Here is a 144,179-nt window from a genome sequence, read left to right as displayed (position 1 = left end):
CCCCCCCCGACCATAAAAGTAATAGGTGTGTGCTGCGGGCGAGACAAAAAACGGGGGCCTTGGAGTGGGCTTATAGTAAAAAGGAGGGTCCTCGGAACGGGCTTCGGAACTACAAATGTTTGTGAAAACGGGGGTCCTTAATTGGAACGGGTCGCCTTCGTGTGAGTGCGTATGCATCCCTTTAGAACGTGCATGCAGCTAGCCCGGCGGCCCGGGTGCGCTAGCGCAGAAGCGATGGTCGGACAGCGCTTTGCGGCTCGTTGTAGCAGATCAATGCGGCCGGAACGGCGTAACGGAAAATATGCGAAGCTTTGGAGCGGATTTCTTTCTTATTTTTTCTCGATAGGAAGAAAATGCTATGCTTTGGAGCAGCTTTCTTTGTTCTTTTTCTCAATAAGACAAAAATGCTACGCCTTGGAACGGAAATTTGAGTGTAAAAATGGGGGTCCCCTCCGCGGCACATACCCACTATGCATTACTCTGAGTGTCCACAGGGCCCTGAACATCCTGTGCGAATTTCAGGTCACATGACCAAGGTCAAAGGTCATTCAGGGTCAATGAACTTTGGTAATGTTGCGGGTATTTGTGGAATTGTCATCATAACTTTAAAGTTTATGGATCTAGTTCATGAAACTTGGAGTCAAGAGCAACCGTGTATCCCTGAATATCCTGTGCGCGTTTCAGGAACATTATCCAGATGAAAGGTCATTTAGGTCAACGAACTCTGGCCGTGTTTGGGGTATTTGTTGAATTGGCATCATAACTTAGAATATCTATGTATCTATAGTTCATTAAACATAGACATAAGGGCAATCAAGTATGAGTGATTATTTTGCACACATCTTAAGTCACATGATCATGGTCAAAGGTCATTTGGGGTCAATGGACATAGTATTTTGTTATCATATAATGTTTTCTTTTGCGAATATTTATTTAGTAGCTGTTTTCAAAGTTGCTATATGTCGAATAGCATAATACAGGCGAGACTTCCAGAGGCGTTCCACTTGTTTTTGATATTTCTACATTTTGCCACACCTATTGCCTATGGAGAATAACACACGCAGCACCCCCTCTTCCAGGGCCATGTTCGACAGTTGACATTATTGACCTAGGTTTGATCCCCGGGGGGGCCACTTCCATTCACGAGTGGATACCATGCGCGACCATGGGGTCTCGAAAAGCACCCTAAACACGTAATTTCCATATTCTGAAAATGCACCCCTTAACAAGTATTGGCGTGTGAAACACTACCCTTAACAAGTATTGGAAACAAAACGATACTCTTGGCAAATATTCCCTGAAATGAACCCCTAAACAAGTACAGGAATGTTTTATTGTTACGGGTCCTTCGGTCGTCGGCTTTACCTTATTTGGTTTAGTACGACCTCACCTTCTACACCTCGCGCAAATAGGACTCTAAACACGTAGTATTAGGGCAAAAGGACTTATAAAACATTTTAATTTTGTTTTATCATCCCCGCAAATTCGACCCTGAACACGTAATTTCCCTAGCGAAATAGATACCCTTTTTTCATTATTTTTGTGTTTTTGACACCCTTATCACGTTAAGTACGTAACGTGCCCTATCGTGAAAAGGACATCCCTTTTACGTGTTTTTTTGGTCGCGCATGGTATCCACTCGTCAATGTAAGTGGCCCCCCCCCCCCCCCGGGTTTGATCCAAGTCTTAATGATTTTGATTGATTCTATATACGTTTTGGCCTATCTATCAGTTAAAGTATTCGTCGTTAAACATTTTGTTCTTATATCTGCAGCACTTAATATCAAGCCGACACCTCTGGAATCTGGATCCGATAATCTACCCGATGAACTCACAGTACCTGTTTTTGGAACCGATCGGATATTATGCAAGCACATCGCAGCCGGAGGTCTCTACAAATGCATTTCATACAGGTCGTCTAATAGGTAATTGCAAACCCATATCATATCATGTTAATTCTTAATAATATACAAAATAGCTAAGAAAATTTCAACTGTTTAGGAGAGCAATGTTCATCGGAGTTTCGTACGTGTGCTCTCGTCAACACCTACGTCTGTTACCAACGTGATTTATGATATATAATAAACTGAAAGAATAAACGGGCAAAACGGTTAATATTTTATAAATCGAAATGACAATTACACCCCATATAGGCAAATCATTTTAACAGCATCTTTTTGGACTTATACTTTTATGATGAAATTCATTTCTTGTCACTCTATTTTTGGGGTTATCATCATTATTTCCTGAATAATCGTTTCAAAATGTGAAATAAAACAAAATTTTCAAGTTATGATGATTAAAGTGAATTTATACACATAGGCCCTGTTACAACCGATAATGTCGCACCAACGCATAATGTCGCAGCAACGCATAATGTCGCAGATTGCGACATTATGCCAAGAGCGTCCGACGCATAATGTCGCAGTCAACGCATAATGTCGTAGTTTTCTAACGCATAATGTCACATGTCGCAACGCATAATGTCACAGCGGTATTTTCTTCAGGAATCGAGCTACAGATAAGATATGAAAAATGCTTTTACTTAGTATTTTGAGACTCAAGGAAGAGAATGAAATTATTTGGAAATCAGGATTATTCTTTGTATGGATATTTATCGGTTTATTGCCATTTCGTCTACTACCTTTTTCCCCACTATCGTATGGTCTGATATCATTTCGTCTACCATTAGTTAGTCAACTATCAACATAGTCCAATAACCATTTCGTCTAATTACCATGTCGTCTAATAGCCAGTTGGTCTAATAGCCGGTTTTTTATATTATCATTTAGTCTAATTGCATTTTTTTTCAATTGGTCCAATATCCACTTTGTCCAATATCATTACGTCTATTACATTTTGGTTTTATAGCCAATTGGTCTATAATCACTTTGTGTACTCTTATTTTCGTCCATGTTCCATTTGGTCTAACTTCAGTTGGTTCGCTATCACTTTGTCCAAACCCATTTCGGCTAACAATCATTTGGTATCGTTGCCATGGGTCCAATCACCAATATGTCTAATCACCAGTTCTAGGCCAATTACCCCCCAGACAATCACCTTCCGGACAACTACCCCTTGACAATTAGCCCCCGAGGACAATTAACCCCCCCCCCCCGGACAATTACCCCCTGGACAATTATTCCCCAGACAATTACCCCCGAACAATTACCCCCTGGACAATTACCCCCCTTCCCCACCTTCTCTCCGGCATCGATGTTAGAATCAAACGTGACCCCCGGGGGGGGGGCACTCGACCAAAAAAGTGGTAGGGGCGTTCCGCGGGCGAGACAAAAAACGGTGTCCTTGGAACAGATCGCCAGCATGTGAGCGCTTATGCATCCCTATGGAACGGGCATGCGTGCATGATGCAGCTAGCCCGGCGGCACGGCCCCCGGGTGCGCTCGCCCAGAGGCGATGGTCGGACAGCGCTCTGCGGCCGCATTTCACCAAAATTGCAGCTCATTGTAGCAGATCAATGCGACGGGAACGGCGTAACGAAAAATATGCCAAGCTTTGGAGCGGATTTCTTTCTTCTTTTTTCTCGATAAGAAGAAAATGCTTTGCTCTGGAGCGGCTTTCTTTGTTCTTTTTCTCAATAAGAAAAAGATGCTATGCCTTGGAACGGAAATTTGAGTGTAAAAATTGGGGTCCCCTCTGCCGCACATTATTATATACTGAGTGCCCCCCCCCCCGGGCGTGAACCATTGTAAGTCTTGGTCGGTGGCACAGGTTTTCAATATATTTCCTACTTTATCTTATGTTAATATCTTTCTCTCTTATATTTCTCTTTCTCCCTTTTTCTCTCTTCCTCTATCTCATTTTCTTCTTTTTCATTTTTTCTTCCTTTTCCGCCTTTTTTCTTCCTTTTTTGTTTAGCAGTGCCTTCTGCATCATGAAAAATGGGGGTGGGGGCTTGCGCTATATAGCTAAGCATATACATAAGAAAATGTGTAAACTGGCCCTCATACTAAGTCTTCATAGAACAATTGAACATTCATGAAAGGACACGATTAGACATAATAATCACTAATGCATAATTTATATGATTCTCTGATTTTTTCTTTATTTATTTGGGGTTTAATTTCAGGAAAAAATCAGCCAAATAGATAAAACGTTAAAAAGACACCTTCACAGGTAGAAATATTGAAAGTCGGTAATGCAACTATCAACAATACCACTGACAAGTAGGACCTATAAACCTGCTATTTTAAAACAATTCATCTAACAAGAAGCTAAGAGTTATGAAACAATGGTGCACATTCCAGATTAAGATGTGGCTTTAGTTTATAACTTAATACAGTAAGCAAAAAAAAAATATGCAAAGATAATACACACAAGAACGCCTTGTAATTTTACAATTTAGGCCCTAAATAGTAAAATTACAAGGTGTTGATGATCTTTTGCTACCGTGGCATAAAAATTATGATAGAATTCTGGGTTTCGTAAGGATTTGCAGATGGAGTTCACTTTTTACGGCTTTCTTACTGCGTTCGTTTGATTCTAAGATACCCGAGAATGCCTTGAGTACTTCTTACGTCAAACGTACGACCGTTGTATGACTCTGTGCACTCCCTTTGTCTAGGGGGTTATTGTCCCCGGGGCAGGGTAATTATTCCCGGTGGTAATTGTCCTCTGGGGCAATTATCCGGGGGTAATTGTCCTCAGGGGCTAATTGTCAAGGGGTAGTTGTCCGGAAGGTGATTGTCTGGGGGGTAATTGTCCTAGAATTGGTGATTAGACCTATTGGTGATTGGACCCATGGCAACGATACCAAATGATTGTTAGCCGAAATGGGTTTGGACAAAGTGATAGCGAACCAACTGAAGTTAGACCCAATGGAACATGGACGAAAATGAGAGTACACAAAGTGGTTATTAGACCAATTGGCAATAAGACCAAAATGTAATAGACGTAATGATATTGGACAAACTGGATTGGACCAATTGAAAAAAATGCAATTAGACTAAATGATAATATAAAAAACGGTTATTAGAACAACTGGCTATTAGACGGCATGGTAAATTAGACGAAATGGTTATTGGACTATGTTGATAGTTGACTAATGGTAGACGAAATGATATCAGACCATGCGATAGTGGGGAAAAAGGTAGTAGACGAAATGGCAATAAACCTATAAATATCCATACAAAGAGTAATCCTGATTTCCAAATAATTTCATTCTCTGTCTTGAGTCTCAAAATACCAAGTAAAAGCATATTTCATATCTTATCTGTAGCTCGAGTCCTGAAGAAAATACCGCTGTGACATTATGCGTTGCGACATGTGACATTATGCGTTGACAGTTTGCTGCGACATTATGCGTTGCGACATGTGACATTATGCGTTAGAAAACTATGCGTTGACTGCGACATTATGCGTCGGACGCTCTTGGCATAATGTCGTAATCTGCGACATTATGCGTTGCTGCGACATTATGCGTTGGTGCGACATTTGGGACCTTTCGCAATCCTCACAGACGCTAATATTGGGGTCCCCTAACACAAAAGTTAACGCTTAATCATACACTTGATTTCTAAGATTGATTGTACATTATAGTCAATAGAATCAAACGTAGAAAACTGCTGTACAATCAATGCTAAGCTTTGTGTTACAGGGGGGTTACAGGCCCTACAGATCTGCTTTTCGTGTGCAAAATCCTTTCCCGCGACACCCGCACCATACATACATGCATATTACGACTGATGGCTGGAGATATGCGAAATGCAGGACCTAAAATAGATTATGACATGGATAAGAAAGTGGTTTTTCAAACAAATCGAGTACATATTGAATGAGGAAAAACTTACTGAATGAAGGCTTAGATACAGATCATTAGTCCATCGAATCGATATTGCTTAAATGTGGGTTATTGGTGGATCACTGGCAATTGATTTCTAGATCAACCTCTCTAGCCGAAACCATTTCTGTACACAGCATATACATGTACAATACGTTTAAGCACGGACCCTATAGGGTCCATGGTTTGAGCTAACGGGTTTCTTTGTTCAATTGTTTACGCCTTCTACACAAACGATATGCCTCTAGCACACGATGTAATGGGCATTATGTTTTACTTTCCCCAGAAATGGGATTAGATTCAAATTCCGGGGGGACCACTTCCATTGATGAGTGGATACCAGGCGCGACCATGGGGTTTCGAAAAGTACCCTTAACAATGGAAGTAAGTCTTTTTCAGATTATGAAAATACATCTCTTAATAAGTATTTAGATTGTGACACCCTACAAGTATTGGATATGTATCCCTTTTTCAGCATTTTAAACATCGTTTTGACACCCTTATAACGTTACATAGGACTATACGTAACGTACTTGCCCACTCTGTCCCCTTTTACGCGTTGTCGCTCCTGGTATCCACTAATCAATGGAAGTGGGCCCCCGGGCGGCCTCCCGAGCTCTAGGAGGAGTCAAATGTTGATTTGGAAAGTCGTCCTCAATCGGATATATCGCTGTTACCATAGTGGCAACCAGAACTTTGCACACGAAACGCATATTGAATGTTTCCGCCGCAGATGCGAAACGAAAAAAAAAATCTCATGTCACACAATATGCATTGCAGGACAGAGTTTTACGGCCATGATGACGGGCCCAAAAAGTCCCTTCCAAAATCAACTACCGTTTTAAATTAGCGTCCGCGTCCTCAAACGAAAGGTCGGGATTATCGGTTGTAACAGGCCCTACCGTTTTTAATCTCGATGCATTATCATTTTATACTACAGTGTATATTGTTGTTTTCGTTGCAGCGACACAGTATATCAGATGGACCAATGAAAACCATCAGGCTAGCAGCAAAGAATGATCCGTTTAGCCCTATGAGGACCACAGACTATGATATCACTTGCTCAATGGCAACCATAGAGTTAAACAATATCTTCATCCATCTTCTCTTCCTAATATCTATTCATTATTCATGTTTATGATCATCGTCATCGTTTCCATCAGATCGGGATTTATAAAACCCGTCATCTCAAAATGCTAATAAGTCTGTCTAAAGAAGGATTAGCATTCAATGTTTTACGCTTGTCTCATAAATTAAGTAATGTGATGAATTTTAACCCTAAATAGACTGGGCTATTTCGACGCCTAAGAAGACGGGGGGGGGGGGGCTGATTCAGCCCCCCATATGATCTCGGCCGTCGATCATGCGATCGCGACGAAAATTGACACACGCGTTACCCATGGCATTAACTACAAAACTATAATATCAAATTCTGCGAAAAATCTCACTGCTCATTAATTATGTTAATTTATGCGTAAAATCATAAGTTTACCCCAATTAAGAAAATAATGTCCCTAAAATGCTAATTTTTATTTCACAAACTCTTTATAGGCATCTGACCATTATGTTCTATCATAATGTATGTACATTTTCTCATGTTAATTTTACTGTGTATAACAAGATATATTGTGATTGGTTTTTTATTATGCATGACCCCAAGGGAGAGCAACCTGTATGTTGATTGGGTATCCTGTTCAAATATTGTTAATAAATAAATAAATAAATAAAGCTGAATAAATCAATTAAAAAAAAACATCACGTTTATTTTTTGTATTTTATTGTTTTCTGAATTTCTTATGTTTTTTTTGTTTTTCGACTTTTGTTTCTTATTGTTTTTTCAATGAAAATTGTTGGAAGACTTTATTTTGACCATAAACACGATAAAATTAATTAATGTTAAACAGTTAAAGGAAAAATGTGATACATTTTATGAATTTTGATTAAAAACACTATTTGCATTAGATTTGTAAACAAATTCACGTTTTTGAGCAATTTTGGGTCTCCATGCACTTATGAAATGTTGCGTAATTTTGGAACCGCGTACCCGGGCTCATAATTTTAGTCTCACAAGTTGCGCGAGACGTGAAAATAAAAAAGACAGCGAGTGATGCGGTCAAAAAATTTCGCGCGGCGGATTTATCGCAAAAAATGTCGAGGGGGAGGGGCTGAATCAGCCGACCCCCAGTCTTCTTAGGGTTAAGAGTTTCTATTTTTTCTCTTCGAGGTGGTAAGGCCTATTTGTAGATAATATTAAACCGGTTTACTACAGACTTAGGCAAATGAAAGTAATTTCTTTATTTCTTTTATTGAATTTAAGGTGATGAATTTATTCGTCACATTATTAAATCGTCATAGAAGAATTTCATGTTATTTGAAGACGTTATATGATTTACATGTAATTTACTGAAAATGTTATAACTTTTCATTACTACACGATATAATATTTTATTGTAATGCATTAATATCCACTAAGCTGGTCTATTAAACATTGAAGGGGGGGACAGAGTTGACCTAAAAGACAACTTTCATTTTGTGAAATATGAAATATTCTTATTTTCTCCTCATTGTCAAGTGAAACAAAGATTAATACTTCCCTGAACATGTGGAATCAACATTGTTTAATACGATATGGTTCAGTCAGGTTGATCGTTATTATCAAATCTGTTTAAAAAAAAGTTTAATTCAAAGAATAAAAAAAATAGTGATTGACCTGGACTGTCTCATTTGCATACCATCGCGTTATGAAGATTTTTCTTTAACTTGAACTTTTATCCAACAAAACTGGTACCATGCAACGCGGGAAGTACTCTGCACATATCACAAAACTATGATCTACTCCACAATTTTTAATATCTACACAATTAAAAAAAGTGTAGATTTTTCCTGACTCGCACTGTTTATATAATTTTGCATGTCATAAACGATAATATAGGTCATCGAATAGTTCATTTTGTTCTGTTTTTTTTTAACTGTCAGAGACTAACGTTTAAAAGCAGTGGATAGTATTTTCATTAGTTAACTGTAGACATCAAATTTAGACCACATTTTCTTTATGAAGTGAGATTTTCCACTATTCATCCAAGACCAAAACAAGTTTAATCAGTTTAATAAAAATGTTAATCATGAACGTAATGAACATGATGATAAATGATATGGTGTATTATCTCTGTCATGAATACAGAAGTATAAGATGAAACATTCCATAGAATTTTGAACTGAAATTATTATCTAGTCTGGGGTTAAAAATGAGAAGTTACATCCATTATGTGTAATCACTGATGTAGAGGTAAGCGTGCAATTTGGGATTTATTATCCAACGTGCTCTTATAACGGGTTAATTTGAATCAATATTTTCCATCAAGGATGCGTACTTGTAAATTAGATTAATGCATCAATAAAATAGATTTATGCCATCAATAAGAATTTTTCAAAAATATGAGATGTTTGGTAGATCCTTTTTTCTAGAAGCAATTCATTGTGAACAAATCGTTGAAATATGGATTATATTCAAAACATAATCATGTTTGCATATTTATTAAAAGCATGTATTTTCTAATATTTTTTTTATCCGAAAATCAATTTGCTCCAATTATGAGTGTATTATCCGATGCTGAATCGGCAACGGCACTAAACTTTTAATAGTTTCGTATCATTAATACATGATAAATATTGATTTATTACAAAAAAATCTTGTGTTTTCAGCCATGCTATATATATCTCCCTGTTTTGTCGAAAAAAAAAACTTTTGAAAAACTTATTTATTTCCAAAAAATAAATTAAAGAAAATAATGGCTTTTTATTTCAATTCTTGTCTTTCTTCATTCAAGATTCTTTTTTTTTCTTTTCTCTTTTTTAACAAATCCTATGAGAATTAAATGTATGAGGGTGTGTTTGGAAATCAAAGTGAGAGTGGGCGCGCATACAAGACTTAGTGTATATAAAGACGAGACTGTTTAATGTCTGCCTTTCTTTTTCATTCCATTTTATTCCTTTCTCCAAACAAAGTCTATAGAAAGTCCAGTCACTTTCATACAAGCCCAAAATTAGGAGTATGAAAGATAAACCTCTGATACTTTCAATCAGTGATATGTCCGAGTCCCGCACATGTGCAAATGTATTACATGAAAGATTATATAAACAAACGCACAAAATATATACGAAAGTATGTAGTTGAATTTAGTTTTTAAATTGCATGTACTTTAATAAGAAAGTCCTTAAAAAATACCGAGAAAACATACAAGTTTTCACTTGTTTCTCAGCACCCTCCCATAAGCAAAAATGCCCCAACATTTCAATATGTTAAAGTAATGAGAAAATATTTTGCCAGATATGGTGAACTGAATTATAAAAGTGAAATTCAGATACTCATTATCATATGAAAAATATCAGAGATTGAGGTTTCAAAGATATTGTAATTTGAGTTACCATAATCAGTACCAGAGTACCACAATATCTTCAAAGAATCTAAATAATAAATTTAGAGATTACTAAATTTGATATTCATCAGAAATGTTCAGTAGTAAATCAAAAGCAGAATATCACCTCGGATCAACTGTTATCAAGAATTTGGCCTATAGATAATGAAAAATCATGTGAATAATTTGATAAACCATTGATTCATTTGTGTATAATGAATATTTAGTAGATCATAATTTTCAATAATTTGCAGAGAATATAATTCTGATAATTGGAATTCTTTCATAAAATAAAGAATGGTTAACAAAACATAAAAACCTGATGAAAACTTGTGCCTATAGACTCGTTCTGTAAGAGTGCGTGTCAGGGACATATCCCAGCCGTACATCCATATTAAGACAGATTTTGCAGTCAATGGAAAAACCCAATTAATGTACTATAAGATAAAGTGGACAGAAAGACAATTTCCCCTAAATGTTCACAGAGTAGACGACTTCAGTGATAAATTTAAAGTACTAGTAGCTATACAAAGATTACACTATGTTTGAAAAATGATGTTGTGTGAAATTTTGAAGCATGAAACTGCGTCGCCGAGTATTCAAGTCACGGGTCCCGAATTCGAGTACGGCATAAACGGACTCGAGTTACACATCACTGCTTTCAAACAGGTCTACATGTTAATATCAACTTAATATATTGCCTTTGATGAAAGTTGAAAATAATCATATCGAAATTTCATGTGATGAAATAGCCAAGTCCAATTGAATCAATAAGCTTCGTTATTCCGAAGGTTCGTTAGTCCGAAAACGAAATGAGGTTCGTAATTCCGAAGGTTCGTTAATCCGAAAAAGAAATGAGATTTGTAATTCCGAAGGTTCGTTAGTCCGAAAACTAAATGATTAACTAACCTCATTTCGTTTTCGGATTAACGAACCTTATTTCGTTTTCGGATTAACGAACATTCGGAATAACGCCACAAATGTTCGGATTAACGACGTTTTCGGATTAACGAACATCGAGGTATAGGCAATTTCCGTGTTTCGGAATTATGTACCTTCGGAATTACGAAGTGTAACCATCATTCATACATGGTAGGTTACAAACAATAAATATTGAGGCCTATCAGAAACGATTTGCGCAGAAATGCAAAAATCTGAATCGAGACTCTTATGCCAGCCTGACACTTTCACGATTTTGTGTCACGCATTCGTGAACTATTCGTGAACTCGTCGTGAACTATGCGTGAACAAGTCGTAAAACAGTGCGGGAGCCTCCCAGTTTGTGCCCCAAAATGGCACGACTTGCCACGACAAAATAGTGGCCAAAAGTCGTGCAAGTGTCAGCCTGGCTTTATTTAAGGGAACAGTGAGAGAAACTTGACAAAGAATACAAAAGAAATGCTAATGAGCAAATCGCCAAATAAGCACGAATGTCGTATCATGAACCAATCTTGACCATTTTTTCTGCGCAACCTGATTTTTACATTACAATTTTTAAACTCGTTTTGCTCATTAATGCGTGTAGTGTTCGTCACATATTAGGTATCAAAATGTAGAGGAATAATTGAATTATGATGATGTAAATGAAATATCATAATTAATTTCCCTTTGAATAAAAAATATGTGGAAATCTCGGTTTTCTTTTTCTATGACGCGCTGTATAATGATAATTACAATCAATATCATCATGTTATAACGGTTAATTGACTGGCTCTATTTATTTCATTTTGGGATATATAAACAAGAAATGAAATGAGAGACTTTGAGGCATTGTCGGTACAAGTTACGTCAAATATTGCATTGCGTTACGTTAATATAGGTTTTCCCGTCCAATTTCATCAGAGTTGCAATTAAATTAATAAAAGGACGTTCAAATTCGAAATATTTCGTCCACCCTCTGCACACATAGTTCATTTTCATTCATTTAGCATTTAATTCCGTTCTATATCATTCCTTTGAATTTTGTAGAAATTCAATTCAGAGAGAAACTCGTTCAAATTAATGACCCTAAGGTGTCATTTAATTTCGCGACGACGAGCTGATCGTTTAATTTCGTCTGAAACACCATTTTCAATTTCATTTATCAGAACACATATTTGAACTTTAAACTTCCAAATTCTGATAATGTTTCTGTATTTATTTTATTTTCAAACTTTACCCTATATTTCTATTTTTTGCGGATCTTTTCAGTTAGAATCATTTTATTCCATTATGTTTGATACAGACGTAATTCATGTAACACTTATAGGATATGGTTGTAAACGCTTATTCTTTAAGTGATTGATGAGTGGGTGCAGGGGCGGATCCAGGATTTCCCAAAGGGGTGGGGGCACATTTTCCGGAGGAAAAAAAAGTAAAAAAAAAGAAGGTTGTTAACCAAAGAATAAGGGTATTTTGTCCACAAAAAATAATTGTGCCTCTAAAGGGGGGGGGGCGAGTCGGCTGTGCCCTCCCCCTGGATCCGCCATTGAGTGTGTCGATGACCTAGTATGCCAATGGTAGGTATTTTTTCTTCATCATCTTGTTCTTTTTTATTTTACATAATTGTATATAATTTAAATCGTTTTTGGGAAGGGATGGGTATCATGGAATTGACCACAGTCTATACATACTTATGAAAGTGGAACAAAAACGAGTTGTTGTTCCGATGATGGTCTGTCAGATGTAAAATTCAGTAAATTTTTTAACATCCAATTTAGGGGTAAAACCCATTTCCATAATTATTCAAAAGAAGTAAATAAAAACAACAACGAAAACACTGTCCATATCTTGTAAGTGATTGCATATTAATGATTTTGAATTCCTAAACGTTCGCAAGGAAGGTACCGGTGAGAATTTGAAAACACTACTCAGCTATTTTAATTTGATCGTTCTTTATAAATGTTTAAATGAAATAACTATGAAATCGAGCGCCAGTAGAATTAAATTAAATTAAGTATTGGGCTATTTAAATGCTGATCTCATAGGTCATTCAAATTAGTTGCAAATTGAATTATTACATCATTAAATCGTTTGAAATTTTGACGAAATTGGACGGGAAAACCTATATTAGAATCTTGAATTTGTTCTACCCCCATTTCCTAAACAAGTGGAACGCCTCTGGCAGTCTCACCTTCGTTGCGCGATTCGATAAAGCAGCAGTGCTGACTTTGAATACAGTTATTAAATAATTATTCACAGAAGAAAATATTCATATGATAATAAAATATTATGTCCATTTACAAAAAATGGCCTTTAACCATGATCATTTGACCTAATACGTATGCAAAACAATCATTCATACTTGATAACCCTTATGTCTATGTTTCATGAACTAGATCAATAAACTTGTAAGTTATGATGCCAATTCAACAAATACCCACAACAAGGCCAAAGTTTTTTTTTTTACCTTAAATGACCTTTGATCTTGGTCATGTGACCTGAAACGCGCACCGGATATTCAGTGATTCATGGTTGTTCTTAAGTCCAAGTTTCATGAACTAGATCCATAAAGTTTTGAAGTTATGATAAAGTTCGCTGACCCCAAGTAGCCTTTGACCTTGGTCATGTGACCTGAAACTCAGGCAGGATCTTCAGTGAAACGCCATTACCATTATGTCTTAGTTTCTTGGACTAGGTCCAAATACTTTCTCAGATATGACATTTCAAAAACTTAACCTTGGTTAAAAGGATGCTCCGGGCTGAAAATAATATGAAATAAACAGATAAAGAAGAATCAGAAAAACAAAAACACTAAAAATCTGATCGAAATCGAACAAGGAATAACAAAGTTATGGTATTTTAAAGATTTGTATCATTCCGGTGAAACAGTTCTTGGCATATCTTCATGAATATTCAATGAGCAAATTGATGATGTCATATCGCCACATGTTCTTTTGTACTTCATTATATGACATAAGGTTTATTCAAAATTTTCTACCAGGAACTGAAAAAATGGATTGACAACTGATTTAATGCACTAGCTATATTCATTACTGAAACTTATTCCATCACAAATGAGACACATTGTTAACACATGGATGAAAAAATGAAACGATTATTATTTCATGTATAATAAAAAGGTAACTGGGGATGTGACATCATCAGCCCATCTAATGAATATTCACGATGACGTGCATATAAATGTTTTCACAAAATATTGCTTAACTTTATAATTCAATAACTTCGTTATGTGTTATCCGATTTTGATGAAATTTTTAGCATTTTGCTCAGTGAATTTTACTCTATTTATCGAGATATAAATCTTTAGGATTTCGATATTAAAGGACAAGTCCAACCCAACAAAAACTTGATTTGAATAACAAGGCAAGAGCAATTTTGTGTCTCGCCCACTTGTGAAAATAATGTTGACCTGAAAATGACCTTTGACCTTACCATGTGACTTCCGACTGCAGCATAGCATGCACATCCCCCAAGTCCATCTACCATCCAAGTTTGGTTGAAAAGCGACATACGGTTGCGGAGTTAGGTGTCATAAGAGAGTCTTGCATGTAAACTTTAACGTTGACCTGAAAATGACCTTTGACCTTATCATGTGACCTCCAACTGCAGCATAACATGCAGGTCCCCACGTCCATCGACCATCCAAGTTTGGTTGAAAAGCGACTTACGGTTGCGGAGTTAAGAGTCTTGCATGTAAACTTTAACGTTGACCTGAAAATGACCTTTGACTTACCATGTGACTTCCGACTGCAGCATAACATGCACGTCCCCCAAGTCCATCTACCATCCAAGTTTGGTTGAAAAGCGACATATGGTTGCGGAGTTAGGTGTCATAAGAGAGTCTTGCATGTAAACTTTAACGTTGACCTGAAAATGACCTTTGACCTTACCATGTGACCTCAGACTGCAGCATAACATGCAGGTCCCCCAAGTCCATCCACCATCCAAGTTTGGTTGAAAAGCGATTTATGGTTGTGGAGTTATGCGTCATTACAGGTTTGTAACGGACGGACGACATTTGGATCCCTAAGTCTCGCCTTCACCTCTGGTGGGCGAGACAAAAAGCGAAAAATCCAACAAGCATAACGCTGAAAATTTCATCAAAATCGGATGTAAAATAAGAAAGTTATGACGTTTTAAAGTTACACTTCATTTCACAAAATAGTTATATCCACATCTCGGTCGGTAGCAAATGAGGAATCTGATGACATCACTCACTATTTCTTTTGTATCTTATTATATGAAATATTTTGATTTTCTTGTCATTGTCATGTGAAATGAAGTTTCATTCGTCCCTGAACATGTGGAATTCCATTATTTTAACATCTTGTGGTTCAGGCAAGGAGGTCCTAATTGTCAAATTCGTAAAAATTGAAATATTGTATAGTTCAAACAATAAAAAACAAAAGAAATAGTGACATCATCGAATCTCTCATTTGGATGTAACTGACTCGTTCATATAAATCGGTGTCAATCACGGGGGGATGGGGGGATATATCCCCCCCAATATTTCAAGTGGGGGGGATGGCCTGTATTATCATCCCCCCAATAATTTAGGGTAGAAAAATTATAATAATGATGATGAAAAAATGAAAAGTTTGATCATGATGATTATAGTATGCCATCAATCAATTTGTTTCCCTCGCAATTTGTGTATATTGTTATTAAATAAAAACAATCTTTTTCAGGACTATTAAACAGATGGGTGGAGGTTCAAGATGAAAAAGAATGAAATGTTCATGTATCTGATATTTTTTAACACATGACATAAAAGGACCCCAACGAAAATCAACTTTTGTTGATTGGGTGTTCCATCCCACCAGTGGTGAATAAATTAATTTAAATATCATTAACTCAAAAGGGTGGAAAAATAAACGGGAGTAAAAGGGTGGCAAGATAAATAAAGGAATGACGGTAAGCCCGATGGCGCACGAGAAGCCACACAGGTTGTAATTTGTGCTAGTCTTAATTGGTCCGAATCTGCATTTTATCATCATGCATTAAGAAGAATAAAGATATTGCCAGTCAGGTTAGATTTAAGAGAGAAGTTGTATACACAGAGGCGTCGATCCTGGGGGGGGGACAGGGGGCGATCGCCCCACCAATGAAAATATTGGGGGGCAAACATATCGTTTTGCCCCCCCCCCCCCAATAATTCCGCATGTGCAACTAAAAAATAAAATAAGATTGTAATGCTACACTCAAATCAGCAAGCGAGATTGAGATACCAACTCGATCTTGATTTAAAATCATGCTCAAAATGTCTGCTTTTCGGATTGGAATATAAAAATTTTCAGCTCGCGCTTCGCGCTCGCATCATGTACCAAAACCCCATACTTTTCATGATTATATAGGTGAATATAATGTCCCGTTTTCAATTCTAAACCTCAAAAGAACTTTGATTTTGCAATAATCTTTTGTTGGATATATATCTTCCATTAAAATGTCCTTTTTTCCAGATCAAAATATCAAAATTTTCAGCTCGCGCTCGCATCTAGGCCTATTGTTCTTCTAGATACCCATCTTAATCATTGGTACCAAAAATGCTTAGAATATCAAGCTTTCAGGTCAGAATATAGAGAAATTTCAGCTCGCTCTCTAGTGAGATACATGTATCGACCCTCCTCATGAGTTACTACAAACAAACGTAAACAGGTACATTTTTCCTGTTTTCATGACATACTAAAAAAATTTAGCTCGCGCTTCGCGCTCGCATTGTTGGTGAAGGTGAGATATGTGTCTCTTTCTCATGAGTTATATATATATATATATATTGTGATCGAGCGCCTTTGGAACGTTGATTCATAATTTTGCCCCCCCCCCCCCCCATCTGAAAAATGGATCGACGCCCCTGTGTATACATCATGCTCAATAAACAGATCACTATGCACATGGTCCAGTCAATTTTTGTCATTTTTTTCTCGGTATGAGTTTAGAATAGGCTTACTTGTAACACAAATTGAATTTTCAAAAAAAATTATACAAGTATAGTACACTACAACAATGAAGGAATTTCCAAGAACACCATGCATATCAACCACTCCCAAATGTCCTAACTTGTGATTTTAGTGGGGGTAATGTTGAAATATCCCCATCCACAAGAACATTTGTGTCAATCATCCCCCCCAACCAAGAATACCGATCGACACCCATGTTCATATAACTATTTTGTGAAAAATAAGCGAAACTTTAAAATGCCATAACTTTCTTATTTTACATCCGATTTTGATGAAATTTTCAGCGTTGTGCTTGTCTGATTTTTCTCTATTGATTGAAATCAATATTTTTCTCAGGTGGACTTGACCTTTAATTCCCCTATCATGATCCAAGTTCATTAACCCTAACCCATGACCTTTTACCTCGGTGATGTGACCTGAAACTCAGGCAGGATGTTAAGTAATACTTGATTACCCTAAAATCCAAGGTTCATGAACTAGGTCCATATACTTTTTAAGTTATACTGTCATTTCAAAAACTTAACCTTGTTTAAAGGACAAGTCCACCCCAACAAAAACTTGAATAAAAAGAGAAAAATTCAACAAGCATAACACTGAAAATTTCATCAAAATCGGATGTAAAATAGAAAGTTATGGCATTTTAAAGTTTCGCTTATTTTCAACAAAATATTTATATGAACGAGCCAGTTACATCCAAATGAGAGAGTTGATGACATCACTCACTCACTATTTCTTTTGTAATTTATTATATGAAATATGAATTATTTTGATTTTCTCGTCATTGCCATGTGAAATGAAGTTTCATTCCTCCCTGAACACATGGAATTCCATTATTTTAACATTTTCTGCTTCAGGCAAGGAGGTCCTAATCGTCAAATTCGTAAAAATTGAAATATTGTATAATTCAAACAATAAAAAACAAAAGAAATAGTGAGTGAATGACATCATCGACTCTCTCATTTCGATGTAACTGGCTCGTTCATATAACTTTTTTTGTTGAAAATAAGCGAAACTTTGAAATGTCATAACTTTCTTATTTTACATCCGATTTTGATGAAATTTTCAGCATTGTGCTTGTCTGATTTTTCTCTATTGATTCAAATCAATATTTTTCTGGGGTGGACTTGACCTTTAAGATTTCAATGTTGACGACGACGACGCCGTCGTCGGAAGAGCAGCGCCTATTCTCACTCTGCTGCAGGCGAGATAAAAAAAAACACGTAACAGAATACTAATGGGATACACCCCGAACACACACACCCTCTCACACACCGTATATCCCGAATATCATAGTGAAACGTGTGTGAAAAGGAAGAGATAAGACGGCATCCATGCCAGCAGTGCACGCTGGTCTCCTCGGACTGGGTCCCTGAAGGTAGACCTCCCTATACCGCTGGAAAGGATGGGGACCATCGATCCTACTTGCGTGCCTCCTAGAATTTTCCAATGTCAATTCCCTATTCGAAAAGCCGAGCCCTTGAAAAAAACACATATTGTGGGTCCCAGTTGGTTGTCGTTCCATTCAAAGTCTTGGAATAAGGGTCCAAATGGGGCTTTATCCTCTATGGAGTGCATTTATTTGAAGAAGTGCATGAGATAACACGAAAACAAGAGGTCAGAGAGGGAAAGAAAAGAGAGGGAGGGGTTTGACATTATGGTATAGTAGAGGAGAGGGTAATACATCTGGCCTACATATTACGGTGAAGCATTTTCTAATAACACTATGAATAAAAACAGGAAAATGAGAGCATCGTATTTTCAAAAATGGGTGGAAAATCCAGATTAGAAAGAAAATTACCGAGGTTATACTACTACTACTACTACCCGGGGGGGTGGGGCGGAGGCACTTCCATTGACGAGTGGATACCATGCGTGACCATGGGGTTTCGAAAAGCACCCCTTAAACAAGTATTGACGTGTGAAACACCACCCTTAACAAGTATTGGAAACAAAACTGTACCCTTGACAAGTATTCCCTGAATTGACCCCCTAAACAAGTACATCGTAATTGTTATGTCACCGACGTGATCACTGACGTCGGCTTTACCTTTACTTTCATCATAGTCCCACCCCACACACCTCGCTCAAATCATAACCTAAACACAAAGTGTTGGGGCAAAAAGTACATCCTTTATACCCCCATCTCACTAGATGGCGATTCCGCTGCGATCGTCAAAAATCGACAAAGCGTGGTATATCGTAGCTTGAACGTGGCTTAATCTTTTCAATCTTCTCCGTCGTACCTTGATCTTTTCTGAAGCGGCAAGGATCGCCACCATCTTCCTGGTCGCCACAAAATTTTGAACATGTTCAAAACTTACGTAGCGAGATCGCGGAGGTGCTAAAGCGCATCATAATCGAGTCAAGAGCGTATTACAAACGACATATTCGTAGCTGTAACGAAGCTCCAACGCACAAAGCGTAGTAGAAGCGCATTAAAAGCGGCACCGATCGCCCGTGTTTTTCAGGCCCGTTCCCAAGACAATTCTGCTACTCTGCTTCCGTTTACGAGGCGACTGCCTTGCGCTCGACATGCTTCACACCGTTTCCACCACGACGCTTTCCCTTTGGGTGGCATGTGGCACACGTTCTCAGCCCGCTGCAGGCATTCGCGTTGCGCTTTTGCTGCGCCGCTGATGACTGGCCAGCGATTGAGCAGCGACCGTCTGCGCTGCTATGAAACAACGTGCCGATGGTAGCGGATTATCACATTTTCAACAGATTACGAGGCGACACCACGACGTTTTCAAATATACTTCCCAGAAAAAGGACCAAAAAGGGAAGCTGCCCAATCTGTTATGCCGGCGGTCCAAGAGGAAGCGAACAAGAGGTTATGGTGGTGGTAGAGGAGGAGGAGGAAGAGGAGGAGGAGGAGGAGGTATAGTAGGATGATGAAAATCTAACTGCTGAGCCAGCTTGAAAGAGAGAAAAAAAAGACGCTCGCATGTCTTGATGACGAAATGGGTTACCTCCGCAAAAATATATAAATTGAATATGTTTTAAAAATAGAATGAATTCTAATTACAGTGACAGTACACAATATTAAAATTTTAATGATTCGATCACTGATGTATTGATTGGGAAAGCACACTTTATGGGGATTCTGGCATTGTGCCCCCCCCCCCCTTATGAGTGTTCTCACATCAGTAGACTACTTCTTGAAAGCAAATTTGAAAGGAATTTACCTAACAATTTTGAGTGACAAACTTTTGTGGAAAAAAATAAACAAAATATAAAACATTTTTATGCTCTTTTATGAAATTCTGGATGCATCCCTCATATTAACTATTAGGCTCATCGACATCTTTTGAGTGAAATTTTAATATATATTGTATATTATGACTTAAGTGACAGCCAGGATCGGACCCAGTATCTTTTTGGCCTCCTTCTACTGTCCTCGTATCAGGTCCTCGTATTCAACTTCTAATTGAAGTTGTTGTATAATGCTAAGATGTATAAGTCCAACCAAATTCTGGACATCCATCTTGGTCGGAGGTTAGCAATCGACTGAAAAATGTCTCATGTGCCGCGATCAATATGCCGATTGCTTGACATCGTTTCAAGAGCCCATCATGAACGTAACACAATCGTTCCATTCGTAGCACCACCGTACCGAGGTCCTAATTAGCGTATGGGCCTCGTTGTACGGTCGCTTTGATCGCAGAAGCAGCGCAACACATCTGCCTCAAATCGTGGCAAGAGAGTGGCAGCGTCGTACTACCAGCGTATTACCATCGCCTTCAGCGCAGGTCCGTCGCAGTGAAGTTGTAGTGCAATCGCCTCGCAGGCTAAAAATAGAATTCGAGGACGATTCTGCTACGCTTTGCGGGATTTAGACAGATCGCCATGGTCGCCATGATCGCCATCCTAGTGAGATGGGGGCCTTATGGAGTATTTTTATACCCTCGCAAATTTGACCGTAAACATAGTTTTGCTCGCGAAATATATACACCTTTTCATTATTTTTGACAACCTTATTACGTTACGTACGTAACGTGCTCTTTCTTGAAAACGAGATCGTTTATACGTTTTTTTTCTTGGGGGTGGGGGGGGGGTCTCGCATGGTATCCACTCATCAATGGAAATGGCCCCCGGGCACTACTACTACTACGTCTGCTTTAATACTACTTCTGCTGGTACTACTACTACTATACTATTACTACTACTATTGCTGCTGCTTCTACTATAAGCGGATCCAGTGGCGAAGGGGCCGCGATCCCCATTGGCCGCAGAAAAAAAAAGGGGAAGGAGAGGAAAAGGGAATAAACTGGAGAAAGTAAAATGAATGAAACAATGGGAGGAGAGTAATATTGGAGAAAAATCAGGTTATTATATGGAACTAAAAATTAAGCTCACGCTTCGCCCTCGCATTGCCTTGAACAAGGGGCTTATATAGTATCCTATTTTCAAGTCAATATTTTATATTTTATGCACAAAGTATTCGGCTCGTGATTCAAGTTTTGATGAGTTTGTTCAACGAGATACGCATCATGTTCATGATTTAAAGTGCTGAATATCAAAAATTTTCAGATCGCGCTCGCATTCTTAATTAGCGAGATAAATATTCTGTTCTTGAATTCTCTCAAAAAGTCCTCGAAATTTAGGTCAATAGGTCTATATCAAATATTTTTAACGCTTTGCAACGCAAGAAGTGTTTGTTCATATTTTAAAAAGGTACTTTAAAAATGTTCCGTTTCGGGGCCTAAATCGCAAAAGAATTTCAGTTCGCGCTCGCATCATATCAAAACCTTCTTCAAAATATCCCCGCACATTAACATGTTCCCTTTGCAGGGGCGAATCCAGCTTTCGCCAATAGGGGAAGGACCCCCCCCCCCCCAAAAAAAAAAAAAAAAAAAAAAAATCCCTGATCAGCCGCTCAAAGATGATTTCTGTTTGTTTCTTCGAAGGGGTAGTCCTAACAGTAATTTGGATGTTGTTTGAAGGTTTGCATGGTGGCATTTAGAATTGCTGATGTGGTTTACGGTACACCATGTGGAGTGTTATAGAAACAGTGGATAGAAGAGAAGAGGTAGATAGGCGAGAAAGTGGAGATTTGAGAGTAGAGTATTTTTCTTGAAAATAGTCCTGAAAAGGATTGTAAACCAGAAGGAATGTTGAGTGAGAACAGCTTGAGTAGTAGAGCTGATGAGGAGATGCTGGCTTGAGTCGGCGAGTAGAGATGATTTAGTAGAGAGACTCGACGTTTGGCCGCACGCCGAGCGAACTCCTGAAGTCATCTCTACTCGCCGACTCAAGCCATCAGCTCTACTACTCAAGCTGTTCTCACTCAACATTCCTTCTGGTTTACAGTCCTTTTCAGGACTATTTTCAAGAAAGAATACTCTACTATCAAATACCACTTTCTCGCCTATCTACCTCTTCTCTTCCATCTTTTTCTATCCACTGTTTCTATAACACTCCACATGGTGTACCGTAAACCACATCAGCAATAATAACAGTAATTTCTTTTAAAACAAGATAAATGTGTAATAATCTAAAGAGCCTTATTTAAATAATGAGAGCGGGAAGCGCGAGCTTATTCAATTTTTTTAAATATATATTTTGTCCTGAAAATTGAACATTCTGTGCAATATTTGTGATCCTAAACAAGCTGCATAATAAGATAATTACCGCGAATGTGAAGCACGAGCAGAACTTTTTAATATACATTCTGGCCTGACCGAAAAGCGGGCCTGTTTTACATAATAGAATAATTTACATAGATATACATGTACATGTAAGTAATGATAATTATATAAAATAAAATGCAGTGGTCAGCTATCATAAGCAAGTGCTTGAGAGAATAGCAGCCAAAGGAAGCGGGCCTGTTATATTAAGGACTCCTTGCAGTTCGTCATACATATTTCAAATAATGCGAGCGCGAAGCACGAGCTGATTTTTTACATTCCGACCTTAAAAGATTGACATTCTTGGTACTTTTTGTAATTTTGAACAGGATAGGTATATAACTGAACAATAATTGATGCGATCGCGAAGCGCAAGCGGAAAAAATAAGATTCCGGAATAGAAAACAGGACACTCCATTATGTTTTTAAAACCATGAAATGGATGGGTAATTGGTCTTCCTACATTAATAATGCGAGCGCGAAGCGCGAGCAGATTTTTTTTTTTGATATTCTGATCTAAACTGGATAAGTTTAAATAATGAACCAGCTGCGTATCTCAATAAAAATACGTGCACATGTTTGGAATTTTAGCATTCTGAATACATTTTTTGTAATAATTAAAATAAATCGAGTGCAAAGCGCCAGCTGAAAATATCAGAGTCCGATATGAAAAGGGATAAAATTCAGCACTATTTCAATAGGATAGTTGTTAAGTGGAAGTCGATCACATTTTTTTACAGAAATTATGCGAGCGCGAAGCGCAAGTTAATATTTTTGATATTATTTTTACCAAGAACCGGGACATTCAAGGAAAAATACATTTTGTCAATGATGACTATACCTTCCTAAAACCTAAGTGCGAGATATTCCATTCTGAAAAGTAGACCTATTGGGGTCAGGCCGGCCGTTACGAGGCCGTAAATTAAAAATAGGTATCATACCTCCTCCTTACTTTTCTGTTTTCAGCGTTTCTCGCAAATTAAAAAGGACACGGGGGGGTTGCCTAAAAATAGGGGCCGGCTCGCCCCCCCCCCCTTGAATCCGCGCCTGTTTCGGGCCAGTATATGACAAAATTTAGCTCGTGCTTCACACTCGCATTAATTGTTTAATGAGAGATACTGTTCTGTATTTAAAAACCTGCTTGAAATGTTGTTTTCAAATCTGTATATCAAACATTTCAGCTCGCTCTTCGCGATATTATTCATTTAGAAATATAGATACCCATTCATTTCATGATTACAATAGGTGAGAAGATTGTCCCTATTGAGGGTCTAAATCTCCCAAGATTTCAGCCGACGCATCGCACTCGTCATAACTGTTTATCGAGATATACATCTAGTTCTTTATTACAAACGTGCTTAAGCTGTTCAGTTTTTTTCAGGTCGGAATATCAACATTTTTCAGCACGCGTTTCGCACTCTCATAAATTGTTAAATTAGATCTTATTCAAGATTACAAATAGAGCTGAAAATGTGTGTTTCATTCTAAATAAAAAAAAGCTATTCAGCTCGTGCTTTCCGCATGTTTTCTTTTTTTATTAGAATTTACAGTAGTGCTTAAAGTGTGTAATTCTCAGTTTGGAACATCATAAATTTTTAGCTCGCTCTTCGCGCTTGAATAATTTGATGTAAAAAATGTATCCTCTTTGTGAGTCACTGCAACAGTCCCAAAATTTCAGATCGAATTTCACGCTCGCATTGTTTAGTTAAATCCACATCTTGATCATGACTAGAATATATTTTCAGGCTTGAAGAAATGCCCACTGAATTAAATTCATTTTATTTCTAATATTTAGTGTACTATTCAACAAATCATTTAAAACTAATAAGCCATTAAATTGTAACACTTTTTCTCACTCAGTAGATCACAAATTTGAAATTAAATTTGATCAAATGTAAATAAATTTTAGATACCATATATAAATCGATTTTTGTTTAATCTGGAAACACTTTACGTTGAGATTAAGATTAGGCCCTTAAGTAAATTGAGTAAATTATGGAATTCTGTATGAAAATAATAGAACTGAAACAATTTGAGCCATTTTGGATGCCATGTCTTGGATATATGGTCTTTTGCAGATGCTCCTTTTTGATAAACCTATGGGATGAATTCCCATTTTTTCAATTCAATTGTTCATTTGAATAATTTGAACAAAGAAGTTTCCTTGATTATTACAAAAAAAATGACCTATTCTTTATGACCTACAATTGGTCACAGATAATGAACAAGCCGAGTGTCCCAATAAAATGAATGATGCACAGTCGCCAGCACAACCATTATTGTCATGTCTTGAAAGAGTTACAATGTTTGGAATTCATTAAATTTTAGCATAAATTTCATTTAACTTGCCAGAATCATGCGATTCATAATACATAGTGTTGACTTTGAAAACAAGGCATAAGCGATTTTGTGTCTCACCCACTTATGAAAATAACTAGAAGTATTGTCATTTGCGAGGGCACGTGACAAAATTGTATCAAAACTTCATTGTGAAATAAGTGGGATGGAATAACATTTGTCATAATTTTCAATGTTGACCTCAAATGAACGTTGACCTTACCATTTGACTTCTGACCAAAATAACATGCAAGTCTCCTAGTTCACCTACAACCCAAGTTTGATATGAAAGTGACTTACGGTTGCAGAGTTGTGCCATAACATTGACCTCAAAATGACCTCTGACCATACCATGTGACCTCTGATTGTGCCATGACATGCAGGTCTCCTCAGTACATCTACAACCCAAGTTTTGGTGAAAAGTGACTTATGGTTGCAGAGTTATGTGCCACAAGAAAGTCTTGCACTTAAACTTTCGTGTTTACCTGAAAATGACCTTTGACCTTCCCATGTGACCTGTGACTGCAGTATAACATGCAGGTACCCTAAGTACATCTATTATCTAAGTTTGGTTAAAAATTTACTTACAGTTGCGGAGTTGGGTGTCATAAGAGACTGAGAGTCATGCACGTATTCTTTGACGTTGATCTGAAAATGACCTCTGACCTTACCATGTAACCTCCGACTACAGCATAACATGCAAGTTTTGCAAGTACATCTACCATCCAAGTTTGGTTGAAAAGTGACTTACGGTTGGAGTTATGTGTCATATGACGGAGGGACGGACAGACAATGGACAACATTTGGATCCCAAAGTCTCGCCTTCATGTCTGGGGGCGAGACAAAAAGTGCTGATAGGGGCTGATAGTTTGATAACTAACACATAAACCCTTGATTTTTTAATGTTTGCAACTTTTAGGTATACCTCCTCTACAACTTTGCAAAGTTTGGTGAAAATGACATGGGTTTTGAATAAAGTGCAGCATTTATTGTATTTATCAAGTTTGTTATTAAAATTTCACATTTTTTTAGATTGTGTTTTTGTTATCTTTACACCATTTTCAAGAACTGACAGTGCCGTAAGACTTAAAAGAACAAACGAGTATCATTATAAATAAATTCTCCATCTAAAGGATGCAGTTATTAACTATATTGCAAAATTTGATGAAATTTTCATGGATCTTGACTGAGTAATAGAGGTTTAAACGCATTGTACTGAGCTTGTGAGGTCTAAAAATGCTCAATTCTTTTGAATGTGCAAATTCTTAACATTCATTTTGGTGAAATTTGAATGTCTATATAAAAAATTAAGCACATGGACCCATGTCAATTTTTGCACATTTGGAATACTCAGGTGCTATAGTATCTGTGTGCAAAGTTTCGTGAAAATGACATGGATTTCACTTCAACTGTAGAATGTCCTTAAATGTGTTACAAGGTAAGTGAATGAAACCGCTATTTTCTGGTTTTGCCTCAGTTTACAGGTGTTTCATTCCTATACATAGATACATTTCAAATCTAGTTTTTTTTATTCTCTTCCAATACAAATTTTATTATGATCAAGTTCAAATTAATTTATTTTGCGAAATTCTACAATTCTCTCAGTATATGAATCATAACAATGAAATTATTTGCTGTTTACATAAACAAATCTTCAAAGCATGAAATGACAAAACTGAATTAAAATGTAAATTAAATCAGAAATTTGACTGGACACAGATGCCCCGCTTAACACAATCAGAAATTCATTCAATATGATTGAACTAAATATAGTGCAGAAACCAATATGGATATATATAATGAACAAATTTAGACCTTTGAACCAACTCGGATATATAATGAGCTGTGAATTGCGGACTCCACATTTGAACTTAGCCTGTATTTTAGTGTCATCTACCTACACACCAAATTTTTTTAAATCTGTGAAATATTTTTTGAGTTATTGTGCGGTAACCAACTCGCATATTTAATGAGCTGTGACCTTTGAAAAGCACACTCCGAATTCAAACTTAGCCTGTATTTTGGTGTCATCTACCTACACACCAATTTTTTTTTTAATCTGTGAAATATTTTTCGAGTTATTGCGCGGAAACCAACTCGCATATTTAATGAGCTGTGACCTTTGACCTGCAGGCTCCGAATTAAAACTTAGCCTGTATTTTGGTGTCATCTACCTACACACCCAAATTTTTTTCAATCTGTTGAATATTTCATAAGTAATCATGTCGAAACCAACTCGCATATTTATTGAGCTGTGACCTTTGACCTGCAGACTCTGAATTTGAACTTAGCCTGCATTTAATATCATCTACATACACACCAAAAAAATTGAAATCCGTGAAATATTATTCGAGTTAATTGTGCGGAAACCAAATGGGGGGACGGACGGACAGGGGCAATGCTAAATGCCCCCTCCGGACTTCGTCTGCAGGGGCATAATAAACATAGTCTAGTCATAAAAATAGCAGTGTAAAACTCCTTCTTACTTCTGAATAGTCAATATGAAATAGGTGGAAAAATAAAGCAATTTTTTTCATGATAAGGAGCTCTCATGTTCCAGGAGATACATGTAATACTAGCAGTAATTATTAAGGCTGATGAAATTTATTTTGCTCCTCTTATCATGAAGCGTCCTGGTTTTTTTGTTTATCCTGCACCTTCTCTAAAAGTCCTCTCCTCAGTAAAGTAATTATATTTGGTTGTGTCAAGCATTCAACTACCATTGCCATGGTAACATCAACAAATGAATCAGAAGTCTCCAGAGGAGTGCCAGAAGAAATGCCCATTTCTTGCTCAATTTTCAAATTAGCACAGTCATTACCTTGTCTTGATGCAGTTAGCTGGGTAACAGACCCATTGCATGGAACAGAGAACACTGACTGCTTAGCAACCATCATTCCACTCACGGGTATGGTAACATTATCACAAAGCTTAATTCGTTTGACAGAGTCCGACTGATTTTGCCCTCGATCCATTCCCTTGATTCCACTCGGCCTACTACCTAACTCCACAAGATTGGAGTTTGAATTTGTTAGAAGGCCTTGGGTTGAACTGCCACCATGAATGGGATCTGTAGTAATAGGAGCTGTTGAAAGGGTAGATGGCCAATCACTTTGAAATGTTTGTTGGTACAGGGACATTCCCTTGGTATTCTCTAAATCTACCTCTTCATCATGTTGTACTGGTTTCTCATCCATAGTTACTCTTGTTTCCCTTTCATCTGAACCAATATTTCTTTGAAGGTGTTCCTTTAAGGTATCTCTCTTGGTTGTATAACAATGTCTCAAAGGATCAGTTTGTTTTAGACTGATCAATGCTTCTGGCACATTTGCTGACACATTTGTTTCCTCCATCTCACATGATGTTTTTGAGTTCAGTTGGCAGAATGTATTAACTGCATGACTAAGCAAAGTCAAATTCTGTCTTCTGTTTGTAGCCTCCTAGAAATCAAGAAAATTTAATAATCATACATTAAATGAGTGACTAAAAGCAAAGGTTAATATAACACATTCAGGTATTTCAAAGTGTACAGATGTAATAGCCCAATTCTACTTTTCCGCTTTTACACATCCGGGATTCAATTTATGTGACATATTAGCACTTAATCACATCCCAATAGACCAATTGTACAATACAACCATATTAAATGAAATGTTTACAGAAACAGAATATTCGCTAGATACTATTTACATTATGATGAATCATGTAAACCCTTCATCCAGCACTTATTTAAATTTTGTCCAAAAGGTACCACTGAATTCTTGTTATGAGGAACTAAATGATGATGAAATGGATTACACCTTGTGCTTTACATCTCTAATGATTTCTTTTCATGTGTTTGTCAAAGAGCTTAGTTATACAATATTAATTTTTCTTCTTGAACAGCATTATCTAATCTGAAGGTTACAGAAGAAACAAACTTTCATTAAAATCAGATTATGAAATTAGAATAAGGTACTTTTAATATCATTTTATCTGTTATAAAACAGGAAAGGCCTTGGGCAAAGTTCTTAACATTTAATTACTATTATATGTTGAATACATTTAGAACTTATTGCATTAGTCAAATGCCAAAAAAAATAAGTATAGTCTAAGAACTATATCAGAAGCGTAACTAATAAGTCATCAAAGTCACACGACCCATACTAGAAATCTGATTAAAATTGATATTAAGACACTTCAACTGAGAATGCATCTTGTAGCAAACATACAAATAGATGTGAATGGTGCACGAATAAAAACAATTTGCACTTAATTTCTTAGAAGATGCCAGCTAACAAAGAAATTAGATTATTGTGATTCAATTTGTGATATGAGATCATATCATGTCATCTTTATGTTCATTCAATCATAAGTGGAATCACTTGTAAAACTTCCTTAATTCAAGTAGAAGCAGATAACCTTAATGGTCTCTATATATCTCCTCAATGAGATTTTTTTTAAAGACAGGATTAGCAAAATTGATTCAGGTATGTTGACTCCTCAAACAAAATTAAAATACCTGCAATAATGTTTAATTGCTGGAGCATTTAATGACAAGCTTTTTTTTTTTCTTGCACCAAAAAGTTTCTTTCATAAGGCATGAACAGTTAGTGCACTAAATTGAGATAAATGTATGTTATGACAAAGACAAAAAGATTTAAAGTTAAACAGCTTTTATATAATTCTTTTTTTTTCAAGAGAAAAAGAATATTCTGAGAATACCACCCCCTGGCCTCTTGCTAATATAAGGAACAGCATTCACCAATCAATTTTTGAACTTGATTTGCTACTTAATTCTTTAAATAAGACGACACCTCTTCATAGGTTTATTCAATTCAAATAAACATTTATTTTCTTCCATTTCGTTACATTTTTTGTAAACATTAATTCATACATAAATCAATATGTCATAAAAACTATGAATATGTACATGTTGGGTTTACAGAAGAAGGCGTATGTACAAAGCTGAGTCTTGTGGGGGGATATGCCTATAGACAAAATACAATAGAATAAACAATACAAAGGAAGGGGCAGAGAACAGAAAAGAAGGGTCATTCCATCTGGATTCACCCAGTGGTTGCACCCGACCGTCTCAGAATTCGTTGTAATTTGGTATACATAAAATTCACCATGGCCCAAGCACAAAACAAAAAAAATTAGTCCAATCGGTCCGTCGGTTCTCACGCTACGGCCCGCCCTTTTCTCCTTGTTTTGACAAAAATGGGCGTGACCTTCAACTTTCAATGGCCACTGCGTCGTTACGTGTTGACCAATTTTCATGAAACTGGTACCATTTGATAGGAAATTCAGAGAGGAATCCAAAACATGCATTGAATAATGTATTGGAGCAATTTATAAGGTCATGACCTTTGACCTTAACTTTGACCTTGAGTTTGACCCCCGGACAAATAATTTTTTAACTTGATTTTCGTGTATGTTAATTATTGGTATGATATTGACAAAATATGTTAAAATCAATGATGATATTTTATTTCTTCACCTTTAAAAACTCTTCCAAAGATACCATGAAATTTCACTCTAGTCCCACACACTGATATTCATGTTAGTAAAGTGTTTACCAGTTACATGATTTCTTCCAATCTTAAGTTACAGTATGCAAGCACATGAAAAGAAATTAAGCTTAATCAGTTCACAAATAAAAGATTAAACCTTTACAACCTTTGCACATTCATTGGGTGAATTGGCATGGAATGACCCAGAAGGAAAGAGAACAAGAGAGGGAGAAGTGAGCAGGAAGGCAGGCATAAATTACAAAATAAAATAGAATGCTCAACAAATGTATCAGGGGGGAGGCAAATCATAAATGCCACAACAATTGTCCATGGTTCATGTAACTTAAAGTCAACAGGAAACGAAAGATGGAAAATATTCATAAATGTACATATTTATCTCCTTTTTTATGTCACTCCCATACTGGGACCATGTTTGTGTTACTCCGCCAAATGGTTGTTTGATAATTGTGAGACCAAAAACCGGACAGACAACCTGAAAACATAAAAGGGGGCTTTCAATTGTCAGACTGAATGTCAAGCTACTACAAGTGACATAGTTTGCCAATGCGCATGCCAAAGTCTTCAACTCACATTGCTTTACTAATTAAACAACAGAATTTGGGGGAAATTGGCAAAATCTGAAACATGAGTGAAATTTCTCCTTTCAAACATTAGACAAAATAATCAGTGGGTAGCTCAATTTTTTTTAAATGATAATAATAATGGTGTCATATTTTACCAAGGGTAGCCACTTCAGTTCCGAAAACTGTTCTCCCAACCAGGCCTGCTTAACAATGTTTTTATTACCTTGGCTTTAGCACGGCGACCCTGATCGGGCACTCCAGCATTCAAGGAATTCTTCCTACCGTGTACTCATTCACCTCACCTAGGTTGAGTGCAGCAGTGTTGATAAATTTCTTGAAGGAAAACATGTTATGGCTAGGATTCAAACCCACAACCCTTTGTTTGAAAGGCGAGAGTCAGAACCACTAGACCACGACGCCTCCTACATCTTGCATAACACAAGAGTGTTTTGGTGAGATGAAAGTATACCACATTAATCAATCATCATGTGATTACTATTCATATGAGAGTGTTCCTTTCTATCATGATCCTCTAAACCCCCTGTTCCACCATGCCCATTTGGCTATGATTCAACGAACCTTCAAGCAGGATGGAGGGAAAATGAACCACTTTAATGGGAGTCGGCACAAAATAATTTGCAGCCATATAAGTTTTCAAAAGGAACGGGGGATTCATTACATCAGCATGCCACTGTTAGTATGCCAGGGAATACCTGATTAACCTTCACCCACGACTGCGCCCCATGTTGCTAAGGCTTTTCCCGCTTCCCCAACCATTTAAAATGGGCGTTTTCTGATCGGGAAGATTGACATGAAATTTTGAACATGTTCAAATTTTTTAACCGATCACGCCACTCTGAATAAAATGCTGGTTGTTACCCCATCTTCACAATGTTTCTATTATTACTCTTGTTTCCCAGCAGAAATTAGCAAGGCTGTTGGCCAAAGCTTGTGAGCAACCTGCGGGTGAGTAGCCTGTAGCCGAGTGTGGCTTTACAACCTGTATGAATACTGGTATATCAGTGTAAAATAACTTACAAAACTCAATTTTCAATTTTTTCTGACTTGTAATTTTACTTACATATCAAGCATGCCATCTTAAACACATGGGAGTAATGCTGGTCATTTTCAAACGTGAGTGACACGACAATCGGAGAGGTTTAATGGCTCATATCTTCAAACTTAAAGGTTATGAATCAATCATGACTACTATATTACATACAATGTAGGACTGGCATGGGCCACTACAAGTTTGATTTGAATTCAACAATTTGTTTAGTAGATATGATTAAAAAACGGTGCGTGAGTGACACGACAAATTTTGGACATGGGTTTCTGACCACTAACACATATGTTTGGATTCGTGCCCAAGTAGTTGTCATGGAGTACTGTGAGTACCAGTAAATGGACATAAATAGTGTACTTATCTAACACATATAGTCAAAATCAATCAAACCTTCTCTATGGAAAATGGTACCCTCCTATATCCCGTGAGTGACACGACATCCAAAACGTGAGTGACACGACAAGTGCAAAAATACAAAATTTATCTCAACATTGAAAGTATTTTTGCATGATGTAGAAGAGTAAAATACCATTAACCAAAAAACAAGCTTAATTACATAATAACTGCTTTCTTTTAAGTTCATAATATGCCATTATGATGTTTTATTCTTGGTTTATGGTCATATTTGCCCATCAACTCACATTCCCTATACCATACTACATTGTCACACTAGGGCTTCTACCACTCTCCTCTTTAGAGGAGGAGGGGGCACTTGAAGGAGGTGTTATGCGGTCTTGGCATTGACATCAACTCAAACATTCTTTTTGTGGCCTGATATCATTAAAAATGTTTAACTCTTTCTCCCTATCTGTATATGTTTACAGGTTTATACAATTCAGCATCCACAACGGATGGAATAATTTTTCCTTGTAAGAAAGGTATTCTCAATAGTCACTCACATCATCTGGCATGGTCTGGTAGCCAATGATGTCATGTATGACTCCCTTTTCTTGAAATAATGGATTTCAATATTATCCTCCTTTAATATTTTCATAGGCAATGTCCAAATAGAACATGGCAGTTTAAATGTCTTTTTGGTACCAAACCACAATCACATTGCTGCACACTTCAGATGGACTATCAGCAAATCGCCTTGAGAAAATTGGAAATTCAACTCAACAAGCATAGGTTTTCTCCTGAACACTGCTTGTATGTGGACCCTCCCAAGGCAGTACATGTAGGCACTGTACCAAAATTCAGAGCTATGCTTTTTGCTGGAATTTGTAAGCGCCTTTTCATTGCTAATTATTTGATCATATACCATACCACGGGAATCCAGGGAAAGCCACAAGGTGAAAGACGCAGTCAGTACCTGATTCTTGCAGTCTGCTACTATTACATAACAACTACAAGTCATTAGCCTTTCCTTTTCTAAGCCCTTGGATGTCACACTAAAATCCAATTCAACATCCCAACCAGGCTCCCTTTACACCTCAATAGCTTTTTCCCCTCGAGGTCCAGCTCTGTTCTTATCATGGTGATCTCTTATATCGCATGTACACTACTTTACCACTAAAATTTCTGCAAATTTCAAAAAAGGATCCGTGACTTTTCTAGCTGAGTATAACAAAGAAATAACATTACTCAAAAGAAAGGTGAACTATCTGCTTATTTCTGTAAATGGAGACAGAGAATGTTCGAGTAATACCTAGGTATGACTTGAACCATCACCCTCACCAACCTTTTATGCATTGTAAATATGTCCATTGTTTAAGTATAGTGGTTTTTCTCTTGATACATTCATAATTTTGTGTTGATTGATTATGTTGTTATATTCTTAATCACAGTACATTCACCAAAATATGAATTAGGATCCGAGTCTTCACACCAATGGAAAATTGTCAGGATTTTTTAAACCAAGGCAACCACGGAGAGGAGAGAAAATAGATGAACTCAATGTCAAATTCAATATTTCCATAAAAGGAGTAAAATTAGGAAGATGGAGGAAATTATTAGCCTAAAATAGGCCTAAATGATGTCAGGAACAACATTTTGACTGTATCCCTGGTAAAACGCTTCAAAAATTACTGGATGTCCTTTTTTATACACAATATAATACCGTGAGTGACACGACATTGTGAGTGACACGACACAACTTTGACAGTTAATTTTAGCTTTACCTTAACACATTGGACCAAGTTACTTTATATACAATAAGGTACAGATAAACTGTATTTGCTCCAGTACTGGGATAAATTAATTTTCAGAATACACAGCTCTAGAAAACTTTTTGCATTTAAAACGTGAGTGACACGACAACCAGTTTTGAAAACTTTGAAACCCAATTTTTTTCAGAAAAACACTTCACAGAATTTTTTTTGCTTTTTAGGAGTTAGATACAATACACAGCTTGTATCTTGCCAACAAATGTGCTTCTAATACAAATTTTATATTGTGATAGGCAATATGTGAATTTTAATGCAAAAATCAACATTTTGTAACATTTAATTTCCCTTGCATAAAATTCACTGTATCTCAAGACATAATAATTTTATGTAAATGAAATGGAAAAATATAACTTAAGATGTCTAGTTTCAAAAAACATTGAAGCCTAATGATTACTAGCAAGTTTTAATTTTCACCCCCATGTCCAGTTTTGTTTGAAAATGACCTGCTGAAAATTTGTTTACTGATTATAATTTCTCCTATTAAAAAGCTTCTTTTTGTCCACGGCAGACTGCATTTGCATAATGAGTCAGAAAGAAAGGATTGAGGGTATTTGAATTTGAATTACCTGTTGGGGAATACAATTATAGAGTAATCAGGGGGCCGTTTCAGAAAGCTGTTCGTAAGATAAGAGCGACTTTAAGAACGACTGGTGAACCTTTCTTACGCGCTTAACCATCGCCAATGTATATACCATTTACCACAAGAAAGGATCACCAGTCGTTCTTAAAGTCGCTCTTAACTTACGAACAGCTTTATGAAACACCCATCTGGATATATTTTGTAAACCTAACCCTAAGAACCCCCTCCAAAAATGATAGGCATCTTCGCTTCACCTTCTAATATTGCTTTGGTATGCCAACTGTTATGACAAACTGGAAAAAAAGTAGAAGTTACGGGTTTTACCAAATTTTCCACAAAAATATGGCTACCATGGCAACCATTTCACCCACTCCAAAATCATTTGGCAGCTTTGTTTTACCATAATGGACCTTCATGACACATTTGAAGTTATCTGGAGAAGAAATGCAGCCAATATAGCACTCACAAGGAAATTTCTGCTATTGCCACAAAAACTCTTGTTACCATGGCAACAATGTCTCCGCCCACATTATAATCGAAAGGCGGCTTCGCTATACCATACTCGACCTTCATGCCAGTATGAAGATGATCGGAGGAGAAATGCAGCTGATAGAGCGCTCACAAGGAAATCTTGCGGCGCACGACAAGGGCCAAATCCATAGTATCCTCCGAACCCTGTTCGGGGGTACAATAATTATGTGTTTATGATATATTTTTTTCCTTAAATTGAGGAAATGTGACACGTCAATTTTTTGTACTCACACAGAATTATTTGTATTTTACTTGTTTTCTTTGACTTTCCATGCAGCGGCAATGCAAAATATACCTTTGTATTTTCACGATTTTTATTTTTACTGGTCTCACATCCGGGTAACGGAGCATGCATCATGTTGATTCGTGCAGCAATTATACACTGTACATCATAATGCTAATAAAAATACGCTGGTTACTGTGTTCATAGGCCAGGGACACAAAATTTCAATTACATCACATTGGTAAAGCTTAGTGGCTCAGCCTGCTAAACATGACAAAGTAGAGTAAAATATCTAAATTTTCCTGATTTTCCTCTAAATATCTGATTTGGATTATAATAAAAATGTTGACTGGCTTTTCTTTCAGGAAACATCAAACATATTGCCCTCATCTAAAGAATCAGGCCAAATGATTATATTGTGGGAAATATAATATAGGATTTGTATAGCGCACGTATCCACCTTGCTAGGTGCTCAAGGCGCTCCTATATTACCCAGGCTAAGCTAGTCTATCGATTCTGGTGCGCAAAGCTTTTTGAGGAATTCCTTCCTGCCGGTACCATTCACCTCACTTGGGTTGAGTGCAGCAGTGTGGAAAAATTTCTTGCTGAATAAAAACAAGCCATGGCTTGGATTCAAACTCACGACCCACTGTTCGAAAGCCAAGAGTCAGAACCACTATACCACGACACCCCCACATATACTTGATGTTCCCCTCAAGGTCAGTCAATATTATATAAATAACACAAAGATTGTGAACCAATGTTTATTTACGGTATTTCCTTACATTTTTCTCACAAGTTTGCAGCATCAAGCCACATGTGATTCTAAATTTTTTTATTTGTCCCCTTTATTTCACATTTTGATCCAGACAATGTACATATAACAATACCGATTCACTTTTCTTCAAAATACATACTCTTTTTAGCACTGATCCATCTAAGACAAAGGTCTGTAGAAGCTTGGAACATCAATAGCAAAAAGTTAGCAAAATATGTGATTTTTTTTCCTGATTGTATAATGTATAAAAGGAGCATTTCCTCAACTGTTAGTGTTGACTCTTCATAATTCAAACAATCATTGCTATGTTTTTATAACGAAATTTTATGTTCAATTATAACAGAGACATCGTAGATATTGACTTCAAAACATTTTTTAATTACTCATGCCAATGATGATTGTTCATTAAAAATCTGAAGGTTGTTAAGCCCCCTCGAGATTCTCTGATGCCAGATATTGGTTAATTCTTGTTTTGCTTATTTTCTTTCATAAACACATGCACTAACACTTCAATGAGGAACATATAATTACACAAATATTTGTGTAAGATATTTCTAATGGTGAGTCTTTCCTCATTACACATGGAATTCAAATTGAAATTTCATAGAAATCTTCAATTGATCTCTCCTTAAAAATGGATAAACATCAATTCATTCTACTGTACTAAAGTTTGAATTATGACCTTTTTTTCCATTTCCAAGCTGAATTTTTCACGTAACATGTCCCAAATCAACCAACTACTCATTTCTTCCCATTCATAATTTCCATTTTCTCGAAAACAAATCAAAAGCAAACCTATGAAATGTAGTGATTTAGTTGTCCTTTCCCACAATCAATGCAATAATGGACACATCCAAATTAAAAGCAAGGTGAACACTAGAATCCTTAGGCTATACAATAATACTCACCTCAGTGGGATTAAGCCATTGACCTTGACTCTCTTCATTTTCCTCATCATGTCCTTCCACTGACATTAAGCCACAAACAAGAGTCCTACAAATGGCCTCATCAAGGCGACTTTCATGGTCACTTTCCTGTAATGAATCAATGATAAAGACATGAAAAAAAATATGCATTATATTTTTAGTTTGATATTCTATTCTCTTCATTTGGGGGACACAACAGACTCCCCCGGGGGGGGAGAGTACTACTGAAATAATAACATGATACCTATTTGCCACGTTAAAGCCAAATATATGGGGTTCTGGAAATAAATCTTGTTCCAAAAATTGTAGTGGAACGGCTCTTGGATCAAGAATTGCGATAAATGCAATATATGCTCTGGAACTGACACATAAAAAAGGAGGTGTCCGGAACTCATTAGATCGTAGGTATAACATGGTAATCTTGTTAGATTCATATCGTGTAATTGCTAGATGTAATGTTGTTGTTGTATTAGAACTTGGTAAATCATTTTCCTCTTAAAGACAATAAAACCTCCATTACAAGTCAGTGCTTATATTCAAACACTAACTAGTGGAGATGTGCAAGCAACCAAATGGCTCCCAAGTGAACTTAAACTTCAATGCCTGCCCCTTTTAATGGTTCTAAAATTTTGTCACAACACTTGAAGCATTGTTCTGTACTGGCCTGGGTACATCATAACATGAAACAATGTAGCATGATTTGATGCATAAAATAGTCATTAACTAATAACAGGGCAAAAGCGTTTTTGTGTCTCGCCCACTTATGAAATTAACCAGAATTATCATGATTTGCAAGGGCACACAACAGAATTCTATCAAAACTGCACTGTGAAATGACTGGGATGGAATAACACTTGTCATAGGAGCCTTGAACTTAAACTTTAATGTTGACCTGAAAATTACCTTTGACCTTACCATGTGACCTCCGACTGCAGCATAACACGCAGGTCCCCCAAGTCCATCTAACATCCCCAAGTTTGGTTGAAAAGTGACGGTTGCGGACTTAGGTGTCATAAGAGAGTCTTGCATGTAAACTTTAATGTTGACCTGAAAATGACCTTTGACCTTGCCATGTGACCTCCGACTGCAGTATAACATGCAGGTCCCCTAAGTCCATCTACCATCCAAGTTTGGTTGAAAAGCGACTTACGGTTGTAGAGTTATGTGTCATAAGGTTTGTGACGGACGGACGACATTTGAATCCCTAAATCTTGCCTTCACCTCTGGTGGGCGAGACAAAAAATCATGCATGTTTCATAGTAACATTCAGCTGGTTTAATTATTTTTGATTGAAATTAACTTTTTGTTGGGGTGGACTTCCCCTTTATGGTTAATATGGTCCATATCAATAAAAACATATTTTTGAAAAATCTGTCAAAAGCTATGTTTATAGATTTAATAGAAAAATTCTGCTATTTAAAGATGCCCTGATAAACTATTGGCTGAAAATATTGAGATCTGAAAAAAGTTATTGCATTTTAAAATGAAGCAAAACTTTTGTGAAAACAGTTACACACACATCGTCATGAATATTCATTAGGTGGGCTGATGATGTCATGTCCCAGCTACCCTTTTCATATATTATTACAAGAAATCATAGGTTTCTTATAATACATGTATGTCTCCCTTGTAACAAAATAAGTTGCAGCAATAAATATCTTATGCATTAAATGAGGGGTAAATCAAGATTTTCTTTCATTATTGGTGGACAAAATTTTGAATAATTTAATTTGATACATATATACAAAAAAATTAGTGGGGATAAGGCATCGTAAGTTTTACTCAATGGCATATTGATGAGGACATGTAAAGAATTGTTGACCATAACAATGCAAAGCAAGATGTCATAACTTTGTTATTCCTTGTCTTATTTTACCAAATTGTAGTGTTTTGTTTGGCTGATTTTACTTCATCTCTTCAAATCGTATTACTTAAGCTTGGAGAACCCTTTAGGGGATATGAAGAGCATTTCATGAGAAATTGCTCACATATTAAAAGATGCAAGGACTTCTGAGTTCTAGTAGTTTATTTGTCAGAGAAAATCACTGACAAATTCATGCAATGCTTCCCAAATTTAGAGCTCACAAAATTTGACAACTGCACAAAGTAAAGGTTTTATAACCGGAATGCTTTTTAAAAACAATTTTAAACAGGATATATCATTTAGTCACTCTGTAACCATTACTCCGTAACCGGGTATAGGTTTACGTTTAAAGTCGTTATTAATGAAATAATACATCAATTGTTTAGTGTAACGCAGTACATTAAAGCTAGAACATAGAATCCAATCAACAAATCAAAATTGTGATAGCAGTTCAAAATTCACAGAGTTTAAGCATTATGTTTTATCCTCAAATATGCATGACCATTTTGCGTCATGCCATAACCATATTTATGAACATTAATTTCTCATTAATTCAGTGGATCAAAATAGCAAAAGTTATTATTTTGAAAGGTGGGTCTCAGCAACTACTGACAGGTAACATTTCTTTGCAAATATCTATTCAAATATGGGTGATATCTTTGTTTGAATGGAAAAGTTTGTTTCTGAATGTCACTCTGTTACCTTGGAACTGCCCAAATATAAAAGGAAAGATCAGGGAGAGCAAATAACAAATACTTTAAAATGACCAGAACAAAAAATAATGTCGCAGCAACGCATAATGTCGCAGTCAACGCATAATGTTGTAGTTTTTCTAACGCATAATGTCACGTCGCAACGCATAATGTCGCAGCAAAGTGTTAACGCATAATGTCACATGTCGCAACTCATAATGTCGCAGCGGTTATTGCTTCACGGCTCGATTTACAGATAAGATATAAACTATGATTTAACCCAGTATATTGTTCAAATACTTTCATCTGAATATTTTGAAAAGTGTGTGTGAGGGTGTGTGAGTCAGTGTGATGTCGGAATAAATGGGCTAACAATATTCGGGCTAAGACCACTAAGTCCAATTCTCATTTGGTCTAATGACCACTTGGTCCAATAGCCAGTTGGTCTTATGACTACTTCGTCTAAAAGCCGATTGGTCTAATGACAATTTGGTCTAATAGTAATTGGTCTAATGCCCAGTTGGACTTATCGTCACTTGGTCAAATCTTTATTTGGTCTAATTTCGTCTAATATATTTTATTGTCACTTGGTCTAATTCGATTTGGTCTAATACTAGTTTGTCTAATTGTCGGTTAGTCTAATAATAATAATGATAATAGGCATTTATAAAGCGCCATCTATCTAGAAATATTCTATATTCCGAGGCGCGTCGTTATTATTATTATTACCCCGGCTTTAGCTCGAGCTGCCTCTCAGCGCTCATGCATTCAAGGAATTAATCCTGTCGGGTACCCATTCACCTCACCTGGGTCGAGTGCAGCACAATGTGGATAAATTTCTTGCAGTAGGAAATTACGCCATGGCTGGGATACTACTAGTTGGTCTAATAACAGTTCGCCTAATCATCACTCATCAATTATTAATTTTGTCTAATAAGCAGTTGGTCTAATGTGCTGTTGGTATAATTTCTATTTCGGCTAATTTCCACTTGGTCTAATTTTCTTTAGGGATATTTGTTCGGCTATTCCCATTAGGTCATCATACACACAGATTTGTGTTTTTTTTTTCATTATTGAACCTGGACACTGTAAAAAATAATATTGCATGTTGTCCGATATAGGCGTTAAATTAGGCCTATCCAATGTCTTAAGTGTAAATGAGGGAGGATGGAAAAGGAAAACAAAAATAAGAACAAACAAAAAATAAATTAAGAGAAAATGATAATGATAAAGGTTGAATAAACATATACATAAAACAAAGTTGATGAAGAAGAAGAAGAAGAAGAAGAAGAAGGAGGAGGAGAAGAATAAGAAGATGAGGACGATTAAGAAAGAAGGAGACAAGAAGAAGTAGATAAATAAAGAATGACTGTTCATAAGATATTTGTGCAATTTTAAAATCATTTTTCTTTTTTTTTTAGTTACATGATCTGAAGTAATTAATATATTTTATCGTGTATCCCCCCAAAAAAAATAGATATATAAAAAAAGCCTGTTCACATTGCCAATCCCCCAATCCATTTTTAGGAGGAGAGGGCGAAGAAGTATTAAAAAAATAGAATGAGAAAATAAAACGATGAATACTAACAAAGTATTTTAATAATATACATGATTTGACGGCTTTGTCACTTTTGGAATCCCCAAAACTGCATAACTATTTGCTTTTTTTCCATCAGGTTTAAGCATCGTCCGTAAAGGTGCATAACAATGATTATAAAAGAGACAAACATATTTACAAGATACGTTTCTACACAATCAATATTACATTATATTTTTTCCTCTCTTCGTACTGCTATTGTGATGAAACCCCGCCAGTCGACCATTAAATGCTGCATGCGTTGATGTAATGATTATGGGTATGATATAATTTTCAGCATTTTTTGTATTAAGAAGTTTTTATTTGTCAACAACTTTAATTCATACATGTCATATACAAAGTAAAAAAAAAAAATGAAATACATCTTTAAAAATTGATATATAAATACATTGAAAAACTCATATAATTAAAAATCTACATTTTATCATTTTTTTCCTTTAGTATTACAATAAAACCCAATAAAACTCAACGTACTCATTTTTTTTCTAGTGTCAAATATTTTCTAAATACACAAAATCAATCATTACCACAGCCTAGTCGCATTGAAGCCATTAACAAGGTCTTTCCATACCCCCCCCACACACACACACCTTGGCCTCATTCCTCAAATATTTCATATCCTATAACAACATCATTATTGACCCTATACTTACCCCCCCCCCCCTTTGTTTTTTTTATATTAAGGATTTTAAAAATAGCAAAGAAGCAAGAAAAAAGGGAAACAAAACAAAACAATACAAACTCCCTCCCAACCCAATGGAATGTGCCCCTTACCCTCTACCCTCCCCATACCCCCCCCCCCCCGCCCATGCCCTTCGTCGTCACAACCTTTCCGTTCTACTTGTGTGGGGGAGGAAATAACTTGATCCTTCCTTCTATGAATGGAAAGAATGAAAAAGAAATATATATATATATATATATATATTGTGTGTGTGTGTTTAGCATTCATAAAAAAATATTTTCGTTATTATTATATACATATATGTTTTATTTCATTTTTTTTCCTTAATAGCTTAAGTTATTTATTTTGTATCATTTTTCTTGCACAGTAGATTTATCAGACATGCCTTTTCATTCACTTTTATACCCATTTTGTTCCAAAAGCACGCAATATAAATGTCTGCGCTCACTTTGCTCGCTCGCAAGTTCACTAAATATTCAGCGAGGAATACATTTCCCATTATTTCTGAGCATTTATGACAATGAAATACATAAATAATCTAGATATGCTTGAAAGGATTATTTTTTACTTCTCAAAACATCATGAATCTTTATATTTGGGGTGCCCCCCCCCCACCCCAATTAAAGCCCTATTGGTATCACACTACCACATCCACGTACGTGCGTACTCGTACTCATAGAACCGGATTTACGTCACTGAGAATTCTAAGATGGAGGCGGTCGAATCTTTTTTCTCATAGTGACGATACGTATCATATTTTCTACAGACTAATCATCCCCCAAAAGGTAAGAGTTTGTAAACTTTTCTCATTGTGAATCTTTCTTACATCCAATACTGAATTCTTGCACTGAAATTCTTCTGTCATGTTGAATTTGCTCTTCTATATCACCTACACACAGTTTCTTTTTAGTCCAGGCCTTTGCACTACAGAGTGAGTCAGAAAAAATGTCCCACTTTTGTAAAGTTGAATTGTTTAAAATATGAATATTTAATCATTAGTTTCATGATATGTCTTGATAGAGGTATCCTCCAAGTACATTCAGGTACCATTTTCATTTGATCCCCTGCACGCATGACTGAATAGCGGACAATCTTTAGAAGAGTGTCAAATCTCACTTGCGCCAAATTACAGGGTGAAGAATAAAACACTCTTTTGAACAAAGACAGTCCGACAGACTGAAACACACACACGCACACACACACACACGCACGCACTGGCAGACCCACTCAAACATGCACACACAAGCACACCCACACACAGACACACAATTACTGCAAACGTTGGTGAATAAAAACACAAACAACTGCTGGGACACCGGCCGAACATCGGCGAAACCCTTGCAAAACAACTGCTACACTCTGAGTCCTTGTATACTCGGTGACCATAAATGACCTATATGTTGTGGTGTGAATTGAGGACGAGCCATGATTCGTGTACTTTTGCTACTGTAAAAAGAGGCTCAAGTGACTGCTGCCAAATCAGGCAAGCCCTTTTATAGGCAAGTGCAACAAAAGCACAGGCATCCATTGTAAATTTTCATTGTTAACCAACAAAAGACATAAGCAGCATATTGGATTTATGTGCACTTGATGCTGATGATGATCAAGATGATGACAATGAGGATGATGATGATGATATGATGGTGGTAGTGAATGTGTTTTAAGGGGAAAGATTGTCGGGAATTGCCACTTAAAACATTCAGCGATCTTTCTAAAAATCAATGCTTAATCAGAAAAGAGAAAATTATGAACCAGTTATTACCATGTGTGTTGTGTGTGTTTGTGTGTGGGTGTGTGTGTGTGTGTGAGCATGCCAGTCTGCCTGTCTTTGTCTAAAGCACTGTTTTATTCATCACCCAGTAACTTGGCGCAAGTGAGATCTGACAGTCTTCTAAAGATTGCCCGATGTTCAGTCATGCGTGCACGGGATCAAATGAAAATGGTACCTGAATGTACTCGGAGGATACCTCTATCAAGACATATCATGAAGCTAATGATTAAATATTCACATTTTAAACAATTCAACTTTACAAAAGTGGGACATTTTTTCTGACTCACTCTGTAGACCTAGTCTAGGTCTTTTGACGAGACCTTGTAGTGGACTGTATCAATAAAGCTATCCCAGGGGTGCATTGCCATTACACCAATGACAGCATGCTTTGTACGACCTGTCCACATAGTAATAATGACACTAGAGGGCGTACTCCTGCGATTGATGTTGGGAAAGCCAATGGGAGCTACCATGGCTGGGTGGTATAACCCACACACGGCGAATCTCTTTTAAGTCCGGGTTAGATGTACTGCCATGACATAAAAAACGTAATCGATGTTTTTTTATCATAAATTGATATAAATGAAAATGCTATAGGAATTATCAATTACAACATGTGCACGTGTTTGTTTTTAAATCGTGTGTGAACGTGCGAGTGTCATGTGGAGAGTGTTTTATGAAAGGACACTGTCGGGCGTTATAACCAACAAGTCAGGAAAATATTTGACAGTAACCAAAGTAACAGCTTGCTCGCTGCCAATCTGAAAATGTTGATGAAACGCTCCCCCACATAGATGGAAGTCCGGGAAAGGAAAAATTCACACTGACAATTGTTTCCTTGTAAGATAGTAAACAAAGATAATGTTAATGATAAATACTGGGGAAGATTTGACAATCTATCAAATATAAAATCAGTTATCAAAATTGTAATGTTTTGGTTTTTGACGTCATATTATGCGAGCATCTCCATATATTTTGTGCACTAAAAAGATCAAGAAAATAGGCCTATACTTTTTAAAGATTTGTATTGCCTCCTGAGTAGTCATCAAATTGTCAAAAGAAAAATCAACTCATTATCTGTACAAAGAGTTGCATATACCTACAACAGTTCATCCTATATAAAACAAAATATGATTCTTTTGTGTCAAAAGATTTAAAATATTTTTCGTGCCTTCTGCTTTTCACATGTTCGTTAAAGAAAACATTAGTCATCATGAACCATCAAAAAGTAAATTCATGCATTTCATAATGTTTTAGCAGGTGTGGTAGCTTATATGATCATAATTAAGATTTTTTTTTTGCTGAAAAGGCAAAGAGAATAAGATTCAGAATGGAAATTTCTCGTAGCAAGCTGATTTTTTTTTCAGGATAGATCCAGGAAAACGTTTGGAATAACAAAGTTCTCATATGTCCTGGGGGGGTGTCAGTACTCCAAGATGGCATCCAAAATGACCGCTATTCACAGAAAAGAAACATAGCTCGTTATTTACACTAGACATCCAATTTCGGTGCATATTTGTTTTGAAGAGGTAAAAAGATGTATGTACACAGGTTAGAGTGAAAATAAGCAGACCAAGATACCTAAAATCCAAGATGGCGTCCGAAATCAAATATTCCACAATCCATCTATTATATACTTAAATGTCTTAATTTTGTTTCTATTCAATGGTTTTAATGGTCAAGTAGTACAGTAGGACAAGTTGTAAGGATCATCAATCATAGTATTTCTGGTCATATGAATGGTGCTTTTTGTGAATAATTATTCATCTGGTTGTCTTTAGCGTCAGCATTGCCGCTTTGTGTAATGATGCTACAGGCGGTCCACTTTTTTCCCCTTTTCTTTTTATTGATGGGAGGGCGATGTTCTTGCTCAGAGTGAAATGGTATCGAATTGGAAAATGAAAAGGATATAAACTTATTAGTATAGTACATGGATGAAAATGAATATATTTGTGGCACGATTAAGAATTGGAAAGCTTGACTAAATAATTGTTAAGGACATTCTGAGATGGACGGATGATTACTTTTTAGGACATTATGAAAGTCTACGTACGAGCATGGTGTCATACACTAATGGCATTGAACTGGGTAACTTATTTGGACACTTCTTCTCCTTGCAATAATGTACAGTATTCGAGTTCATTTATGAAGAATTTAATCTAGAATACCACTCTAAATTATGTGGGAGTTCACACCCTTTGATAACATATAATTTTTTACTCATGTAAATACCGAGAGTAATATAATGACCAAAACTTCTGTTTTCGTGCTCTTCCTTCGCTTGTTTCATTGCTTTTGCTCAGATTCGTTTGACCATCAAAGTAACATGTACAATTTTATTTTAGGAAGACGACAAAATCTATCAAATAAACAAAGAAAACAACATCTTGACTTGAAATTCTGTTAATGTTCGGTAAATACTGTTCATTATTTTCTATCCCACAGATAACGCATCACAATGTTGTCAACAAGAATTTTCATGCTGTTTGCCCTGTGGCAACTTGTAGCCATTGTAAATTCAGTTGGATATCATCCCATGGAGAAAACAACATATGACACAATCTGTAGTCTCGTACGAGGAGATTTCAAGGTACCACTTGCAGAACGTACAAGACCCGTGATCAATGCCTGTCGAAGGTATTACAGGAATAGAGAGCTTTACCAAGTAGATGAGGATGGGATCCTTTTTCTTGATGGGAAGAAGGTAGCCAAGGAAGCAGATATTGATGGTCAGATCGCCCATGCAATGACAATGAGTAAAGGCGCTGGTGCTCGCAAAATACAGATCCGTATCCGAAACCAATTTCGTGGAATCAGTGAACGCAGGATCTTAAACAAGCTGGATAATTCTGAAGCCTATCAAAAAGCAAAACCTAGGTTTAAGAATAAAGCAGTTGTAAGACCGATCCAAGCATTTACAGTTCATCAGCGTCATCAGGTAGATTTAATCAACATGAGAGACCAAAAAGTCAATCACAAGGGAAAGACATACCACTATGCTCTGTCAATCATGGACATATTCAGTAGGTACGTCTGGTTGAAGCCATTGGTTTCAAAAACCAGTAAAGTGGCCAACAGAATGGAGGAAGTCTACTTGGAACATGGACCCCCGCTTGTACTGCAACATGACCAAGGTGGAGAATTTAAAAAAGCCGTAAGGAAACTGATGAACAGGCTGCGTGTCCAAATCATCAGCAGCTCGCCATACCACCCACAAAGCCAAGGCAAAGTTGAACGATCACACAGATCCTTCAGGGACAAGCTGAGTTATGACCTGATAAACCTTAAGAGAAAGGGTGTGAACTTTGCAAGCCATTTGTTAACATATGCAACATCATTGAATAATGATGCTCGAGAAGAATTAGGATGGCGAACACCTTTCGAGGTTTATTTTGGCAGGAAGAACAATAACTTGGTCTCGGCAGAAATAAAAAGAGTCAGAATTTGTCATGAAAGTAGTAATGGTATTGTTCGACATACGCCAAGACAATCTGATTTGACAAAACTCCGGAGATGTCGAATGCGTAAAGCGGCAGCTAAAGCTTGTCGTCGCATTGCCGAACGCATGGTTAACAGATTTATTCGTAAAAATCCACCATCTATCTATGAAAAGGGGGAGAAGGTCCTCGTAAGAACGAGGCACGGCAAACATCACGAGCCGAAAAGGTATCGGGTTGTCTCTGGCGTGATCCTCGGGCATAATAGGAAGCACCACTGGTATCTGGTGAGATATACAGGCCATCTAGACAACAAAACCATTAAAAAATGGTTTCCTGTACAAGATATAACTAGTCTCACGAGATCGAGTGAGAACAGTCGACAAAGGCACCAGACATGTGCCAAGCCTCTGAAAGAAAAGCTAAGGGAAACTCTTTTAATTCCCAAAACTCACCAGAATAGGCTGTCGGAAATTGGTCGCCCGATTCGTTATAATCCACCTGGAAATGGCAATTGCCAATTTGAGGCAACTGTTGACCAACTAAGAGCGCATGGTATTTATCGTTCTGCCGAGGCTTTAAGGCATGAGATTGTCAGCGATTTGGCAATGAACCCGTATGACATGACTGGAACTTACTTAGGAAATTTTGTAGATAATACAGATTTCCAACGCTATGTGGAAAATATGGCGAAAGATGGTTCTTATGGTGATCATCTCGTCCTGCAGAGAGCGAGTGAGCTGTATAATGTTAACATAATTGTGGTGTCATCGATTGGCCCGCACGCAAATGCTATTATCTCGCCTACAGGGTTTTTTCAAGACTGCTCACCAACAATTCTGCTCGGACATTTCGCTGAAGGTCAAGGCGACCACTATGTCAGTCTAGTGCAGACACCTTCCGACGTAGAAGCTGTTATCAATGAAAGCAACATATATACCGACTTGACAACTTAACGACACATGATACATCTTCGCCAGATGTTTCTAATGGATTACCTGATGATCTTTCTAACAACACAGAACGTACATTATCAGTGGCGCCAGAAAGCCCCTTTTATATTGACTCAGAAAGTTCATTGCCGATAGGCCTACAGCAAGAAAGTCAAAGGTTTTCGGTATCTCCTCGAAGGTCTATTGTCTCGTCGACTCCGGAGAGTTGTCGTTCTGCGCAATGCGATAGTCCTCGTTCTCTTCCGCCCCAAAGTCCCCTGTCTGACCAGCTACAAAGTCCACTCTCTGCGCCTACTGAAAATCCCCTTCCCGTCCCTCTGGAAGTCAGAAAAGAAAGGTCCCAGCTCATCCAATCAGTTAGCCGATTGTCAGATATGGCGGAAAATTCGGCTTATGAATTAGACTGCCATCATGAAGTAGTGACGTCAAGACTACCTCCTGAAATTCTCCAACAGATTATCTAAGGGAAACCTTGTTTCTTGATATGGGAATGATTGGTATATTTAATCGTGTGTCTGCAACATTTAAGGAGCTAACAGCTTCTATGTATCAATCATTGCATATCCATGCATCCCTTAGTAAAGAACTCGGCATTGATCGCTGTACAGAGAGAGCTATTAGCATAAGAAAAATATATACTCATTCGGGAAAAGGGAGTGGACTGTCCTTGCGACTGAAAGAATTGTTTGGGTCGAGAACAAATTGGATTAATGGCTGGTTACTCTTAATGGCCATGAAGTATTCGAGATATATCATAACGGATATCTATTGGAAGAAAGAGCGTTAAGACAACAGTTGCGGCCAGAAATTTACGTAGTCCTAGGAAATTCAATCTTAACATTTACTATATCTCATAAAATAAAAAAATAATTGTGCTATCAATGTCAAACAAACATATATGTCATGCCCCGTTATCACACTGCTTTGTCATCAGGAGCGACACTAAACAATTCCACCAGAAATACGCTTTAATCCCAATGGCACCCAAATAATGCAAAAGAACTTAATACGCTGATTCATTTAATACCAAAGTATTCATTGTAGTATTTATATTGCTGAATATATAGTAAATGTTACGATGTTTGTCAAACCCATTTTACTGAATTCTATGGGTTCATGGTAACTTTCGGCCTCAACTGTATGTTGAAAAAAGAACACTTTTAATCATGTTGGGAAACATAATTTCCACGCAACAATTGGTTAAAACTTTATCTAATTCTGGGTAGTTTAAACAAATAATGTGTGCTTTGGATGAAAACTAACGAGAGTTGGATAATTTTTTTATCAACCAATTATTAGAGTGAAGGCTTTACATGAGTTAGTTTGCAAAAGGAGTTAGATCCACTTTTACATTCTCCCATGTTGCTATCTCCAGGAAAAAAATAAATTGTCATGATAAATCACCCTACCTGTCTTCATATGTTTTAAATCTTTCTTGCGAAAAATCAACATTGTAAATTTAGCCCCTTTTTGCAAACAAACTGAATTGGATCCAACCCATTTTTTTCATAAATAAAAAAGTGATTTCTCTTTGCCATTCATTGATATTATTAGAGCGACTAAAATGTATAAATTGAGACCAAAAATAATTACATTTTATGTTTAAAAAAACGGATGTAACCCCTTTTGCAAATATGCTTTTCAGAAGAATCTGTTTGTAAAAGGGGTTAGATACACTTAAGATTATTCCAATTAAATCATTTTTTATTCTCCTGCATTGCAATATTCTAATGCGAAACTGAATTGTAGTGAAATAGCCTACCATGTGATCTAACCCCTTTTGACAAAAAGTGATTTTCCTTTGTAATTTTGTCCACTTTTTGATAAGAATTTCAACATTTATTTTGTATCATTTTACGGAGCTCCTAAAAGTCTATACATAGACAAAAAATCAAATTCGACGAAAAATGGATTTTGCAAGTCAGTTCTTCAATAATATACTTTGTAGTTTCAGAGGGGGGGGGTCGCCTTTTGGCAAATTGCAACGATGCCGTTCTAGGTATTTCATCTGCACAAACGAATTTACAAAACTTGCTATTCCTAAAGGTCAAGTCCAATTCAGAAAAGTGTTAATTTCAATCAATAAAAAAAATCAAACAAGCATATTGCTCAAAATTTCATCAAAATTGGGTGAAAAATAAAAAGATACAATTTAAAGTTTTGCTATTCTTCACAAAACAGTTATATTTACAACCCAGTCACACGCAAATGAGAGGCTCGATGATGTCCCCCAATCACCTTTTCTTTTGTTTTGCATTGTTTGAATTATACAATTCAATTCTTACAGATTTGACAATAAGGACCAACTTTACTGAACCTTAATTTAAAACAATACATGTTTAGAAGGAATAAAACTTTATTTCACAGCCACAGGACAACAGGGAGAAAATTCGAATATTTCATAATAATTATGGGCAAAAGAAATAGTGAGTGAGTGATGTCATCAGTCCCCTCATTTGCATGCCGACCAGGATGTAATTATAACTGTTTTCTGAAATTAAGCGACACTGTCACAAGTTTACATCCGATTTTGATAAAATTTTCAGTGTTATATTTGCTGCATTTTTCTCTTTTATTCAAATCAACTCTTTATTGGAAGTTGACCTGTCCTTTAAGTACAAATGAAGAGCTCATCCAAAAATGTCTGAAATTTCCATATCTTGTAGTGAAATAGTTCACCATACACTTGCTCAAATAACAATGTATATGTATAAACATTCATAATTAAAAAGGCTTTTCCCCTCTCTGAACCTTTATGTGCAGGTAAGAAGTACCAGAGTATCGATTACTGGTCTATCGATTACTGGTGTAAGACACTTTGATTTTCAGTAAGGATATCTTTAATTCATTTCCATCTGTTTATTGACATGCATTTTAGTGATTATGTCATATTGTCAATTTACCATAGTCTATCATAGGTGTATTCACAGGAAAATGTTCATATCACGTTTTAATATATAAATGTGATTCACATTCTTTTTTTTCACTTTGTGTGTGGAATATTATTTTTATTAATCATCGATGCCACCTTGTATCTGGTTTGAAAATTCAGTTACAGCGCTGGTATGTGCTTATTATGTTGGACCCATTCATCATGTTCATTATGTATTCTAAAGCCTTAGCTTCAAAGATTTAATTTCTCCTATGTCTGTGTTATCTTTGATGCTTTTTTTAGATATTTTGTTTTCTCTATTAAAGACAGAGTTGTTATGGATATGCAGATACATCTACGTTGCATATTATGATGGGATCATTTTTGGAAAAAAGGCATATGATTGATATTGTATGAGTACCTGCGGACAATATTGTCATACTTGTCGTATTATTGTTGTTTTTTCTGCTCGAATGGAGTAGGATGTGTCTTAGTCGCGTTTAGGATTATGCAGGGTTTTTTTACTTTCCACTTCTCTGCCAATCCCTTACATAATTATGTATGGGTATCTATTTCGTGTCTTAAGTTTCATGATGTATTTGCCATTTTCTGCTGATAAAAGTTTGTACGTGCCCCATTTTGGGTTTGATATTTGATACTTAACATGTATGTTGTTATTGGTTTACCTTTATAATGTTGTACAATTCTGCTATCGATGGATGCAAGCAAGCCAGGCTTTATAAAGTGGTCTATAATCGATAAAACGTCAAACTCCTTCTATCGGTTTGTTTTAGACTGACGCATAAATGTACATTTTATTGTTTCTAGATTACGTTTTACATGTCATTTTGTAACCACACGATGCTAGAGTTTAATGATGAAAAATCATATGAAATGCCCGGTCTTGCCGAGATGTTGGATAGGCAAATAGCAGCAAATATACTGTGATGACACTTTTTCAAGTTTACTTTTTCTGTTTTCCAGTTCACTGATGATTGTCTATGATCTTTTCTTGTTTTTGGATGATATCAGTGTTTTAGATCCCTGATAGTATTTTGCGATTTTTCCATTTTTGAGTTGATGCATGTTTTCAGAAAGGTGTACGGGAAGTCCTTATTTTTTTACCTGATATTAAACTATTTAAGGTTTCTACAAATCTGTTTTGCAGTTTATTATTTCTCCAACCCAGATCGTATCAATGGATATGTTTTTAATCATGTTTAAGATTAAAAAAAAATTAATCAAATGATGGATAGGGGATGGTGAGATGAAAAGATGAAGAGAGAAAAGAAGAGAAGCAAGGAAAGCGAAAATAAAGAAAGAACATGTGTTGAAAGTGAAAGGGACTAAAGTTAAACGAAAGCAAAGGAAAATTCAGAACAGAGTAGGGAGTGGAATGAGGAAGGAAAATGTAGTAAACTGAAAGGGGAAACGGCAGTATCCTAATGAGCCAAATAATTTGAGGGGCAGATTTGGCGTATCGGGAAAATGTTATAAAAGTTGAGAGCTAGTGAAGCGAGCAAAGTTTTCTAAATGTCAAAAAATAATACCAATAACAATTATAGTAATAATAATGATAATAATAAATTAATCACAAGCTTCCATCTATAATGGGTGCTGAAAACTCTCCTATGACGGCTTAAGTTGGGCTGCCCATTCTGTAGCTCATAGCTCGATTTCTTGTCATTTTCTTTTTTTAATTCATCTTATTTGCTTAAATTGGCGTGCATATGAGGGGATTCGAGCCTTAAACATCCCAAACTAAAGAAGGGAAGGAAATGGAAATGGGTGTTATATTTTCAATATCATGACAAAATTTGTGTAAAAGTTACAAATTGTATGTTTGAGAAATGTCAAAAAAAATTTGCTCGGTCTCTCCACTCTCCCTATTTTTTTAAAGGTTGCCCATTATGGCATGTCTGCCCCTAAAAATATTGAGAATAGTTAAATCACAGACCCTCCTTATCTTAAATTTTTTAATGCACACAAAGAACAAAATATGTGTCGGTCATCCCCCAACCATGGACACCGATTGACACCCATGATCCATAAAAAGATCAAACTCCTGATCATTCCAAATCACTAAATTAAATTCCCTTTCTCTTGTCTCAATAGGCAGCGATTGAGAGAGAGTAGAAAAGTAAACAAAATGAAAAGAAAATAGATACATGAGAGACAGGGCGAAATATATAAGGAAATAAGGGTCAATAAATTTTGAAAATGGGGCCTCGCCCCCTCCTCCCAGAAAAAATTAATATACATGGAAGGAAAATGGTGGGATGAAAGAACAGAAATGACACTGAGAGAGTGAGAAAAAGAACGGTTGGGGAGATCTGTTCCGATAAAGGAGGAAAGGGGGTGAAGGACCGGTGCCCCTAAGAAGGATAGACGAAAAGAAAAGATGTTCAAGGAAATAGGAATATGCCGGATCCTTGGATACTTAGTTTAAATAAACATTTTCAGACATGTGACTTTATGCGATAGAAAAACTACGACATGATGCGTTGACTGCGACATTATGCGTCGGACGCTCTTGGCATAATGTCGCAAACTGCGACATTATGCGTTGGTGCGACATTATCGGTTGTAACAGGGCCTGTTGCATTTAAATTTTGCCATAAAAACTCTTGTGTAATTTTCAATGGCATAATTTTACTTGCCAGAGTTTTTTTATGACCACATATGATAGAATATTCCCTTGCATATATCTAAAGATATTCAAATATCCATAAATTCGGTATATAAGCAAAGCCTATATCCTTTATAATCTATTCATCAACTTTAAATCACAACAAGTGGAATGCCACTGGCAGTCTTGCCTGAATTATGCAATTCAATATAGGAGCAGTGTGGACTTTGTAAACAACTGTAGAAAACAAACATATGTCAATAATACTGTATTCACTGATCATAGATGACATTTGACCTTGATCATGAGATCGAAGACTTGTGCAAGATGATCAGTGATACTTGACTACCCTTATTTTACTCTCATTTTACTCTCATTTCATGAACTAGATCAATAAACTTTAAAAGTTATGATGGCAATTGCAACAAATACCCATAACACAGCCAAAGTTCATTGACCTCGGTCATGTGACCTGAATCTCATGCAGGATGTTCAGTAATACTCGATTAACCTTATGTCCAAGTTTCATGAATTACGTGTAGATTCATATACTTTCAGAGTTATGAGATAAAAAAAAAACTTAACCGTGAATAAATGGGTCAGTCCTTGGGACATCACATACCTCTGGAATATTGCTGTCACCGACTGTGCACAGAAAACAATGCAAGAGCTATGAAGACACAGCGTAATGTATTTTTTAAAAGGTTTAAAGTTACATAACCTGAAACCCTATGTACAATTGCTCATAACATGTATACAGTTTATATTATGAATAATATTCTGCTGACTTAGATTTGTGAAATATGTGTGTTTACAAAGGGTTATTTGATGTTTTTACCAAGACGCATTGTTTACAAAAAGTTTAACAAGTGGACGATTAGAGAATGTCCGGGGTTCAGTCTCCCATAATTTTCCTTTCCCTTGTCCTGATTGGGCCCTTGACATGATGATCCAAGTCTTGATTGTATATTGGTATAAAAATTACATGCAAGTCAGCCTGGGGTAAGTTAAAATCTCTTAAAATTCACTATAAGTAGAAATATTCACATGTATTCAGTGATGACTGATGACCTTTTCAATCATGCTTGTACAAAGGACAGAACACAATTTCCTCTCTGAGCTTCTATCAATAGATGGCGCTATATCAATAAAAAGGCTTTAGTCATTCAGTCAATCTGATCCCAGTTGTGGACAATAAAATGCATCCCAGAAAACACATTATTGACAATTATATAATATTGATTAGCCGTGAGGGGAACATCAAATATGTCGCCAACAACAGAATCATATTGGACCGAGTCTTTAGACAAGGGCAATATATTATTCTGACTGCAAAATATTTGATGTTTCCTGAAAGAAGAGCCAGTCAATATCATTATTACCTGTTAGGCTGTACAATGTGTAATTTAAGCTATTATTTGGAACAATTAACATACCTGTTTATTTATCACTACTTCATATTTCCCGTTAATCACGAACTTAGTGAAGTAACCCTTAATAAGTAATTGTGACTTGCAGTCGCGCACCATGCATGGTGTAGAAAACATAGAACTCTTGTGCTTGTGTATGCACTGGTCGCGCCACGCATTATCTACAATTTGTTGGTCCATAGACTGGTTCCGGCGAGATTTCTAAAATAATAACATTATCGATCAAAATTGGCTCCTACTGCGCAAGCACACTAGTAGAAATATAGCCAATGTTGCCCTCTATTTTGTACAGTATTCCTATGGGCAAAGCCCAGGGAGGGCAACACCAGGGGGGGGGGCACTCAGTGTATAATGCATAGTGGGTATGTGCCGCGGAGAGGGGGACCCCCATTTTTACACTCATTCCAAGGCATAGCATTTTTGTCTTATTGCGAAAAAGAACAAAGAAAGCCGCTCCAAGGCATAGCATTTTCTTCTTATTGTGAAAAGGGAAGAGAGAAATCCGCTCCAAAGCTTCGCATATTTTCCGTTACGCCGTTCCGGTCGCATTGATCTGCTACAATGAGCTGCAATTTTGGTGAAAAGCGGCCGCTTAGCGATGTCCGACCATTGCCTGTGTGCTAGTGCACCCGGCGCCATAGAGATGTATATTATTGACACTAGAGTAATCGCTCGCATTGACGCGCGTGTAATGCGGCTGTGATTCCATGTATTGCGCAGCCATCTTAAAGAGGGCAAGAGCGCGGATTTATAACACATGGCTCTATGGGAGAATATCACATATTTCACTTTTTTACATTATATTTTCAATTTAATGCTGTATGCAACGTTAAAATCACAAGGCAAAACATTTTTATGTTATTTATATGATAACCATGCATATTTTATAAAGGAGATGGACTGAACATCTAGAAAACAGGGGAAAAAACGACGAGGTCGACTGAGTAGTAGTTATTCAATATATAAGCCATCATATAGCATATACCGTGACAAGGGTGTCAGATAAGGTCAACTTAACACTTTAGAGTGTTCATATGTTCTCATTATTTGGTGCTCATTTGACACTCAATGTTCAAGCAATATACTGTGTTGAAACAACACTTAGAGTGTAAAATAAATACCAAATACTCAGAAGTGTTGAAACAACACCGTGACAGGTGTTGGATAGAAATATTTTAACAAAAATTATTGTTGAAGTTACACTTCACTGGAGTAACTCAACACTGTCTGTTGTTGGGGTATAGCCTATATTTAAAAAAATACCCTAGTGTTAAGTTACACCGTCAGGCTGCAGGTGTTGAAGAACTTGAAATCGGACACCAAATGGTGTGAATCCGAACCGTGAAACAACACCAAAGCTGGTGTTGGTATTTTTTTTTACACCAATGGGTGATTTAAACTTTCGTTTCTGCAGGTGTTCGAGGGTGTCAAATGAACACCAAATGGTGTCAACTTCATAACATTCTCCGACTCGTGTTCAAATCGAACACCAAGACTGGTGTTGATATATTTTAACATCCTAAATGTTGGTAATCTTAACACCAGTGGCAGTGTAACTCCAACACCAGATGGTGTGGTCCTTTATTGATTGGGCTGATGTTAGATTTAACACCCGTGGTGTTAAATATAGCTAACGTCGCATAGTCTCCAATATTATATTTAATGGGATTATCAGTGATTCACCGTATGATTTCTACTTGATGGACAATGAATTCTAGTTTGTTATTCCTATTTAATAAACCGGCCTTTTTTCCTTCTGGATGTACAGCCGAAAGCAGCACACGATCCCGGCATGATTTCCTCAAAATTGACTGAAAGGAGGGGAAACTTCAGACCAAGCCCTGATCTACATCACAGGTAATGCACTTACAGCAACCTATTTTTTGCTCTCTTTAAGATGGCGGCCGCCCCGAACATGGATTCACAGCAATTTGATGAAGTCCGCCCTCTAGTGTCAATAATATACATCTCTATGACCCGGCGCCCGTGCCGCCGGGCTATCTGCATGCACGTATGCCCGTTCCATAGGGATGCATATATGCACTCACATGCAGGCGACTCGTTCCAAGGACCCCCGTTTTCACAAACATTTGTAATATAGTTCCGAAGCCCGTTCCGAGGACCCTCCTCGGAATTAGCCCGCTCCAAGGCCCCCGTTTTTTGTTTCGCCCGCAGCACAACCCCACCACTTTTTTGGTTGAGTGCCCCCCCCCTCCGGGGGGCAACATGGCAAATGTTTACCTTGTTGGTCTCACATGGAAAGTAGCGAGTGAAATATGACTTTCATTTATCTGCTACAATGCCTTGTATCTGGTAATTATTATTTTCATCATATAACTTAATCAGTCAAAATAATATTCCACAAGTAGCATGGACGGTCAAGTATGTAGATGATAATACTGTAAGAAGTCAAGAGTTCAGAGTAATTGGATGAATTAGTCCTATCGAGTGACTCAAAGAAAACTAAAGAAATGATGATTGACTTTACTCAGATGAATTTGAAACATGCATTAACCACTGATGACATTAATACTACAATATGTACATGTATTACACAACCTTGTTTAGGAGTGGCACTCATACTGATGAGATTGCCACCCTTCCATTGATGCAAGATTTATATTTATCCTACTTCAACTATGAAGAGCAGGGGAGCGTTTCATCAATATTTTCATCCGACAAGTTGTCAGATCTCACATCTTTGGTGACTGTCAGATAAACTGCTACTTGTCGGATAAAATGTCCGACAAGTTCTTTCATGAAACGCCCCCCCCCCCCCCAGTCTTTCTAGTAATGAGTTACTCAGGTGTTATGTATACACTCTATTCTTGAGTACGCGAGTCAAGTATTTAAAGGGGGTTTAACTAATAAACTAGCACATCAATGATGTGGTGCTCATCTGGCAACTTGCAAAGAAATTTAACAAATTTTCAATTTCTGCCAAGTTGTAGTGAATATCAAGTAAATAAGCATTTTCTGTGATTTATGAATAAATTTTGCATACATGAGCATCAATTTTCTAGTCAGAATTTCTAAATTCTGAGTGTGTAGATGTTTGGTGAACCTCGTGTAGCACTACCAGGTACAAAAAAAAAGAAATTGGTCAAAAAAATAAAGCATTTTTTGTAAAGTCTTAAAAATGTGCATAAATTAGCATATATTTAATGAGTTTGAAAATTCTGTATAGAAGTTTTTTATCCCCTACCTATCATTCAAACAAAGCATAATTAAAATTGAACTTAAAATGACAAAAAAGCATTTTGAAATGTGGACGGATGACAGACAACGGATAGGCTGGATGAACTAAAAATCATTGAGTCTGCACAAAAATGAGCAGTGTGTATAATCATTACACAATCATCATATCCTGCTACAATCAAAGAATCAAAATTATATTGGGTTATCCAAAAACTGTGTAAACATAACTTGAGAAAAACATTTATATCATATAACTGACACGCAACTGGTGATGCTTAGGTGTTCTGGGTATTCATAGTAACAACATATATAATTCACCTGTTATGTATGAAAGCACAATACGGATTGAATCCCTTACTCAACTTTAGTCAATGTAATGAATGGCAATCGTATGCTTTAAAGTTGTGATTGACATCTAAAATATTCAAGGAAATATAACTTGCACATCAATGATGTGAACCTCATCTGGCATCTTGTAACGAAATTGAACAAATATTTTATTCCAGCCCAGTTGACACTGTAGTGAATTATTTTGGTGACATAAATTGAGGAAACAAAATTGAAATTGATAAAGAAATGACAGCAAAGAAGTAATTTTTGCGATTTATGAATAAATGAATCGCAGCTTCAGGGAGTCGTAGATTCTCTCCAGGCCTTTTCAGCTTCTAAGTACATGAAGCTGAATCCCTCGAAATGCTTAGAGATGGAAGTATACTTCATGAAACGACCACCTCAAGCTCCACTGGTACAAATAGCGGATGAATCGATCACTCAGCAAGAATGTGTTAAATTACTCGGCATTCACATCCAAGCTGATCTAAAGTGGGATAAACAGGTTGGTGAGATGCTGAGAAGAGCAAATGGTAAGCTCTACATGCTGAGGGTTTTGAAACACCATGGCGTACCAGCGAGAGATCTTCTGACAGTCTTCAATAGCTTTGTAAGACCGACACTGGAGTATGCGCCTATGCGGTACCAGTGTGGAACGCTGGTCTTACAAAGTATCAGGTTAGAAGGATTGAGAGCATCCAGAAAAGAGCCTTGAAGATCATAATGGGCTCTCATTATTCTACCTATGAGAGTGCTCTTCTTAACTATGGTATGGCTACCCTGGCTGATCGACGTTATAAACTGTGCAAAGACTTTGCAACTAAACTGGACTATAAATCCCGATTCAGTCACCTCTTTCCAACTGCCCCCGAAAGAGGATCAGCTATGAGGCTCCGAAGGAGGGTGGAGGTACCAGAGATAAGATTTAGGACAAATAGACTTCGGGATAGCCCGGTACCCTACTTGATCAAGCTGATTAATGAATCGTGATCACCAATAAGACATTGCCTATTTTGATGTATATATTGTATATTTGATGTATATATTGTATATTTAAGTACCTGTAAAATAATATACATATGACATTCATTTGATTTGCATTCTGTGATTTGGTCAAGTTATGGAATTAAAAATGAATTTAAATTATGATCAAATAACATCAATAAATAAATCGAATGTCTTAACAATTGAAATTAAAAAAAAAATGCAATCTCATTTATATTGTATTATATATCTACTCAATGTATTAATTATCTGTATATATATTGTACATAAACATTCAATTAATTTGCATTTTGTAATTTGGCTCTAATATAAGTTTTGAAATTAAAAATGAATTTCCATTATGATAAAGTAACTTCAATGAATCGAATGCCTTAACAATTAAGATTATATTAATTGCAATCTCATTCTTGTACTATATCTACTTAATAATTATCTCAATCTTAAACAGCTCAATTCACAAACTGATCGATGCATTATTTAGTAGCTAATCGCAGTTATTGACAAATTTGCAATAGTTTCTCAACTTCTCATTCAAATCATTCCTGGTTTCACATTTTGTTCTATACATCAATTAACTACTTTTCAAAATCAATGTTTATATTATATTTATCAATTAACCTCCTGTTTAAATCAGTTTCAATCAATTTGTTCTAGTTCACAATTATCCAATTCCAATTATTGATGCATCAACGATTACAGTTACATTTGCGATTAATGAATTTGTATTTTAATGAATTTGCATTTTAATCATACTATTAGGTATTTATATTCAACAATACTTGCGTTCATTATTATTCATTTCAATGATATGTATTCAATTTTTGATGTATTGATTTATTTTTTAATTTATATGTAAATGCATCACAATTCGGCTTGGCCGCCATGATGTATGAGTTTTATCAAATAAACCATTCTATCTATCTATCTATCTAAATTTTGTACAAATTAGCATAAATAATTTTCTAGTCAAAACTTCTGAATTCTGTGTAGAACCGTAGTGAACCTATGTCCATGTAGCTCTCAGATGGAACTAAAAAAATCAAAATCGGTCAACAAATAAGTATTTTTTAGTGAGTTTTGAAAAATATGCATAAATGAGCACATTTAATGAGTTTCGAAATTCTATGTAGAAGTTTTGTATCCCCACCGAGAGCTATCATATAAAGCATATGAATTAGCTTAAATTATTTTCTAGTCAGTATTCTGTGTAGAAGTTGAACCTCATGTAGCCTCATACCAGATGAAAGAAAACAATTCATAATCGGTCATCAAATAAAGAAGGGGAATTTTCTGTGATTTATGAATAAATTTCACATAAATTAGCGCAAATAACTTTCTACTCAAAATTCTACCAAAATTCAGAGAAATTTGGTGAACCTCATGAAGCTCTACAAGATGGAAGAAAAAACATCAGTCAACAAGAAGCATTTTCTGTGAATTTTTGAAATTATGCATAAATTTTGCATAAATAGGCATAACATTTTTTTCTAATCAACATTTCAAAATTCTGTTGAGAAGTTTGATGAACCTCATGAAGCTTTCTTTACCAGGTGGCAGCTACAACAAAAAATCAAAATCAATCAACAAATAAAGAAGTCTCAGCATTTTATGTGAATTTAGAAAAATATGCACAAATTAGTATAAATTAGCATAAATTTTTTAATCAAAATTTCAAAATTCTGTGTACAAAACTGGTGAATCTCATGAGGCTCAACAAAATGGAAGCAAAAACATTACAAGTGGAATGCCTCTGGCCGTCTCACCTGCATCACGCGATTCAACATAGCAGCATTGCTGACTTTGAAAACTACTATAACTCGCACAAGATGTGATACTTGGTTACTCTTATTTCCACGTTTTATGAACTAGACCAATACACTTAAAGAGATAGGATGGTAATTCAACAAATACCCCCATTATGGCAAAAGTTCATTGACCTTTGACCTTGGTCATGTGACCTAAAATGCGCACAGGATGTTCAGTGATACTTGATTACTCTTATATCCAAGTTTTATGAACTAGACCAACATACTTTCAAAGTTATGATGGTAATTCAACAAATACCCCCATTTGGCCAAGTTCATTGACCCTAAATGACTTTTGACCTTGATCATGTGACATGAAACTCATGCAGGATGTTTGATGATACATGATTGACCTTGTGTCCTTATATTTTCTAAGTTATTTTATGATGACATTTCAAAAACTTAACCTCAGGTTTAACATTACCAAAATTTCCTGTTTGATTGTCGACCTCACTTCTGACTGCAAACTGCGGTCGGATACCCCGTTTTTCGTTTGGAAACTCTCAAACAACATTTCCAACCCAGATAAACCCATCTTGGCCAGGTAATCCCCTTGTCTCAATTTCACCACCACGGGCCAGCCAAACGAGCCTTGAGCCAAGGACGAAATGATAAACAACAGCTGTGCTATTACGTAAGACTTGTCTGCCTGTAGAAGGATCTTCGGAATGAAATTATTGTATTCGATATTAATCACGTTTTCAAAGGCATATTACATTCAGACATCCAATACTAGTCCATTTTCAATTTCGAACGAAGAAAATCAACCCCGAAATAAGAAAAGTAAGCGAATAAAAATGACGGCATGTTTTGTAGAAACCGAGCTCAGCACTTCGCATGCATCCCGTCGTGTGTGGCCCCCTACTGTGACTGTATATGCCAGGCTCTTGCGTTATCTTCGGACCGACGTCAAGAAACAGGTGTTTTGAAACTTAAATTGCTTGCTTGGGGCATGTTAGGGTATGTCGTATTTGGAGAAGAGAATTGATGAGAAGGGAAACCAGGATATAGTGACCTCAAATGGAAGTTTTTCGTCATGAAGATTTTGAAGTTGATTCCCCAACATGGTCTAAGTTCATTGACCCTAAATGACCTTTGACCTTAGTCATGTGACATGAAACTCTAATAGGATATTCAGTAATACTTGATTAACCTTATGGCCAAGTTTCATGAACTAGGTCCATATACTTTCTAAGTTATGACGTCATTTCAAAAACTTAACCTCAGGTTAAGATTTGATGTTGACGCCGTCGCCTATAGACTCACTCTGCTTCGCAGGTGAGACAAAAACCAACCTCTGTGTCTTAGTCACACTATTGATATCGACTACAACACAATCACTGGTATGTCTTTAAAGAGTACAATAGATGAAATCGGTCTAGCCTCGCCTTTATTGGTGTGACTAACACTCAGAAGTACTTGTAAAGTGCGTAGCATTAGAAAGGTGTAGATTACTTATATGGTTATGTGGGCAAAGGGTGTTTTCTACATATAACAGCAAGTTTTATGTTAAGTTAGAGAAAGCATTGCTCTGCGTGCTGCATGCAATTATGTTAGGGCGACTTAAAGAAGTCCTGCAATAGCCTGTTGAAGGTACCCTTACCAATAAAATATATATTAAGATATCATGCTTTTTGGAGCCCCCATTAAGGCAAAAGGCATTTCCCCTTTGCAGTAATTTGTAAGCACTTGGGGATTAAAAAAATAGCTAAATATAAAGAAGAATATAGAAGCACAGCCTACCCCCTCAGAGTTTGCCAAAGTCACCCACCTCTTTTTTCTTACTTTGCAAATTTATGAAAAAAATCTATAAATTCGGAGCCCTCATTGAGGCAAAGATGTGTTTTTGCTATATAGTGGGATACTTTAATTGTTTTAAAAAACACTTGGAAACAAAAGAGTAGCCTTTCCTCTTCCTGCTTCATATAGAGATGTGTTGACATATTGAAGCCTACATCCCTCAGGGGCTGCCGAAATCACCCCACCTCTTTTGCGTATACCATTTCTTGGAAAATATGCCATTTGGGAGTCCCATTGAGGCAAAAGGCATTTCCCTCTTTGCAGTAGACCACTTTTATTGTTTTGTAACCACTTGGAGATAAAAAATTAGATTGTCGTTTATCAGCTACATCTAAAGAAGCACAGCTAAGTCTACCCCCCCCCCCTCCCTAGCTGCTGAAATCACCTACCTCTTTTTTGTATTTTGCCAATTTATGGGAAAATCTGCCAGCTTTGGGGCAAAACCTGTTTCTGCTCTATGGCAAACCACTTTTGTTTTGTAACCACTTGGTGATAAACATGTAGATTTCTCTACCAGCTACATATTATAGAGAAGTGCTGGCACAGCAAAGCCTACCCTCTCAAGCGTCTCCCACCAATTTGCCTATTTTCCTTCTTTATTAAAAATTGCAGTTTTTGACCCCCCATTCATGCATAAACACATTGCTGCTATTCAGTAAAGTCCCTTTAATTTTTTGTCTATCAGCTACATCAAAAACAGCTGGCACATCGACGCTACTAATTCAAGGGCTGCTGCAGTCACCCCACGTTTTTGCTGATTTTGCCAATTATTAAAAAATTATTCAATTTTGGGCCATCATTGAAGCAAAAAGCATTTCTGCTATAGAGTAAAGCCATTTTTATTTATTAAAATCATTTGGAGATGAAGGCTCTTTTCTATCAGCTACATTAGCACATCAACACCTTCCCTCTTCAGGGGCTCCAAATTGACAGATTTTCCCATAAATTGACAGAATACCAAAAAGGGGTGACTTTAAGAGTATAATAGTATGTTACAGGTCCAATGGCTACATAGCCCTCTTGAACTCTGAGATCAAGTAAGCAGAAAATGTCATATTTTGGTGTACAACGTCACGTGACTAGCCATGATACTTCTACCCCTTAACCCTATCTAGGCCAGGGGGGGGGCCTCAGAGGCTCCCCTCAATGATTCGCACAATATTTTCCTAACGCGAAATTTTTTGATCAAGCTGCTCGCTGACTTTTTTACTTTTAAGTCTTGCGCAACTTTTGAGACCAATTTTGCATTGCCCGGGTATGCGGTTCTAAAATTACGCAACATAACAAAGTAAATGCAAATTATGTTTTCAACTAAAAATTTTTAAAAATGTAAGATTATTTTTAGTTTTGCTGGTCTACATGTAAATGTATTTATGTTATACTTTTATGATCTCAGAAGACTCCCCAACAAATTTCATTGAAAAAAACAAAAAAAAAGGTCTAAAAAAACAAAGAAATACATAAGATTTTGTAAAAAAACAATAGAATACAAAAGAAAATGATTTCATATAGCAATTTGTTCATGTACACCACAGATAGTTTCTATACCAAAAATTTGAACATTTGGAGCTTTATTCAGGAAGTTAGAGTAAAAAGTATGATTTTGCATACTAATTACGCATAAATTAGCATAATCACTAAATAGCAATTCACATGAAATAAATTATTATACAATTTTGTAGATTATGTCCGAGACAACCCGCGTGCCAATTTTTGGCGCGATCACGTGGTAGGCGGCCGAGATCTCAAGGGGGGCCTGGGAGGCCCCCCCGCCATATGAACTCCCAAAGCACCCTGGAATAGATAGGGTTAAAGTAACCTTTAAGTTTCATATTTTTTGCTATCACTGGAGTGCATCATTATGATCCATGTGAGGATAGTATAATGGTAATAATTATTTGTTGAACTTGTAGTGTGTTTGTTCAGTATTGTGACTTTTTTTCGTTAGTTTGAGCACATAATGTTGAGTATAAATTGCACCAGGGACTATATAAAGGAGTACCTGGAAGATCATCATTCGCCTACAAACTGTTGCAAGTATAAACTTTTGTCTCCAAATATCATATGATCCTATTTTGTTTAGCATATCTGATGAAATAGAGGAACCTACTATCCTGTACCATTTGACTAAGGTATACCAAAACTGAAATATTGAAATTTGACGCCATTTCGTACCTTCATTCTACAGCGAGATGAAAAAGGTCAATGGTCATGACTCCCCTCATTATCTACCTTCTCCGAATCTGAACAAAGAAGTTCATCCAATGACAACATTGATGCAGAGGTTTCTTCAAAACATAATGTGCCTGAATGAAATACGACACAGGAATCTATTGAACTCATAACCGATCAGGTATCTTCTCAAAAGAGGAGCAACTACTTGACTATCGCAAATCCCAATCTTCTCGTTTCCATGACTACAAAAGGACACATACCGATAGCCTCTTGATTAGTGACTCCATACTTCCAGCTCTGAGGAGCTCGTGCTAATGGTGTCAACGACAAAGCGGTGAGTCTAGTAATATGAGAGAAGGTATATTCAACACTGACACCAAAGCTCAGAATGATGCATCAGAAATCGCAACTTGAATCAAAAGTGCAGCTATACATGTACTCGAATGTTGTCAAACGGTTACTCGAATAACGATTAGCAGTACTAGCCAGAGACGTCAAAATGTTTTTAAAACTACCGCCAATAAGGTCAATGACTTCTTAAAAATAACTTCAAAGAAGCATGACTGGAAGTTCATTGAAAACAGGAATGTTGATCTGAGCTTGCACATCGGTTCTGATGGAGTGCATATGAATGACCTCGTTGTCCGCATCCTTGCAAGGAACTTTATCTCTAATCTGAAAGGAATCACTTGACGATAAGATCTAAGTCCATACAAATAATAGCTTCCGTGCCTCTAGACCCTTTCATTTTAAACAATAAATACAGTCAAAACAGAATCAAAGTTATGCATTTAATGTTAATAGTAACAATGTTCTTTTAGTATAAATGGTTCCTTCCTGATATCTATAATAGCTATAGTTTGAGAAAGCCGATATTTATAGTAAGTATCCAGTCCAGAATTGATTTGATTTGCAATTGGGTCTGAGTACATAGTATACACTAGTGTCGTCTGCTACATAAGCAAATTGAACGAATATGACCAAAACTAACCATTGTGTTTATGCAAATTAGAACACTTTCCCCTATTCAGATTTTTGGGGACTGTCAGGCCTTCTTATGGTCTTCTATGGACCTCAAAGAAATGTTCTGCATTGGAATAAATTCTGTTGCAATTTGTTCCAAAGTGAAAAGTTAAAATGGCTGGACTACTGTTTGTACTCAGTCCATTTGTAATAAAATCCTTCCTTCCTAACTTCTTTCCTTTTCTCTTTCTTCTTCTTTCCTTCTTTTTACTTTCCTTCTTTTTTCTTTCCTTACTCCCCTCCTTCCTGCTCTCCACTTTTTCTTTTCCCAATATTCTTTTTCATATTTCTGTTTGTTTTGTTTTTTCATTTTTTGTGGTCTAGTGGTTACAATTCAAGTCTTTAAATCAAGCCATGGTGTATTTTCCTTCAGCAAGAAATTTACCCACTTTTTGCTGCACTCAACCCAGGTGAGGTGGATGTGTACCCTACAGGATTAATTCCTTTAAATGCATCAAGCATCCATCAAGCATCCGTCCAATTTTTTCCATTTCTGGAGCGGATGAAAACAGATGGAGCCTGCTGTATCCTTTATGCATACATTTTGTGTCTGTCGGCCAGGCCTTTACTTACCAAATCAATCCAGCAGTTAATGCTAATAGACGTATCCAAGCTCTCTACAAAGTGCCACCACAATTTAGGAACAAACAGAATGTCTCCTGGGTGTAGAACTACTTCATAAGGTGTGGCTTCACCAAATTTTGGATGTTGGTTCAGATCTGGAGACTTCACATTAACAAGACTAAATACACTTGATTCTTCATATGGGATTCTGGTAGGGTACATTAACTCAGTTTGGGATGGCGGAAATAAGTGCCACTTTTTCCTGAAAGAAAAGAAAGGAAAGCAAGTATTTACAATTTGAAACAGGATTTGCTTAGCTCCAGAAATGATGAAACAAACAATAACTTTTTATGTAATGATGCTTAAACAATTTTTTCATTTTAATAATATTAATGATGAACAATTCTATGATACTTGCCATATGTCTCTTAATGACCGTAGAAATAAGTTTTCAGATTCGTTCCTACAAGAAATTATTAATAATGGCACGCCAAATTTACCCTTGGATAATGATGAGCCTTTTGATCCAATTATTTTGTCAGATCAGTATTTTACTGTAAAACAAGGAGCGCCTCTAGCAGTATCACCTGCATCGCACAATTCAATATAACAGCAGTGCTGACTTTGAAAACTATTATAAATAATCATTAACAAAAAACATCATTCATATTATGATACTATACTACCTTCATTGACAATAAATGATATTTGACCTTGATCATGTGACCTAAGACTGGTCAATGATACTTGAATACCCCTACATCAACATCTTATAAACTATTTATAAACTTTGGTCATGTGACCTGAAACTGGCATGAGAGTTCAATGATACTTGATTACTCTAATGTCCAAGTTTTATGAGCTAGGTCCATGCACTTTCAGAGTAATGATGGTAATTCAACAAATACCAGCAACATGGCCAAAGTTCATTGATCTTACATGACCCTTAACCCTGATCATGTGACCTGAAACTCACACAGGATGTTCAGTGATACTTGCTTACTCTTATATCCAGGTTCTATGAACTAGACCAATACACTTACAGATTTATGATGGTAATTCAACAAATACCCCCAACATGGCCAAAGTTCATTGACCTTACATGACCTTTGACTTTGATCATGTGACCTGAAACTCACACAGAATTTTAAGTGATATTTGATTACTCTTATGTCCAAGTTTTATGAATCAAATCCATCAACATTCAAAGTTATGATGGCAATTCAACAGATACCCCCAACATGGCCAAAGTTCATTGACCTTTGACCTTGGTCATGTGACCTGATATCCACACAGGATATACAGCGATACTTGATTACTCTTATATCTAAGTTCTATGACCTACAACAATAAATTCTCAAATTTATGATGGTAATTCAACAAATACCCCCAACTTGGCTAAAGTTCATTGACCTTAAATGACCTTTGACCTTGATCATGTATGTTCAGTGATATTTGATTACTCTTATGTCCAGGTTTCATGAATGATATCCATAAACTGTCAAAGTTATGATGGTAATACCCCCAACTTAGCCAAAATTCATCGACCCTCAATGACCTTTGACCTTTGTCTTGTGACTTGAAATGCAGGATGTTCAGTAATACTTGATCAACCTTATGTCTACGCTTCATGACCTAGGTTCATATATTTTCTAAGGTATGATGACATTTCATAAACTTAAATTTAGGTTAAGATTTTGATGTTGATTCCCCCAACATGGTCTAAGTTAATTGACCCTAAATGACCTTTGACCTCAGTCAAGTGCCCTGAAACTCATATAGAATGTTCAGTAATTCTTGATTAATCTTATGTCCTAGTTTCATGAACTAGGTCCATAAACTTTCTAAATTATGATGTCATTTCAAAAACTTAAATTTCGACCGTGTTGATGCCGATGCCGCCGTAAAAAAAAACGATCCCTATACATGTAGTCTCTCTCTGCTACATGCAGGTGAGACAGAAAAATAATGAAAACAACAGATCATTAGGTAAAAGATATTCTATTGTACATCTCAAATGCCAAAGTCTTAGTAAATATTTTGAAAATATAGACATAATTTTTAATGAAATTAAACATCACTTTGATATTAGAGGAATATCAGAGTTGGCTAAATGATTTATCTCCTTTATCAATGTTTAATTAAGGTTATTTATTTGAACATAAACACAGGGTTGGTAAAAAGGTGGTGGGATTGGAATGTATATTAATAAGTCTGTGCAATACCAAACTGATCATTTAGCTAAGCAATATGGTGTTTTTTAATCGTTCATTGAAATCCCCCAAAAGGGTATAAACAAACTAGAGATGCTCGGCAGGTCGCGCGGCCGAGCACATGTATCTCCCGAACCCACCGCGTCATCTGTCGTTGCGATATATATAGAACTCACACAGAAATTTGACAAATAAATACAATTATCATGGCGACAATGACCCTAGCATGCAGGTCCCCAAGCCCATCTACCATCCAAGTTTGGTTGAAAATTGACTTAAGGTTGCAGAGAAAGAGAGTCTTGCATGTTAACTTCAACGTTGACCTGAAAATGACCTTTGACCTTACCATGTGACCTCCGACTGCAGCTTAACATGCAGGTCCCCAAGTCCATCTACCATCCAAGTTTGGTTGAAAAGTGATTTAAAGTTGCAAAGTTATGTGTCATAAGAGTCTTGCACATAAACTTTAACATTGATATGAAAAATGACCTGTGACCTTAACATGTGACCTCTGACTGCAGCATGGCATGCAGGTCCCCCAAGCCCAACTTCCATCCAAGTTTGGTTGAAAAGTGACTTACGGTTGCGGAGTTATGTGTCATAAGAGAGTCTTGCACGTAACCTGTAACGTTGACCTGAAAATGATCTTTGACCTTACCATGCGACCTCAGACTGCAGCAAAACATGCAGTTCCCATAAGTGCATCTACTCTCCAAGTTTGGTTGAAAAGTGACGGTTGCGGAGTTATGTGTCAAAATATTTGTGGCAGATGGACAGACGTAATTTAGATCCCTTAGTCTCGCTTTCACCTCTGGTGGGCAAGACAAAAAGGAAGCTCTCCATTAAAGATAAATGCCAGTTGTGGTAACGATTTCAAAATGAGTTAGTACAGAATCCAATGAAATGACCCCCAAAGTGTCTCTTTGTATAAATAAAAAATATGTGCCAAAGGATTCTGGAAGAAATAGTGTAATTGCTGCGAAATTAGCATATAAGCACGGGACTCAGGTCAAGCATCGGGCCGACATTCAAAGCAATAATAATACATTGTCCCATGTGCACTTATCTGTGTTGGTGATCTTCAGTGTGAACATTTTTCAGCGTAGATTTCAAGAGTTCAGTTTATGTAACTATACCAGATTTAGATCCTCGATGATATAGTGGCAATTAAGCCTAGTTTTACAGACTTTCTTGTGAAATATGAAAATACTTACCTGATTTTCTTATTTACGAGATAACTCATACATCTACTTGATTTGCTAGTTCAGCCCTCTGGACTGCCATACCCGAATAGAACTCCCAAGGATTTAAAAAGCGCGAGCGCGCCCTCTCCCGTTCAGGCTTACTACCCATGATCACCGCGCAACTAGCGTCCATCTTCCTCACCTTTCGCAAGCCCATACGTTGAAACATGTTGCTACGCAAGGCGGAGGGTCGGTGGGAGGGTATCAAGTAGATGTATGAGTTATCTCGTAAATAAGAAAATCAGGTAAGTATTTTCATAATTTACTTCAATAACTCCATACATCTACTTGATTTGCTAGACCAGCACGGACTCAAACCGTAGGGAGCCATGTTTTCAATTGTAAGCCTAAGAAAATTTAAAAGAAAAAACAAAAACAACGAAATTTAGGGAGAGGGGGAAAAAGCCGCAGCTGCTTTAAGCGCCGAAGCAGCAAATCTCGCCTCGCTGGACGGAATGTCCTTCAAGTAGAAAGAAGTGAAGGAGTTAGTTGAGCGCCAAAAGGCGGCCCTCAAAAATGTCCTCGAGAGGAATGCCCTGTATACTCAGGAATACTAAGTATCATGGGCCCTCGGCCTAGTGTCAGGAGAACAACATCACCTGCTGACTAGAGCGTAAGAATCGAAATTTGTTGAAAATTTCAACAAGAATCGTGATCGGAAAACTGAAGCTTTTAAGGCTCAGTAAGTGATCAATCGACCAACCTGAGAAGGCGAGATATCTCAGAACCCCTACCGAAATTTAAGCGTGCCGCTTGCTAGTAACTAGCATGCGACTAGCAGGGCACTCGCTTAATAAGCGAGTGCATGCTAGCGAACAGTCCCTGCTCGCTAAAAGATCGCTTAACTATTACTCTGCACGCATATCACACGCTTATTAAGCTAACCGCATGCTAGTTACTAGCATGCCGCAAGCTTGCGCAAGCTAGTCGCACGCTTCCCGCAAGCTTGGAAATTTCTGTAGGGGAAGCCTCCGCGTGGGAGAAAACGCCCAGAATTCGATATCTGTCTCAAATGCGTGAGGGCAGAAATCTGCAGAATTCTGATAGAGAGCTGTGGTAAAAAGTTACTAGCGGTCCGAAGGGGACCAGGAACGACGGAGAGTAGGGATTTAGGAAGAAAACCACTCGTAAGGCAGACAAGGGTCGAGAAAGCGACTGAGTGCCATCCTGTTAATAAGGAATGCTGCGGACATGTTGCCTATGTAGAATAGAGCAGTCTGGTCAAAACAGCTCAACCGGGCGTGTCAGGGATACAGCGCGGTAAACATCACGACAAAAGTGTGTTAGACCGAGTGATCGAGAGAGAACTCAGGATCCCCTTTCTCCCATACTGATTGAAGCACCCATCTGAGGGTGCAGTGCCCGCGGTGGAAGAGGTGGCTTGGCTCAAGCCACCATCGCCGAGAGAGCCCGTGAGGCTAGGCTGCGATGGCTGTCCGCTGGGCGGGGGAATCCCTAGCAGCAGCAAGTGTACGCCAGAGGGAGCTGGCGAAAAAAAATCTGTCACGATATTACGTGTAAACGACCATCAAGAGATGCTCTAAACGAACAGACATCGCCAGATATGATACCTCAACCGTTACATTCCCAACGGAATCGAATGAGGTAGCAACGGCCCTGTCCTATCAAGTTAGGGACGGAAACTGGCTAAGAGTGTCGAAGTCCTCGCTTGAAGAAACAAGCGAAGGAGACTTGAGGAAGTAATCACAAAATTTCCATCAGTCTGCGGTGAGAACCAGTTGTTTATGAAAACAGTCACAAGGCCTGTTTCTCAGGTGATCGTAAGAGCGAGCACCGCCGGCGCCGGTTGCGGCAGCGTGGAACAGTCCGATATCGGTAAGATAAGGAGCTCCAAAAAGCTGCGGGGGGGGCGGCAAAAATGACGCCCTAAGCAGCGGGGGATGAGAATCTAAATTTCTAAAAGAAGAACTCCAGTGAAGTAAATCACTTACATGGAGAGGCTCATCCACAGTCGGCCCGAGAGAAGGCGGGTCGTAGTGATCGTGGTTAGGAAGGCATAAGCATACATCCATCCACTGTTACATCATCCTCGGTCGTGCGGTGACCCTGGCCACATGCCTTGCATGGAAGGAGGATGAAAGCAGCATGCGGGGCGACCCGAGTGTGCCGTGAAAAAATTTCTAAGAAAGAAGCCGATTCGACTAACGGGCACGGTAAAGACATCCACCGTAGACCACTCCGCACAAGGAGGGAGCGGCGGAGACGCCCGCAAGATTGACCCACATAGAGGGCAGTCTATAAGATAGACAGTTAGAGCTCGACCGATGGTCTGGCGGTGTACAGTTTGGTGTGAACTCGCCGACCCGGTACGGTGGGTGTGCCCAGAAAGTAGGCATAGAATGCCGACAGAGAATCCTGGGGCTTTAAACAAGTTTGAACGCACGTACATAGCCAACAATCTCATGAGATGTACGGCGGTTACTTTCCTCCGAGATGATGTTTACCCAACCGGGAAAGACTCGGGGAACAGCTGTGAATGTCAACAGGAGGGATATCTAGCATATGAAAAGCTGATTCCTTCCACGTATTCGGTGCGGGTGCTGCCGGCGGTGTCCGGGGGGACGACCGGTGATGGCAGCTCGGGCAGGGTTCGTACGAGCCGCCCGAATACGAGACAAATAGGTTAACATAACCATAATGCATCGGGTGGTGAAGGCATAGCGATTATTAAGCACAGGAGAACTTTTAATCGCCGTGACATTCAGATCCGATATACATACTCATAAGCTCGGAGAGCTATGAGATAGTGAGACATACCGCTGAGCGGTGATGGTGCTCATATCAGAGTCGCCCTCTCTTCAGCGGCGATCGCTGGAGAACGGGTGTCTGTACTATAGCCCTGACTCTGACAGGGCACCCTTACTTTCGAATAGAAAGTGAGGTTCAGGCCAGAAAAGCGACGGTCCCGTCGCCTGGGCGGACGGTCCGCGGACGTGATAGGTTGTCCTCTCAAAGCAGCCAAACATTCTCACGAGAGAAGTGCGGCATGCGGTATGTAAGAGATTCATACCTCCAATCTACGGGCCCGCTTAGGGGGAAGAATGGAGAGGGTTACCGCTGAAGGAGTCGTCGCCGTATGTGAGCTTGACGTAGAGGGCGAATTCGGGAGTACCTGCATAATAATCGCCCCCCCCCTGCCTCTGCCTTCTCGCTAGCCTCGAGAGGCTTGAAAATTTCGAGACGGCGGCGCCGGAGCCTGGCGCTTCCGGGCAGCAGCAGAGCGGGGGTGGGTTTACACCCACGGAGCTGGCGGCTTCCTCGTCGTAGGAGCCGCCTCGTCTAGAGCGACCCCGTCACTCTCCGAGACCCCCAATTCGGCCGATTGAGCTCGGAGCGCCTGAAGAGGCGGGGCGAGAAAATATGGACTCCCTTGCTTCATCAATACCCCCGCTCGGAGGGTAGATGTGAGGTAGATACTTGTCAAGCAGCGCCTGAGCGCTTACTGAAAAGTCGCCCGCGGGATAGGGGTTGTCCTCGTAAAGGGAGTCTCGCTCTATGGACTGAACCGGGAGGTTGTCCAGTAAGCGCCGGGGTGGCCCCGCGTGTCGGCTGGGACACGTGCTCTGAGATCGACGAAAATGCTGGAAAGCACACGCGATCTTGGGGCACCCGGTTAGTCGGTGCACTGGCTGGCGATTTAACAGAATCGCTCGAGGATTTCCCGGGTGTCTGGTGGTTATTGCCCACTTGTCTCGCTTGATGCTCAGGGGCATCAGCGGGGTGAGTAGACGTCGAGGGTGGGGTGAACCCGCACTACTCGAAAGCAGAATGTAGCAGCATGAATAGCTGTGACATCTGACCACCGACACAAGGGTCTGAAGGAGGGACGCCCATGGCAACAGGGCTGGCCGACCTCACCTTCGACCTCTTCTTCTTCGCGGCCTCCGCCGGTGTGGCCGGGGCAGAAGAAGGCACAAGAGGCACGGGTGATTTCTTACGATTTGCCGCCCCTGGCAGGGCGGCCGTCAACAACGAAACTTCACCCGAATCTGACGGGGTCAGATTGTGGTCACAGTCTGATGTGTGACGCCTCTCGCGGTAGCAGAATGTAGCAGCATGAATAGCTGTAACATCTGACCACCGACACAAGGGTCTGAAGGAGGAACGCCCATGGCAGCAGGGCTGGCCAACCTCTCCTTCGACCTCTTCTTCTTCTTCTCTTTCTGCGGGCTCCGCCGGCGTGGCCGGGGCAGAAGAAGGCATGAGAGGCACGGGTGATTTCTTACGATTTGCCGCCCCTGGCAGGGCGGCCGCCGACAATGAAACTTCACCCGAATCTGACGGGGTCAGATTGTGGTCACAGCCCGATGTGTGACGCCTCTCGCGGTAGCAGAATATAGCAGCATAACATGTATGACTGTAACATCTGGCCACCGATAAGAGGGTCTGAAGGAGGAATGCCCATGGCAACAGGGCTGGCCGACCTCTCCTTCGACCTCTTCTTCTTCTTCTTATTTTGCGGGCTCCGCCGGCGTGGCCGGAGCAGAAGAAGGCACAAGAGGCACGGGTGATCTCTTACGATTTGCCGCCCCTGGCAGGGCGGCCGCCAACAACGAAACTTCACCCGAATCTGACGGGGTCAGATTGTGGTCACGATCAGATTGTGGTTACAGTCTGTGTGACGCCTCTCGCGGTCAGGGGCTGGGCGATCTCTCCCGATGCTGTCAACGGAGGACGACTTATACGGCAGAGATCCTGACCTGTGCCGGGGGGAGAGAACCGCACTCTCCCTCCGGACTTCTGGTGACCCGGTAGCCGGTGGGTCGCATAGCCCTATGGGTGCTGCGGCGGCAGGACCTAGTTTAGGCTTGGAAGCCTTGGCTACCACTTTTTCCTTTGTCCGAGACCGTGGCACCACAGTCTTGGCCTTCCTTCTCTTAGCATCCGACCGCAAATTCGGAATGCTGATCGACGCACCCTCATACTCACCGCCGCTGGGCGCTCACCGCGGCGTCCCTCCTGCTCGCCTGGAGGCGGCCGACTTCTGTAACTTGCAATCGGGACGGTCCCCGTGGAGGGCACCAGGTCCTCTGGGGCTGTGTTAGTCCCATTCAAAGATACCTCTCTCTACCCTGAAAAAGGAAAAACAAGAATTTTTCTTTTTCTTTTTTTTTTTTTTTTTACAAAGATCTCGCTTAGATTAAAAGTGGAGACCGGAGTGGTCTTTCCCTCCTCCTAAAAGGAGTTTGTTTGAGCAAACAGAACAAAACAAGAGGGGAGGGGTAGGGAGGAAGAAGAACCTAAGAATAGTTTAGGTATCTGCCTGTAAGAAAATAAAAAGGAGGTCGGAGACTTTGAAAAAAGAACTCCTACAAGGTTCCCCTACTATATTCTCTTTTTTTTTTGTGCCCGAAGGAAAAATTCGAAACAAAAATTCAAAAATGAATGCAAGTTCAGAAGAGAAAGAAGTTTCCACCTGCGAAGAAACACAAAAACAAGCATTTCAGAGCAGGAAGAAAAGGGATTGAGAGACAAATAATTCCTAGATAAGAGAAATTTTACGATAATTTCCAAGAGGAAAAAAAAAAAGTAACCTCCTGTGGAAAGGTAAAGAAATTCAGAACAGGAGGAAGGAGGAACGTCTCTAGTAACGATTCCAAGAGGAAGAACGACACAGTAAATCCTCAAAGGGAATCGTAGAGCCCGCCTGTCGAAATAAAAAAATATATAAGACTAGGAGGGAAGAGGGAATTGAACGAAGAAAACAATTCCGGGACAGGTCAAAAAAATTTCTAACAGGAAGGAGACCCCACCTGTAAAGAACAAAAAAATTTTTTTTTTTTTTTTTAGGGGGATTGAATAACCAAACAATCATCAGGTATAATTGCGTAAGCCGAATTAAACAATCCCCGAAGCGTCTGTGAATAAAATATTAATCAAGAATTTTATTCAGAACAGAAAGGAAAAGGAATTGAGCTTTAGGATCCGCCTGTGAATAAAATATCAATCAAGAAATTTATTCAGAACAGAAGGAAAAGGAATTGAGCTTTAAGATCCGCCTGTGAATAAAATATCAATCAAGAAATTTATTCAGAACAGAAGGAAAAAGGAATTGAGCTTTAAGATCCGCCTGTGAATAAAATATCAATTAAGAAATTTATTCAGAACAGAAAGGAAAGAGAATTGAAGAATTAATCAATCAATAATCAATCGAAAATCTTAATAAATCAATTCCAGAAAGCAAGGAAGGAACAGAGTTGAAGATCCCAACCTGCAAAAAGAAATAACAATAACACCCTCGACAACAAAGTGTAGAGGCTGTCTAGAATTTAATTAAAAAACGGCACCAAAAGCCACCACGCTTTGAACGTGAAGAACAATAACCATGACAGGTGGTGAAGGCTTGCTGCCACGTAGGCAGGCCAAGCCCGGTGCCTCGCGAACGCGCTAGCGATGCGGCGCGACGAGAACTCAAACGTTAGAAAACAATTTAAGTGTCACCAAAAACACGTCTAAAAAGTCACGCCAAGTGTAAATTCTGAACACAATCTTACACACAAATGGAAAGATTGAAATTAAAAGGGAGAATGCACCACAGATAAGCGAAAATAATATACCAAAGCTCAAAAAGATTTGAGCTCTTAGGAGACTTATCTGAGCACGTCTTGACAGGTGGCTTGCCGAAAGCAAAAGAGGAAGATGGACGCTAGTTGCGCGGTGATCATGGGTAGTAAGCCTGAACGGGAGAGGGCGCGCTCGCGCTTTTTAAATCCTTGGGAGTTCTATTCGGGTATGGCAGTCCAGAGGGCTGAACTAGCAAATCAAGTAGATGTATGGAGTTATTGAAGTGAAATCAGTGTTTACAGCAACTACTTTCATTTATCGTTACATCAATAGTAACAATGAGGTAAACTTATTTTTACATTATTGGAGTGAATAATTATCATACATGAGATTTCATTCAATAACATACAAAAGGAATTACAAATGCATGATATTGTTGGCTCAGATCCCTAATTATGTGGTGCATAGTAACTGTTGTAAAATTAAAATTCATGTTAAATATGCCTATAATTTTCTAATTCTATATCTGATTCTGAATTTAATACATGTTTTGTTTATTCCAACTGACTTGTGGAGGTGGGCTTGCCCTAAGGTAAGAATCAAGATCTGTATACCTGCCTCGTATCTGAGCCACAAGGTTGAATCCATATGTATCCTGATGACAAGGTGTATTAGCTCCTTCACTGCCTATCCAAATGGTACTTTGATTGCCATCACAATCAAAGCCTAAATCTTTCCACCTCACATCCTGATCAAATAAAAATAAAATTTATATTAAGTATTCAATACTTCAAATATCCAATATATGTAGAAGAGATTATTTGTTGATTATATAAAAGAGAAAGGAAACAAAATACTACATGTAGTTACAAAAGGTTGCTTGTTATTCACTTTCAGTTCAAGATATAATATCAATTAGGACTGAAAAATTTTCAATTTGACTTTATTCTATCCCATTCACTAATGTCAGGACACTATAGAAATAGCTTTACTTCAATTTAGTAGGTACATCATAATAATAAGACATGTACAGTGTAGGTACTGTTTAAACATGCCTATTTTATGAGCAAACATCAACCGCTTTTCTCAATATGAATAAAAAAATATTCATGATTATCATATTTTTACAGTTTAAATTCCCATATGTATTTATCATACTGGTTTGCAAGGGGTAAGATGCTATTTTTGATGTTGCAGTTGTTCGTCAGAATTTTTTTTGACAGTTGGTTTTAGAAATGGCAGTTATCTTTAAGCTCTTTTTTTGTGTTAGAAAATATTTGACAGGAAAACGCTTGGGGAAAGGGTGGTGACATTTGAATTTGATACCTTTTTTTTCTTCAGTTGTCAGAAAAGTGGTATACCATTGAGTAGAATACCTAAATTGATTTTGTTGGATGAATTTCCTCCACTAAAGTTGTAAAAACATTGGATAATTTTGTCTGTTACAATATGCAGCATTTTGTCTTCAAATCAATATATCAATCATATAATGAATATAATGCAACAGAATAAAAATAAAATTTGCATGTTTTTTTTAAGTTGTTGCAGTAAATTACATTTATTTTCAGTATAAAAACAACAATGTATAACTAATTAGCTACAGTAAATAAGTGGAACGCCTCTGGCAGTCTCGCCATTACGTACAGCAGCAGTGCTGCCTTTGAAAACAGCTAATGAATAATTATTCACTGAAGAAAACACTAATATGATAAAATATTATGTCCATTGACCCAAAATGACCTTTGACATGATCATGTGACCTAGGACATGTGCAAAACAATCATTCATACTTGATTACCCTTATGTTGATGTTTCATGAGCTAGATCCATATAGTTTTGATGCCAATTCAACACATACATGTACTCCCAACACGGCCAGAGTTCCTGAAATGTGCACAGGGTATTTAGGGATACATTGATGCTCTTATGTCCCAGTTTCATGAACTAGATCCATACACTTTTAAGGTTACCAAAGTTTGTTGACACTAAGTGACCTCTGACCTTGGTCATGTGACCTGAAACTTGCACAGGATGTTCAAGGATACTTGACTGCTCTCTCATATGTCCATGTTTCATGAACCAGATCCATAAAATTTCAAAGTTATGATGACATTTCCGCAAATACCCCCAACATGGCCAAAGTTTGTTGACCCTTAGTGACCTTTGACCTTGGAAATGTGACCTGAAATTTGCACATGATATTCAGAGATACATGGTTGCTCTTATGTCCAAGTTTCATGAACTAGATTCATAAACTTTTTAAAGTCATGATGACAATTCCTCATATAACCCCAACATGGCCAAAGTTTGTTGACTGTAAATGACCTTTGACTATTAATCATGTGAACTGAAACTTAAGCAGGGTCTTCAATGATACACTATTACCCTTATGACTAAGTTTCATGAACTAGGTCCACATACTTTTTAAGTTAAGACATTTTAAAAGCTTAACCTTTGTTAAGATTTCAATATTGAGTCCCCCCGACATGGTAAGTGTCCCCCCGACATGGTAACTTACATGTAAGTTCATTGACCCTAAATGACCTACATGTAAGTTTCATGAACTAGGTCCATATACTTTCTAAGTTATGATGGCATTTGAAAAACTGAACTTGGTCAAGATTTCAATGGTGACGACACTGCCCCGTCACCGTCGCTGCTGTCTCCGCCGTCGGAAAAGCGGCCCCTTTATAGTCTGGCTCTGCTATGCAGGCGAGACAAAAACCACCATAACCAGTAATTCAATGGATGGTGTTCTGATATGCAACAAAATATAAGAGTCTGAATGACTACCATGCTTTCAATTTTTGGGCTTATCAAAATTTCCTGATTTTATCCCTCATTTGAAGCATTGTTCCCTGATTTGAGGTATTTTTTTATCAAATTCCCTGATTTTTCCCAGACTGGAAAAAAGTATCAAAAAGAATTTTCTCTGATTTCCCTGATGAGCTGGGAACCCTGTTTTTGTTTTGTTTTTTTCCAGGGAATTCATCATCATTACAATTGCTGGTGTTTTAAAATGTAAATGAATACAGTGTGATAAATATTTCATATAAAAACTCTCAATTAAAGGGCTACTCCACACTGAAAAATATTATTTGAAAAGACAAAGAAGACACCATTCTCATTCTGCCTTCTTTACTGGAAACCGGTTCAGGAAACAAGTTTGCTAGCATTCCAATTTGATCACACAAAAGTGGTTTTCAAAATCACTTCACATAAAGCGATCTTCTTGCTACGAAAATTTGAAACTGCAGCGTAGGCATTCTACACCTGTCGCGGTTGTGTCCTCACTTGCGCTATAACCAGTTTAATGAGGCAAAGCGATCTTGAAAACTACATCGCAAGGTGGTTTTCTGAAAAAGTTTGGAATATCGCTTCCAAGATCGCTTCAACTGCTCTCATTACACGTTATTCCAGTAAACTAGTTTTAGGAAGGTAGTGAGAATGAAGTTGTAGATTCTAACAAACAAAACAATGAAATTTCATCAAAATTTGACAACGAACAACATAGTTATGACATTCAAATATTTGCATTATGTCTTTGTGAATATGCAATGAGCAATTTGATGATGTTATATCCCCATTTATTATTTTTATTTTATTATAACTTAATTAGAATTTGTCCGCAAAGAATGAGAAAAATCAGATAAACTGCTGTTTTAATGTGTACATTAATCATTGTTGCAACTTATTTTGTTACAAAGGGAAAACAGTATACATATGTATGAAAATATGAAATAATTATGATTTCATAAACATGTAACATGAGAAAATTGAAAGTGAGTCATGACATAATCAGTCCACCTTAAACATCATGACAGCATGCATGTATTTGTTTTCACAAAATATTGCTCAACATGGGAAATTCAAATAATTGTTATCAGATTTTGATGAAATGTTTAGAGTTTTGCTCATTGAAGTTAACTCCAAGATGTAACATTTCATTTTTGGCCTGGGGCACCCTTTTAAGAGACAAAGGCTATAAATGTTGTCAACCCACATTCACAGTGATATTGACCTCAATGTACTATTAATAATAATGGACATTACAGAAACAGAAATCTTATAAAGCTACAAAACATATGTTAAAACTAATCTTTAAAAAAAGAAAGGCATTGGAGGCCTAATGCCAACAAATGTGTAATAAAATGAATTAATTTACATCTACGTTAATTGTAACATACATGTATGCACATGGTTTTTATCTATGGTAATGCACCACATAAATTATCATACTTCCAAAACACTAGGTGAATCCTTGAAGAGATGTTTCATATGTTTATAATCTGCATAGCACCAGAAATTAGATTTCTTGTACAACATCAATGGATTTCCTGACCCCTTCCTTGTAGACAGAGCCCTGTCGTCAACATGTAATGATCCATCTACAGTGAGGTCTGTCAGAAAAATAAAATGGAGAAAAAGACTATAATCACTTCATTCAAATATAGATAGAGTTTAATTGATACTGCAGAATTTTACGAAAGAGTAGCAATTTTATTGAAAACTAGATAAAAAGGAAAAAACAAGTTACATTTGACATTTTGCATGTAAAATAATGAGAAGATCATTTCGCAAGATTTTGATTACGATGTATTCATATCAATATTGAGTACACAAATTCTGTTGGGTATAATCACAATGTATAATCAATTAGAATTGGATATCCATTCCAATTAAATTCACTTCAATTTCATTTTATTAGTATACAGATGAAAAAAAAATTCCTCCACTGGCTTTTCCATATAACTAAGGGAGCCCCTCTGGCAGACTCATCTGCAGTACTCCATTCATTATAGCCACAGTGCTGACTTGGAAAACAACTATTGACCCAGAGATGCTTGGCGGGTCCGCAGCCGAGCACATGTATCCCCCGAGCCCACTGCGTCATATATCATTGAGATATATAGAGCTCACACAGAAATTTGACAAATAACTACAATAATAAAATTCATAATGGTGACAATGACACTGCCCACATTTTGCCTGTGGGTACCAAATTTGATGACAATAATTTGACATAGCAGCGTGACTCTGCAGAACTGACCTGAAGTATTGTGCAGTATCACATGTTGGGGAATAAAATATAGAGTAATCTGGATATATTTTGTAAACCTAACCCTAAGACCCCCACCTAAAATGATAGGCATCTTCGCTTCACCTTCTAAAATTGCTTCTGATATTGTTTTGTTGTTTTGTTGCAAATGAGGAGGCTATGACGTCATCCACTCACTATTTCTTTTGTATTTCATTATATGAAATGTGAAATATTCTTATTTTCTCCTCAATGCCAAGTGATGCAACAAATAATTCCTCCATGAACATGTAGAATTGGTGTTGTTTAATACTATATGGTTCCGTCAAGTTGGTCCTTATTGTCAAATCTATAAAAATGAATATTTTATAATTGAAACAATAAAAACAAAGAAATAGTGAGTGATGGACATCATCGACTGACTCGCCTAGTTGTGCATATCACTGTTTGTGAAAAATAAGCGAAACTTTAAAATCTCATAACTTTCTTATTTTACATCTGAATTTGATGAATTTTCAACACTATGTGAGTTTGATTTTTCTCTATTTATTCAAGTCAGTATTTTCCTGGGGTGGACTTGACCTTCAAGAAGCAACATATTCACATGATGCAACATCACTTGATATTAATATATACACAGATGATAAAGAATTGAATGTCTCAAAAAGTGTAAATTCTCCTGGTGAACATATTAGACTAGCATTTAACCTTTGAACATCATATGAAAATTTGTTGTAAGGTTTCTAAAAGTATAGTGATCTTGTATAAATTACATCCTGTTTTGCCTGAAAAACAATTTTTTATGTTGTTTACTTTTATTACCCTATCGCAATTATTGCAAATTGGTTTGGGCAAGTAATTCTCATCATAAGCAAAAGACGATTCATTTTCTACAGAAAAAAACATTAAGAATCTGCTCATCAAGCCTCTTACAATTTTCAATCATTTTCAGACAGTGTATGATATTCACAAATTGCAAATTGCTATCCTAATGTTCCGCAAATTAAAAAAATTACTCCATATGAATATTCTTGGACTGTTTGAGTTAAACTCACATTTCCATGCTAATAATACCTGATCCTCTCAGAAATTCCACTATTTTGAAGCAAAAACCAACTTAGTTTGAATTTTATTCGTCACAGTGGCTCCCGTATTTGGAATGTCATCAATTTTGATATCGCATCTACCAGGTAGTACAAGTCCTCCTTGTTATCAGGATACGTACTGTAAAATGTACTTTTCTAAAACTTGTTTATTGAACTGTATGTGTTTTGTGCACATTTGTATATGTCTGTCTTGTTTATAATATTCTATGTAATTTTAAATGTCTATTTTAATTTCTCATGTTTATTATTACCTTTCTTACTAGCTCATGTGCAGGTGTGTTTTTGTGATTTCAGGTACTTGCTGTACACATTATTTCATTCTCCCCTTCCTCACTCTTTCTTCTATATAGGCTTCATCTTTTTGATATACCTGCTAGCTCTGCCATCTTCTTTAAATTCTATTCATAACACTTCTTCCCTCTATGCTTTCTTCTCGCCTATTCTGTTTGCTGATGTGTGTATAAATATATATATATATATATATATATACACACACAACAAAAAAAGTAAGTCCCCCCTTGAACAAACATCAATAATTTCCGAACCAATGCGAGTTTTTAATATATTCTTACATGAGCGTGTGGGTAATTTTATAAGCTACCATCTGAGGAAATGTTATGGACGTATTTCACGTCATGCTTCAGTGAGCACCGTCAGGAGGCAAAAATGTTACTTTTCAAAAGTCACAAGCCAAATATCATGACTTTGATTCCATTTTATTGGAACTAATTCCACATTCTCATAAAAAATAGTCAGAAGGCTTGTAAAAGGTACTTTCTAAAAGACGATACAACTTTTTTGGCTAAATTTCACGGTTGAATAAACACAAGTTCAAATTTGTTATAATTGTATTTTTGACACATTTCTATCAATAAAAATGATAGAATATGATGACAGTTATTTTGGGAAGAGTAATAGAGTATCTTCAACAATATTCATCGTTTCACTGTTCAATGAACATTTATTGAAAACAAAAAATACGATTTTCAAATATCATAGGCAAGTATTGTTTCATTTTGGTAACTGAAAATGACCAATTAACAAGCTTCAATGATTCAAAGACGTTTAAATAAACATCCACGCTTGAATGAACGTGTGGAATGTGATTAGCTCTTTTTTACGTTATTGGAAAAAATGAAATTTGTGACTATGGATATCTGTCACAAACCTCCTTGCATACTTCATTTGATTTGATTTTATGAAAATCCCGATGTTAAATGCATCTGTGAGCACACAATATTCGAAAATTATGCAAATGAGAAGTAAGTTCAAGGCCTTGGCCCCACTTTGTGCCGTATCAAATTGTTATTTTGGTGTGCCCACCTTTTAGATAGTGTTACTCTGAAGCCATATGCGAAGTTTCATGAAATAACTGTTGGTAGAAGTAACAAAAACCGCCCATGAAAAAAACCCTCATTTCATATTTGTTAAAATTTTTACTTCCTCTCTCATAGACTTGTGTACATTATGGGTGCATATGTTTAAGAATAAGTAACCCCTTATTGAATATGGTGGAACTTTTTTTCAAGGCTGTCTTTAGCAATGTCATTTGGCAGTTATGTTTATCAACCTATGGGCAGAATTCTGTGCGAAAATGAAATCGATTTGTTTATTTATGGATGAGTGAGTGAGCAGAATCAAAGTGGGAAAATTGGTATTTTCAATGTCACAGACTCAGTTTAAAGGGTAAAAAGGTGAATATTGGGGGGAAATTCGGTTTAAAATGTGACATTAATTGCTGTTGTTTTCATCATCCATCATTTCTATCACCAAACACTTTCCAAACTTTAAACATTTGCATGGTTGAGCGAGCACATTCGAAATCCCTGGAATGAATACTCTTTATACTGCATATATGTTTTCTTTTCCTAACAATTTCTCATGATCAGTTTAATTTATGGATAAATCAGTGGTGGATCCAGAATTTTAATATGGGGGAGGGGCCTATAATCGGGGGAGCCACCAACATTTTCAAATTTTAACATGATCTAACAAGTTGTAGAGGATACTATCATAAACCCCTATGATGATACGTCATAATACAGGGGCCGCGGAACGGTTTTCAAAATGGGGGGGGACTGAGCCAAAAGTGGGAAGGGGGGCTAACCATGCAAAACAAGTGGAATGCCTCTGGCCGTCTCACCTGCATTACGCGGTTCAATATAGCAGCAGTGCTCACTTTGAATACTACTCTAACTCGCACAAGATGTTCAGTGATACATGGTTACTCTTATGTCCACTTTTTATGAACTAGACCAATAAACTTACAGAGATATGATGGTTATGCAACAAAAAACCCCAACATGGCCAAAGTTCATTGACCTTACAAGACCTTTGACCTTGATCATGTGACCTGAAACTCGGACAGGATGTTCAGTGATACTTGATTACTCTTATGTACAAGTTTCATGAATCAGATCCATAAACTTTCAAAGTTATGATGGTAATTCAACAGATAACCCAATTCGGCCAAAGTTCATTGACCTTTGACCTTGGTCATGTGACCTGAAACGCGCACAGGATGTTCAGTGATACTTGATTACTCTAATGTCCAAGTTTCATGAATCAGATCCATAAACTTTCAAAGTTATGATGGGAATTCAACAGATATCCCCTATTCGGCCAAAGTTCATTGACCCTAAATGACCTTTGACCTTGGTCATGTGACGTGAAACTCATGCAGGATGTTCAGTGATACTTGATTAACCTTATTTTCAAGTTTCATGAACTAGGTCCATATATTTTCTAAGTTATGATGACATTTCAAAAACTTTACCTCAGGTTAAGATTTCGATGTTGATTCCCCCAACATGGTCTAAGTTCATTGACCCTAAATGACCTTTGACCTTGGTCATGTGACATGAAACTCTAACAGGATGTTCAATAATACTTGATTAACCTTATGGCCAAGTTTTATTAACTAGGTCCATATACTTTCTAAGTTATGACGTCATTTCAAAAACTTAACCTCAGGTTAAGATTTGATGTTGACGCCGCCGCCGCCGTCGGAAAAGCGGCGCCTATAGTCTCACTTTGCTTCGCAGGTGAGACAAAAAATCATAATCGTATGGTTATTTTAACATTTTTGTACATGCTTTTGGAAAAAAAGTGGGGGCTGAATCCCCCCCCCCCCCCCCCCCGCGGCCCCTGCAATACATTTTTAACTCAACCATGAACATACGATATCAAAATTGTGTGTGGAGTGGCTAGATGATGGATAGTAAAACAGCATAACACCATAAAATTCACCTAAAAACAACATTTGCCCAACTTTGAATGTGCACAATCTGAGAAACGACTCTTGTGACTTTACAAAATTGTCATTTTTAATTCAATCTTTAATTACTCATGCATGACTCAATCGATCAATCTAATTTTTACCCAGGACTTGCCTAATGAGTGTATAAAACCACCTACAAAATATCATATCTCAAAATAATTCCGTTCAAAAGTTACAGCAATTTGATTAAGGGGGACTTACTTTTTTTGTTGTGTATATATACACAACAAAAAAGTAAGTCCCCCCTAAATCAAATTGCTGTTACTTTTGAACGTGACATTGAAAATACCCATTTTCTCACTTTAATGCATGCTCACTCATCCGTAAATAAACAAATCGATTTCATTTTTGCACAGAATTCTGCCCATAGGTTGATAAACATTACTGCCAAATTACATTGCTAAAGACAGCCTTGAAAAAAAGCTCCACCATATTGAATAAGGGGTTACTTATTCTTAAACATATGCACCCATAATGTACACAATTCTATGAGAGATGAAGTCAAAATTTTAACAAATAGGAAATAAGGGGTTTGTTTCATTGACGGTTTTTGTTACTTCTGTCAACAGTTATGTCATGAAACTTCGCACATGGCTTCTGAGTAACAATATCCAAAAGGTGCGCACACCAAAATAACAATTCGATACGGCACAGAGTGAGGCCAAGGCCTTGAACTTTCTTCTCATTTGCATTATTTTCGAATATTGTGTGCTCACTGATGCATTAAACATCGGGATTTTCATAAAAATCAAATCAAGTGAACCATGCAAGGTTTGTGACAGATATCCATAGTTACAAATTGCTTTTTTCCCAATAACGTAAAAAAGAGCTAATCACATTCCACATGTAATTCAAGCGTGAATGTTTAAACGCCTTTGAATCATTGAAGCATGTTAATTGGTCATGAACATAACAAAAAAGTTGATAAAAGATCAGTTTCAGTTAGCAAAATGAAACAATACTTGCCTATGATATTTGAAAATCGTATTTTTTGTTTTCAATACATGTTTATTGAACCGTGAAACGATGAATATTGTTGAAGAAACTCTTCCCCAAAATAACTGTCATCATATTCTATCATTTTTATTGATGAAAATATGTAAAAATTCAATTATAGAAAATTTGGACTTGTGTTTATTCAACAGTGAAATTTAGCAAAAAATTGTATCGTCTTTTAGAAAGTACCTTTTACAAGCCTTCTGACTATTTTTCATGATGAGAATGTGGCATCAGTTCCAATAAAATGGAATCAAAGTCATGATTTTTGACTTGTGACTTTTGAAAAGTGACATTTTTGCCTGATGGTGCTCACTGAAGCATGACATAAAATATGTCCATAACATTTACACAGAGGGTAGCTTATAAAATTACGTACACGCTCTTGTAAAAATATATCAAAAACTTGCATTGGTTCGGAAATTATTGATGTTTGTTCAAGGGGGGACTTACTTTTTTTTTTAGGATTATTTCTCATTCACGCATGAGTGAGCAAAAACCATTCGAAGGATGCCAAAAACTCATTTGGGGGGGTATCTAAATTTTTTAAAAAAAGTCACATGACAAACAAATTTCAATATCTGCTCTTTTATTTGATACCTTAATCACAGAAAATGGTCAAGAAGTAAAAAAGTTATGCTCCCTCGAAACAATGCTTGTATTTCCACAATTTCATGAAATAAACATGTTTTCATCAGTTTCCCTCGGAAGCTATCGCACAGTAACAAAAGACTTAATGCATGGCTGATTATCAACAAAACGGAGTATCGAATGAGTTTGAACGCCAGCCTGTAAAATCTCTTCATTTTAGGAAATTATTGTAAATCAAGCCTTGTTTCAAATAATCAGAACTTTCTTATTTCTTGACCATTTTCTGTAATTAAGATATCAAGTTAAAGGGCAGATATTGAACTTTTAAAAATGTGGTTTTCTTTTTGAAACCCAGATACAGCCCGCCAGTGACTTTTCGATATCCCCTTCTCAAATTGTTTTTGCTCACTCATGCGTGAATGAGAAATAGTCTAAGTAATTTCAGATGAAAGAGGAGATTCCAAGCTTTACAAAGGTAGGTCATTTTTCCATTGAATTGGTGATTAAGTTATGAAAAATCTCAGTTTCTTTTTTTGTTGGATGCACTCTATGTATATCATATATATATATATATATATATATATATATATATATATATATATATATATATATATATATATATATATATATATATATATATATATATTCCTTCTGTATCTTTGCACTGTATATATGTTTTACAGGTGATCCATGTCTTTACAAGCTGTGCTTTTTATTAGGTCACCTCAGTTCTGCTATTTTATTATTATAAGTTCATTGATGACATTTATGCTTTGCAGAATTGAAATAAACCTGAACTTGATAGTGATTGCCCTCACCTCTTGCTTTATTATCCCGGTCCAACTCTACACGAGGGAATACTTCGGGTGAAAGATCAGAATCACTGGAGTTATGTCGACACCATTCACAAAATTCTTTCATTGTTGCTTCTTCATAGAAACAATCTCCTTCAAATTGGAAACCTACGTGAGAAGAAAAAAATGGTGGTATACTACAAAGCATGTATCTGGAAACTCTACATTGTTCAGATGTTATGAAAAAAGCAGAATCTGTCAGATTGTGCGCTCTGTTGAACGGTGCAATGATATTTAAAGTAGAAATAAGAGGACAATCACAAATACTGAGATTTTCACATCAATAGAAAGATTTTAACCCCTTCAATAGTATCTAGCTCTATCCACGTAACAGAAACAAAAAAAAGGAACAAACTTTATAACCAATGTAACGCCATCCAAATCTGAGAGCTCGAAATGCATTTCACTCAATATTAAAGTACATTACTGTGTACTTCTGAGTTGTTTACAAGCACAGTACAAACCTATGTACTCTCCAACCAGCAGAGTCTATATTTTGCCCTGGGAGCATAGTTATTTCTAAGAGATACCCCCAAATCGGCCAAAGTTCATTGACCCTAAAAGACCTTTGACCTTAGTCATGTGACGTGAAACTCATGCAGGATGTTTGGTGATACTTGATTAACCTTATGTCCAAGTTTAATGAACTAGGTCCATATATTTTCTAAGTTATGATGTCATTTCAAAAACTTAACCTTAGGTTAAGATTTGATGTTGACGCCGCTGTCAGAAAAGCCGCGCCTATATACTCACTCTACTATGCAGGTGAGACAAAAAATGGACAGCTTCATACCATTGTAACTAATCCAAAAGTATTATTTAACCCTTGAAATCGTAGTGTAGACACCAACATCATATCTCCCAGATGGATTCTAAATAGATTTAGACTCATTTTTTTAGTATCATCAGCCATTTAAGACTCCTTAATTGGAAGCCATCTTGGATTTTTAGACATACAGGACCATTGATTGCCCTAACCTTATCCTTATGTATTAATTAACCATTTAAACCAAGGGTTAGACAACATAATCATATACCCCAGGCGGATATTAAACAAACTATGTCAGTTTTAAGATAATAGCCATTTTAGACTCCAATTTTGCAAGTCTTTTTGGATTCTTGGACATGCTGGACCTCTGACTGTCCTTGTAACTTGTCCTAATTTTATTACTTGACACTTTAAACCATGGGTTAAACAACAAAATCATATACCTGGGCTGATATTAATCAAACTATGTCAGTTTTTCGGTGAGAACAGCCTACATGTATAAAGACTCCATTTTTGGAAGGCATTATGGATTTATTGATATAATGGAACCTCCAACTGTCCTTGTAACTTGTCCCAATCTAATACTTGACCCTTATATTAAAAAATCATATTCTCCAGGCAGTTATTAAACAAACTGTGTCGGTTTGTAATTAAAAACAGACGTTTTATACTCCATTTTTGCAAACCATCCTGGATTTTTAGACATGGAGGACCATAGACTGTCTTTTTTACTTGTCCCAACGTATTTCTTGACCCATTAATTTAAACCATGGGTTATACACCAACATCATATGCCCAAGGCAGGTATTAAACAAACTATGTCGGGTTTGGGGTTTTTTAAGATATTAGATAACAGCTATTTAGACTCCAATTTTGAAAGCCATCTTGGATTTTTGGACATAGTGGACTGTTGACTGTCCTAACTTGGGCCGGTTTACTTCTTGACCCTTGATATCACCAATGAATAAAACCAAAATAAAAGACACCAAAATACGTAATAGATGAATTATGAATTTTTAGGCCATGGCAGCCATTTTTACGCAATCTTGGATTTTCAGGTACTCTGGAGCGCTTATGTTCACTCTTTCCTTTTTCGCCCTCCACAATTGAATACATGTATCCACCGAAAAAGGTGTCTAGGGCATATAAAGTGCCGGTTATTTTAATTTTCAGTTAATGGCGGCCATCTTAGATGCCATCTTGAAAATAACCACTTTCCTGTTCAAATACAGATTTTGGTGGATTTTCAGTATGTTATTTTTTAGATCAAATAGTACCAAAACCCGTTGACAAACATTATTGTTACAAGTTTTGGGGGTCAGAATAGAGTAAAAATGGTTTAGAATGGCGGCCATATTGTTTTTGCCAATTTGAGGATTTCAACATAAAAATTAAGGTTGGCAAACAGCAAATTTGGACTCGGCGCCCTCCAATTATGTTAAAACACTTCTCAATTCAGCATTAACACGATTGCCTAGGCTAAGGCAGTCTACTTTTCTAAAATCTGGACCTGCATGTTGGTTCTAGCTGATGATGTTTTTGTGAATGAGTTCAGTAAGTGAAAATGCAGCTTACCAAGCTGGGCTGCTGATCATTGCAGAATGGATTTCTTTGCACAAACTCTACCGAATACATGTAAATTATTCTACATATAGTGAGCTACGAGAGTGATTTTAACCATGGATTGTAGGATCCATGTTTAACTTACCCCAGGCTGACCTACTTGTAATTGTTATACCAATAAACGATTAAGACATGGATCGTCATGTCAAGGGCCTAATAAGGACAACGGAAAGGAAAATTATGGGAGACCGAACTCCTGAATATCATCTTACCTCCACGTAAACAATGCCTGTACTGTGTAAGTTCAAACTGTGCATATCAATGCCGACACAGTCATGTGTGCTACCGCAAAAAAATAATGACTGGATCTACAGCAAACCCAGGAAATCTCACTAGTCAGCAAGAAAGAAATACTGGTAAAAACATCATATAACCCAACGTAAGCACACATTTTTCATAAATCTTAGTCAGCAAAATGTTATTAAGAATGTGAACTATAAGCATGATGTGAACAATCATATAATCAATCACACAGTCTTGGGTTATACAGTACGAAGCTTTTGATTGTCTGCGACTGCAACGTATTCCTAGTTCACCGGAAGTGGTGACACCGCTCATTCAATATCATGTTTGTACATTGATGAAAACAGTTTCGACTTAATCGACGTACCCGTACTGGGCCAGTACCAGACCACAGCATATACCAGCTTGATAGCAAGCGGGCCGTGGGCCGATGCTCAGCCGGAGAGTTAGGCACAGCATCATCCCATGAACCAGTGGGGCAACTGAGGGTGCAACACTTGCACTCTTGCGCAAAAGGCCGCAAATAACCCCGGGGGGGCCACTTCCATTCACGAGTGGATACCATGCGCGACCATGGGGTCTCGAAAAGCACCCTAAACACGTAATTTCCATATTCTGAAAATGCACCCCTTAACAAGTATTGGCGTGTCAAACCCTACCCTTAACAAGTATTGGAAACAAATCGATACTCTTGGCAAATATTCCCTGAAATGAACCCCTAAACAAGTACAGGGATGTTTTATTGTTACGGGTCCTTTGGTTGTCGGCTTTACCTTATTTGGTTTAGTACGACCCCACCTTCTACACCTAGCGCAAATAGGACTCTAAACACGTAGTGTTGGGGCAAAAAGGACATCCTTTATAAAACATTTTAATTTTGTTTTATCATCCCCACAAATTCGATCCTAAACACGTAATTTTCCTAGCGAAATAGATACCCTTTTTTCATTATTTTTGTGTTTTTGACACCCTTTTCACGTTACGTACGTAACGTGCCCTATCGTGAAAAGGACATCCTTTTTACATGTTTTTTTGGTCGCGCATGGTATCCACTCGTCGAAATAGAACATCAATTACCCATCGGATATGTAGTGTCTGAAAACAGGACACACTAAATGTAATGGAAAAGCTGGTAACAAGCAGTAATTTGCAGTTTACCGGCCCTGCTGAATCAACAAAACTCAAGTGTTGATGCGGCTTCGTTCATTTTTGCTCAGCTTGGATGACATCATCATGCACGAACAAGCGCTCGTTCGAGCGCTATGACACCGAACGTCAAAACCCTCAAATACGAGTCACAGATTTTGGGCAGTGAACGAGAAGGCTCGTCACAGAATACTTAGTGTATGCGCAGTGCTCCCAAAATACCTTAATCTCGTACGTCCACATGGCTCGTCTCAGAAAACGAAAGGTCTCAAGTATAACTGATGATGTGAACAAGTTTCGGTTTTAACTTCAAATTTTTTTAAAAACATGTTACAAAGTATCTTCAAAGCTCTTGCATTGTTTGCAATGCACAGCCGGGGACGTCAATATTCTATAATACCTGATGTGACATCACACAAATAAACTCATTTATGATGCAGAGTTTTCATGCTCCTGGAACAGGCTAGTTTTTCAATTTAGGATATTAAGAAGCCAGAAGATTTTGGAGAATTAATATGTCGATGAACAGGTTATAAAGGATGTAAGCTTTGCTTTATGGATATTTATTTCCTTCTTATCTCAACTTTAATTTTACTTAAAGGTCAAGTCCACCTCAGAAAAATATTGATTTGAATCAATAGAGAAAAATCAAACAAGCACAATGCTGCAAATTTCATCCTAATCGGATGTAAAATAAGAAAGTTATGACATTTCAAAGTTTCAATTATTTTCAACAAAATAGTTATATGAACGAGCCAGTTACATCCAAATGAGAGAGTCGATGATGTCACTCACTCACTATTTCTTTTGGGTTTTTTTGTTTGAATTATATAATATTTCAATTTTTACCAATTTGACGATTAGGACCTCCTTGCCTGTAGCACAAAATGTTAAAATAATTAAATTCCACCTGTTCAGGGAGGAATGAACTTCATTTCACATGACAATGACGAGAAAATAACAATATTTCATATTTCATATAATAAAATACAAAAGAAATAGTGAGTGATGTCATCAACTCTCTCATTTGGATGTAACTGGCTCGTTCATATAACTATTTTATTGAAAATAAGCGAAACTTTAAAATGCCATAACTTTCTTATTTTCCATCGGATTTTGATGAAATTTTCAGTGTTATGCTTGTTGAATTTTTCTCTTTTCATTCAAATCAAGTTTTTGTTGGGGTGGACTTGTCCTTTAAGAATAAAATAGGTAAATTCTTAGAGAAAGAAAATCTCAGGGTGGATTCAGCCACAAGAGGATTTGGATGAATATGGCCTATTTGCTCATTAGCATTAAGGACTGGAGTCTGACTGCCTTTGATTCTCTCGACCATAGCAAGTTGTTCAAGAAGTTATAAGGATGGTGTGCATGGTAAAATACAGGGTTTGAATCCTAATAAAGGACATTCCACAGTTAAAATGAAGTCCATGTCATTTTCACCAAATTTTGCAAAGTTACTTTGGTATCTTTACATCATGAAAATGCAAAAAATGATAAGGTTCATGTGCTTATTTTTTTGTTCTACAGGACTTCAAATTCGCCATATTTAAATGATATGAGGTCTCACGGGCCTAATCACTAGTGGCAGGCCCTAGATATTCATTCGAGCCAACCCATTGGTATTTTTTTTATTTTGATATGGCTGATTGACAAAGTGTATGCATATGATTGTCCATCTAACACTGATTCTATTTTTGGTAATTACTGAACTTCCTTTTCCCTAATTGGGAAGAAATATCACCAATTTGGACTATATTTTGACTGGCGGAAGGATTACGGCTATTTTGCTGTTTGAGTTGATGAATCTGCTCCCCCCGACGGTGTCTTCAAACACGCCAATTTATTTTTAAAATGAGCCGGTCGAGGGACCCTTTTCTGGTCAGATATGGATTGCCAGATATAAATCCTATCCACTGGTAGTAAACATTCGACCCCCGAATTTCATCCTTATTTTTTATGAATTTTTTAAAGTGCCAATTTAACACATGAGTCTATGGGGAATGAATTAGGCCTTTGAGACCTATGAAATGTTTCACAATCAAGGAATTATGCCTCTCTTAGTCTCACAAATTCACCAAATGAGTTGAAATCATCTTTACTCTCTCGATATTGCATCAAACTTCACTAAACTTTCAGGATATGTAACTAAGTGGAAATCAAAGTAGGAGAATATCTTTTAATTGGCAAAACCACATCTATTTGGAATGAGCAGCGCCCTCATTTGACAAGAATGGTGCATAAACTTCAAAATCCAAATCTTCAAAAGACATGAATCAACTTACATCAAATAGAAAAAAAAAGTATAGTTTAAGCTGCATTTTATTCAAAAATCAAAATCCATGTCATTTTCATCAAATTCGGCAAAATTATAGAGGATTGCATTGAAAAGGTGTAGGGAAGTTAAAAATATGGGGTCCATGTGCTCATTTTTAAACTATCAGTGTCCAAAGTGTTACGAGTTAACTTAAAAATTGAATAACATGCGCGCTTCAGTTTTAGCTCAACTTATGAATAATTCATGTACCATAGCGTTTCCATGTACGGAAAAAGTATTCGCGGCCCGGTTAGCATTCACAGGCCAACATCTCCTAGTCAGAATCTACTTAAACTATGCAAACTACCATATAAATAAAAAAAAAAGAAAGAAGATATGACTGGGCATGGCCGTTCACCTACAGTTTAAGGGGCAAGGCCCGGTAGGCACACAATTCACAGGCCACCATCGCCTAGTCAGAATCTACTTAAAATATGTAAACTACCATAGATATAAAGATATGACTGGGCATGGCCGTTCACCTACAATTTAAGGGGCAAGGCCCTGTAGGCACAGAATTCACAGGCCACCATCTCCCAGCCAGAATTTACTTAAACTATGCAAACTACCATACAAATAAAAAAAAAGAAAGATATGACTGGGCGTGGCCGTTCACCTACAATTTAAGGGGCAAGGCCCGGTAGGCACATAATTCACAGGCCACCATCTCCCAGCCAGAATTTACTTAAAAGGTCAAGTCCACCCCAGAAAAATGTTCATTTGAATTAATAGAGAAAAATCAGACAAGCACGATGCTGAAAATTTCATCAAAATCGGATGTAAAATAAAAAAGTTATGACATTTCAAAGTTTCGTTTATTTTCAACAAAATAGTTATATGAACGAGCCAGTTACATCCAAATGAGAGTCGATGATGTCACGCACTCACTATTTCTTTTGTTTTGAATTATACAATATTTCAATTTTTACAAATTTGACGATTAGGACCTCCTTGCCTGAAGCACAAAATGTTAAAATAATGAAATTCCACGTGTTCAGGGAGGAAGGAAACTTCATTTCACATGATAATGACAAGAAAAGAATATTTAATATTTCATATAATAAAATACAAAAGAAATAGTGAGTGATGTCATCAGTTCCTCATTTGCATACTGACCGAGATGTGCATATAACTGTTTTGTGAAATGAAGCAAAACTTTAAAATGCCGTAACTTTCTTATTTTACATCCGATTTTGATGAAATTTTCAGTGTTATGCTTGTTGAGTTTTTCTCTTTTTATTCAAATCAAGTTTTTGTTGGGGTGGACTTGTCCTTTAAACAATGTAAACTACCATAGAAAAGAAATGAAAAGACAGGACTGTGCATGGCATTCACCTACAATTTAAGCGGCAAGGCCCGAGAGGCATATAATTCACAGGCCACAATCTCCCAGCCACAATCTACTTAAACCGTACAAACTACCATACAAATAAAAAAAAAAATATGACTGAGCGTAGTTCTCACCTACAATTTAAAGGGCAAGGCCCAGTTAGCATATAATACACAGGCCAACATCTCCTAGTCAGAATCTACTTAAACTATGTAAACTACTGCATTACAAAATCAGCCTGTGCATGGCCATTCACCTACAATTAAAGGGGCAAGGCCCAGTAGGCACATAATTCACAGGCAAACATCGCCCAGCTAGAATCTACTGAAACTATCCAATCTACCATATAAATACAAATGAAAAGATATGACTGGGTGTGGCCATTCACCTACAATTTAAGGGGCAAGGCCCGGTAAGCACATAATTCACAGGCCACCATCTCCTAACTAGAATCTACTTAAACTATGTAAACTACCGTATAAAAATAAAAGATATGACTGGACGTGGCCGTTCACCTACAATCTAAGGGGCAAGGCCCAGTAGGCACATTATTCACAGGCCACCATCTCCCAGCTACAATCTACTTAAACTATGCAATCTACTATACAAATACAAATGAAAAGATATGACTGGGCGTGGCCGTTCACCTACAATTTAAGGGGAAAGGCTCGGTAGGCACATAATTCACAGGTTACCATCTCCTAGTCGGAATCTACTTAAAACTATGTAAACTACCACGTAAAAAAAAGATATGAATAGGCGTGGCAGTTCACCTACAATTTAAGGGGCAAGGCCCAGTATGCACACAATTCACAGGCCACCATCTCCCAGCCAGAATCTACTTTTAAAAGAAAGAAGATATGACTGGGCGTGGCCTTCACCTACAATTTAATGGGCAAGGCCCAGTAAGCACACAATTAGCAGGCCACCATCTCCTAGTCAGAATCCTTACTATAATTTGGCTAATCTTGTGTGTCCTTCCGTTTGTTTGACGCAGCTTTTCTCCTTGGTTTTCCACTCAATAGAGCTGGAATTTTTTCTAAACATGGAAATTGTTCACAGATTGTCATGAGGGGGGGTTGTGTGGTATTTTGGTAGCATTAAAGTTTTTTTACAATTCGTAACTTTTTGGCATTCCTTTTCGCAGCCCTGAGTATAGCTTCGAAGTTCCCAGTCCCTTTTACCTCTCTCAGGCCAGTGAAATACAAAGCATGCATGCCATCATGCCGACCGGGTATGGTACGGTATACGGTACATACTTACTCATGCGCTGGCTGCATTATATGCATGTGTGTGCGGCGCTGCTGAAACGTAAACAACATACCGTAATCGGTTTCACGGTAGGTATGTTGAAAAGCTCCAGCTGGAACATCACTCAACTTGGAGAACATCACTCAACTTGGAAGTTGTCCTCAGTGGTTACCGTACCTGTGAGTACAACTTTCTGACAAACCTATTTATGTCTTTTATTAATGATAAATTTGTTACTTAAAAGGCTCAAGATCTAGAAATCTAGGCATTATCGTGATATTGGGAACCACCGTTCACTTCATACAGCAGTGCTTTATTCAGTCACACGCACTGTTCCCCATTTCCACTTCCACCTCCACTCACTTCGTACACAAGTGCGCGTACACAAATCTACGAGTGGTTCCCAAAAACACGATTCGGCCGAAATCTATAGCCTAGCCCTAGGCCTAGGCTACTATCAAATGCTGGTGATAAGTGGTAAGAAAGTTTTTATGTTATAGGCAGTGTATACAGCCACATACATGTGGCCACACACGTGTGGTTATATCCAATACTAGGCCGGTAAGCACTAAATAGGTACCAATTCTGCAGACGCAAGCTCATAAATATTCTTAAATATTCATAGGATTAGGATGACGATTAGGATTAGGGTTAGGATTAGGATATTAGGGTTTCAGCTTGCGTCTGCAGGATTGGTACCTATATAGTGCTTACCTACTAGGCCCCGTTGAGGATACTGCTACACGCGTCACTTGCACTTGTACTCTATGCAGCAGCAGTAATCGCAAACGCGTAACACAACTCACAAGCGATGTGTATTTCTTGCGACGGTACCTGTTGCAAAACTTCATCACAAAGGTTTTATCTCCCGACTTCTTTGACATACAAACGAAATTCTCACTTCACTGTCACCTGCTTGCTGATCAGGTGAGAATGAAGTGAGAATATTATTTGTAGGCCTAGAATCTATGTCAACATCAGTGAAATCGGGAGATAAAACCTTCATGATGAATCTTTGAGAAGGTTACCTTTTCTTGATAATTAGGTCAATCCAATGACCTACCTACCCAGTTTCATTAAAACATCCTTTATATTTAATCCTGTATTTTAACAGATTCCGCTACCTGCCACTCAGTGCTCCAAGGCCAAGCTGTGCCAGTGCTCTGTTGCACATGGTTCAGTGCATGGTTAGTATTTTGACGTAAGACATAATATTTATATTGAATGATTAATGCCGCAGTAAATCTAAATTCCAACATGTGATGAAGTTGTTTGGTTGAGTCTGATAATCAACTCAGTGCTAAGTTCCAAAACCAAAAATTAAAAATTTCTTAATAGATTTGCTATTAACCCTTTTATTTAAGGGCAAATTTGATCAGATTTTCTTCGGAACATTGGTAACACTGGCATTTTCTTTCTTTGCTACACACATTCAACAAAATTAATGTCTCTAAAATTCATTTACAAATATAAATGAACTATATTTAGTATTATGTTCGCCAATTCATATGTTAAACTTTATTTCTGTGTGATTAACAAAATACTAATGTAGTGTGATTGTAATAAATTTAATGATTTCAGTGCTTAATTTCCTCCTTTTAATTCCTGATGCTAAATGCCAAGTGGTAACACTACACAAATGAGCTTATTGTGTGCAGATATTTTAGCTCCTTCTGCTGATGCGTCCAATATATATTTTTTAAGGCTCTGAATCGTAAGTTATTGAGTCAAAGCACAAAATGTGGGCAGTTGTCACAAAGAGGTTAACCCTATTCTGACTTGGCTTTTTGAAAACAAGTGTTGACTTGGGGTTTGCTGGGGGGTGAGGGTCTACATCTAATGTTTCTGCCCAGTTTCATTAAAACATCCTTTATATTTAATCCTGTATTTTAACAGATTCAGCTACCTGCCACTCAATGCTCCAAGGCCAAGCTGTGCCAGTGCTCTGTTGCACACAGTTCAGTGCATGGTTAGTATTTTGACGTCAAATGTAATATTTATATGGAATGATTGATGCCGCAGTAAATCTAAATTCCAACATATCGTCGCTGGTTTCGCAAACCGACGAAAGTGGCAAATATTTTTATTTTTTTGGTTTTTGAGTTATAATCATTTTTCAACTCTATATTTAATTGTCTATCACTTCCAAAAGAAATTAGACATGGAAAGTCCTCGATGACGTAATAATGACATCATGCAAACTGACGTACGTGTTGAAAAAGCGAATAGTGGTTTCGCAAAGTGACGTACGCGGGAACGTCACTACGCGAAAGCTTTTAGCTGTCGGCAAAGTGGAGGACGAACTGTCGTACGTATATCAATCTTCAGTAGATGGTAAGTAATCAATTTAAAAAAACGTCTGCATCCCAGATTTAAAAAGATTATTAAAAAACTAGTCACGGACTACATATAGATTTGTGTGAAATATCAGTGTAAAAGTATTTCCAAGGATTATAGGGGAAAACGAATACATAGCCCCACCTGTTGAAAAAATTGTTATCATAAAGTAGATCTGCTCCGTGTTCGAATTTGGCTAGGCTACGACTCGAGATCGTGGCAAGACGGTCAGCAATATAGCTAAGGCTAAAGCTAAGAACCAAGACACTGTAATTTTTATTTCATAAAGGTATTGCAGGAGTTTAATTCGAAATTTTCAGCCTAACAACAGGCCTAATTCATACTCATAGTCATAGTCTATCTACATAGACTACAATACATTAACTTTGTTAGATCGAGAAACGGGCCAGGGGTGGGGCCCAGTACAGATCAATATCATGAGTAGGTCTGTATATGACCTACATAATGTAACTGTCAGAGGTTAAAGGTAATAATATACTATACATACAAGATGTGACTCTTTAAAAGGATGAACTAATACTAGCTATCTTGGCATAGATCTACCCAGGTAAAACTCAAATGGAGCCTGTAGCCGGCCTAGAATTAGAAAGGTGTATTCAGACAGTTTCATGACCTTCCTGATTGGAGGTCTGGACCTGAAACTGAGTGTACCACACTGCAAAATAGTTTTGGATCTAAGACTAGTTCTAAGATCAAGTTCATTAATATTTACATGTAGTACAGATTAGATTTTGACGTAGAATATACCAAAACAACCATATGGGGAGGGAACAATTTCTATCCGCACTGTACTCTGTAGACTCAAGACTAGATCTAGATCTGTAGTAGGTCTAGATCTCAATTTTCTACATGGGACTCTCAGTCATGAGACATTATTAATGACACCACTCAACTGATCTAGAAGTTTCAAACTAAATCTTATTTTTTAATTTATTTATTTATCTATTCATTTATTTATTTATTTATTTGCATTTAGTCTCCAGTTATAGTGGTCCGTACTACTAGTAATAGACCCTAAAAAATCACTTTAAAGCAGGTGTCACCTTGCTTTGACTCGGATGCAAGGACTATTTTGGCATTACGCATGCATGTACATGGGGCAATAACAAAATAGATTAGTTCAGATAGTCTACGTAGGTCTATAAATATTTCATTAATTCAGTTAGCTTCCAAATTGATTTTACAATTAAACTAAATCCGTAATTTACACCTTTGAAATCTCTAGGATTTCATTTCCAGTGTAGCCTTTATTCCTTCTACAAATTAGAAAAGGCAAGTCAGTTTCACAACACAGTAATTTTCTAACGTATTAACCTATTCATTTGATTTTATTTGATTTGATTTGATTTATTTCTGCATTTCATCAACAAAATAACAATACTTGACAGATAATATTGCCTGCTTCTTCTGAGTGGGTCCTCTGAAAGGTCTTTTTGGGATTTACGTGGTAGCGAACGTTAATGCAAATTCGTGAATCTCTTGTTAAATTTCTTGAAATGAAATTAGATAAAAATAATCTAGACTTTTCTTTTGTTTTATTTTGTTTGTTTATTTGTGTTTTTTCTTGTTTGTGCTTTACTCAACTATTATCTGCATAATATATCTGTAGACCCCTTTAAAGAGTTTGATGAGTTTTTTTTTCCTTTTCAAATCTAATATAGGTTTTGACTACAGGGGCTCTGAAAATTTTTGTCCTGCAGGCAGGTACCACTTATCGGGAATGAAATCAAGGTGATATAACTTTGTAGTAAAATTGATATTTTCCCATCTCCTTTTAAACGACGGATACCATATCACGAATATGAAGTCAATGGCTTATTATCTTTTATTTGTTGTTAATTTCTGGTATGTTGTCAAGCCCCCCCAAAAAAATCTAAAAACTATAATTTATATCTTTAGCACAAAAGGAAAAAAAAACCTATATGATTATTTAGTATTACATTTTACATCCTATGTGGGTATGAGCCTTTTTTTTAAATTCCGTTGCAGTATACATAGAGAAACAGATTCCACTTCCCCTTTTTTATTAAATAATATCACATAGATACATGCAAAATTTCAATGATATTCTTGGCCATTCTAAATAAAATAAGAACAAACCATTAGAAAAATCAATTACATATTGTAAATTCTTTCCTAAGTGACACAAAATAACTTGACAAATAATTCCATGAGAAAAAAAACCACAATGAGAATGAGAAGCATTCAATAAGGTTTTACCACTTTGTTTTTTTATTTTCTTTTTTTTATAAATTTGTTTTACAAATATTCTTTCCCATATCATAATAACATTTTATGATTTTTTTTCCCCCGTTCAAAAACGGGCAAACAATTTTTGCATTTGGCTGCCAACTTTTTTTTTCCTTTCTAAAATCATGATACAATTGAAAGCACTGTTATTACATCATAAAAGCCAAACATTTTATTCTTATATGTAAGGTGAATGTGAATAATATTGCGGGACGGCCAAGGCTCAAGATTTGACCATATTTCATTTGAATATACACAGGAACAAAATATATTTATAATTGTTTCTTTGCTGCTATTATGAAATGAACATAGCTTATCTGTTACTAATTTGGATCTTTATAAAGCATCTTTCACATAAAGAATTCTAATCAGCAATTTAAACTGAAACCACCTCATGTTTATATTGACAAAAGAAAGGGGATTAGGTAAATAGAACTCTAAATAATATTGTCAAGATCAAACTCCTGTTTACTTTTTGAAAGTCTTTTACATTTCTTGATTTCATGTTTCAAGAAAGACTAGTAGATATGTGCACAACCTTTTTGCACTTTCAGTATTAAAACAATGCTTCGGGGAGAATATATGTAGCTACCATGAGCTCAGGTTTGACATTTTTGTCATAACTGAATCAAATAGTGTTACATAATCCATGATATAAAATAAATTTTACTTGTACATTGTATTTATGTTGAAAATCAAAATATGAGAGACACTTTCCATCTGTCTTTAAAACATTGTTAACGAATCGTATCCCCTTTGCACACCATGACTTAAAATAAATTATTATCAACTTGTATTCTAGGATTATGCCAAAGGGGTTAACACGCGATAATATCTACACTGGAGACACCGATGTACTTGTGAGATGGAAGGCTGACGGCTCCAAAAATGTGGTCTCTGAAAAGGACTTGAAGTATGAAGGCCATCTCCAAAGAGGCTCTTGTGTTTTCATGCCATGGCCAGGTTCGTCTCCGTGGCAAGGAGTTGTACTGGCTGTGGATGGGGATAGTGATGCCAGTTCAACGGATTCCGACAGTGAGAGCGACTTGCCATTATCAGCATTTGGTAAAAAAACGAAAGGTATTTCTTTATTAAGTGCTGTTGTATGTCTCCAGAAGACGTTGATTCTAAAGAAAATGAACATGATATATCGTGTTTACTTTCAGTGCGATCAACTACGATGCAAATGTTCATGTTTATGGATATCATCATTCATTTTTTTATGACAGTATGGGATAAATCAGATGACAAAATTTATAAAAGTCAAAATCGGACAATATCCGTATTTTCAGCTTCATGCAAGAAATTTTAAAAGGGGTATTAGGTTTTATTCAAACCTTGATGATGTTCGTTTCATTTCATTTTTTAAAATTCACTTCATACACTCTAAGAAATGCTAGATGAATGTGTCAAAAATAAAATTCTACACAATGGGTAACAACACTGGGTAAATAAATATTGGGCATCATTTACCTAAAATTAGGTAAAACTTCTCCAACTATTTACCTAATGCATAATACCAAACAAGAATGAAAGGAAATTAATGCCCACATAATTCACGAAAACAGATGACATCTTTAAACTATAACTCAGAAATTGTCTACATACTGGGTACCCATTATCATGTTGGGTATCATGGTTGGGTAAACATAAAATTGATAATTAAATTGGCAATTCAATTTTCCCGAAAAAGGGTAATTTATAAAATCAGTAAAGTTTACCCAAAAGTTGGTTGGACACATAACTACCCTCATGTTTGGTAAATTTGGGGTAAAGTTTTGCTCAATATTTTCAAAAGTGTAATTTACACCACATTGCGTTGTTGTTTTTACAATTTACACCAGACTGTGTTACTGTTGTTGCTAAATACTAAATAAAAAGTTTCAATGATAAGGGGGATGCTTGTGATTTTTATTGTTGTTTTAATGCCACTATCTTTTTTTTTCATATGTATTGTGAAATATACTGTTTAAATCTTTATTAGCATTGATGGGGTTTAGAAAATATTTGATTTAGAGAGTAATGAATTTATTTGCACTGAATTTTTTTTAACGCATAACATTACAAAATTTGATGAACAACTTACCTTGATTTCTCTTTCTCCAGATGCTGAACTCCAAGGTGCAAAAGTTCAAAGCTCAACTGAGATACTTCCGAAGGAAGGGAGAAGTTTAAGTGATTCATGTCTGTCGCCAGTAGTGTGCAGCAATTTCGTCTGCAATTTCAAACATTATTGTTATAATGAAGATTGTAAATCCCATAATGCATGTTGTATACAGGTTGAAGATGCATCATCTTCATTCATTCAGTTATTTGCAGGTGATTCCTCCAGTCCGATAGTAACGCAGTCTGGTGATGGCAGAAGTGTCATCAATAGCGAAAGTCACACTGGAAGTAAGAGTGAAAAATGCGTAGGTGACGATGACCAAAGGAAAGAAGATAGCGTGGAAGGTACTAGTACATCTTTTGTGGAAATGAATTTGCCAGAGCAAGTCCACAGAGAAGACAACATAGAAGGTACATCTTTTGTGGAAAGGAATTTGCCATAGCAAGTCCACAAAGAAAACATAGAATGTACATCTTTTGTGGAAAGAAATTTGCCATAGCAAGTCCACAAAGAAGACAGCATAGAAGGTACATCTTTTGTGGAAAGGAATTTGCCATAGCAAGTCCACAAAGAAGACAGCATAGAAGGTACATCTTTTGTGGAAAGAAATTTGCCAGAGCAAGTCCACAAAGAAGACAGCATAGAAGGTACATCTTTTGTGGAAAGGAATTTGCCAGAGCAAGTCCACTAAGAAGACAACATAGAAGGTACATCTTTTGTGGAAAGAAATATGCCAGAGCAAGTCCACAAAGAAGACAGCATAGAAGGTACATCTTTTGTGGAAAGGAATTTGCCAGGGCAAGTCCACAAAGAAGACAGCATAGAAGGTACATCTTTTGTGGAAAGGAATTGGCCAGAGCAGGTCGTCGAATGCTCCATGATTGACGAGGAAAATAATGATTTGGATGGACTGTGGTCAGAATCCGATTTTGAAGAAGAAATGGATATTGAAGAAGATGATGAAGAATTTATAGTTCAATTGCCGCATCTCACACCTGAGGTCTCAGCAAGACAACTTCAGGGCGCAGCTGTACCTGAGCCTTGTCTTGGAGATAGAAATGAATTAGAAAAGCATCCAGCAGAGGCTTTTTTGTGGAAGGTCAAGGGACACTGGCTCCTCTTGAAAAGTCAGTTAAGACAATTATCAAATGCAAGTCTGCGAAGATGAAGAGGAACCTAGGAGAATATGTGAGCCGGAAAAGCCAGAAACATATGCCAGCTCGTTGTGAAGCACAATTTCGTGAACCCTGCCTCAGTTGTTCACGAAAGAAATTAGATTGTGCAAAATTCTCTGAAGAAAATAAGCAAAAGATAAGAAATTCGTGTTACGATCCGGTAGTTGCAAAAACAACGGCAAGTCATTAGAATGAACATTGATGTGAAGAAGAAGAATAAGGGAAAATCTGTAATTTCCTATTTTCTTCCAGATCCTTCTGATGCCTTTGGTAGTCTTCCCGTATGCAAGCAGATGTTCCTTTCCACCCTTGGAATCTCTGAGCGACAAGTGAGAACCGTCATCCAAAAGACATTACCTTGTGGAATAATCGAAAAAGACAAAAGAGGTGGAAGGTCTTTACGAGATTCGAGAAGGGATGTCCAGCTCTATCAGGAAGTAAAAGATCACATTGACAAGTTTCCTCGCGTGGAATCACACTACTGTAGATCAAGTAGTACCTGTCAATACCTCTCCAGTGACCTGAACCAGTCTCTTATGTACAAGATGTATCGTGAAGAGTATCCGGAAGGTGCTTCTTTTTCTTTTTACAAGAAAGTACTTCAAAGCCTCAACCTAAGATTCCATAAACCAAAAAAAAGATCAATGTGGCCTATGCATGACGTACTTGAAAGCCAATGAAGAGGAGAGGGGACCAATCAAAGAGAGATATGAAAAACACATCTTGGAAAAAAACACGGTTAGACTTCTGAAATATGAGGTAAAATGGTTGGCAACTGAAAAGAGTGACAAGGTATCTGCAGGGGTTTTTGATCTACAGCAGGTGATCTTCTTACCCATGATGCTACACTTTCTTCGTGAGACTGCAAAGTCAATTCACACAATCACTGAGGTTCTTCGAAACCTCCCATGGACAAAGTGAGGGAGATAGCATGCATAGCACCATCGAGCGTGCTTTAAGACCTACAGTCAGAAACTTGGACTACTTCGTGTACGTACCTCAGACATGGGTCAGACGATAGACTGGACGAAGTTCATGGCGATACAAGTAACGAAGATGGACCTGAATGCGACACGATTCAAGTACTCTCACACAGATAATGACTTTGACAAAGTCACATTGCCAACCATGCGTCGAGTTTCAGAAGAAGTGTTGAAGCCAGAGTTGCTCTATGCTGGCGGACCCCCAAAACTTTCACTTGGGAAGTACAGAGACTTGACCACCCTGCGTACGGGGGATATGCCAGTCATTGCCCATCCAGACTAGATTCTACAAACTCCTTCCCCACTAAGTATGTATGCCCAGTAGGATTCTTTCCTATGATGCCTGGCATCGTCATGCTTTCCTACTGTTTAAGAGATTAAGTGCAGTGTTGTGAATGTCGTTTTATTCATTTCTGCAGACAAAACTTACAGGTACCAGGGTTGGGATCAATTACAGAGTAACTGATTACATTTTTGAGTAATTGTAATCGAAGTTTTGAAAGAGAAATTGATCTAATTGTAATTGAAACATTGTGACTCAAATTACTCATAATAACATTCAATTACTTTACAATAAACTGACTTTTTTTTCTTCAATTTAATCTGGATTCCTTCTTTCTCTTTCCTCAAAGCTAGTACTCTCTGGCATGTAACTACATCCTTTTCCGGTGGTGTGGAGGAAAGAGAAGATACTGTGGGAATCAGAACACATATATTTGCAAGAAGTGAATGTCCACTTAATCTGGATTCCTTATTTCTCTTTCCTCTCAGTACTCTCTGGAAATGGAATGTAACCACATTCTTTTCCAATGGTGTGGAGGAAAGAGAAGGCATCATAGGAATCACAACACATTATGTTTGCAAGAAGTGCACAAATTTTGCATTATAAATATTTGCTTTCTGGATTGCATGTTATTTGACAAAGCAATTGAATTTACATACTTTGTATTTTCATTATAATTTTTCTTCTGCAAAATATTTTTTTTTCAAATCCCTAATCTGGAAAGGGAAAAAAATATTTGATACATTTCACACCCAAACACATGTAGTCGCACCCTTTATAAACAGACATCACAGAATTTGAGGCAGTGGCTAGCAACCCCCCCCCCCCCCCCTATTTTCGAATACTGCTGATTTGAATTATTTCAAGGCAAAATACTCAGCTGACCAGCGGAGAAAAGGTTTAAAACTTGCATTATGCATTTTAGCTTACAACAAAAGCTTACAAACTTTTGATTTCTCAGTTTCACTTTTTGCTTCATTTGGGGTCTTCAAAAGAGAATGTTTGGCAAAATCAATGCATTCTTAATTAAACATTAAACCTTTATCTTGTCATTTTTTCTGCACTACAAACAAATTGATGTGATTCGTGACTTTATATAGAGATTAATTGAAATTGTGACTGTAATTGAATGGAATTTATTGAATTTAAATTATCAGTATTAGTTTGACTTCTGATTATTCTATACAATGTCATTTATACTTTGATGTCTTGATAATGGATCAACGGACCTTATTGATGTTATGCACAGTGTGAAGAAGATTATTATGTACATACCATTTTGATCTGCTTAATTTTGCAGTTTCAAATGATTATTCTTTCATTGTTGTACATTTTTCTTGGGGAAGTCAACGTGTCTTATATATGAGTACAGACAAATACCTGCAGATGCTCAGAAATATTGTTTGTGAAAATTTTATAATATTGCAGTATTAAATGAAATATACATGATTAAGCTTATTTATAATATTTAAATTTTAACTTATTTTGATCTAGTATTTAACTACATGCAAAGTATTAGATTCCATGAAGTGTAATGCATGTAAACATTCCATTATTGAAGAAGAGGCTGTAAAGGGAAATCTGAATAATTTGATTTTTTTTATACATGTGTTATAGAAATCTTCAGGTATTCGAATGGAATGTAATATTTAAAAGAAGGCCTTTGGTAATTCATTATTACAGGTTATGTGCTCTGTTTTGAATTTTAAAGAGATTGCATAAGGCCATCCGCTTTAACAAGTCAATTTGGCTTTTTCTCATTATTGCCAAATGACAGGGTTGCCGATTTAAAAAAAAAAAATTTTAAATGGTGATTTAAATCACAATTTAAATCATTTAAATCAAATAAATCGATTTATTTGATTTGGATCACTGATTTTTTTTTTTAAACAAGTGGAATGCCTCTGGCCGTCTCACCTGCATCACGCGGTTCAATATAGCAGCAGTGCTAACTTTGAATACTACTCTAACGCGCACAAGATGTTCAGTGATACATGGTTACTCTTATGTCCACTTTTTATGAACTAGACCAATAAACTTACAGAGATATGATGGTTATTCAACAAAAAACCCCAACATGGCCAAAGTTCATTGACCTTACATGACCTTTGACCTTGATCATGTGACCTGAAACTCGAACAGGATGTTCATTGATACTTGATTACTCTTATGTACAAGTTTCATGAATCAGATCTATAAACTTTCAAAGTTATGATGGTAATTCAACAGATACACCCAATTCGGCCAAAGTTCATTGACCTTTGACCTTGGTCATGTGACCTGAAACACGCACAGGATGTTCAGTGATACTTGATTACTCTAATGTCCAAGTTTAATGAACTAGACCAATAAACTTTCAAAGTTATGATGGTAATTCAACAGATACCCCCGATTCAGCCAAACTTCATTGACCCTAAATGACCTTTGACCTTAATCATGAGACCTGAAACTTGCACAAAATTTTCAGTGATGCTTGATTACTATTATGTCCAAGTTTCATGAATCAGATCCATAAACTTTCAAAGTTATGATGGGAATTCAACAGATATCCCCAATTCGGCCAAAGTTCAATGACCCTAAATGACCTTTGACCTTGGTCATGTGATGTGAAACTCATGCAGGATGTTAAGTGATACTTGATTAACCTTATGTCCAAGTTTCATGAAATAGGTCCATATAGTTTCTAAGTTATGATGACATTTCAAAAACTTATCCTCAGGTTAAGATTTCGATGTTGATTCCTCCAACATGGTCTAAGTTCATTGACCCTAAATGACCTTTGACCTAGGTCATGTGACATGAAACTCTAATAGGATGTTCAGTAATATTTGATTAACCTTATGGCCAAGTTTTATTAACTAGGTCCATATACTTTCTAAGTTATGACGTCATTTCAAAAACTTAACCTCAGGTTATGATTTGATGTTGACGCCGCCGCCGTTGGAAAAGCGGCGCCTATAGTCTCACTTTGCTTCGCAGGTGAGACAAAATCATGATTTTAATCGCCACTGATTTTAATCGACAACCCTGCCAAATGTCCAGTCCAGGCGTGAATTCAGAACACAAACAAGCATTCATGAAATCAATGTTTGATAATCTAGCACTCATAGGAAAATGTGTGAAAATTTACTAGAGAAATAAAACCTTTTTTCAAATATTGCTTATTTGAATTTATTCATGGAAAAATACTCAGTTGACCAGCAGAGAAAAAGTTTAAAACCTGCATTATGCATTTTAGCTTACAAGCTTTTGATTTCTTGGTTTCACTTTTTGCTTCATTTGGGATCTTAAACTCTTTGCCCGCCACGTACACTATCCCCCCTGCGCCACATTAATATTTGGGTGCCGTATGCATTGTGTACGAACTGTGACTTGAGTCGTCGTTGGCAGTCCGCTGTATGTGCCGCGAGTCGTCCATGGCGGGCAAAGAGTTAAAGAGAATGTTGGGCAAAATCAATGCATTCTTAATTAAACATTAAACCTTTATCATGTCATTTTTTTTCTGCACTACAAACAAATTGATGTGGTTCATGACTTTATAGGGGAAGGCGGGGTAAGTTGAGCATAGGGGCAAGTTGAGCCACCAGCCCCAGGCCAATAATGAATGAGTCAGACATTGTGGTGGTGTCATGTATTGATGACCCATAGCATAACCCCTAACGCCACCATATTGTTTTCAACTTTGAAACAAAAAGTAGTTTTTTAGAGGGAAAAATATGCATTTCATCCAAAAAAGTAAAAAAGAGTGTGAAATAGATAAGTGCTTTATAAACACACACGTCTTTAAATATATTAAAGACATGATAACAACATTATTAGTCCAGGTATGGATCTTCATTATTGTCAGTCTTTTATATGATGGATGCATAATAAATGTGTGGATACAAAATTATCGCACTGAGTTCGGACTGGGGTAAGTTGAGCCAAACAGCATGGGGCAAGTTGAGCAATGGTAATTCCTATGGTAATGTATCTTAAAAAAAAACAAACATAAAAATCGATTGAAATGCTGGCTGAAAGGAGTAAATTTACATGGCTGCTCTTTTCCTTTTAAAGGATGTTAGTATTTATAGAGAATTAGCAAATGACAAGACTTTAAACAAAAAATTGACATGCTGGTTCTCCCTTCATACATTTGTACATAAGTTTTTGTGGCTCAACTTACCCCAGACGGTGGCTCAAACTTACCCCATATATGGGGCAAGTTGAGCCATTTGACATCGTTTTTTTCAAAAGTCACGATGACTTTCAGTGTGGGGATAGAAAGTTATATATAGGTGGAAAATATTTCAGAAGAGTTAAATTTCAAGGCAAGGTACTTATTTCGACAAGATTATTAATCATATCAATTCTAACATGCAAAAAGCAAAAACTGTCACAACTTACCCCGCCTTCCCCTATAGAGATTAATTGAAATTATGACTGTAATTGAATGGAATTTATTGAATTTAAATTATCAGTATTAGTTTGACTTCTGATTATTCTATACAATGTCATTTATACTTTGATGTCTTGATAAAGGATCAACAGACCTTATTGATGTTATGCACAGTGTGAAGAAGATTATAATGTATGTCATACCATTTTGATCTGCTTAATTTTGCAGTTTCAAATGATTATTCTTGACGTGATCCTGATTGTAATTGTTATTGTTGTTATTGTTCATTGTTGTACATTTTTCTTGGGGGAGTCAACATGTCTTATATATGAGTACAGTCAAATACCTGCAGATGCTCAGAAATATTGTTTGTGAAAATTTTATAATATTGCAGTATTAAATGAAATATACATGATTAAGCTTATTTATAATATTTAAATTTTAACTTATTTTGATCTAGTATTTAACTACATGCAAAGTATTAGATTCCATGAAGTGTAATGCATGTAAACATTCCATTATTGAAGAAGAGGCTGTAAAGGGAAATCTGAATAATTTGATTTTTTTTTTACATGTGTTATAGAAATCTTCAGGTATTTGAATGGAATGTAATATTTTAAAGAAGGCCTTTGGTATGCAGAAGCATTTCAGGATGCAATGGCTATAGTAAGGAAATTTGGAAAGCCTGATTTCTTCATCACTTTTACTTGCAACCCACGTTGGCCTGAAATCAAGGGGTCTCTCTTTGATAATGAGCAACCAAGTGATCAGCCAGACATATGTGTCAGGGTGTTCAACATCAAGCTCCAATCTCTACTCTGTGACTTGGTATAGAACGATGTTCTTGGAAAGGTGAGAGCCTACACAGCAATGAAAGAAGATCAGAAAAGGGGCCTTCCTCACTGCCACATCTTGCTGATCATGTATGATGCTGACAAACCAAGAACTCCATCAGATATCAACAAGATAGTCTCTGCAGAAATACCAGACCCAGTATCAAATCCCAGACTTTACAATATAGTCACAAGGACATGATCCATGGCCCATGTGGCCAAGTAAATCCAAACAGCCCTTGCATGAATATTACAGATCGAGTTAAGGTCTGCCAAAAAAACTTCCCCAAAGAGTACAGAAAAGAAACTGTTCTCGCTGATGGCACGTACCCACACTACAGAAGAAGACCACAAGAACATGGTGGCCAGACACATGGATTAAAGGTCACAGGAAAAAACTTTACAGTAGACAACCGCTGAATAGTGCCATACAACCTATTCCTAAGTCTAAAGTATAATGCACACATCAATGTTGAAGTTGTCATCAGTATCAGCTGTGTCAAATATCTGTACAAGTACACTTGCAAAGGTTCAGACCAAGTCATGGTAAAGCTAGCAAATGGACAGGAAAAGGACATCACAAAGAATGAAATAGAGAGATATGTAACAGCCAGATATGTTGGTGCGTCAGAAGCCTACTGGCGCCTGTACGAGTTGAATATTTTGAACAAATACCCTCCAGTAACAAAACTTCCCCTTCACCTTGAAGATGAACAAACTGTTCTCTTTCAGCCACAGCAGGCACAGGAAGTGGCCAGTAAACCACCCCCAAACACCAAACTGACAGCTTATTTCCAACTAAATGCTACAAATCCACAAGCTCAAGCCATTCTGTATCCAGACATCTGTCGTCAATACATCTGGAAAGGCACCAAATGGGTGAAACGATCAAGAAAGGTCATGAAAATCCAGCAAGAGCACGACAATGACAGTGGATCGTCCGACATGATTGGGAGAATTCCTGTGATCAGCTTCACTCCTAGACAGAGCTCTACTACATGCGAATGCTACTTTACCATAAACCAGGTGCTACATGCTATGCTGATTTACGCACAGTCAATGGTCAGGAAGAACAAACATTTGCTGCTGCCTGCCTGAAACTTGGCCTGCTAGATGATGACACAGAAAAAGACAAAATAATGGAAGAAGCAGCACTGGTGAAGTTTGGACCTCAGCTCAGGGAACTCTTTGCCACAATACTCATATGGACTCAGCCATCACAACCTATGGACTTTTGGAACTGTCACCTACAAATTCTGTCTGAAGACCTGCTGCATGAGTATGACGTCCAGCAACCCACAGATGAAATAATCAACCAAGTCCTGTTTGAAATACAGCAGCATGTTGAGAGAAATGGTTACAACATGGAAGACATCAATATACCCAAACCAGATCCAAGTTTCGTCACACGCATGGCACCAAGAGAACTTTGTGAGGAAACAAACTACAATACCCAAGAGTTTGAACAAGTTGTTCATGACAATGTTCTACTCAAAGAACAAACAGAAGTCTACAACCTGGCTATTGACTCGGTCAACAATGGTACAGGCCTCCTCATTGCCCTTGATGCACCAGGAGGTACAGGAAAAACCTTTGTCCTAACAACTATTCTTGCAAAGGTCCGCACTATGAAGAAAATAGCATTAGCAACAGCTACAAGTGGAATTGCAGCTACACTTTTGCCAAATGGACGAACATTGCACTCAAGGTGTAAAGTACCAATAGAGACACTGACAGACACATCTTTCTGTAACATATCTAAGAGAGACACAACAGCAGAACTCCTTCGACACTGCAGTCTTTTGGTTGTGGATGAGGTGACTATGGCCAACCGCAAAGTGTATGAGGCTGTTGACAGAACATTCAGAGATATCCGAGAAAATGATCACACCTTTGGAGGCATCACAGTAATCTTTGCAGGAGACTGGAGACAAATTCTTCCTGTTGTACGTCAGGGCAGTCGCCCAGACATCATTAAGGCATGTCTCAAAACATCTCCACTCTGGCAGCATGTCACAGTCAAGAAACTGGTAACCAACATGAGAGTTCAGTTAAGTAGAGGGGAAAGTTATGCTTGTACACTGTATTGGTGAAGCCACTATCCCTGTGGAAAAAGAACTTGGTGAACACAAGATTAGACTTGATGCCGACATGCTCATTGAAGGAGGAAAACTCAATGATCTGTGTGACTTTGTGTTTGACTCGCTTGACAGAGATCATGCTTCTCCACAGTGGCTTTGTTCACGCGGGATACTATGCCAAACAAACCAGGCTACAGATGATGTGAACAAAATCATGATGGACAGGTTCCCAGGTCAACCCAGCGAGTACATCAGCTCTGACAAGGTCCTGAATTGTGAGAATCATCAGCAATACCCTCTGGAGTTCCTCAATACAATATCTACAGGGATGCCACCACTAGGCCTGAGTCATCACGGGTTTTCCTCAAACCGGGTTTGAGTGAGAAAAAACGGGCGGGGACCGGGTACCCAAAAAATTAAAATCATATTTCTTTGAAACATTGACTGCTGTTATGAGGCGCATGGCGCTGCCTGTATGAGAACCGATGATACGCGGGGGAAGCAAGCGCCGAGAAAGCGATGATTCGGACAAGATTTAACTTTAAAAAAAAGTTAAGCAAAATTCAACTATTCCTATTTTTGAATATGAAATATTAAATCACACACAAAAAAAATCACAGCAGCTTACATATTTCTTGTCATGTTCAATCTTGCCTGGCAATGCCTGCTTCCGACGCGATATCGACGATCTTGGTTATGCATAATCCCAATAAACTCGAACAAGGAGAAAGATCTACGCATGTGCTACCAAACACACCCAGTCATGATTCTGGATATCGCACAGTGCAATGAGCGGAGTGCAAGAGAGCGGGGAGAGGAAAAGGGAGAGGAGAAAGAGGGGGCGGGCAGGGCGGGATGTGCCAAAAAGGCCCGAAAAAACCACATGGACGAAAGAGTTTTTTTTTTGCGCACAACATAAACAATGGAATGGGATTATGTCTGCCCTTTGATTTAACAGCCATGCACCTCATGTTCAACTTTTGCCTTCCCGTCATGGAAATGACTGTCTTTGTCCAAACTCCAAACCACATGTAGCTCTTGATTTTATTTTTGCAACATCATCATTATTCTCATTTCTCATCACAGTCATCACTTTCCACGCATGGCCATCTCCAAAATCACAATTCATGATCATCATCACCAATTTCACCATTCAGGCAGTGACCACCATCATCGTTGCAACCATGATTCAGTTGATAACATCATCATCGCTACCACCGCTGCCACCATCATTCATCATCATTATCTTATCATTATTATCATCATCATCATATTCGTCATTTTTATTAATCATTGCCAATTTGCCATTATTCAAAAGTCAAAACTCATTTATTAACAATATACTAGTTGTTTAGTAAATTTTATTATTTTTTGAAAACCACTTATAACATCAAAATGATCAAACGAATACGATCGCCATTGGAAAAATAAGTAGTGTCAGAGTTGCACTTCTAGCTAGGGCCTAGGATAGGATCGAAATAGTAGTGAAGGGAAATAAAGAATTTCATAAGCCAGGGCAAAACGCTTCTGAATTTGAACGAAACATGATAGCAGAGTACATGACCTAACACATTACATAATATTGCCCCAAGAACGAAACCACACTCCAGAAACCGAAAAAGAAAGGTTAGGTCCCTGGATTGAACAAGCAGAGCACGTGCGATCATGCAAAGGGGAGACATTAAAATGAACGCCTTCCGCTTGATCTGTCTCGCCAAACATATGGATTATGTCTGCCCGCCGCATTATTGAGCACGACCCTAAATTCGTAATCTGAGCTCCCTGGGCGAGGTCTCTCGTCTGATCTGGCATAGGGTCCCAGATTTTTTATTTTTTCTTTTATACTCTTCTTCCGTCTCGTCTGAATTTATCATATTCCATTTTCTTCGACGAGAAGCATGATTACAAAACCTCCCATAGGTCATAAGTCTATTTTAACTCAAACCAAATTTGTTTAGATGTGGGGCCCTTCAAGTTCAAAAGTCATTGCAATTGATTGTCAAATGGAATGATAAATTCTTCCATTATTCGCATTAGATTTGAAACTACATGTATTTCTAGATAATGTTACTCATTTCGGCCGCACACGCTTGCCGCTTCAGCGCAACTGCGTGCTCAGGCCAGAGATATAGGCGTGGGTACGGTAGGCGCACCAGCGATGTGGCGTAGGCAAGGCTGGCACAGCTGGCCGGAGATCGGCGCGGCTCTTCCAAATTGATTTGACGTTGACATACTTCTGTCTTCTGGTCATGAAGTTCACAAGTTTCGCTGCTTTCGCACGAGCACAAAGGCGGTTAACTGGTCACAAAGTACATGACAGTGAATTGAGAATGTAGTAGAATGTTTGATATCAAAACACTGAGGAATGATAAAGGATTTTATGGGCAGTTATTGTATGTGGAAAACCCGAAACCCGAAAAAGTAAAACCGGGTTTTAGGGCGACGGGCGGGGTCGGTCGGGGAACCGTTTCGACTCAGGCCTAACTAGCCACCACACATTCTTTGTCTCAAAAAAGGGTGTCCAATCATGCTTCTGAGAAATCTTGATCCTGCAAATGGCCACTGTAATGGAACAAGATATCTGATCAACAGCATGTATAACCATGTGATTGAAGCAACTGTTGCTATGGGTGTCCATGCAGGGAAGCAGATTTTCATTCCTAGAATTCCCATCTCGCCTTCAGACACAACTCTTCCATTCCAAATGCAGAGATGCCAATTTCCAATCAAGCCATGTTTTGCCATGAAAGCAAACAAATCACAAGGACAGACTCTATTTAGAGTTGGATTGTACCTGTCAAAAGACTTCTCCTCCCATGGCCAACTCTATGTTGCAATGAGTCAGGTTGGAGACAAAAGAAACATCAGCATACTAACACGAAATGGCCAGTTCCCTGAAAAAGATGGTGTTTACCCTGATAATGTAGTGTTCCATGAAATTCTTTCATAGATTTCTTCAGGTATATATCAGTTTGTACAGTTAATTTACAATGCCGTGTATTTCCTATTTATCTTTTGAACAGAACCATGGAAACCACAACGAAGCAAATTATTGAAAAGACACTTCAAGAAATCATAGGCATTTGTACAAGAACAACATACAGACAATTTACAGCAGAAAAAAATCGGTATGAAAAAAGTGATAAAAGCGATTAGTGAAGTGGAGCTACTCCTGAATAAAATGGAAGACCAACACACCAAAGAAAATAACAATCTCATGACCAAAAATCGTGATATGGCCAAAAAAATGCATAGTCTCAAACAAGAACTAAATGACCCCAACAAGAATTTGGCAAAGGCCAAAAATGACCTAGACTCTTCACAAGCCACTTTCCAGGCCCTTTACAAAGATGTTAACGACGAAGAACTAGAAGAAGGCCAAGAGGAATGTTGCAACAGACAAGATAACCAAAACTCTTCTAAAACAATCCTTCCATCACTCTGTGAAGATGATCAAGAAAAACTTAGTAATTGGACAATGTATAACACATGACGAACAGGATCCAGCTCTTAGTGATACATTTTTGTTGTTCTTATAATGGTTTTTCATTATCAATTTTTTTCTTGCTCTTTTGATTAAGACAAAATACTGCTCTTAATTTCTTCCAGATATCTTTCTTTCTTTTTCTAACCCCCTCTTTTCATTTACAGGAAATATTTAACTTCAACTGTGCCATTTACTGGAAGTTTTTTTTTTTTTGCTGGATGTACATTCCTATATTTAAATGTCATTCTGTTGAAAATGATCTCTGACTGTTTTTAAATTAATCCTTCCAATTTCCATTCCTATCTAAATTATAGATTTTACTTCTGTTAAAAATTTTACCAAATAATCTATGACACATTCATCAGGGACCTACATCCATTGTGGAAAATTTTACCAAATAATCTATGACACATTCATCAGGGACCTACATCCATACTAGGGCCTATGCAAACATCCGCTTGTTCTTAGAAAAGATGAAAAACACCAAAAAATTGTTTAAAGTAGGACCTGAAAGAAATTTACATTATACATGTATTAGTGGAAAGCGTTGACACCACCAAGGTTAAAATCAAAACCATAATTACACATCAAAGAATAAGAATGTGATACCCCCCAGAAAAAAAAATATACAAGTAGAAAATAAACTTTGCCCAGATCTCTAATGTAATCACAAAATAATATTAAAACTTGAAATACCTCAACCTCATCTATCCGAAATTTCTATGTACTTACAGTAGCTTTACATTTTTATCTCAATTAAAATCATTCCCCTACGTCAGCATCGTGGAGTAGCCCCTTTATAAACAATTTCAGATTAAAAAAAGAAAAAAACTTTACCAGATTTCTAGCTCATAAAATAATATACATGCATTATTCACGTGATCCTCTTCTGTTCACATGATAACATTAAAATTGTTCACTTTCATGTTGTAATAAGCTTTCCAATATAAAATGATGTCAATTTCTTTGAAATTCAACTTTATAAACAATCTCGCGTATAACATGCATGATATCAAACTCTTTGGATTCCTGTATGATTTTTTTTGTTTGTTCAATTTTGTTTATCTTTGATTCATATTCAAATATCTGTATTTACATCAGACATCTTCTGGTTGCTTAGAGATTCATGATTTTTTTTTCAAAATCATTGCAAAAGTATGTGCAATTGTTGTATTTCATTTGTATCTTTAGCCTTAACAAAGTCTCTAAATAGCCTACATGACATTTATGGTCTTGCTGCTTAGTACCTGATGGTTTTTTTCTGTGAATATTAAACATTTCCAGCTTTATCGCTCAAATAACCAATGCAATGAATCTACCAAAGTTTCAAGAGTTTTTGTACAAAACAAGTTTTACCTTTTTAAGACAATTTAGTCTAACATTCTGTTGTACATATATTACATGTAAATAGTTTTATGTCAAATCAGGTATGAACATACCGAGTCAAAAATGGTTTATCATTCAGTCCAAATATTCTGATCCAATCTGTACACTGTATCTTGTCTTCAATTGACACGTTTATATTTTGTTTGACATAAATTTGGAAACTTTCTTTTGTTTTAATTAATGTAGATAGTTTATTGTAGATGTACTCATGAATATGACAGAGTGAAATGGTTTATTGCTCAAACAACCATTGCAATGTATCTACCAAAGTTTCAAGAGTTTTTGTACAAAACAAGTTCTACCTTTTTAAGACAATTTAGTCTAACATTCTGTTGTACAAAAAAATTACATGTAGATAGTTTTATGTCAAAACAGGTATGAACAAACTGAGTAAAAAATAGTTTATCATTCAGTTCTTTATTTTGACATAACATGCCATCTCATATATTCTGATCCTATCTGTACACTGTATTTTGCCTTCAATTGACACGTTTATATTTTGTTTGACATAAAATTTGCAACTTTCTTTTGTTTTAATGTAGATAGTTTATTGTAGATGTAGACATGAATATGACAGAGTGAAAAAGCTTTATCGCTCAAATAACCAATGCAATGTATCTATCAAAGTTTCAAGAGTTTTTGTACAAAACAAGTTTTATCTTTTTTAGACAATAAATAGTCTAACATTCTGTTGTACATATATTACATGTAGATAGTTTATGTCAAATCAGGTATGAACATACTGAGTCAAAAATGGTTTATCATTCAGTCCAAATATTCTGATCCAATCTGTACACCGTATCTTGACTTCAACTGACACGTTTATTTTGTTTGACATAAATTTTGCAACTTTCTTTTGTTTTAATGTAGATGTTTATTAAAAATGTAGATATGAATATAACAGTGTAAAAATGGTTTATCGCTTCAACAGCCAATACCATAACAGACATACAGGGACCTTCTTTATGCATTATAAAATGCCATCTCAAATATTAAGATCTTTTCATCTGTATACTGTAGTAGCATATCTTGCCTTTAACATGATTATATTTTATACATTGTGTGTTACATTTTTATTAAAAAAGACATAATCTAACATACACTATCAATATAGTTATTTATTTGAATGAAATTAAATATTGTATTCTAATCAGTGAAGATGCCCATATAACTTTTAAAAGACACAATAATAAGATATACATTCACAGTGTACTTTCTAAGATTTTTATCAATTATTTCAATGCATAACTATTTGATCCACCAGTAAAAAAAAGATATCTAAAACATCTAAAAAAAAACATTTAAAAAGCCCATGTAAGCCATACAAATCTTATCTTTTTATCACAATTAACATCTAAAACCTTTTCTCTCTCTTTCTCGCTCTTTTGTATTCTTTAATTTCTCTATCTCTCTCTTCATCTCTCTCTGATTTTCCCACTGTCTCTCACATTTATTTTCCCAACTGTCTCTCTCATTTTCCCCACTCTCTGTCTCTCTCATTCATTTTTCCCACTGTCTGTCTTTCACTCTCTCATTCATTTTCCCCGTGTGGGTCTCTTTCATTTTCCCCTCTGTCTCTCTGTCATTCATTTTCCCATCTGTCTCTCATTTTCCCCATTCTCTGTTTCTGTCTCACTCACTTTATCACCCCCTCCCTTTCTCTCACTTCTTTTCGACATCCTGCCATACTTATATATGATTGAGCAACCTTTAAAATAAAAAGTACAAACAACCACAGTCTAATGTACATTGTAAGGTACATGTGCAATGTACTTACATATTTATTTCTGACCCAATACATGTAATCATAACATTTCTATATCACAATAAATTGCCTCTTGACTGCTTACTGAATACACCGTGTTCTAATACATTTTTCCATTTTATAGTTAGATTTGGATTTCACTCTGTAATGATTATTGAAGTTCTTCCTCCAGTTCAACCCAAGATGGTTAACTTAATTGAACCTCCTATCTGTATTGAAAGACAAGTCTGCTATGAATCAGTTGTCTAAATATATTTCATCAATAAACTGCTTGGCTTTCAGTGTGAATAGGCAGTCTAGCTGTACATACAAGAATGTCACCCCCTCCCCCTCCCCTCCACACACTTTGATAAAGAAAAATGACTCCTACCCCCTGTGCTGTAACGGGTAATTGCTGCTAGTCTACTTAAACTATGTAAACTACCCCCGGGGGGCCACTTCAATTCACGAGTGGATACCATGCGCGACCATGGGGTCGCAAAAAGCACCCTAAACACATAATTTCCATATTCTGAAAATGCACCCCTTAACAAGTATTGGTGTGTGAAACCCTACCCTTAGCAAGTATTGGAAACAAAACAATACTCTTTGCAAATATTCCCTGAAATGAACCCCTAAACAAGTACAGGAATGTTTTATTGTTACGGGTCCTTCGGTCGTCAGCTTTACCTTATTTGGTTTAGTACGACCCCACGTCCTTCTACACCTCGCGCAAATCGGACTCTAAACACGTAGTGTTGGGGCAAAAAGGACATCCTTTATAAAACATTTTAATTTTGTTTTATCATCCCCGCAAATTCGACCCTAAACACGTAACAGATACCCTTATTTCATTATTTTTGTGTTTTTAACACCCTTATCACGTTACGTACGTAACACGCCCTATCGTGAAAAAGACATTTCTACATGTTTTTTTGGTCGCGCATGGTATCCACTCGTCAATGTAAGTGGCCCCCCGGGACACTACCATAGATAAAAAGATATGATTGGACGTGGCCGTTCACCTACAATTTAAGGGGCAAAGCCCAGTAGGCAGATAATTCACAGGCATATTTCACAGGCCAACATCTCCCAGCTAGAATCTTATTAAACTATGCAATCTACCATACAAATACAAATAAAAAGATATGACACGGCGTGGGTGTTCACCTACAATTTAAGGGACAAGGCCCGGTAGCAGAGCTGCCAAGTTGTATTTTGCATTTTCAGTATTCTTATCCCCCAAAATCAGTATTTTGACCAAAAATTCCGTATTTTTACCATGAGATAAACATGCATGCATAATGGCAAAGTTCGATCACTTCTTACATTATTTTGCGCCCCACACCGTCGCACACGAGACCGAAAGCTTCAGTCTAGATGTTGGTTGTTCCGCTGAACTGCGTTGGCTGACTCACCGATACATAGACTGAAGAATTTGGAGGCCCGTACGTACAGACAACGTATGAGCAGTAACGTTAGATCGAACATTCGACGGAAACCTGGTTTTTTCCGATCGTATTTTTGCACATTAAATCATAAAATGTCACATTATGAAAAAGAAATTGCATCCATATTTACGGAAAAATGTATGAAATTCAGAAATATCGTACCTTAGACCGCAGTTACGGCTAATTCGTTTCAGATTATGATCGAAACATCGTCATCTTCGATCCTTCCGTCGGTCAACGTAAGTTGCCATCTTGGATGACGTCATCATCCTTTCAGACGTATTTACCAGTCGCAAAATATCGCGATTTGAGCCGCTGCTTTGCGCTTGTAAACTATGTGCGTGCGCTCGGAACTTGTCACCCGCATTGATTCGCCAGGATATCGAAAATTCTAATCGGAAAGCCTTGAAGAAAGCATAACTCATTGAACGTAGAGGGCAGCAACACACGGAATACCTTTTCTTCTCTAATTTGTTTTTCCCGTATTTTATCATGAAAAAGCGTACTGCCGTATTTTGGATCGATTTCCGTATGACATACGGAAAAATCGTACTACTTGGCAGCTCTGCGGTAGGCACATAATTCACAGGCCACCATCTCCCAGCTAGAATACCAATCAACCATATGAATACAAATAAAAAGATATGACTGGGTGTGGCCTTTCACCTACAATTTAAGGGGCAAGGCTCTGTAGGCACAAAATTCACACGCCACTATCTCCTAGTCAGAATCTACTTTAAATATGTAAACTACCATAGAACTAAAAAGAAAAAGACAGGACTAGTCATGGCTGGGAGGAATATAATTCAGAGGCAATAAATCTCCCAGCCAGAATCTACTTAAACTATGCAAACTACCATACAAATAAAAATAAAAAGACTATGAATGGGCGACGCCGTTCACCTACAATTTAAGGGGCAAGGCCCGGTAGGTACACAATTCACAGGCCACCATCTCCTTGTCAGAATCTACTTAAACTATGTAAACTACCATAGATATAAAGATATGACTGGGCATGGCCGTTCACCTACAATTTAAGGGGCAAGGCCCAGTAGGCACATTATTCACAGGCCACCATCTCCTAGTCAGAATCTACTTAAACTACATAAACTACCATAGATATCAAGATATCAAGATATGATCGGGCATGGCTGTTCACCGACAATTTAAGGGGCAAGGCCCAGTAGGCACATTATTCACAGGCCACCATCTCCCAGATAGAATTTACTTAAACTATGCAAACTACCATACAAATAAAAAAAAGAAAGAAGATATGACTTGGCATGGCCATTCACCTACAATTTAAGGGGCAAGGCCCGGTAAGCACACAATTCACAGGCCACCATCTCCTAGTCAGAATCTACTTAACCTATGTAAACTACCATAGATATAAAGATATGATCGGGCATGGCTGTTCCCCGACAATTTAAGGGGCAAGGCCCAGTAGGCACATTATTCACAGGCCACCATCTCCCAGATAGAATCTACTTAAATTATGCAATCTACCATACAAATACAAATAAAAAGATATGACTGGGCGTGGCCGTTCACCTACAATTTAAGGGGCAAGGCCCAGTAGGCACATTATTCACAGGCCACCATCTCCTAGTCAGAATCTACTTAAACTATGTAAACTACCATAGATATAAAGATATGATCGGGCATGGCTGTTCACCGACAATTTAAGGGGCAAGGCCCAGTAGGCACATTATTCACAGGCCACCATCTCCCAGATAGAATTTACTTAAACTATTCAAACTACCATACAAATAAAAAAAAGAAAGAAGATTTGACTGGGCCTGGCCGTTCACCTACAATTTAAGGGGCAAGGCTCGGTAGGCATACAATTCACAGGCCACCATCTCCTAGTCAGAATCTACTTAAACTATGCAAACTACCATACAAATTAAAAAAACTATGACTGGGCATGGCCGTTCACCTACAATCTAAGGGGCAAGGCCCGGTGGCCATACAATTCACAGGCCACTATCTCCAAGTCAGAATCTACTTAAACTATGTAAACTACCATAGATATAAAAATATGACTGGGCATGGCTGTTCATCTACAATTTAAGGGGCAAGGCCCGGTAGGCACACAATTCACAGGCCACCATCTCCTAGTCAGAATCTACTTAAACTATGTAAACTACCATAGATATAAAGATATGACTGGGCATGGCTGTTCACCTACAATTTAAGGGGCAAGGCCCGGTAGGCACACAATTCACAGGCCACTATCTCCAAGTCAGAATCTACTTAAACTATGTAAACTACCACAGATATAAAGATATGACTTGGCATGGCTGTTCATCTACAATTCAAGGGGCAAGGCCCGGTAGGCACACAATTCACAGGCCACCATCTCCTAGTCAGAATCTACTTAAACTATGTAAACTACCATAGATATAAAGATATGACTGGGCATGGCTGTTCATCTACAATTTAAGGGGCAAGGCCCAGTAGGCACATTATTCACAGGCCACCATCTCCTAGTCAGAATCTACTTAAACTATGTAAACTACCATAGATATAAAGATATGACTGGGCGTGGCCGTTCACCTACAATTTAAGGGGCAAGGCCCGGTAGGCACACAATTTACAGGCCACCATCTCCTAGTCAGAATCTACTTAAACTATGTAAACTACCATAGATATAAAGATATGATCGGGCATGGCTGTTCACCGACAATTTAAGGGGCAAGGCCCAGTAGGCACATTATTCACAGGCCACCATCTCCCAGATAGAATTTACTTAAACTATTCAAACTACCATACAAATAAAAAAAAGAAAGAAGATTTGACTGGGCCTGGCCGTTCACCTACAATTTAAGGGGCAAGGCTCGGTAGGCATACAATTCACAGGCCACCATCTCCTAGTCAGAATCTACTTAAACTATGCAAACTACCATACAAATAAAAAAAGAAAGAAGATTTGACTGGGCCTGGCCGTTCACCTACAATTTAAGGGGCAAGGCCCGGTAGGCACACAATTCACAGGCCACCATCTCCTAGTCAGAATCTACTTAAACTATGCAAACTACCATACAAATAAAAAAAAAGAAAGATTTGACTGGGCCTGGCCGTTCACCTACAATTTAAGGGGCAAGGCCCGGTAGGCATACAATTCACAGGCCACCATCTCCTAGTCAGAATCTACTTAAACTATGCAAACTACCATACAAATTAAAAAAACTATGACTGGGCGTGGCCGTTCACCTACAATCTAAGGGGCAAGGCCCGGTGGCCATACAATTCACAGGCCACCATCTCCAAGTCAGAATCTACTTAAACTATGTAAACTACCATAGATATAAAGATATGACTGGGCATGGCTGTTCACCTACAATTTAAGGGGCAAGGCCCGGTAGGCACATTATTCACAGGCCACCATCTCCTAGTCAGAATCTACTTAAACTATGTAAACTACCATAGATATAAAGATATGACTGGGCATGGCTGTTCACCTACAATTTAAGGGGCAAGGCCCGGTAGGCACATTATTCACAGGCCACCATCTCCTAGTCAGAATCTACTTAAACTATGCAAACCACCATACAATTACAAATAAAAAAACAAGTGGAATGCCTCTGGCCGTCTCACCTGCATCACGCGATTCAACATAGCAGCAGTACTGACTTTGAAAACTACTATAACTCGCACAAGAAATTCAGTGTTACTTGGTTACTCTTATTTCCACGTTTTATGAATTAGACCAATACACTTACAGAGATTGGATGGCAATTCAACAAATACCCCCAATGTTGCAAAAATTCATTGACCTCACATGACCTTTGACCTTGATCATGTGACCTGAAACTTGCACAGGATATTCAGTGATACTTGATTACTCTCATGTCCAAGTTTCAAAAGTCAGATCAATAAACTTGCAGTTATGATGGTAATTCAACAGATACCCCCATTATGGCCAAAGTTCATTGACCTTTGACCTTGGTCATGTGACCTAAAATGCGCGAAGGATGTTCAGTGATACTTGATTACTCTTATGTCCAAGTTTTATGAACTAGACCAACATACTTTCAAAGTTATGATGGTATAACAACAAATACCCCCAATTCCATTATCTTAACATTTTGTGGTTCAGGCAGGGAGGTCCTAATCGTCAAATTCGTAAAAATTGAAATATTGTATAATTCAAACAATAAAAAGCAAAAGAAATAGTGAGTGAGTGACAACATCGGCTCTCTCATTTGGATGTAACTGGCTCGTTCATATAACTATTTTGTTAAAAATAAGCAAAACTTTGAAATGTCATAACTTTCCTATTTTATATCCCTTTTTGATGAAATTTTCAGCATTGTGCTTGTCTGCTTTTTCTCTATTGATTCAAATCAACATTTTTCTGATATGGACTTGATCTTTAACTATGAAAACTACCGTGTAAAAAAAAGATATGACTGGGCATGGCCGTTCACCTACAATTTAAGGGGCAAGGCCCTGTAGGCACAGAATTCACAGGCCACCATCTCCTAGCGAGAATTTACTTAAACTATGCAAACTACCATACAAATAAAAAAAAAAAAAAGAAGATGTGACTGGGCGTGGCCGTTCACCTACAATTTAAGGGGCAAGGCCCGGTAGGCACACAATTCACAGGCCACCATCTCCTAGTCGGAATCTACTTAAACTATGTAAAGTACCATAGATATAAAGATATGACTGGGCATGGCTGTTCACCTACAATTTAAGGGGCAAGGCCCGGTAGGCACACAATTCACAGGCCACCATCTCCTAGTCAAAATCTACTTAAACTATGTAAACTACCATAGATATAAAGATATGACTGGGCATGGCCGTTCATCTACAATTTAAGGGGCAAGGCCCAGTAGGCACACAATTCACAGGCCACCATCTCCTAGTCAGAATCTACTAAAACTATGTAAACTACCATAGATATAAAGATATGACTGGGCATGGCTGTTCATCTACAATTTAAGGGGCAAGGCCCAGTAGGCACATTATTCACAGGCCACCATCTCCTAGTCAGAATCTACTTAAACTATGTAAACTACCATACAAATACAAATAAAAAGATATGAATGGGCATGGCTGTTCATCTACAATTTAAGGGGCAAGGCCCAGTAGGCACACAATTCACAGGCCACCATCTCCTAGTCAGAATCTACTTAAACTATGTAAACTACCATAGATATAAAGATATGACTGGGCATGGCCGTTCACCTACAATTTAAGGGGCAAGGCCCAGTAGGCACATTATTCACAGGCCACCATCTCCTAGTCAGAATCTACTTAAACTATGTAAACTACCATAGATATAAAGATATGACTTGGCATGGCCGTTCACCTACAATTTAAGGGGCAAGGCCCGGTAGGCACACAATTCACAGGCCACCATCTCCTAGTCAAAATCTACTTAAACTATGTAAACTACCATAGATATAAAGATATGACTGGGCATGGCTGTTCATCTACAATTTAAGGGGCAAGGCCCAGTAGGCATACAATTCACAGGCCACCATCTCCTAGTCAGAATCTACTTAAACTATGTAAACTACCATAGATATAAAGATATGACTGGGCATGGCCGTTCACCTACAATTTAAGGGGCAAGGCCCGGTAGGCACACAATTCACAGGCCACCATCTCCTAGTCAGAATCTACTTAAACTATGTAAACTACCATAGATATAAAGATATGACTGGGCATGGCTGTTCATCTACAATTTAAGGGGCAAGGCCCAGTAGGCACATTATTCACAGGCCACCATCTCCAAGTCACAATCTACTTAAACTATGTACAGGTATTACCATGTAAAAAAAATATGACTGGGCGCGGCAGTTCAACTACAATTTAAAGTGCAAGGCCCAGTAGGCACATTATTCACAGGCTACCATCTCCCAGATAGAATCAACTTAAATTATGCAATCTACCATACAAATACAAATAAAAAGATATGACTGGGCATGGCCGTTCACCTACAATTTAAGGGGCAAGGCCCTGTAGGCACAGAATTCACAGGCCACCATCTCCCAGTCAGAATCTACTTAAACTATGTAAACTACCACAGATATAAAGATATGACTGGGCATGGCTGTTCACCTACAATTTAAGGGGCAAGGCCCGGTAGGCACACAATTCACAGGCCACCATCTCCTAGTCAGAATCTACTTAAACTATAGATGTAAACTACCATAGATATAAAGATATGACTGGGCATGGCTGTTCATCTACAATTTAAGGGGCAAGGCCCAGTAGGCACATTATTCACAGGCCACCATCTCCCAGCTAGAATCTACTTAAATTATGCCATGTACCATACAAATACAAATAAAAAGATATGACTGGGCATGGCCGTTCACCTACAATTTAAGGGGCAAGGCCCTGTAGGCACAGAATTCACAGGCCAACATCTCCTAGCCAGAATTTACTTAAAATATGTAAACTACCATAGATATAAAGATATGACTGGGCATGGCCGTTCACCTACAATTTAAGGGGCAAGGCCCTGTAGGCACAGAATTCACAGGCCACCATCTCCCAGCCAGAATTTACTTAAACTATGCAAACTACCATACAAATAAAAAAAAAGAAAGAAGATATGACTGGGCGTGGCCGTTCACCTACAATTTAAGGGGCAAGGCCCGGTAGGCACATAATTCACAGGCCACCATCTCCTAGTCAGAATCTACTTAAACTATGTACAGGTAAACTACCATGTAAAAAAAAAGAAATGACTGGGCGTAGCAGTTCAACTATAATTTAAGGGGCAAGGCCCGGTAGGCACACAATTCACAGGCCACCATCTCCTAGTCAAAATCTACTTAAACTATGTAAACTACCATAGATATAAAGATATGACTGGGCATGGCTGTTCATCTACAATTTAAGGGGCAAGGCCCGGTAGGCACACAATTCACAGGCCACCATCTCCTAGTCAGAATCTACTTAAACTATAGATGTAAACTACCATAGATATAAAGATATGACTGGGCATGGCTGTTCATCTACAATTTAAGGGGCAAGGCCCAGTAGGCACATTATTCACAGGCCACCATCTCCCAGCTAGAATCTACTTAAATTATGCCATGTACCATACAAATACAAATAAAAAGATATGACTGGGCATGGCCGTTCACCTACAATTTAAGGGGCAAGGCCCTGTAGGCACAGAATTCACAGGCCAACATCTCCTAGCCAGAATTTACTTAAACTATGCAAACTACCATATAAATAAAAAAAAAAGAAAGAAGATATGACTGGGCATGGCCGTTCACCTACAGTTTAAGGGGCAAGGCCCGGTAGGCACACAATTCACAGGCCACCATCGCCTAGTCAGAATCTACTTAAAATATGTAAACTACCATAGATATAAAGATATGACTGGGCATGGCCGTTCACCTACAATTTAAGGGGCAAGGCCCTGTAGGCACAGAATTCACATTATTTTGCGCCCCACACTGTCCCACACGAGACCGAAAGCTTCAGTCTAGATGTTGGTTGTTCCGCTGAACTGCGTTGGCTGACTCACCGATACATAGACTGAAGAATTTGGAGGCCCGTACGTACAGACAACGTATGAGCAGTAACGTTAGATCGAACATTCGACGGAAACCTGGTTTTTTCCGATCGTATTTTTGCACATTAAATCATAAAATGTCACATTATGAAAAAGAAATTGCATCCATATTTACGGAAAAATGTATGAAATTCAGAAATATCGTACCTTAGACCGCAGTTACGGCTAATTCGTTTCAGATTATGATCGAAACATCGTCATCTTCGATCCTTCCGTCGGTCAACGTAAGTTGCCATCTTGGATGACGTCATCATCCTTTCAGACGTATTTACCAGTCGCAAAATATCGCGATTTGAGCCGCTGCTTTGCGCTTGTAAACTACGTGCGTGCGCTCGGAACTTGTCACCCGCATTGATTCGCCAGGATATCGAAAATTCTAATCGGAAAGCCTTGATGAAAGCATAACTCATTGAACGTAGAGGGCAGCAACACACGGAATACCTTTTCTTCTCTAATTTGTTTTTTCCCGTATTTTATCATGAAAAAGCGTACTGCCGTATTTTGGATTGATTTCCGTATGAAATACGGAAAAATCGTACTACTTGGCAGCTCTGCGGTAGGCACATAATTCACAGGCCACCATCTCCCAGCTAGAATACCAATCAACCATATGAATACAAATAAAAAGATATGACTGGGTGTGGCCTTTCACCTACAATTTAAGGGGCAAGGCTCTGTAGGCACAAAATTCACACGCCACTATCTCCTAGTCAGAATCTACTTTAAATATGTAAACTACCATAGAACTAAAAAGAAAAAGACAGGACTAGTCATGGCTGGGAGGAATATAATTCAGAGGCAATAAATCTCCCAGCCAGAATCTACTTAAACTATGCAAACTACCATACAAATAAAAATAAAAAGACTATGAATGGGCGACGCCGTTCACCTACAATTTAAGGGGCAAGGCCCGGTAGGTACACAATTCACAGGCCACCATCTCCTTGTCAGAATCTACTTAAACTATGTAAACTACCATAGATATAAAGATATGACTGGGCATGGCCGTTCACCTACAATTTAAGGGGCAAGGCCCAGTAGGCACATTATTCACAGGCCACCATCTCCTAGTCAGAATCTACTTAAACTACATAAACTACCATAGATATCAAGATATCAAGATATGATCGGGCATGGCTGTTCACCGACAATTTAAGGGGCAAGGCCCAGTAGGCACATTATTCACAGGCCATAATCTCCCAGATAGAATTTACTTAAACTATGCAAACTACCATACAAATAAAAAAAAGAAAGAAGATATGACTTGGCATGGCCATTCACCTACAATTTAAGGGGCAAGGCCCGGTAAGCACACAATTCACAGGCCACCATCTCCTAGTCAGAATCTACTTAACCTATGTAAACTACCATAGATATAAAGATATGATCGGGCATGGCTGTTCCCCGACAATTTAAGGGGCAAGGCCCAGTAGGCACATTATTCACAGGCCACCATCTCCCAGATAGAATCTACTTAAATTATGCAATCTACCATACAAATACAAATAAAAAGATATGACTGGGCGTGGCCGTTCACCTACAATTTAAGGGGCAAGGCCCAGTAGGCACATTATTCACAGGCCACCATCTCCTAGTCAGAATCTACTTAAACTATGTAAACTACCATAGATATAAAGATATGATCGGGCATGGCTGTTCACCGACAATTTAAGGGGCAAGGCCCAGTAGGCACATTATTCACAGGCCACCATCTCCCAGATAGAATTTACTTAAACTATTCAAACTACCATACAAATAAAAAAAAGAAAGAAGATTTGACTGGGCCTGGCCGTTCACCTACAATTTAAGGGGCAAGGCTCGGTAGGCATACAATTCACAGGCCACCATCTCCTAGTCAGAATCTACTTAAACTATGCAAACTACCATACAAATTAAAAAAACTATGACTGGGCATGGCCGTTCACCTACAATCTAAGGGGCAAGGCCCGGTGGCCATACAATTCACAGGCCACTATCTCCAAGTCAGAATCTACTTAAACTATGTAAATTACCATAGATATAAAGATATGACTGGGCATGGCTGTTCATCTACAATTTAAGGGGCAAGGCCTGGTAGGCACACAATTCACAGGCCACCATCTCCTAGTCAGAATCTACTTAAACTATGTAAACTACCATAGATATAAAGATATGACTGGGCATGGCTGTTCATCTACAATTTAAGGGGCAAGGCCCAGTAGGCACATTATTCACAGGCCACCATCTCCTAGTCAGAATCTACTTAAACTATGTAAACTACCATAGATATAAAGATATGACTGGGCGTGGCCGTTCACCTACAATTTAAGGGGCAAGGCCCGGTAGGCACACAATTTACAGGCCACCATCTCCTAGTCAGAATCTACTTAAACTATGTAAACTACCATAGATATAAAGATATGATCGGGCATGGCTGTTCACCGACAATTTAAGGGGCAAGGCCCAGTAGGCACATTATTCACAGGCCACCATCTCCCAGATAGAATTTACTTAAACTATTCAAACTACCATACAAATAAAAAAAAGAAAGAAGATTTGACTGGGCCTGGCCGTTCACCTACAATTTAAGGGGCAAGGCTCGGTAGGCATACAATTCACAGGCCACCATCTCCTAGTCAGAATCTACTTAAACTATGCAAACTACCATACAAATAAAAAAAAGAAAGAAGATTTGACTGGGCCTGGCCGTTCACCTACAATTTAAGGGGCAAGGCCCGGTAGGCACACAATTCACAGGCCACCATCTCCTAGTCAGAATCTACTTAAACTATGCAAACTACCATACAAATAAAAAAAAAGAAAGATTTGACTGGGCCTGGCCGTTCACCTACAATTTAAGGGGCAAGGCCCGGTAGGCATACAATTCACAGGCCACCATCTCCTATTCAGAATCTACTTAAACTATGCAAACTACCATACAAATTAAAAAAACTATGACTGGGCGTAGCCGTTCACCTACAATCTAAGGGGCAAGGCCCGGTGGCCATACAATTCACAGGCCACTATCTCCAAGTCAGAATCTACTTAAACTATGTAAACTACCATAGATATAAAAATATGACTGGGCATGGCTGTTCATCTACAATTTAAGGGGCAAGGCCTGGTAGCCACACAATTCACAGGCCACCATCTCCTAGTCAGAATCTACTTAAACTATGTAAACTACCATAGATATAAAGATATGACTGGGCATGGCTGTTCACCTACAATTTAAGGGGCAAGGCCCGGTAGGCACATTATTCACAGGCCACCATCTCCTAGTCAGAATCTACTTAAACTATGCAAACCACCATACAATTACAAATAAAAAAACAAGTGGAATGCCTCTGGCCGTCTCACCTGCATCACGCGATTCAACATAGCAGCAGTACTGACTTTGAAAACTACTATAACTCGCACAAGAAATTCAGTGTTACTTGGTTACTCTTATTTCCACGTTTTATGAATTAGACCAATACACTTACAGAGATTGGATGGCAATTCAACAAATACCCCCAATGTTGCAAAAATTCATTGACCTCACATGACCTTTGACCTTGATCATGTGACCTGAAACTTGCACAGGATATTCAGTGATACTTGATTACTCTCATGTCCAAGTTTCAAAAGTCAGATCAATAAACTTGCAGTTATGATGGTAATTCAACAGATACCCCCATTATGGCCAAAGTTCATTGACCTTTGACCTTGGTCATGTGACCTAAAATGCGCGAAGGATGTTCAGTGATACTTGATTACTCTTATGTCCAAGTTTTATGAACTAGACCAACATACTTTCAAAGTTATGATGGTATAACAACAAATACCCCCAATTCCATTATCTTAACTATTTGTGGTTCAGGCAGGGAGGTCCTAATCGTCAAATTCGTAAAAATTGAAATATTGTATAATTCAAACAATAAAAAGCAAAAGAAATAGTGAGTGAGTGACAACATCGGCTCTCTCATTTGGATGTAACTGGCTCGTTCATATAACTATTTTGTTAAAAATAAGCAAAACTTTGAAATGTCATAACTTTCCTATTTTATATCCCTTTTTGATGAAATTTTCAGCATTGTGCTTGTCTGCTTTTTCTCTATTGATTCAAATCAACATTTTTCTGATATGGACTTGATCTTTAACTATGAAAACTACCGTGTAAAAAAAAGATATGACTGGGCATGGCCGTTCACCTACAATTTAAGGGGCAAGGCCCTGTAGGCACAGAATTCACAGGCCACCATCTCCTAGCGAGAATTTACTTAAACTATGCAAACTACCATACAAATAAAAAAAAAAAAAAGAAGATGTGACTGGGCGTGGCCGTTCACCTACAATTTAAGGGGCAAGGCCCGGTAGGCACACAATTCACAGGCCACCATCTCCTAGTCGGAATCTACTTAAACTATGTAAAGTACCATATATATAAAGATATGACTGGGCATGGCTGTTCATCTACAATTTAAGGGGCAAGGCCCAGTAGGCACATTATTCACAGGCCACCATCTCCTAGTCAGAATCTACTTAAACTATGTAAACTACCATAGATATAAAGATATGACTGGGCATGGCTGTTCATCTACAATTTAAGGGGCAAGGCCCAGTAGGCACACAATTCACAGGCCACCATCTCCTAGTCAGAATCTACTTAAACTATGTAAACTACCATAGATATAAAGATATGACTGGGCGTGGCCGTTCACCTACAATTTAAGGGGCAAGGCCCGGTAGGCACACAATTCACAGGCCACCATCTCCTAGTCAGAATCTACTTAAACTATAGATGTAAACTACCATAGATATAAAGATATGACTGGGCATGGCTGTTCATCTACAATTTAAGGGGCAAGGCCCGGTAGGCACATTATTCACAGGCCACCATCTCCTAGTCAGAATCTACTTAAACTATGTAAACTACCATACAAATACAAATAAAAAGATATGAATGGGCATGGCTGTTCATCTACAATTTAAGGGGCAAGGCCCAGTAGGCACACAATTCACAGGCCACCATCTCCTAGTCAGAATCTACTTAAACTATGTAAACTACCATAGATATAAAGATATGACTGGGCATGGCTGTTCACCTACAATTTAAGGGGCAAGGCCCGGTAGGCACACAATTCACAGGCCACCATCTCCTAGTCAAAATCTACTTAAACTATGTAAACTACCATAGATATAAAGATATGACTGGGCATGGCCGTTCATCTACAATTTAAGGGGCAAGGCCCAGTAGGCACACAATTCACAGGCCACCATCTCCTAGTCAGAATCTACTAAAACTATGTAAACTACCATAGATATAAAGATATGACTGGGCATGGCTGTTCATCTACAATTTAAGGGGCAAGGCCCGGTAGGCACATTATTCACAGGCCACCATCTCCTAGTCAGAATCTACTTAAACTATGTAAACTACCATAGATATAAAGATATGACTGGGCATGGCTGTTCACCTACAATTTAAGGGGCAAGGCCCGGTAGGCACACAATTCACAGGCCACCATCTCCTAGTCAGAATCTACTTAAACTATGTAAACTACCATAGATATAAAGATATGACTGGGCATGGCTGTTCACCTACAATTTAAGGGGCAAGGCCCGGTAGGCACATTATTCACAGGCCACCATCTCCTAGTCGGAATCTACTTAAACTATGTAAACTACCATAGATATAAAGATATGACTGGGCATGGCAGTTCAACTACAATTTAAGGGGCAAGGCCCAGTAGGCACACAATTCACAGGCCACCATCTCCTAGTCAAAATCTACTTAAACTATGTAAACTACCATAGATATAAAGATATGACTGGGCATGGCTGTTCATCTACAATTTAAGGGGCAAGGCCCAGTAGGCACATTATTCACAGGCCACCATCTCCTAGTCAGAATCTACTTAAACTATGTAAACTACCATAGATATAAAGATATGACTTGGCATGGCCGTTCACCTACAATTTAAGGGGCAAGGCCCGGTAGGCACACAATTCACAGGCCACCATCTCCTAGTCAAAATCTACTTAAACTATGTAAACTACCATAGATATAAAGATATGACTGGGCATGGCTGTTCATCTACAATTTAAGGGGCAAGGCCCAGTAGGCACACAATTCACAGGCCACCATCTCCTAGTCAGAATCTACTTAAACTATGTAAACTACCATAGATATAAAGATATGACTGGGCATGGCTGTTCACCTACAATTTAAGGGGCAAGGCCCGGTAGGCACACAATTCACAGGCCACCATCTCCTAGTCAGAATCTACTTAAACTATGTAAACTACCATAGATATAAAGATATGACTGGGCATGGCTGTTCATCTACAATTTAAGGGGCAAGGCCCAGTAGGCACATTATTCACAGGCCACCATCTCCAAGTCACAATCTACTTAAACTATGTACAGGTATACTACCATGTAAAAAAAAATATGACTGGGCGCGGCAGTTCAACTACAATTTAAAGTGCAAGGCCCAGTAGGCACATTATTCACAGGCTACCATCTCCCAGATAGAATCAACTTAAATTATGCAATCTACCATACAAATACAAATAAAAAGATATGAATGGGCATGGCTGTTCACCCTCAATTTAAGGGGCAAGGCCCGGTAGGCACACAATTCACAGGCCACCATCTCCTAGTCAGAATCTACTTAAACTATAGATGTAAACTACCATAGATATAAAGATATGACTGGGCATGGCTGTTCATCTACAATTTAAGGGGCAAGGCCCAGTAGGCACATTATTCACAGGCCACCATCTCCCAGCTAGAATCTACTTAAATTATGCCATGTACCATACAAATACAAATAAAAAGATATGACTGGGCATGGCCGTTCACCTACAATTTAAGGGGCAAGGCCCTGTAGGCACAGAATTCACAGGCCAACATCTCCTAGCCAGAATTTACTTAAAATATGTAAACTACCATAGATATAAAGATATGACTGGGCATGGCCGTTCACCTACAATTTAAGGGGCAAGGCCCTGTAGGCACAGAATTCACAGGCCACCATCTCCCAGCCAGAATTTACTTAAACTATGCAAACTACCATACAAATAAAAAAAAAGAAAGAAGATATGACTGGGCGTGGCCGTTCACCTACAATTTAAGGGGCAAGGCCCGGTAGGCACAGAATTCACAGGCCACCATCTCCTAGTCAGAATCTACTTAAACTATGTACAGGTAAACTACCATGTAAAAAAAAAGAAATGACTGGGCGTAGCAGTTCAACTATAATTTAAGGGGCAAGGCCCGGTAGGCACACAATTCACAGGCCACCATCTCCTAGTCAAAATCTACTTAAACTATGTAAACTACCATAGATATAAAGATATGACTGGGCATGGCTGTTCATCTACAATTTAAGGGGCAAGGCCCGGTAGGCACACAATTCACAGGCCACCATCTCCTAGTCAAAATCTACTTAAACTATGTAAACTACCATAGATATAAAGATATGACTGGGCATGGCTGTTCATCTACAATTTAAGGGGCAAGGCCCAGTAGGCACATTATTCACAGGCCACCATCTCCCAGCTAGAATCTACTTAAATTATGCCATGTACCATACAAATACAAATAAAAAGATATGACTGGGCATGGCCGTTCACCTACAATTTAAGGGGCAAGGCCCTGTAGGCACAGAATTCACAGGCCAACATCTCCTAGCCAGAATTTACTTAAACTATGCAAACTACAATATAAATAAAAAAAAAAGAAAGAAGATATGACTGGGCATGGCCGTTCACCTACAGTTTAAGGGGCAAGGCCCGGTAGGCACACAATTCACAGGCCACCATCGCCTAGTCAGAATCTACTTAAAATATGTAAACTACCATAGATATAAAGATATGACTGGGCATGGCCGTTCACCTACAATTTAAGGGGCAAGGCCCTGTAGGCACAGAATTCACAGGCCACCATCTCCCAGCCAGAATTTACTTAAACTATGCAAACTACCATACAAATAAAAAAACAAGAAGATATGACTGGGCGTGGCCGTTCACCTACAATTTAAGGGGCAAGGCCCGGTAGGCACATAATTCACAGGCCACCATCTCCCAGCCAGAATTTACTTAAAAGGTCAAGTCCACCCCAGAAAAATGTTGATTTGAATTAATAGAGAAAAATCAGACAAGCACAATGCTGAAAATTTCATCAAAATCGGATGTAAAATAAAAAAGTTATGACATTTCAAAGTTTCGTTTATTTTCAACAAAATAGTTATATGAACGAGCCAGTTACATCCAAATGAGAGAGTCGATGATGTCACTCACTCACTATTTCTTTTGTTTTTTATTGTACAATATTTCAATTTTTACGAATTTGACGATTAGGACCTCCTTGCCTGAAGCACAAAATGTTAAAATAATGGAATTCCATGTGTTCAGGGAGGAATAAAACTTCATTCCACATGACAATGACGAGAAAATAAAAATATTTCATATTTCATATAATAAATTACAAAAGAAATAGTGAGTGAGTGATGTCATCAACTCTCTCATTTGGAAGTAACTGGCTCGTTCATATTACTATTAATTGTTGAAAATAAGCGAAATTTGAAATGCCATAACTTTCTTATTTTACATCCGATTTTGATGAAATTTTCAGTGTTATGTTTGTTGAATTTTTCTCTTTTTATTCAAATCAAGTTTTTGTTGGGGTGGACTTGTCCTTTAAACTATGCAAACTACCATAGAAAAAAAAGATCTAAAGATATGACTGGGTGAGTGGGTGTGGCAGTTCCTTTCAATTTAAGGGGCAAGGCCCATTAGGCTTATGATTAACAGGCCACCATCTCCCAGCCAGAATCTACTTAAAATATATAAAATACCGTGTAAGATATGACTGGGCATGGCTGTTCACCTACAATTTAAGGGGAAAGGCCCGGTAGGCACATTATTCACAGGTTACCATCTTCCAGCAAAAATCTATTTAAATATGTATAAAGATATGACTGGGCATGGCCATTCACCTACATTTTAAAGGGCAAGGCCCAGTGGCACATAATTCACAGGCCACCATCTTCTAGTCAGAATCTACTTAAACTATGTAAACTGCCAAACAAATAAAAGATATAAAGATATGACTGGGTGTAACCGTTCACTTACAATTAGGCCTACTTACAATATAAGGGGAAGGCCCGGTAGGCACATAATTCACAGGCTACCATCTCCCAGCCAAAATCTACTTAAAATACTATACAGTGTAATGAAATAAAGATATATTAAGAATAAATTATGAAAACTTGTGCATAATAAAATCTGCCTGGGCATGGCCATTCACCTACAATTTCAGGGGCAAAGAGAGGTACAGTGTAGGCACATAATTCACAGGCCACCATCTCCCAGCCAGAATCTATTTAAATACGTAAACTTCCGTGTAAAAAATATATATTTACAAAGATATGACTGGGCATGGCCGTTCACCTACAATTTAAGGGGAAATAACAGATAGGCACATAATTCACAGGCCACCATCTCCCAGCCAGAATCTATTTAAATACGTAAACTACCATGTAAAAAATATATATTTACAAAGATATGACTGGGCATGGCCGTTCACCTACAATTTAAGGGGAAATAACAGATAGGCACATAATTCACAGGCCACCATCTCCCAGCCAGAATCTATTTAAATACGTAAACTTCCGTGTAAAAAATATATATTTACAAAGATATGACTGGGCATGGCCGTTCACCTACAATTTAAGGGGAAATAACAGATAGGCACATAATTCACAGGCCACCATCTCCCAGCCAGAATCTATTTAAATACGTAAACTACCATGTAGAAAAAAATATAAAGATATGACTGGGAGTGGCCGTTCACCTACAATTTAAGGGGAAATGCCAGATAGGCACATAATTCACAGGCCACCATCTCCAGGCCAGAATCTCCTTAAAATACATGTATATAAAATCACGTAAAAAATGTATAGACATGACTGGGCGTGGCCGTTCACCTACAATTTAAGGAGAAAGGCCTCTTAGGCATTAACCAGTTGATGCAATAGCCATTTAGCCGTACCATTTGGTCTAATTGGGCGAAATGAATGAAATTAAAATGGATATTATACCAACTGCCTTAATAGGAGACAAAATGTTCATAGATGAAATGGTGATTGCACCAAGTGATGACTGAACCAAATTTTTATTGGATCAATAGTTGTTAGACAAAATTTTGATAGCGTGCACACTACTGCCTGGCATGAAGAAATAATACTGGTATCTATCCAAGACCTATCCCACTTTTCATTTAATTTCTCCCATGATATGACATGACAATACTTTGTACTGCATTACACTTTTACCTTCTGGTTACAAAACTTTTGACCTTCCAAGTCATCGTATGACACAAAACCTGAAGGATTCACATACCTTTGCTGCATCTCAGGTTATCGTATTCAGTGGGGATTTGATGACCTTTTAGCACTACATTTCCAGTTATTATATTCTATTCTTTTCCAGTTGTCTTCCACATATTCTGGTTTCAAAACCTATGACCTTTGAAGTCATCGTACGACACAAACCCTGAGGGATTCACATACCGTTGCTGCATCTCAGGTTAACGCACTAAGTGCGGATTTAATGACTTTTAGCACTAAAATTCCAGTTATTATGTCTATTCTATTCTAGTTGTCTTCCATGTAGCACAATATTTTGCCTGCCAAATTTTACTAGACTACTCACACTGCAAAGGTTTTGCCTGGTTAATAAAAGCAACTCTATAACAGTCGACAAACTTTATGAGAGCCGCATCTTACAAAGAGTTACGATTGACCCAATCAATCGTAACTCTATGGAAATCCAGTCATAATTTTTTCTACAAGAAATTTTCCCAGTGCACAATGAATTTTCATGAAAACAATGAATGCATGAATCATAGGAAATATTTTGAACAGACATTTCTAGATGTTGACTTTGCTGCCCGTCCATAGTTGTGATTGATCAAATCAATTGCAACTCTTTGTATTAAAGACAGGGCCCCCATCTACTTTACGACTGATCTGATCAACCACAAACTATGGAAAGCCAACAACCACGCCAACGTTAAAAATGATTGTTCAAAGTGATTTCTAGATATGATGAATATTCATTGTCTTGACAAACTCCTCTTTGTTTACAAAGGATATCGTGCACATTTTCCGAGGAAAAACTATGAAATTGATGGATTTCCATGTGTAGGCCTATATATATATAGTTCAAGTTGATCAGATCAATTGTAACTCTTTGTGAGACGAGGCCCTATTCCATCCAAAAACACTCTTCACAATCACCCATATGTTGACATGCATGTGGTGCGACTTGGGAATTAGGCTGGCCAAGGCAATACCAATAATAGCATTTTTATTTCGGACTTGGTCAGACCTCTATAGTCTGCAGGCACAGACCCTGATTGAAACTTTGATCAACAAGTGTGTCTCCATGCAAAGACTAGCACATACAAAACTTGCTGTTTCAATTCTGAGCGAGAGGGCCTTCACTACACAAGGCATGAGTAGGCTGCAATTCAGACCCTTAGCTCGAGTGAAGGGTTTGCACAGCAGACTAGTCAGACCTAGGATGCATTTCACAAAGAGTTGTAATAATCATAACTTTGCTATCATGGCAACTACCATGGTAACATGGCTCAGCAGCCAATCATAATCAAGGTAATGGCAAAGTTAGTTGCAACTCTTCAAGAAATCAACAGGGCCTGTTTGCCGAACCAACTTTCACATCTAAATTAGGCTGCCCAAAAATATTGCTTTGGCTGAGCAAAATGTTTGGGCCAGCCATAAATGATTTTGATACATGTATAGAAAAACTGGTTTTTAATATGCAGCTTGTCATTATAATTGCAGATGTGGAGAAGACACATGACAGCATACATGTAGGTAGCTACTTTATATTTCAATCTCAAACCATCTGCTTTTATATAATTGTACAGGAGTCCAAGCTTTTCAAGACAGCAAAATTCCCTGATATTTCCCTGATGAAGTTTAAAAATTCCCTGATAATTATTTAAACCCATTCCCAGTTTCGCAGGTTCACTAAAAAGTTGTTGCAGTGAATTAAAGGCATTTGCTAACATTGATTTGACTTTTAAAAAATCAGAGCTGCGAGGTCCCAATTGTCGCCTACGCCTGTGATATGTTACAAAAATGAAGCAAAGAAAAAATCGCGTGCGAAAATCATTATTTAGTGCTTCAAAAAAGTGAAATATATAATGACCGGAAATACCATCTTAATTTCATCCATACACTTATGTGTTGTAATTATTATCGGCACGATAGAAATTACACAAAATCTTCATTTATAACGTATCAAAAGCATTTCTTTCAATTTTTTGGTTGGTTTCAGAGTTTTTAGGTTGACAGAAAGGCATTGATGTACACATTTCATCTCTCCTTTGATTTTTTTTAAATTACATGTCTACAACGTCAGCATATGCCTTTATTTTCAGTATAAAACCAATAATGTAAAACTAACTACCACCATAACCAGTCATGCAATTTATGTTGTTTTCGTATGCAATATAACAGAGTCGGACCGACTACCGGGCTTTCGAGTTTTCGGCTGATCAAAATTCGCTGTTTTTTCCAGAGCTACCAAATCTTATGCATTGTGTGGGAGACTTACGCTTCCAGGGTCCGTCTCACGATCTCACGCATCGGGACCCGACAGAAGAGAAAAAATGTAGCATTATTCACTAGTTTATACGGACTGGCCGACTTCTGCACACCCTCGCGTCTACCCCAGCACGTGAGACGAATCGAGAGTGCAGATCAGCGCAAAGCTTGTACGTGATACGATGAATCGCGTGCATGCATCGCATGGTTTTGTAGTATGGATCGATATCATGATGAAGCCCGTATCTCACGCACACCTTCTCAAAACGAACAAGTGCAAGTACTTGGCATCTCTGTTTTTCCCCTCATTTGAGGCATTTTTCCCTGATTTGATATAGTTTTTAATTCCCTGATTTTACCCTGACTGGAAAAAAGTTAAATCATTTTTCCTGATGAGCTGGGAACCCTGTTGTACTGACTACTTTCATTGGTCGAAAAAAAACAAGTGGAGCACCTCTGGCAGTCTCACCTGCATTACGCAATTCAATATAGCAGCAGTGCTGACTTTGAAAACTACTATAACATTATTCACAAAAAAACACCATTCATATGATACAATTATACATTCATTGATATTTGACCTTGATCATGTGACCTAAAACTTGTCAGTGATACTTGATTACCTCTTTATCCACATTCTATACACTATATCTATAAACTTTGAAAGTTATGACAGCAATCTAATAACAACCTCTTAAACGGCCAAAGTTAAATGACCTTAAATGACCTTTGACTTTCGTCAGAGTCATGTGACCTGAAACTAGCACACGATGTTCAGTAATTACTCTTATGTCCAAATTTCATGAATCAGATCCATGAACTTTTGAAGTTATGATGGTAATTCAATAGATTCCCCATTATGGCCAAAGTTCATTGGCCTTTGACCTTGGTCATGTGACCTGAAATGCGCACAGGGTGTTCAGTTATAAATGATTACTCTTATGTCAAAGTTTTGAACTAGACCAATAAAATTTCAAAGTTATGATGGTAATGCAACAAATACCCCCAATTTGGCCTGAGTTCATTTACCCTAAATGACCTTTGACCTTAATCATGTGACCTGAAACTTGCACAGGATGTTCAGTGATACTTGATTACTATTATGTCTAAGTTTCATGAATCAGATCCATAAAAATTCAAAGTTATGATAGTAATTCAACAGATACCCCCATTTGGCCAAAATTCATTGACCCTGAATGACCTTTGACCTTGGTATGTGACCTGAAACTCGGGCAAGATGATCAGTAATACTTGATTAACCTTGTGGCCAAGTTTCATGAACTAGGTCCGTAACTTTCTAAGTTATGCTGTCATTTCAAAAACTTATCCTTCGGTTAAGATTTGGTGTTGACGCTGCCACCGGAAATGCTGCGCCTTTAGTCTCACTCTGCTATGCAGGTGAGACAAAAACCGAATCAGTTGGAACAGCCCCGTGTGCCTGACAGTTTATTTTTTCTGACAGTCTGCAGTCAAGTTTTTTTGTTTTTCCCTTTCTCTTAAACTCTTTCCTTCTTTTTCCCCTTCCCCCTTTTTTCTCTCTTTCCTCTTTTCTTTCCCTTTTTTGGCTTCTTTTTTTTGCTTGTGACTTGTCAGGGTGGGGTAGGCAGTCTGCCCCCCTGCCCCCCCCCTACACTAGTTAGAACAGATGGCCCTCTACCCTACATGTAGATGTTCAATAATTGAAAAACCCTATTTGAGAGGTCTTCATAAGTAGGTCAATTG

General features: G+C 37.6%; 1 protein-coding gene and 1 long non-coding RNA gene across 3 annotated transcripts; both read right to left on the bottom strand.

Annotated features, from left to right (window-relative positions):
- Nucleotides 1–27,275: 27,275 nt before the first annotated feature.
- Nucleotides 27,276–98,382, bottom strand: LOC121410176 (HSPB1-associated protein 1-like). Of its 2 annotated transcripts, none has more exons than XM_041602082.1 (7): nt 97,795–98,382; nt 89,068–89,211; nt 81,478–81,638; nt 77,853–77,986; nt 67,266–67,518; nt 37,412–37,537; nt 27,276–28,518 (listed from the first exon to the last, which is right to left on the bottom strand). In XM_041602082.1, exons 1-7 carry the CDS (start codon nt 97,796–97,798, stop codon nt 27,700–27,702), a joined length of 1,641 nt encoding a protein of 546 aa, XP_041458016.1. In that variant the 5' UTR covers nt 97,799–98,382; the 3' UTR covers nt 27,276–27,699. The 2 variants fall into 2 exon arrangements, with proteins under 2 accessions (XP_041458016.1, XP_041458017.1); XM_041602083.1 differs by lacking the exon at nt 97,795–98,382 and adding an exon at nt 91,708–92,233.
- A 3,360-nt stretch (nt 98,383–101,742) lies between these two features.
- Nucleotides 101,743–104,563, bottom strand: LOC121410175. The gene is made up of 2 exons (XR_005969282.1): nt 104,477–104,563; nt 101,743–103,517 (listed from the first exon to the last, which is right to left on the bottom strand). It is a non-coding gene; the product is annotated as an uncharacterized LOC121410175 (long non-coding RNA).
- Nucleotides 104,564–144,179: the final 39,616 nt, after the last annotated feature.

This window comes from Lytechinus variegatus, chromosome 3 (assembly GCF_018143015.1).
Source record: "Lytechinus variegatus isolate NC3 chromosome 3, Lvar_3.0, whole genome shotgun sequence".
Lineage (NCBI taxonomy): Eukaryota > Metazoa > Echinodermata > Echinoidea > Temnopleuroida > Toxopneustidae > Lytechinus > Lytechinus variegatus.
This window is presented reverse-complemented; position numbering and strand designations above follow the sequence as displayed.

Bases quoted from the DNA above. Each gene is read 5' to 3' on its own strand.
- LOC121410176 (XM_041602082.1), bottom strand. The intron at 81,639-89,067 runs GTGAGGGCAATC...TTTTTCTGACAG, and splicing joins CCGGGATAATAAAGCAAGAG to ACCTCACTGTAGATGGATCA. The intron at 67,519-77,852 runs GTATACAGATCT...CTTTTCTTTCAG, and splicing joins GTGGCTCAGATACGAGGCAG to GAAAAAGTGGCACTTATTTC.